This window comes from Eretmochelys imbricata, chromosome 16 (assembly GCF_965152235.1).
Source record: "Eretmochelys imbricata isolate rEreImb1 chromosome 16, rEreImb1.hap1, whole genome shotgun sequence".
NCBI lineage: Eukaryota > Metazoa > Chordata > Testudines > Cheloniidae > Eretmochelys > Eretmochelys imbricata.
In genome coordinates, this window is record NC_135587.1 from 1,740,678 (window position 1) to 1,884,856 (window position 144,179).

At 48.4% G+C, this 144,179-nt stretch overlaps 1 protein-coding gene across 13 annotated transcripts; it reads right to left on the reverse strand.

Moving 5' to 3' along the window:
* Positions 1–43,709: 43,709 nt before the first annotated feature.
* On the reverse strand, positions 43,710–120,249 carry LOC144276191 (uncharacterized). 13 transcript variants are annotated; one of them, XR_013348194.1, is made up of 13 exons: positions 119,919–120,249; positions 117,633–117,721; positions 116,822–116,948; positions 75,918–76,031; positions 74,876–75,574; positions 66,908–67,021; positions 66,051–66,548; positions 53,446–53,544; positions 52,653–53,069; positions 49,836–49,952; positions 48,826–49,464; positions 46,651–46,790; positions 43,710–46,522 (listed from the first exon to the last, which is right to left on the reverse strand). XR_013348194.1 is itself a non-coding variant. In XM_077836126.1 (13 exons), the coding sequence occupies exons 2-12, from the start codon at positions 89,125–89,127 to the stop codon at positions 48,833–48,835; spliced, it is 3,057 nt and encodes a 1,018-aa protein (XP_077692252.1). In that variant the 5' UTR covers positions 89,128–89,230; positions 116,822–116,933; the 3' UTR covers positions 43,710–46,790; positions 48,826–48,832. The 13 variants fall into 13 exon arrangements, 8 of the variants coding, with proteins under 8 accessions (XP_077692252.1, XP_077692251.1, XP_077692250.1 ...); XM_077836126.1 differs by lacking the exons at positions 117,633–117,721; positions 119,919–120,249 and adding exons at positions 86,138–86,284; positions 88,237–88,363; positions 89,035–89,230 and having other exon boundaries at positions 43,710–46,790; positions 116,822–116,933; XM_077836125.1 differs by having other exon boundaries at positions 43,710–46,790; positions 74,876–75,547.
* Positions 120,250–144,179: the final 23,930 nt, after the last annotated feature.

Here is a 144,179-nt window from a genome sequence, read left to right on the forward strand (position 1 = left end):
CACCATGGCAGATGAAAACCTTCACTGACCAAGGCAGGGCCATACACATGGAAAGCAGTGAGGTGAACGACTCCTCCATATCGCTGGTGTCAGAAGCCAAAGCACGGCTGTTTGGGCCAAGTGGTTGGAGCAGTGATGCTGGGGCCTCATGCTCAGAGTGGTGGAGGCCGAGCCGAGGGGAGCCAAGGGTTGGAGCTGGAGTCAGAAGTCAAGAGCAGGATTGGAACAGGCTGGGGAGTAGGGCAAGGACCGGATTAACGATCCCCGGCCAATGGGAGCTGCGGGGGGGCAGAGCCTACAGGCAAGATCAGCCTCCGGGACAGAGGTTCCCGGTGTGGTGCTCGTCGCGGCAACGTGGCTGGCGGGGGAGAGGAACGGCTGCGTGCGGAGCCTCCTCACCCCCACCCCAACCAGGCAGAGCCGGCCCGGCCGCAACGCAGCACGCAGGGGGTTAGTGGCTGCAGCCCGGGCCCCCCTTAGCCCTACTCCTTTCCTGAGTGCACCATTGCCCCACTTCTGCCCCATTCCCACACACTGTTACAGGGCAAAACCCTTGAGCTGATCTCTGAAATCTCTCTCACTAGAAGGAAGTCACTGCAAAGGCAGGACAACCCCACCTTTGGGCACCATGGAAGACATCTCATACCACTGCGCAGAGCCCTACATTCACACAGCTTCTTGCATGTGGTTCCCTCACTCATCAGAGCCAGGCAGAGAGAGGAGAAATTCTCCCCAACTTCCTTTTACTATTGCCAGCCCACAGGGTAGCGGAGGTTGCGGGGGGTTGGGTGCTCTCTTTAAGAAATGCCAGCTCTCAGGGAAGTTGCCAATGAGCATCAGCAAAGTGGGGTGGGGTTGTGCTGTGGAAAACTACCCTGCTTGAAGGTTTTGTTCTTCTCATTTGGGTTCCTGCCCTTTCTCCCTCTTCCAGACATCGAGAGGCCAACAGGAGCCAATTGAGCCCACCACTGATCCCACCTCTTGTGAGAGGCAAAGCAGCTTTGCATGGGAAGGAGGAGACAAAAGAGGCAGAGCAGCATGTGCCGGGCTGAACCAGCCACACAGAACCCCATGGTCAAGGTGGAGTAAGCCAAGCCCCTCCCCAGCCCGGCCGGACATGCTCCAACTGGAGCACCAGTGTGTAAGGGAGCAGCTCAGCTCGTGCTAGGCAGACTGCTGAAAATGGAGGATGCACACTGTAGGCTCCAGTCCAGACACAGCTCAAGCCCCTGACTGCAGAACCCCGAGGCGCCGAGACCCAGCCACGTCCCCGGGGGCCTGCAGACATGCAAGGGAGATCGGAGTCTCTGGGAGTTTCCCATGCCAGGAACCCAGAGACCCCCAGCCCATCGCCTAGAGACATCTCCTAGGAAGTAACCTGGTGAACTAGCCATTGTCATCCCCAGTGCTGGATCCCCACTGACTCAATGGCAAATACATTGGCCACGGACGAGGCCCTGGGCTAGGACCCGGTGGAGTAACGAGGGCCTGGTCCTCCTGCCCTGACTGCCATCCATCCTTTGGTGGCTGACCACGTCCCCATTGACCCACTAGACTGCACAGCCCCAAGAGGAGGGGCAACCATCTTGCCTCTGAACTCTCAGCCAAAGAGCCCTGCACTGAAGGGCAGCTATACTGACTCTGGCCGCTGGGCCACACAGCACTGAGGAAGGGAGTAACCATATTGTCTGTTGCCATCGGGCCACACAGGCGTGAGAGACAAGATAGCCATATGGACTCTGAGCTTTGGGCCACACAGCCCCGACGGAGAAGGCGGCCGCACGGACCCTGGTCGCTAAGCCACACAGCCCTGATGGAGAGGGCGGCCGCACTGACTCTGGTTGCTGGGCCACAAAGCCCCGACGGAGAAGGCGGCCGCACAGACCCTGGTCGCTGGGCCAAATAGCCCCGACGGAGAGGGTGGCCGCACTGACTCTGGTCGTTGGGCCACACAGCCCCGATGGAGAGGGCGGCCGCACTGACTCTGGTTGCTGGGCCACACAGCACTGCATGGGAGGGCAGCCATTTTGACACTGGCCATTTGGCCAAACCTCCCTGAGGCTTAGGGAAGTTATTTGATTGCAAACATGGGACCTCGCCCCTTCACTCCTCAGACATCGCTCATCTGTCACCATGAGACCGATCCCATGACATAAGACTTTTGAGGTCAAGATGCAAACAGGAATAGAAGCAAGGAGTGGCATGTGACCCCTCTAAGAGTCCTCCCACACTCCTCTACCAATCTGGGGGTGTTTTATCTCCATCCATCTGCCTCAGGAATGGATTTGAGCAATTGGGGAATGTTCTGGGGCAGAGTGACCCATCCGGAAGTGGGTCACATGACCCCTCCGAGAGCTCCTCCCACTTGGGGTGGGCCTTAGCCCCTTAGGACCAACCAGAGAGGGAATTTCACCAAACAGGGTAAGTGCCGTGGTGGGGTGACCTGCCCGCAAGAGGGGTCCATCACCCCTCCATGAAATCCCCCCACCGTCCTCTACTAATCGCTCAGGGTTTCGCACACACCCTTTAGTCCATCCCAGAAGGGAAACGTAACGATCAGAATAGGCAGTGCCCAAAGGTCTAGGCCAGAAGCTGCTGAACTCTGGAGCTCCATGTTTGCAAGGCTGGCATCATCGTCCTGGAAGTCGCAACACAACACTGTGGGGAAGAGCCCGTCTCGTTCCAAGGATGTCTTTTGAAGAAACCATAGCCTAGACCTTCGGGCTATACCTGTTCTGGATTGGTACACCTTTCCCTTCTGAGATGGCCTAAGGTGGGAGTGAAACCCTTGCCAACTGCTAGAGGGTGGTGGGGGGACGTTTTAGAGGGACCACGGGATCCTGTTGCGGGCAGGTCACTCAACTGCAGCACTTCCCTTATTTGGTCAAATCCCCTCTCGGGGTGGTCCTACGGGGCTGACGCCCACTTCAATTGGTAGAGGACACAGGGAGGAGTTCTCAGAGGGGATATACAACCCCCTTCTGGATGGGTCACCCTGCCCTGCAACGTCCCCTGATTGGTGAAATCCAGTCTCCAGATGTGTAAAATGCTGGTTGCCCCTGCCAAATTTTCCTAAAAGAAGGGAAGAAAGGCATGTACCTTTTGGGTTATCTGTCAGGTGGCCATCTTGGACTTGGGAAAAGAATCTGGTGACCTTTAGCCATTTGCTATATTAGTTTGGGTTGGGAAGCACACTCCCACGCATGGATTGAATCCGCGTAGAGAGGGTCTAACATCCAGGCAGAGACGACGCAAAGAAGGATAGGGAGGGTTTTTAGTTAGGTCTACCCACCCATTCCTGTGTCCATCATGGAGTCCCTCCCTGACGTCCAATGTCAAGAGAGCAGCAGCCATCCATCGCTGTCCCTGCAAGAGAAGGGAGAGAGAACATCAACAGTATCTCCTGGGTGTAATTGTTTGGGAGACTGGAGCACTTCCAGAGTTCAAGTTTTGTTAATCCACCCCTTCTCTAGCCTATCCTAGTCCTTTTCCCTCTCGTAAATAAAGTTTTGTTTGTGTGCTTACCACTGCCTGGTGGGTTTTTTTTGTGCTAAGGCAAGCTCTGACAGACGGGCTTAACGAAGGGGACCATGTGGGAAGAATTTACTGTAAGATTTCCTGCATCTTCTGAATGGGGTTTGGGTTCTGCCCTTTTTAAAGGAAGGAAAAATCCTTCCAGGTGATCCTATGGGGCTGAAACCCACTGTGATTACTTAGTAATCTGTCCTCTTCACTACCATGTTTGTGACCCTCTGTGTCATAGGGAAGTAGCCCATGGCTCATTATGCATCTTTTGATTTAAAATGGACACTTGTGGTGTACAGAAGAAGAAGGACAACTTTTCAAGTCCAGTGTGCACAGAAATGGGATGGACACTTCAAGTCTTGAATACAATGCTTTGATCTTCCATCTGTTCATTAAACAAAGACAAAGGTGAAGATTTTGGAGGCTCGGCACTGACTTCCCCAGGATCATTCCTCTCCGCGTAATTCCCATGATAAATCTCCTCTCAAGGAAGAGCCTGAGGAATTGTGATCAGGGGAACTACCCAGAGCACCAGAAATATCAGGGCCCTGAGCTGAGAAAAACCAAGCCTCAGCCAGTTCACATTAATTCAGTTGTCCTCAGCACAGACACCCCTGAAGCACCCGAGGATTACTTGAAAGGCTTTGAGAGGCTTGGCTCTGCAGAGCGAGAGATGAAGCCTATTACTGCAGGGAAACCAATGACAAAGCACTGTCCACACCAGCACTTAGGTCAGTGTAACTTGTGTCACTCGGGGGGTGGCTTCTTCACACCCCTGAGCGACATACGTTCTACCTATACAAGAGGGAGTGTAGACGCAGCCTTAGCAGAGAAGCGATTTAGAAAACAGGTTTTGTTTTGGAGGAAATGCAGGAACCCCAGGTTTGTAATAACCCAAAGGAGAGTCCGACCCCACCAGTCACCTTCCCACTTTGCACTTGTCCCTGGGATAGTTGTTTTGTCTCAGCCTGTGCCCAGTATCATGCCATGTGAAGGGGAAGGAGCCATGCACCTGTCTAGGGTGCTTCTGACATCCTAGAGGGGAGAAAGGAAAAAAGACGCTCAGTCCCACATGCTACTCACACAGGAGGTGGGAAATTTTGTGGTCATTTCAATAGACTCAAGGGGCTCCAAAAGAGTCAAAGCTGCTAACGTGACCCTGTCCCTGTCCAACATTAAAGAGGTGAAACAAGGCTGGCAGTTTGGGCTGCTGGACAGAACAAGCCTTCAGGCCAAAAAGCCAACAACATTTCTCTCCATTTCAGCAAAAAACAACATTCAACGAACCCCCACAAAAACAGGCACCTGAAAAGTCCTGCCCCGGACTTCACCTTTCCAAGGTCTTCTCCGCACTCTCTCCCGCCCCGAGTGAGAATCCGACCCCTTGACCAACACACCACAGTGAGACCCGAATGCAGCTCTCCCTCTGCAGGCAGGATGGTGGAGAAAAACACAGGTGGAAAAAACCTCCCGGCTCAGCTGCGCACGGAGCCTTGGCAAGGACGTGGTGGAAAGGTGACACCGGGATCTCTTGCACGGGAAAGGAGACTCGTGCCCGAGTCCAACAAACCCTTTGGGAACTCGAAGGAAGCCGCATCCCACAGGCGTTTCCACAGACCAACCACCAGCCACACACTCAGGCCGGGGGGCCGGGACACGGGAAGGGGCAGCAGCAAATGCCCCCGGGGGGAGGGCTGGGGCGGGAGCTGCAGCCAGGCCCCTGGACCCGCAGGGAGATGCAGACCCTGACAGCAACCAGCCACGTTTGCCCACGTGTGTGTGTGAGACATGTTTGTGTGTGTGTGATGTCTTGTGTGTGTGCTGTGTGTCATCCAGAGTCTTGTGTTAAGTGTGTGTGTGCTGTGTTGGGTTTCGTGTTGTGTGTGTGTTGTGTGTATGTAGTGTTGTGTGTCATCTATTGTGTTAAGAGAAAAGGAGTACTTGTGGCACCTTAGAGACTAACCAATTTATTTGAGCATAAGCTTTCGTGAGCTACAGCTCACTTCATCGGATGCATACCGTGGAAAATAGAGAAGACGTTTTTACACATACAAACCATGAAAAAATGGGTGATTATCACTACAAAAGGTTTTCTCTCCCCCACCCCACCCTCCTGCTGGTAATAGCTTATGTAAAGTGATCACTCTCCTTACAGTGTGTGTTGTGTGATGTGTTGTGTGTCATGTGTGTGTGTGGTGAGTTGTGTGCCATTTTGTTTATCATGTTGAGTGTGTGTTGTGTGGTTGTGGTGTCATGAGACATGTTGTGTTTGACGTGGTGTGTGTCACACGCACAGACACAACACATCGCATGTTACACGCACAACACATCGCGTGTAGCACGCACACACAACATGTCGCACATCACATACAGAACACGTCGCGCATTGCACATCACACACAGAAAACATCGCACCTCACACGCACACACACAACACGTCACCTGTCGCACGATGCACATTGCACATTGCATGGACACACACAACACTTCGCATGTCGTACTCACAACACGTCGCATCAAATGTCATACACACAGCACATCGCACTTCACACACACAACACGTTGCGCATCGCATGAACGCACAGCACGTCGCACGTCACACTCACAAACACGTCTCACACATGCACAACACGACACACACCACATCACACAGACAGAAAACACTACACACAATGTCACACACACAAACACACACAACATGTCACACACACAGTCGAACACACAAAACGGCACACAACACAGGTGCAAAACCTGACAAACAACACATCACAGACACCCACACAGACACACACACAACACGACACACAACAGTCACACACACTCAACACAACACTCTAGACGACAACCAACACACACAACGCGTCACACACACGTCACACACAAACACACACAACATGACACACACACACTGCACACACCACGTCACACAAAACACGTAACTTGACAGCACACACAGAACACCACACACACACTGAATACGACACACAAAACAGCCCACAATACACACACACAACATCATATCACACACACCACAAAGACAAACACACACACAACACGTCACACGCACAGCACACCGCACATGGCACACATGTCACACACACTATAAAACACGCACCACGTGTCATACAGACAGACACAAACACACACAACATGCCACGCACCACGTCTCACACACACACACTACGTCACACACAACACATCATATGACACCACAAACACACCACCACACACACAATCCACACAACACGCTAGACGACACACCACACACACAATATGACACACAACCCGTCACACACACACATATCACGACGCACAAAACACGAGACACAAAACGGCTCACACACACAAACACACACAACACGACTGTCAAAGGAAAAATGACTTAGCCGGTCTCTCACCAATTTAGGTGTTAGATTCGACTCTAGGATCCCACAAACTTCTCAACTCTGAGTCCAGTTTCTACAAGCGTACTGTATTAGGCCACCGAAATACAGCCCGAGCTGGGTGCCTCTGGAGAGGGACCCCGGCCCTCAGACATTGCAAGCATGTGTACCCTCGACGATTGGTAACACTGCCCTCGCCCATGTCCAAAGTCTGATCCCCTCATTTGAATCGGGGTCTCTGCTCTTCCGGACTGGACAGTTCTGTTGCTGAGTGGCCAGGCCGTTGCGGGTGCCAGACGCACTCCTGAGGACGATGAGTTCTTCTTTTTGCCTTTCTCCCTTAGCTCCAGGGATAATGGGCAGCCCCCACTGGTTTGGCAGCTGCTTCTCCAGCCTTCCGCACAGGTCAGCTCAACCTCAGCCTAAGGCTTCAACTACTTTACTCACGTATGCGGAGTTAGTAACTCCTGCGAAGTCATAAGAACAAACTTATTAAACAAACATTTATATAAAATAGCATGTAAGCCCTTTCTTATCACAACGACACACACAGAAACACATCGCACGTCCCACACAACACATCACAGGTTGCAGGTTGAACGGATACACACAACACGTCGCACGCACGCACGCATGCATGTCGCACGTTGCACGACACACACACACACACAAAAACGTCACACAAACACACAAACACACAACATGTCACACACACACAACACATCACACACACAAAAAGATCTCATGCACACACACAACAAGACACACAACCTGTCGCACACACACACATAACACGACACACACAACACGACACACAACATGACACACACACACAAACACACACAACACGACACAGAACATGACACACACTCAGAACACTACACAAAACACGTCACACACACACACGCCACGTCATATGGCACTACAAACACAACACCACGCACACAAGTCACACAACTCTAGATGACACAAAACAAGACACACAACATGTCACACACACACACACAGCACGACACACACACACAAAAACATCTCATACACACAACACACACAACCCATCTCATACACACATAACACAATACGACACACACACAACACAACACACACAGAAACAAATCGCATGTCCCGCACAACACGTTGCAGGTTGCATGTTGCACGGATACACACAACACATTGTACCCACACATGCACGAAAGTCGCACGAAAAACACACACAGAAACACGTCACACACACAAACACACACACAATGCGACACACAACACGACACACAAGATGTCACACACACAAACACGTCTCTAACACACACACAACATGACACAGAACCCGTCTCACACAGACACAGACACACACACCATGAAACACAACATGTAACACACACAACATGACACACAACACGTCACACATACAACACATTGCATGTTGCACATCGCACGGACACACACAACACATCGCACGCTGCACGTCGCACAAACACTTTGCACATCACACATCGCATGTCGCACGTCACACTTGTGCAAACAACACGTCGCGCGTTGCACGTAACACACACAACACGTCGAATGTCGGACACACAACACATTGCACATCGCATGCACACTCAGCACATCGCACGTCACGCGTTGCTCACCGCACGTCGAACACACAACACGTCGTGTGTCGCACATCACACACACACTATGTTGCACTTTGCACATCGCACAGACAACACGTCGCATGTCGCACAAACAAACACACACAACGCGTCACACACACAACACATCACACACACACAAACAGGTCTCTCTCACACACACAACATGAAACAAAACACGTGACACAACACGACACACAAGTCACACAGACAGACACAAACACACATAACGACACACGTCACACACCTTCATCGATTGGTCTCGTTAAGAGTTAGTATGGCAACCCCCATTTTCTCATCTTCTCTGTATCGCTATATCTATATCTATATCTTCCTGCTGTATTTTCCCCTGCATGCATCTGATGAAGTGGGCTTTAGCCCATGAAAGCTTATGCTCAGATAAATTGGTTCGTCTCTAAGGTGCCACAAGTCCTCCTCATTCGCTTTTACTGACTGATTGTGCTGGGGGCTCTGCCTGGCTCCAGCGCTCCGGTCCCTCAGCTACCAAGGCCACCTGGGAACCCTGATCGATTCCAGCTTCAAGGAGTGCTGAGATCCATCTGTCTCTTTCTGTGCCTCTGTCTCTCTCTACGTATGGCCCCCTGAGACCCTGCCTCCTGTGATCAGTTATAGTTTGCTAGCCCCCCACCCCACCTCCATGGGTGTTTTTGGCTTCTCCATTCACTCTGCAGCAATGCTTCTTGTACCCAAGCTAAAGATCCCTGCAGCCCCAAAAGTCCTCGGGGGTTTGCTCATCAAGTGGGTTACTAGCAGAATGGTTGTGGGGTGAAGGTGGGGATAGGGAGGTGCTGAACCTGGGGGCAGAGGAGGGTGGCAGATTAAGGTGTTGCTCAGCCCAGCCCGCTGAGTCCAAGGACATATGAGGGGACCAGTTTTAAATTGCTGTTCAATCCACCTAACTGAGTCCCGGGACACCTCAGGGGTCAGCTTGCGAGTGCTGATGACCCAGTCCTCTCGGACATGCTATGTTCATGTGTGTGTGCCTGTGTGTCTGTTCGTGTTCATACATTTGGGGGCTGGAAGACCCCAGCCCTGGGGAACCGAGGTCCTGCAGGGTAGCTCCATTGGGAGGGAACTTGCAGAAGGAAGGAGTAGCGATCCATAGGAAAACACAAGTGACAAAAGCAGCACATTGACAGAATTGCAGAATCTCCCCCCCACCACAAGAGTAACTCTAACAAATGGGCGTACCCCAAGGTAAAGGGCAATACTGGTAACAGCTCATTTGGGGCTTCTTTGGAACGGGGTTGACGTCATTCTTGCAACAAGGAACCTGCTATGGCCAAAAAACACTTTAGCCCTGTGCGCCCTTCCAGACAAGTCTTATGTCCCAAATACTTTGGGTCTTCCGGGATAAGTCCCTGAATAATCAAGGATCTTGACCAAAAAGGTCGTCACGTCTAAAAAGGAAGAAAAATTGTCGTTGTGTAGACCATGAAACAAGCCCTGCAACTTTTGGACACGTATCCCGACAGTCTACAGGGGGCACATCAAGGAACGTTCAAAGCGAGACGGGCGTTCTTTTTGGGGAGACTAACCCCCATTGCGCTGACCAGGAGAAGGGGGAAGTGGGAGCCTGCAGCGCCATCTAGCGGCCAAAGGAGAAATCGCCGGATTCTGGACCTGTGTGCGCCCTTGGTTCGGTTCACATGCAAAGCTGTGTCACGCCAGGTTGGGAAAACGGGGTTCTGCTGCACAACGTCATCCTCTGGAATGACTCAACCCGATAGGACACCTCCTACGATACACTGCTCCGAGTGACGCTCTCAAACAGGTCCCCACAGCTCCCCAGCCTCCCCCCACAGGGAGGCAGGTGTGAGAGGATTGTTTTCCTCAACTGACAGAGGGAGAAACGAAGGCTGAGAGAAGCGAAGGGCCTTGTCTTCCATCACACAACCTGTCGGGATAGAGTTGGGAACAGGATCTGGGTGTCCTCACTTTCAAACGAACCATCAGTCTGGAGTTTCACACACTGAATGATCAGAATAAAGGGACCTGCAATGAGCTACAGACCAACAACCATTCACAACAATTCTTCAGCAAGTGTTTTAGAAGCATGAGAACACCAGTGAGAACAAGGAACGGCTCAGAGACAATCAGCAGCGAGAAGGAGAACAATTCACCAAACAGATGATTGGTTCTGGCTTATTTACTGGGCCTTAAACGAGAACAACAAAGTCCTGAATCTCCTCCCTGCCACGAGGCCCCCTGCTCAGCCAATCAGCGTGGAGACTCTGGTGGTGGGCTGAGGGTTCCCCAGATGGCCCAGGGATGGCTCAGGTCACCGGTGAGGATCACTCTCAGAGCACGCTTCCTGTCCCATCTCTTTGGGAGGCCTCCCACCATGAGGGCGACAGAGCGGCCCCCTCCTCGCCAGTGGAGGGAGGGAAGCAGGAAAAGGGAAACCAAAAAAAGACAAAGCCCAAGGACTCGAAGGGACAAAGGCCTAGCTGGGGGAAAATTGTCCCACCTTAACCTCCTGTTTTCCGTGCCGAGAATTTGGCCAGCACCGGGCGGATCAGGCTGCCTCGGTACCAAACCTCTCTGGGGCTCTTCCCTTCTCCACAGGGACGTCTGTCTTCTCGCTCAATGAGCAGTGGGAAAGGAGAAAACTCCAGAGAGGCTCCACCTCACGCTCACAGACGTGACCCTGAATTCTCTCTCAGTCCTCAAGGAGACACCTCAAGAAGGAGACTCCCTGCAGCAAAGCCCCGGGGGTCTCTGAGATCCCCCTGCCCTGCAGCCTGTCCTCCCTGGCCGTTGTCATGGACTCTCTGTGAGGTCACCGCCTCCCAACCTCCTTTCACCAATCAGCTGAGTGCTGCAAAAGGCCCTTGTGATGTCACTGCCACCCCCACCCCTGCCCTGCAGGGCTCATGTCCTGCCCCGAGCTGGCTCCTGTGCGTGTTTGAGCTGCTCCCCCTGGGTCACCCACACACACTCAGTGGTCGTGCAAGGGTTCACGCAGGCCACACGTGGAACCATCAGAGGATGCTCAATGTGGCGCACTCGGTTTTGCAGAGATTTGGAGACTTGAAGGCCAGAAGAGACTGTTAGATCATCTCATCTGGCCCCCTACACATCACAGGCCTCCTGCATGGCGCAGTCGCGAGTTTTGGATCAAAGCAGACTCGAGAAAGGCATCTCATCAAGGGATGGAGGAAGCACCACTTCCCTTGTGAGTCTGGAGGAAACTGATGCTGTGGGGGGCAGGGAACTGACCCCAAGGCCACACTTGTGAGTCTGTATCATAACACACATGCACAACAGCACTGCGCGAAGTATGTACACATCACCTTAACTCTGATGTTTCCTAACGTTTAAAGGCCTGGCCTCCAGGGTGTTCTTTGTGCTTACAGATCTATTTTGGGGAGAGATGCACTCATTTATTTCAGAGTGGTAGCCGTGTTAGTCAGTATCAGCAAAAACCCGCAAAAAACGAGGAGTACTTCTGGCACCTTAGAGACTAACAAATGTATTTCGGCATAAACTTTCGTGGGCTAAAACCCACTTCATCGGATGCATCCACTGGTGTTAAGGTTCCTTCCCCACTCTGAACTCTAGGGTACAGATGTGGGGACCTGCATGAAAACCTCCTAAGCTTACTTTTACCAGCTTAGGATAAAACTTCCCCAAGGTACAAACTATTTTACCCTTTGCCCTTGGACTTCCACTGCCACCACCAAACGTTTATCTGGGTTACTGGGAAAGCGTTGTTTGGAAACATCTTTCCCCCCAAAATCCTCCCAACCCTTGCACCCCACTTCCTGGGGAAGGTTTGGTAAAAATCCTCACTAATTTGCATAGGTGAGCACAGACCCAAGCCCTTGGATCTTAGAACAATGAAAAAAGCATTCAGTTCTTGAAAAGAAACATTTTAACAAAAGAAACAGTAAAAAAAAAAAAAAAAAAAAAAAGGATCACCTCTGTAAAATCAGGATGGTAGATACCTTACAGGGTAATTAGATTCAAAACATAAAGAATCCGTCTAGGCAAAACCTTAAGTTACAAAAAAGACACACAGACATGAATATTCATTCTCTTCAGCACAGCTATTTTCTCAGCCATTTAAAGAAATCATAATTTAACACATACCTAGCTAGATAACTTACTAAGTTCTAAGTCTTGGCCCTACACCAGTCGCATTGTCAGGATTCTTTTAATTCCTAATAGATTTTTTTAAAAACTCCTTCTTATTGTCCTTAACTCTGCTGGCCATAGATTTTCACGTCTGTGCCTTTACAAATGAAGTGCTTGAATACTTAAGGTGCAAGCCATCTAATCCACATTGCTTCACATGCATGGGTTCAAACCAGTGGTGAGCTGGAGCCAGTTCACACTGGTTCGCTGGAACCGGTTGTTAAATTTAGAAGCCCTTTTAGAACCAGTTGTCCTGCGAGAGACAACCAGTTCTAAAAGGGCTTCTAAATTTAAGAACTGGCCAAAAGTGGCACCTTAAGCGCTGACTCCGTGGGTGCTCCGGGGCTGGAGCACCCACAGGGAAAATTCGGTGGGTGCAGAGCACCTACCGGCAGCTCCCCGCCCCGTCCCGTGCCCGGCTCCAGCTCACCTCCTCTCTGCCTCCGCCTCCTCCCCTGAACGTGCCGCCCTGCTCTGCTTCTCTTCCCCCCTGGCTTCCCGCGAATCAGCTGTTCGCGTGGGAAGCCGGGGCAGGCTGAGAAGCAAGCGGCTGCTTCATGCTCAGGCCCAGGAGGCGGAGGCGGTGCGGAGGCGAGCTGGGGCAGGGGGGGTGCGAGGAGGGCCGCCCATGCCACAGCAGGTAGCCCGGGGGGGGTGCAGGAGAACCGCTCCCCACGCCAGCTCCCCTCTGCCTCCCTGGGCCTGAGTGTGAAGCCGCTGCCTGCTTCTCAGCCCTCCCATGCTTCCCGCGCAAACAGCTGATTCGCAGGAAACCACGGGGGGGGGAACGGAGAAGCAGAGCAGGGCGGCGCATTCAGGGGAGGAGGTGGAGGTGGAGCAGAGGTGAGCTGGGGCTGGGCGTGGAGCGGGAAGCTGCTGAGCACCCACCAAATTTTCACCATGGGTGCTCCAGCTCCGGAGCACCCACGGAGTCAGTGCGTAAGGTGCCACTTTTGATGTGATCAGTGGGGGGAGCATCTGCTCCCCCTGCTCTCCCCCTAGCTATGCTACCCTGCCCCTAGGAGCCAGAGGGACCTGCCGGATGCTTCCTGGGAGCTGCCCCAGGTAAGCACCACCAGGTCTCTCCACCTTGCCCCCCAGCAGGTCCCTCGGGCTCTTAGTGGTGGGGTGGGCACCCACTACGGTGGCCCACGAGACCCTCATGCCCGGTTCTGGGGGCAGTTGGGGACAGGGGTCTGGGGTGGGGGGCATCAAGGAACATGGGGGGTTGGATGGGGCAGGAGTCCCGGAGGTCAGGGGTGGGCCATGACCCCCTTGTGGGGTGAGGAGGGAACCGGTTGTTAAGATTTTGGCAGCTCATCACTGGTTCAAACCTCATCCTCCCTGGATGTTTATATTCTTCTACCCTCCTTACCAAAAAACCCCTCCCCCTTCAGTTTAGGGACAACCTCTCATTCATTGCTTCATAGACACAAAAACCTTGCCAAAAAGACCCTCCCCAAGGAGACTGGATCCCTGCTCCTCTATTCCACAGAATTCAAATATGATTCAAGGTATCAGGCCCATTGGTGGTTGACAGGGAGGTTGGTGCTGGGATGTTTAAGTTACATTGTCTGGCACCACCTAGATACTATTGCACCCACCTTCTCTCCTACACCCCTCAAACCTACCTACACAGCAACTTCTTCACCTGCAGCATCACTGCACATTCTCAGAGTGTGGGGCACAGGTGAAAGCACTGGTTGAGCTGCAAACAAGTAACATTTGCAGCTGCGTCTGAGAAAAGAGCCTGTATCCAAGAGTTATTCAGGGCAGGACTTTGTTCTCACATCTTGCTGGGATTGGCAGGACTCAGCTGGGAAAGCAGCAGAACCTGCCTGGAGGGAATCAATGTCCCATTTTCCTCCCTATTCCATCAATATCTATTTGCAGCACAAGTGACTGGAGCTGAGTCAGGTCTCTGTTCAAGTTTCCCACTCCCTGAGCCTGTGCTGCCACCTTCTGGCCACTGCACAGAGAAAAAATATTTTCCTTGCACAGACCCAGAAACAGGAAAAAAATTCAACATTCTGTCTTGTGCCAGGACCCATCTGGGCTGATCCCCAGAGGCACTAGGCACTCCCAGCTCTAAGTGCAGCCAAGGAGGGGGCTGAGCCCTCTGACAATCCAGTCCTGGGCAGGGCCATGCAGGGGACAGACTATTTCTCGGGAGAATTGCCCCACTTGGGAAGACACAGGTGTAGTAAAGAGAGCCTGGAGCACTGGGCCTGGTGCAAGATCTAAGGCCTGAACCAGAGGCTGTGAACCAAAGTCAGGCCATATAATAAAGCAGATGCTTACGTGTTCACTGTCCGGAACATGAATTTGGCAAAGTTGTTGCTAGTGTACTAGGCACTAGCTGTTTATGTAAATATATTGCAGCGAGGACACATACATTGCCATATAGTACAAGAAAAGATGGTCTGACAAAATAATGAATAGGGATGTTTGGTTCAAGATCTCAGGAACAAGGGGAGATGTCATGAAATACGTATGGCGCTGTGTAAGTTGTTTGTGTTAGTTGTTTGTCTCAGCCTATAAATGTCAGGGTACTTCGCCTTAAGCCTTTGTTCAGCCTGGGGGACAGCAGACTGAGACATTCCTTGCTAGTAGGCACTTAGGTGTCAGTGTACCTGTGACCACAGAGCCAGGGTGCTGAGACTGTGTCTAGGGGGGGAATAAACCTGGCTGAGTGCCTTTGTTGTCAAACTGTGCCTTTCATTCTTTTACATAGAAACTGTCCAGTTTGGCCAACGTACATGGCAGAGGGGCATTGCTGGCACATGATGGCATATATCACATTGGTAGATGTGCAGGTGAACGAGCCTCTGATAGTGTGGCTGATGTGATTAGGCCCTGTGATGGGGTCCTCTGAATAGATATGTGGACACAGTTGGCAACGGGCTTTGTTGCAAGGATAGGTTCCTGGGTTAGTGGTTCTGTTGGTTGGTTGCTGGTAAGTATTTGCTTCAGGTTGGGGGGCTGTCTGTAAGCAAGGACTGGCCTTTCTCCCAAGATCTATGAGAGTGATGGGTCGTCCTTCAGGATAGGTTGTAGATCCTTGATGATGCGTTGGAGAGGTTTTAGTTGGGGGCTGAAGGTGATGGCTAGTGGCATTCCTGACAGCCTGTAGTCCATCTTTGTGTGGAATGTTGGTGTAGAGGGCTTCTACATCCATAGTGGACAAAAATCAGACGTCAAGAATTATAACATTCAAAAACCAGTCGGAGAACATGTCAATCTCTTTGGTCACTCAATTACAGACCTAAAAGTGGCAATTCTTCAACAAAAAAAACTTCACAAACAGACTCCAATGAGAGACTGCTGAATTGGAATTAATTTGCAAACTGGATACAATTAACTTAGGCTTGAATAAAGACTGGGAGTGGATGTGTCATTAGACAAAGTAAAACTATTTCCCCATGTTTATTCCCCCCCCCCCCCCCCCGCCACTGTTCCTCAGACGTTCTTGTCAACTGCTGGAAATGGCCCACCTTGGTCATCACTATAAAAGGTTCCCCCCTCCCCCCCCCACTCTCCTGCTGGTAATAGCTCACCTTACCTGATCACTCTTGTTACAGTGTGTATGGTAACACCCATTGTTTCATGTTCTCTGTGTATATAAATCTCCCCACTGTATTTTCCACTGAATGCATCCGATGAAGTGAGCTATAGCTCACGAAAGCTTATGCTCAAATAAATTGGTTAGTCTCTAAGGTGCCACATTTTTTTCGTTATTGTTGTGGTGGGAGGTGTAGGCCTTGTTGGAGCCCTTGACATAACTAGGAGTTAAGCTTCCTTTATATCCTCTCTCAGTTTGCTTGCTAAATTCGCAGGTGCCTGTACTTTAAAATGACACCACAGAGTTAATTAATCTTTCTTGGCTCATGCCTCCCTCCCTTCCTAGGTTGTGTCCCTCACCCCGCTCAGCCCTCTCTTGGTTTTAAAAATTAAAACTTATACTTATTGCAAAAAACCCCATTGCAGGAAGAAACAGAGCAATGAAAAAAATCATCCAAATGCCGCAGGTGGTAATGTTACTTTAAATAAGGCCAGTAAATGAATTATTTCAACCCTTCTGGAATGAAACAGTTGGAAATTCTCATAGCTATCTGAAGATAGTGTTGCCAAGCAAGAGAAATGCAGACTCTGCTTCTACTCCCAGCCACTAACTAATATTTGAAACATGGGCTGTTCTTATTTCTAGGTAGCAGCATTGTAAAAATAAAAGTAATATGAAGTAATGGAAGTTGCTTTGAGTTTACATCACAGGCCATTGGGCCTATTTACCATTAATATTTAAAGATCAATTAATTACCAAAATCACATTATCCCATCATACCATCTCCTCCATAAACTTATTGAGTTTAATCTTAAAGCCAGATAGGTCTTTTGCCCCCACTGCTTCCCTTGGAAGGCTATTCCAAAAGTAGCTCCTCTTCTTTTATAATATAAATCCATGGTACACCCACATCTTGAATTCTTTGTGCAGTTCCGGTCACCCCATTGCAAAAAAAGATATATTGGAATTGGAAAAGGTACAGAGAAGAGTAACTGAAATGATTAGGTGTATGGAACAGAACACTCTGGCCACTGTTGTTCGCCGTGCCACTGTTCACTCCATCACTCCATTGCTAATTGCCCTGCACCATCAACGTTTGCTGCCACCTGCCACTATGAACTCTGTGTGTTGATCCCTTGAGGTTCCACCCAGCTCTCAACGATTTCAGCTCTCAGTGGGTGAATCTCACTGCTAGCGCAGGCTGGGCAGTCCCTTCCACAGAAGCACTGTCTTATAGCAGGTCTCAGCACTTAAGACCTGATTATCAGTGAGTCAGCTCTAGTGGTCACTTAAAAACACAAAAACTCTCTATGGAGCCTAATCAGCTCTATTTTTAAACAGGGGAGGGGGCAGGTCAAATAGTGCCTGTGACTCTTAAGCAGAGGCCGCACCACCAATCAAAACACCTATCCCAACCCTCTCTCTCTCTCCCCTGGTATCTGGCATCCAAACCGCCTGCTTAGCGAGGTCAGTTCAGTTGAGGGTGACCAGTGCTTAATTTACAATGAAAAGGATGCCAGGGCTCAAGAAAGTTTTTTATATTCATCATTGATGTGGCAAGCCAGAGGTCCTGGGGCTATGAACTGCAAAGCCCAGAGGTGCCAGCTCTCAGCCCTGGCAAGCCCTGACACAAATTAAGGTGAGGGTGACCCCCTCAATCAGGAAAAGCTAATCACAGTTCTGCTGCCCTTTACTCCTACAACAACAGCATTTAATGACCCCCACATTCAATACTAAAGTGATTTGTAAGCCAAACCCAGTCAAAATTGATCACTTGGGCAACACAGCTCTGTCTGTTGGCTACCTAGGCAGAGTATGTGTGTTCATGTAAATACAGTCTGGTCCTGAAGCTTTTCCTCCCCACCCCCTGGCAATTCACTAGCTGTCAGAAGAGAGCTCATTCAAACCTTGCCTAGAAATCATAATTGAAATTATAAAGTTCGCCAGCATTGCTGAAACAAATGTGCCAACATTGTCATAAAAACAACAGCTGTGTGAGGAAGCTAATCTTTGTTTATACTTTTCAAAATTATGCTTTTTCAGGTACAAGTATTTTATCATATACTGTAAATGTGTATTAATGTTTTGATTTAAATTCAAATTTTTAATCAATGACAAAATTAACAACACTGCATGTAACTAGCTGACCACTGTGGGGTGTTGGGGAAATTGGGGTGGGGGGGTGCACAACCCACTCAGGGGGGTGTAAGGAAATCCCTGCCTTTTGCTGCTGCATTTTGTGTCCATCAAGAAGGAATATAGAACAAACTCCTCCTGGAGCAGGGATTGTAACACTGAGGACTGTGAGATACAGACGCATGTTCTCCAAGGAGTACTTGTAAAAAGAAAAGGAGTACTTGTGGCACCTTAGAGACTAACCAATTTATTTGAGCATGAGCTTTCGTGAGCTACAGCTCACTTCATCGGATGCACACTGTGGAAACTGCAGTAGACATTATATACACACAGAGACCATGAAACAATACCTCCTCCCACCCCACTGTCCTGCTGGTAATTACCAGTGGGGTGGGAGGGGGTACTGTTTCATGATCTCTGTGTGTATATAATGTCTACTGCAGTTTCCACGGTATGCATCCGATGAAGTGAGCTGTAGCTCACGAAAGCTCATGCTCAGATAAATTGGTTAGTCTCTAAGGTGCCACAAGTACTCCTTTTCTTTTTGTGGATACAGACTAACACGAGTGCTACTCTGAAACATGTTGTCCAAGGTTTGCTGTCTTTCTCAGCAGGCACAAGTGTTGGGAACACTGGGGCATGGCCACTAGGTAACTCGAGGGGATGGAAGACCACGAGTGTCGATGAAGCCCCCTTGCACTAGGCCCCGGTGTCCTTGGCCCCCCCTCCTGCCTGGAGGCACTCGCAGCAGCTCTGCGTACTAGGCCCAAGTGTCCTTGGCCCCCCTGCCTGGAGGCACACACAGCAGTTATGCTGAGAATCTGCAACAGTATGTTGCAGAGTCAGACTGCCTGAAACTAAGCAAGGCCAAACAGGGGAGATATGGAAGAACAATGCTGAATAAAGCAGCTTTATGTATAGTTTAACAAATGATACAGAGAATCAGGGAACTAGCTGGGAACTGGATTGGCTGGCTATATGGATACTTGGGGCAGCTTGCTATTGGATAAGTATGCTGGGAAAAAGGATGTATAAAAGCCTGTGTAACTTCCTGCTCTGTTGTGCAGGATTTGAGATTTTATTCTCCCTGTACCTTTTTGCAGCTGCAAATAAACTTTTCTGCTTCTCCACCCCGTTGTGATTATTGGGTGCAGCACACCGGGTAACGAACCAACTCAAGCTGTTGTTCAGCCTCTCGGCACTGGGTGCCGGCAACACAAGGATGACACTTACAGCTCCTTTCCTTGTACTCACTCCTGGCATTCCCTTGGGAGGCAGGGGGATCTGGGAGACCCTGGACACTGGGGGATATTTACCCAGAGCTCAAGAACAATCTACTCAGGGGTGATGCAGTAGAAAAGAGTTGGGCGCTGCTTCCCCCCACTTACTTCCACTTCTCCCCTTCCAGTATGTTAGGATATAGATATTCAGGCCTGTCTGTAGAGGCCTATACTCTAAGAATTTAGGTGTATTTTTATCACTTGGCCAGTTATAGAGGTATAAAAGAAAGAATCAAAATCACTGTCTGCCAGTGTAAGGGCCTTCTCTTACTGTGACAGTCTGAGGACCTGTTCTCAGATAAAGGATAAAGGAGTTTGAGGCGCAAGTGGTCTTCTCGTCCATCCTCCCCGTGGAAGGAAAAGGCCTGGGTAGGGACCATCGAATCGTGGAAGTCAACGAATGGCTACGCAGGTGGTGTCGGAGAGAAGGCTTTGGATTCTTTGACCATGGGATGGTGTTCCATGAAGGAGGAGTGCTGGGCAGAGACGGGCTCCATCTTACGAAGAGAGGGAAGAGCATCTTTGCCAGCAGGCTGGCTAACCTAGTGAGGAGGGCTTTAAACTAGGTTCACCGGGGGAAGGAGACCAAAGCCCTGAGGTAAGTGGGAAAGAGGGATACCGGGAGGAAGCACAGGCAGAAATGTCTGTGAGGGGAGGGCTCCTGCCTCATACTGGGAATGAGGGGCGATCAACAGGTTATCTCAAGTGCTTATATACGAATGCACAAAGCCTTGGAAACAAGCAGGGAGAACTGGAGGTCCTGGTAATGTCAAGGAACTATGATGTGATTGGAATCACAGAGACTTGGTGGGATAACTCACATGACTGGAGTACTGTCATGGATGGTTATAAACTGTTCAGGAAGGACAGGCAGGGCAGAAAAGGTGGGGGAGTAGCACTGTATGTAAGGGAGCAGTATGACTGCTCAGAGCTCCGGTACGAAACTGTAGAAAAACCTGAGTGTCTCTGGATTAAGTTTAGAAGTGTGTGCAACAAGAGTGATGTAGTGGTGGGAGTCTGCTATAGACCACCGGACCAGGGGGATGAGGTAGATGAGGCTTTCTTCTGGCAGCTCACGGAAGCTACTAGATCGCATGCCCTGATTCTCATGGGTGACTTTAATTTTCCTGATATCTGCTGGGAGAGCAATACTGCGGTGCATAGACAATCCAGGAAGTTTTTGGAAAGCGTAGGGGACAATTTCCTGGTGCAAGTGCTAGAGGAGCCAACTAGGGGGGGCGCTTTTCTTGACCTGCTGCTCACAAACCAGGTAGAATTAGTGGGGGAAGCAAAAGTGGATGGGAATCTGGGAGGCAGTGACCATGAGTTGGTTGAGTTCAGGATCCTGACGCAGGGAAGAAAGGTAAGCAGCAGGATACGGACCCTGGACTTCAGGAAAGCAGACTTCGACTCCCTCAGGGAACGGATGGCCAGGATCCCCTGGGGGACTAACTTGAAGGGGAAAGGAGTCCAGGAGAGCTGGCTGTATTTCAAGGAATCCCTGTTGAGGTTACAGGGACAAACCATCCCGATGAGTCGAAAGAATAGTAAATATGGCAGGCGTCCGGCTTGGCTTAACGGTGAAATCCTAGCGGATCTTAAACATAAAAAAGAAGCTTACAAGAAGTGGAAGGATGGACATATGACCAGGGAAGAGTATAAAAATATTGCTCGGGCATGTAGGAATGAAATCAGGAGGGCCAAATCGCACCTGGAGCTGCAGCTAGCGAGAGATGTCAAGAGTAACAAGAAGGGTTTCTTCAGGTATGTTGGCAACAAGAAGAAAGCCAAGGAAAGTGTGGGACCCTTACTGAATGAGGGAGGCAACCTAGTGACAGAGGATGTGGAAAAAGCTAATGTACTCAATGCTTTTTTTGCCTCTGTTTTCACTAACAAGGACAGCTCCCAGACTGCTACGCTGGGCATCACAAAATGGGGAAGAGATGGCCAACCCTCTGTGGAGATAGAGGTGGTTAGGGACTATTTAGAAAAGCTGGACGTGCACAAGTCCATGGGGCCGGACGAGTTGCATCCGAGAGTGCTGAAGGAATTGGCGGCTGTGATTGCAGAGCCATTGGCCATTATCTTTGAAAACTCGTGGCCAACCGGGGAAGTCCCGGATGACTGGAAAAAGGCTAATGTAGTGCCAATCTTTAAAAAAGGGAAGAAGGAGGATCCTGGGAACTACAGGCCAGTCAGCCTCACCTCAGTCCCTGGAAAAATCATGGAGCAGGTCCTCAAAGAATCAATCTTGAAGTACTTGCATGAAAGGAAAGTGATCAGGAACAGCCAGCATGGATTCACCAAGGGAAGGTCATGCCTGACTAATTTAATCGCCTTTTATCATGAGATTACTGGTTCTGTGGATGAAGGGAAAGCAGTGGATGTATTGTTTCTTGACTTTAGCAAAGCTTTTGACACGGTCTCCCACAGTATTCTTGTCAGCAAGTTAAGGAAGTATGGGCTGGATGAATGCACTATAGGGTGGGTAGAAAGCTGGCTAGATTGTCGGGCTCAACGGGTAGTGATCAATGGCTCCATGTCTAGTTGGCAGCCGGTGTCAAGTGGAGTGCCCCAGGGGTCGGTCCTGGGGCCGGTTTTGTTCAATATCTTCATAAATGATCTGGAGGATGGTGTGGATTGCACTCTCAGCAAATTTGCGGACGATACTAAACTGGGAGGAGTGGTAGATACGCTGGAGGGGAGGGATAGGATACAGAAGGACCTAGACAAATTGGAGGATTGGGCCAAAAGAAATCTGATGAGGTTCAATAAGGATAAGTGCAGGGTCCTGCACTTAGGACGGAAGAATCCAATGCACCGCTACAGACTAGGGACCGAATGGCTAGGCAGCAGTTCTGCGGAAAAGGACCTAGGGGTGACAGTGGACGAGAAGCTGGATATGAGTCAGCAGTGTGCCCTTGTTGCCAAGAAGGCCAATGGCATTTTGGGATGTATACGTAGGGGCATAGCGAGCAGATCGAGGGACGTGATCGTCCCCCTCTATTCGACATTGGTGAGGCCTCATCTGGAGTACTGTGTCCAGTTTTGGGCCCCACACTACAAGAAGGATGTGGATAAATTGGAGAGAGTCCAGCGAAGGGCAACAAAAATGATTAGGGGTCTAGAACACATGACTTATGAGGAGAGGCTGAGGGAGCTGGGATTGTTTAGCCTGCAGAAGAGAAGAATGAGGGGGGATTTGATAGCTGCTTTCAACTACCTGAAAGGGGGTTCCAAAGAGGATGGCTCTAGACTGTTCTCAATGGTAGCAGATGACAGAACGAGGAGTAATGGCTTCAAGTTGCAGTGGGGGAGGTTTAGATTGGATATTAGGAAAAAGCTTTTTCACTAAGAGGGTGGTGAAACACTGGAATGCGTTGCCTAGGGAGGTGGTGGAATCTCCTTCCTTGGAAGTTTTTAAGGTCAGGCTTGACAAAGCCCTGGCTGGGATGATTTAACTGGGAATTGGTCCTGCTTCGAGCAGGGGGTTGGACTAGATGACCTTCAGGGGTCCCTTCCAACCCTGATATTCTATGATTCTATGATTCTTAGGCTAAGGCCTTTGGCTAAGCAGCAGAGGCAGCCATAAGCTGGGAAGCGACAGTCACATTCTCACATTCCAACCTAGTCACATTGAAATAAGGTGCTATTGGGCTGTTAGAAATACAATCCTGTCCTGATAATGCCTATCACCTCCAGAGAAAGGGAAGTGCCTAGAAGATGTAAAAGGAAACTTAGTTTGATAGCATCCTGTCTGGTAAGAACTCACTTATCAATAGCTGGGATGTGAAATCCTCATTTCTGTGTTTGTTCTATCACTATAGTCCCCATTTCCCTATTGTTTGTCTGTATAATCTCTGTCTAGTTCTGTGATTGTTTCTGTCTGCTGTATAATTAATTTTGCTGGGTGTAAACTAAGGTGGTGGGATATAATTGGTTAAATAACCATGTTACAATATGTTAGGATTGGTTAGTTAAATTTCAGTAAAATGATTGGTTAAGGTATAGCTAAGCAGAACTCAAGTTTTACTATATAGTCTGCAGTCAATTAGGAAGTGTGTGGGTGGGGTGGGGGAAATGGGAACAGGGAATGGGGGTAAGGAAATTGGAATCATGTTTTGCTAAGGGTAGGAATGGGAACAGGGACACAGGTAAGGTTCTGTGGTGTCAGAGCTGGGAAGGGGGATACTAAGGAAGGAAACTGGAATCATGCTTGCTGGAAGTTCACCCCAATAAACATTGAATTGTTTGCACCTTTGGACTTCGGGTATTGTTGCTCTCTGTTCATGCGAGAAGGACCGGGGAAGTAAGCGGCGGAAGGCATAAGCCCCCTAACACAGTACCTCTCTCCTCTTTCCCTTTCTCACCTCTTCCCTCCCCCATCTGGCAGGGAGAATTGGTCACACTCCAGCTCCCAGGGGTGCTCACTCTTCCAAGCTGGATCGGCCCTTGTGCATGCTGACAGGAGCGTGAGTCTGGGTGTGGGTCAGACCATACAGAGGCTCAGGGACATGCCGAAGAGGGAGCAGAGATGGGGCTAGTTCCCACCTCAGAAAGTCCCTCCAGTGGGTGCAGCAGGCTGCAGCCCAGGTTAGCCTGGAAGGAGCCAGGAAGGGGCCGGAGCAGTGTGGAGCGGGGGGCTGATAAGAAGGAAGCAGGAAAAAGAAGGAAAAGAGCCGTAGGGCAGCTCCTGGAGGTGGGGCTCTGAAAGGTACAAGATGCTGCTGCTGCCTCCAGTGTGAGCTGGGAGCCCGGGCTGAGCTCCGGCTGCTGCTGCAGCCCCAGCGGGGCTGGGCCAGGGACAAACTTTCACTGAAGCGCTTTCTGTGCCCATCGGTCTGGGGACTTTCTCCAGCTGGACCCAGTCCCGGGCTCTGCCGCCCCTGGCCAGAAGCCACAGGCACTAGGGGCCGGAGAGACCTGGGACCAGCGCTGGGCGAGCAGGACAGAGATTCTGCACAAAGGCTCCGGGAGAAGCAGGTCTCGCAGCCCCTGGGGATCTGCTCCCGTGTGGGGAATGAGCCTGGGCGGGGCCTGGTCAGTGATGGAGCCGCTGCCCTCTCGCTGCCTCAGGTGTAGTGCGAGAAACTGCTGTCTGTAGGAGTTTGCTACTTAGGGTGCACTAAGCACGCTCACACGGTCTGAGCATGCTCATTAACATCAGCTGAAGTCACTTCCCTTCACCCTGCCCTTACTTGGCATAAGGTTCTGCCGACTGCTTTTTACAGGGCTTAAAAAAGGGGCAAAGGGGGCAAATCAGAGCAGGGGGGTGGCCAGGGTCTGAGCAGGGGGCAGAAATTGACTGGTCAGGGGGGTCAAGCAGCTGGAGGCAAGGTTAGGATAGGGGCTGAAGGGCAAAATCAAGGAGTTTGCCTGGGATCTGCCTGAGAGGAGGTACGCTAAGGGCTGCATTAAGGAGGCTGTGTTGGTGAGTATCTGAGTGTTTGTTTGTTGTGAGTATCTGAGTGTTTGTTGTGAGGACAGTTTGACCGTGTGCTTGATTGTTGTTTGAAAAGGGCGGGAACTGGGTGTGCTTTGTTCCAGGTGAGCCTTAAGTGGGCCTGACTGTATAAAAAGCCAGTCAGCTGCGAACCAGTTGAGCAGTGAACAGCACAGCAGCTAACAGAAGGAGTTTGCCTGGGAGTTCGCCTGGGGAGAGCCTGCTTAGGCTTACATCTTGCCGAAGTCTCTGAGTAATTACTACAACTCCTGAGGAAGCTCGTAGAAGGAAGGTAATATGGATGGGGGGTGTTCAGCTGTTGTGACCTGCACTGGATGTGCCATGTTTGTCTTTCTTCCACAGGACAGAAGTGACTTTGTATGTACAAAGTGCAAGCTGGTCTCCATATTGGAAGAGAAGGTTCAAGGTCTGGAGCAACAGGTATCGACCCTGCGTTGCAGAAGAGAAACTGAAGATTTCCCGGACAGACGTCAGGATATGCTTCTACGGGCACAACGTTCTGAAGATTCAGAGCAGGCTGCGCAGCGGGGACAGGAGGATGGTGAAGAAATTTGGCAGCATGTGACCTCCAGAAGAAGAAAGGGGAGCGTCCATGTACCAGCAACGCAGATACAGGTAAGTAACCATTTTCATGTTCTCTCCACAGGTACTAATGCGGAGAGTGGACTAGATGATACATCTGAGGGAAGGGAACAGAAGGAGACTCCACCGATTGGAAGGCATGAGATGCACTGTCCTAGGGTTGGGGGTTCCACGACCACCACTCCCAAGAGAAGGAGGAGGGTGGTGGTGGTCAGGGACTCTCTCCTCAGTGGGACTGAATCATCTATCTGCCGCCCCGACCGGGAAAACCGAGAAGTCTGCTGCTTGCCAGGAGCTAAGATTCACGATGTGACGGAGAGACTGCCGAGACTCATCAAGCCCTCGGATCGCTCCCCCTTCCTGCTTCTCCATGTGGGCACCAATGATACTGCCAAGAATGACCTTGAGCGGATCACTGCAGACTACGTGGCTCTGGGAAGAAAGATAAAGGAGTTTGAGGCACAAGTGGTCTTCTCGTCCATCCTCCCCGTGGAAGGAAAAGGCCGGGGTAGAGACGGTCGAACCGTGGAAGTCAACGAATGGCTACGCAGGTGGTGTCAGAGAGACGGCTTTGGATTCTTTGACCATGGGATGGTGTTCCAAGAAGGAGGAGTGCTAGGCAGAGATGGGCTCCACCTAACAAAGAGAGGGAAGAGCATCTTCGCAAGCAGGCTGGCTAACCTAGTGAGGAGGGCTTTAAACTAGGTTCACTGGGGGAAGGAGACCAAAGCCCTGAGGTAAGTGGGGAAGTGGGATACCGGAAGGAAGCACGAGCAGGAGCACGTGAGAGGGGAGGGCTCCTGCCTCATACTGAGAAAGAGGGGCGATCAGCGAGTTATCTCAAGTGCCTATACACAAATGCATGAAGCCTGGGAAACAAGCAGGGAGAACTGGAAGTCCTGGCACAGTCAAGGAATTCTGATGTGATTGGAATAACAGAGACTTGGTGGGATAACTCACATGACTGGAGTACTGTCATGGATGGATATAAGCTGTTCAGGAAGGACAGGCAGGGCAGAAAAGATGGGGGAGTTGCATTGTATGTAAGGGAGCAGTATGACTGCTCAGAGCTCAAGTATGAAACTGCAGAAAAACGTGAGAGTCTCTGGATTAAGTTTAGAAGTGTGAGCAACAAGGGTGATGTCATGGTGGGAGTCTACCATAGACCACTGGACCAGGGGGATGAGGTGGATGAGGCTTTCTTCCGGCAACTCACAGAAGTTACTAGATCGCACATCCTGGTTCTCATGGGAGACTTCAATCACCCTGATATCTGCTGGGAGAGCAATACAGCAGTGCACAGACAATCCAGGAAGTTTTTGGAAAATGTAGGGGACAATTTCCTGGTGCAAGTGCTGGAGGAACCAACTAGGGGCAGAGCTCTTCTTGACCTGCTGCTCACAAACGGGGAAGAATTAGTAGGGGAAGCTAAAGTGGATGGGAACCTGGGAGGCAGTGACCATGAGATGGTCAAGTTCAGGATCCTGACACAAGGAAGAAAGGAAAACAACAGAATACGGACCCTGGACTTCAGAAAAGCAGACTTTGACTCCCTCAGGGAACTGATGGGCAGGATCCCCTGGGAGAACAACATGAGGGGGAAAGGAGTCCAGGAGAGCTGGCTGTATTTTAAAGAATCTTTATTGAGGTTACAGGGACAAATCATCCCAATGTGTAGAAAGAACAGTAAATATGGCAGGCGACCAGCTTGTCTTAACAGTGAAATCCTTGCTGATCTTAAATACAAAAAAGAAGCTTACAAGAAGTGGAAGATTGGACAAATGACCAGGGATGAGTATAAAAATATTGCTCGGGCATACAGGAGTGATATCAGGAAGGCCAAATCACACCTGGAGTTGCAGCTAGCAAGAGATGTGAAGAGTAACAAGAAGGGTTTCTTCAGGTATGTTTGCAACAAGAAGAAAGCCAAGGAAAGTGTGGGCCCCTTACTGAATGAGGGAGGCAACCTAGTGACAGAGGATATGGAAAAAGCTAATGTACTCAATGCTTTTTTTGCCTCTGTCTTCACGAACAAGGTCAGCTCCCAGACTACTGCACTGGGCAGCACAGCATGGGGAGGAGGTGACCAGCCCTCTGTGGAGAAAGAAGTGGTTCGGGACTATTTAGAAAAGCTGGATGTGCACAAGTCCATGGGGCTAGATGCGTTGCATCTGAGAGTGCTAAAGGAGTTGGTGGATGTGATTGCAGAGCCATTGGCCATTATCTTTGAAAACTCATGGCGATCCGGGGAAGTCCCAGACGACTGGAAAAAGGCTACTGTAGTACCCATCTTTAAAAAAGGGAAGAAGGAGGATCCTGGGAACTACAGACCAGTCAGCCTCACCTCAGTCCCTGGAAAAATCATGGAGCAGGTCCTTAAGGAATCAATTCTGAAGCACTTAGAGGAGAGGAAAAGATCAGGAACAGGATCAGGAACAGTCAGCATGGATTCACCAAGGGCAAGTCGTGCCTGACGAATCTAATTGCCTTTTATGACGAGATAACTGGTTCTGTGGATGAAGAGAAAGCAGTGGACGTGTTGTTCCTTGACTTTAGCAAAGCTTTTGACACTGTCTCCCACACTATTCTTGCCATCAAGTTAAAGAAGTATGGGCTGGATGAATGGACTATAAGGTGGATAGAAAGCTGGCTAGATTGTCGGGCTCAACAGGTAGTGATCAATGGCTCCATGTCTAGTTGGCAGCCGGTATCAAGTGGAGTGCCCCAAGGGTCGGTCCTCAGGCCGGTTTTGTTCAATATCTTCATAAATGATCTGGAGGATGGTGTGGATTGCACCCTCAGCAAGTTTGCAGATGACACTAAACTGGGAGGAGAGGTAGATACGCTGGAGGGTAGGGATAGGATACAGAAGGCTCTAGACAAATTAGAGGATTGAGCCAAAAGAAATCTGATGAGGTTCAACATGGACAAGGGCAGAGTCCTGCACTAGGACAGAAGAATCCCGTGCACCGCTACAGACTAGAGACTGAATGGCTAGGCAGCAGTTCTGCAGAAAAGGACCTAGGGGTGACAGTGGACGAGAAGCTGGATATGAGTCAGCAGTGTGCCCTTGTTGCCAAGAAGACCAATGGCATTTTGGGATGTACAAGTAGGGGCATTGCCAGCAGATTGAGGGACGTGATCGTTCCCCTCTATTCGATGTTGGTGAGGCCTCATCTGGAGTACTGTGTCCAGTTTTGGGCCCCACACTACAAGAAGGATGTGGAAAAATTGGAAAACGTCCAGCGGAGGGCAACAAAAATGATTAGGGGACTGGAACACATGACTTCTGAGGAGAGGCTGAGGGAACTGGGGATGTTTAGGCTGCGGAAGAGAAGAATGAGGCGGGATTTGATAGCTGCTTTCAACTACCTGAAAGGGGGTTCCAAAGAGGATGGCTCTAGACTGTTCTCAGTGGCAGCAGATGACAGAACAAGGAGTAATGGTCTCAAGTTGCAGTGGGGGAGGTTTAGGTTGGATATTAGGAAAAACTTTTTCACTAGGAGGGTGGTGAAACACTGGAATGTGTTACCTAGTGGTGGAATCTCCTTCCTTAGAAGTTTTTAAGGTCAGGCTTGACAAAGCCATGGCTCGGATGATTTAATTGGGGATCGGTCCTGCTTTAAGCAGGGGGCTGGACTAGATGACCTCCTGAGGTCCCTTCGAACCCTGATATTCTATGATTCTATGGGGGAGAGAAAGGAGCTGGACTTAAGCCCAGGGTGAGGTGCTGCCAAATGGTTACAAAGGGCAAAACTCTGACACAGGCTGGGGCAGAGGGCTAACAGTTACCCCGCTGGACTGAGACACCAGTATTCAAAAAAATATGGTGGTGGGGAAGCGGTGCTTTTATTTCCCTTCCCACAGACAGCACCTCTCAGCATTGGCTTCCCAGGGGTGGGTTCTTAAAGACACATGCATTCCAATGCTTTTTCTTAAAGGCACAGGCATCCCAATGCCTAGTCACTGCAGCTCCTCTCTGTCTGATGTAACATACTGTTGTGCTGCAGGAGAGTTAATTCAGTGATATATTTTACATATACCCCCTCAGAAACAAAGAATCCCTTATCAGTGTATCTGACTGCACAAAGTCTCATAGCACTTCACAGATTTGTCTTATCTGCTGCTGGGATTCCCTGATTCCCTGAATTACTCTTATCACTTCATCATTTAGCTTTGTTATTGTGGAGATGCATGTGATTGTGCTATTTAATTTATATTTTAACTACTCATTGAAAATATGCATAAGTAAGTACTTGCTAGTAGTTTTAGCAGTGACATTTGTGTTTCTAGTATTGCACTTGCTATGTTTATTTTACTGAGAGTTCTAATTTGGAATTTTTAATTCTAACTTTTTCTTCTTATTTTTAGAGCAGAAGTTTATTCTCTTGGATCATCTGACTTCCAGTCTGACTGAATTTCTGACCAATTTTTTTTTCTGATCAAAGCAGGATCGGTCCTGCTTTGAGCAGGGGGCTGGACTAGATGACCTCCTGAGGTCCCTTCCAACCCTGGTATTCTATGATTCTATGATTCTATGACCGGCTCTCAAAACGTCTTTTTCATTCAATCCACCAATGGTGATTGCCTTTTGTAACTGCTGTTTTGCTTCTCAATCCAGCCCTTAGTGTTTTTCCAGATGCTATTGCTTGTGTGTAGAACTTGATTCACAAATATTCAACAAAGGCCGTATGCAATTGTAACACCGACAGACCCCAATCGTCCCTGGAGCTTAGAGCATGAGCCTCTATCGCATGAGCTAAGGCTGTAGGGCAGACTCCATCAAATCTCTCTCTCTCTCTCTCTCCAACCCTCACCCCCTGCCCCACTAGATGGGACAGGAACAACACACACACCTATAACATCTTTCTCAGAGGCAAAAGTCTATTGTAACTTTTGCTGAACATTAGAACTGCCATAGTGGGTCAGACGAACAGTCCATCTAGTTCAGTATCCTGTCTTCTGATAGCAGCCAGTGCCAGGTGCTTCTGAGGCAATGAACAGAACAGGCAATCAACGAGTGAACTATCACATCGTCCACTCCCAGCATCTGGCAGTCAGAGGTTTAGGGACACCCAGAGCATGGGGATGCATCCCTGATTATCCTGGGGCACTCCACTTCATACCGGCTGCCAAGTAGACATCAAGCCGTTGATCACTACCCGTTGAGCCTGACAAACTAGCCAGATTTCTATCCACCTTCTAGTCCATTCATCCAATCCATACTTTTTTAACTTGCTGGCAAGAATATTGTGGAAGACTGTATCAAAAGCTTTGCTGACGTCATGCCCACTGCTTTCCCCATAACCACAGAGCCAGTTATTTCACCAAAGATAATGGCCAATGGCTCTGAAATCACATCAGCCAACTCCCTCACCATCCTCGGATGCATTAGATTTGGACCCATGGACTTGTGCATGCCATGCTCAACTCCTACTCACAACCCACCCACCACAGTGATAAATCATAGAATAGAATATCAGGGTTGGAAGGGACCTCAGGCAGTCATCTAGTCCAACCCCCTGCTCAAAGCAGGACCGATCCCCGACTAAATCATCCCAGCCAGGGCTTTATCAAGCCTGACCTTAAAAATATCTAAGGAAGGAGATTTCACCACCTCCCTAGGTAACACATTCCAGTGTTTCACCACCCTCCTAGTGAAAAAGTTTTTCCTAATATCCAACCTAAACCTCCCTCACTGCAACTTGAGATCATTACTCCTCATTGTTAGGGGGCTTATTCCTTCACCCACTTACTTCCCTGGTCCTTCTCGCATGAACAGAGAGCAACAATACCCGAAGTCCAAAGGTGCAAACAATTCAATGTTTATTGGGGTGAACTTCCAGCAAGCATGATTCCAGTTTCCTTCCTTAGTATCCTCCTTCCCAGCTCTGACACCACAGAGCCTTACACCTGTGTCCCTGTTCCCATTCCTGCCCTTAGCAAAACATGATTCCAATTTCCTTACCCCCATTCCCTGTTCCCATTTCCCCCTTTAGCAAAACATGATTGCAATTTCCTTACCCCTATTCCCTGTTCCCATCTCCCCTCTTTAGCAAAACATGATTCCAATTTCCCCACCCCCATTCCCTCACTTCCTAATTGACTGCAGACTATATAGTAAAATTTGAGTTCGGCTTAGCTATACCTTAACCAATCATTTTACTGAAATTGAACTAATCAATCCTAACATATTGTAACATGATTATGTAACCAATTATATCCCACCACCTTAATTAGTTTACACCCAGCAAAATTAATTACAGAGCAAACAGCAACAATCACAGAACCAGACAGAGATTATACAGACAAACAATAGCAAAGTGGGAACTATAATGACAAGACAATACAGAAGTGAGGATTTCACATCCCAGCTATTGATAAGTGAGTTCTTGCCAGACAGGATGCCATCAAACTAAGTTTCCTTTTACATTTTCTAGGCACTTCCCTTTCTCTGGAGGTGACAGGAATACAATCCTGTCCTGATAGTGCCTAACAGCCCAATAGCACCTTATTTCAAAGTGACTAGTTTGGAATGTTAGGATGTGACTGTCGCTTCCCAGCTTATGGCTGCCTCTGCTGCTTAGCCAAAGGCCTTAGCCTGAGAACAGGGCCTCAGACTGTCACAGTAAGAGAAGGCCCTTACACCAGCAGATAGTGATTTTGATTCTTTCTTTTATACCTCTAGAACTAGCCAAGTGATAAGAATACACCTAAATTCTTAAAGTACAGGCCTTCGCAGACAGGCCTGAATATCTATATCCTAACACTCATTCTGCCATCTGCTACCACTGAGAACAGTCTAGAGCCATCCTCTTTGGAACCCCCTTTCAGATAGTTGAAAGCAGCTATCAAATCCCCCCTCATTTTTCTCTTCCGCAGACTAAACAATCCCAGTTCCCTCAGCCTCTCCTCAGAAGTCATGTGTTCCAGTCCCCTAATCATTTTTGTTGCCCTCCGCTGGACGTTTTCCAATTTTTCCATATCCTTCTTGTAGTGTGGGGCCCAAAACTGGACACAGTACTCCAGATGAGGCCTCACCAATGTCGAATAGAGGGGAATGATCATGTCTCTCAATCTGCTGCCCTACTTATACACCCCAAAATGCCATTGGCCTTCTTGGCAACAAGGGCACACTGTTGACTCATATCCAGCTTCTCATCCACTGTAACCGCTAGGTCCTTTTCTGCAGAACTGCTGCCGAGCCATTCGGTCCCTAGTCTGTAGCAGTGCGTGGGATTCTTCTGTCCTAAGTGCAGAACTCTGCACTTGTCCTTGTTGAACCTCATCAGATTTCTTTTGGCCCAATCCTCTAATTTGTCTAGGGCCCTCTGTATCCTATCCCTACCCTCCAGCATATCTACCTCTCCACCAGTTTAGTGTCATCTGCAAACTTGCTGAGGGTGCAATCCACACCATCCTCCAGATCATTTATGAAGATATTGAACAAAACCGGCCCGAGGACCGACCCTTGGGGCACTCCACTTGATACCGGCTGCCAACTAGACATGGAGCCATTGATCACTACCCGTTGAGCCCGACAATCTAGCCAACTTTCTATCCACCTTATAGTCCATTCATCCAGCCCATACTTCTTTAACTTGCTGGCAAGAATACTGTGGGAGACCGTGTCAAAAGCTTTGCTAAAGTCAAGGAATAACATGTCCACTGGTTTCCCCTCATCCACAGAACCAGTTATCTCGTCATAGAAGGCAATTAGATTAGTCAGGCATGACTTGCCCTTGGTGAATGCATGCTGACTGTTCCTGAACACTTTCCTCTCCTCTAAGTGCTTCAGAATTGATTCCTTGAGGACCTGCTCCATGATTTTTCCAGGGACTGAGGTGAGGCTGACTGACCTGTAGTTCCCAGGATCCTCCTCCTTCCCTTTTTTAAAGATGAGCACTACATTAGCCTTTTTCCAGTCGTCCGGGACTTCCCCAGATCGCCATGAGTTTTCAAAGATAATGGCCAATGGCTCTGCAATCACATCCGCCAACTCCTTTAGCACTCTCAGATGCAGCGCATCCGGCCCCATGGACTTGTGCTCTCCAGCTTTTCTAAATAGTCCCGAACCACTTCTTTCTCCACAGAGGGCTGGTCACCTCCTCCCCATGCTGTGCTGCCCAGGGCAGTAGTCTGGGAGCTGACCTTGTTTGTGAAGACAGCTTTTCTAAATAGTCCTGAACCTGTTCCTTCACCACTGAGGGGTGAGATGCTGATGTGGCCAACATCAGAAGACGGTAGGAAAGCAGGGCCAGCCCCCCTGGTGGGGCGTCTCACCGTTCCCACTCAAGGTGCTCACTTTTGCAGTGGGGCAGGAGATTTTTCCCCAAGAGGCTTTTCCCCAGCTGGCAAGAAGCAGAGAAACACCGAGGCTCCAAAGGTACTACTTCGCCCCCTCAGGCACAGGGACAGGTGCACATTTGGAGGAGGAAACTGCTCTACACGCTAGTCCAGGCAGCTGCCCATTTTCTTTGGCAAGTCAGGAATGGAAAAGGCTAGACTGAAAACACCTGGGACTCATGCCCTAGCCTTTGTGACGCCCAAAACCAACTCCTTCCCGGGGCTCTAGCTGAAGCCACAGCATTGGCCTGAGCGGCCAAGAAGGGGTTTCAGCCCTGAAGGGAGCAGGACTTTCAGTACAAAAGGAAAACTGCACAAGCACAACCACAAAGGGACTCGACCCCTCAGTTGCCTGATCCGAAGTCAGACGCTGTATCCGTTAGGCCACGTGGTCACAGGAGAGAAGCCTCTCCAAGCACTTCTTTAGGAAAGGCAGACAATGTGTTTCTCAGGTCATCTACTGAGGGGGCAGAGACACTCTGAGCACACAAAGTCGAGTTCCCAGCGAGATGTGAGACTTAATTCTATGGAGCCAGGTGCAGGACTTTTGCAGGGAGGGTTAAGCATGGGGGATTGGGGTGCAGTGGACGGACTGGTTGTCTAGGAGTGGAGATTTAGTTGCACTGAGGCACAGGAGGGAGGAGGAGGAGGAGGAATCCTGCTGATAGGCAGTAGCTGTGGAGAAAAAGAGGAGGGGTTCCTGGGACTTTTTTTTGCCTCGCTTTTGCATGCCTGCCTGCTTGTGTTTGTGGTGGAAGGGGTAGACGTTTTCAGCAAGCCTGGCTAGTTCAATCTGTAGAGCAGGGGTGGCCAACCTGGGGCTCCGGAGCCACACGTGGCTCTTCAGACGTTAACATGCGGCTCCTTGTCCAGGCACCGACTCCGGGTCTGCAGCTACAGGCGCCAGCTTTCCAAAGTGCCGGGGGCGCTCACGGCTCCACCCCTGGCTCTGCCCCAGGCCCTGCCCCCACTCCACCCCCTCCCGCCCCCTCCCCTGAGCCTGCCCCCTCCCCTGAGCCTGCCGTGCCCTCGCTTCTTCCCCCTCTCCCCAGAGCCTCCTGCACGCCACGCCATAGCTGATTGGGAGGTGCAGGGAGGGAGGGGGAGGTGCTGATCGGTGGGGCTGCCAGTGGGTGGGAGGCGCTGGGAGCAGCGGGGAGCTGATGGGGGGCTGCTGACATATTACGGTGGCTCTTTGGCAGTGAACACTGGTAAATTCTGGCTCCTTCTCAGGCTCAGGTTGGCCACCCATGCTGTAGAGCATCAGGCTCTTAATCTGAGGGTACAGGGTTCAAGCCCCTGCCCGGCCACTCAGCTTGTACACTGCCTTGTGGGCCAGGAGCTAAATGATTCCTGATCATGTCCAGAGCCACACACGGATTCCCAGAAACCGTGGCAATTTCCTGGAAAGGCGCCTTTCTCCGGCTGAGTCCTTAGGAATCAGGAGAGGCCCAAATCCACAGGAGCAGGCCTAGAAAGCACAGTCTCAGGCTAGCAGGAAGTGCTGTGGGGCCAGGTGCTGAGGAAGCCCAGAGGGAGAGCAGTAGAGATGGGGGAGGAGAGAGAGGGAGCAGCTGCAGAGAAGCAATGAGTACAGCGTGCAAGTGTAAAGGAGGGGTCTGGTCCTGATGATGTGGCAAACTTTCCTGGCTTATACACGACACGGGTGGAATTGGTTAGTGAAAGGATCCGAGTCCTCACTCCCACTCCCTTACCCAGAGGCCTGCCTGACCTCGAGGACTCTCCTTCTAGTCTCCTGTGTGGCAGAGTCCTCGTAACCCCGACAAGGCTGGGCCCAGGATTCCTGGGAGGCTCGATCCCCAGTCTTGTCATAGAATCATAGAATCATAGAATATCAGGGTTGGAAGGGACCCCTGAAGGTCATCTAGTCCAACCCCCTGCTCGAAGCAGGACCAATTCCCAGTTAAATCATCCCAGCCAGGGCTTTGTCAAGCCTGACCTTAAAAACTTCCAAGGAAGGAGATTCCACCACCTCCCTAGGCAACGCATTCCAGTGTTTCACCACCCTCTTAGTGAAAAAGTTTTTCCTAATATCCAATCTAAACCTCCCCCACTGCAACTTGTCATGGTCACTTAGAACAGGGGTAGGGTGTCCCCGCTCTTGACACTTCCCTGACCCACTCATCATTGCATGCGCTTCAAGCAAATACAATTTATTAACCAGCAATCAATTTAAAACATAAGGAAAGATGGGAAAGGTTAAAAGAAAACATGTCACCCCACTCTGTGGCACAGGGAGATCACCAACAGTGTCTCTGGAACGCAAGGGAAGTTCACAGTCTCTCCCTCATATGTCCAAGGCGTCCTTCCCAGGCCCTGGCTGTGCTGCAGGGATGCCACGGGCTGGACGCTTGCTCTGGCCGTGGTCACATGCCCTCAGGCTCTAGGTGGCAGGACCCTTCTTCCAAGCGTCAGCCCCCATGTTGGGGTTATGATCCCCCCACAAGTCTGGCCTGCAAGGCCTCTTGACTTGTGGAGTCTCCCTGCACTGGGCTTTCTACCCAGGGTCCCCCTTGCCCTTCCCAGCTGCTCACCACACCCACCTCCAGCCCCAGTGCCGCTGCTGCTCTGCCTCCATCTCCCTGGGCCATTCCTCCGGCCTCTCTGGCTCTGCTTGCTGCAGCTCGTCTCCCAGCATAGATCTGCTCCCTGGACTGCTTCTATGGCTCCTGCTGCTGCAGCTCGTCTCCCAGCACAGATCTGCTCCGGTTCTCTCTGGCTGGCGCAGCTCTGCTCCCCGGCTCCTGCTCTCTCCTTAGCTCGGCCCTACTCTGGCCCACGTAATTCCAGCTCATATGGAGGATGGGACCCCTTGGCCTGGTGACTCCCTCATTAGATTGCCTGCCCTGTCAGTCAAGCTAACTTGGAGCTTTGTCCTCTCCCCATTGCCCCTAGAACTGAAAGCCAAGGAAGCTAAACCCCACAGACTAGCCATGGAGAAGAAAGAAAGAAAGAGAGAAAAAAATGCTAATTGGATTGCTAGTAAAGCAGAACCAGAACCTTCCCACATCACTGATTCCCATCTTCCAAAAATCCACAAATGGGAACGATTGTGTCCTGCATGCAAAGTGACAGACGATATTACAGAATATTTCAGATTCCTGAGGACAAGAAAATTCCCACAAAGTTGCAAAGTTAACTAGTAAAGTTCTGAATACATTCAAGGAAGTGCCAATTCAGGATGGTTTAGATTGCTATAAACTCAAAGAAATGATTTTGAAATGATTTCAGATCTCCCCAGAAACATATCGGGTGAAATTTAGGAATCTTAAAAGAAATGCTGGTATGAATAATGGGGAATATGTAAACAAGATGAAAGATCTGATGGGAAAATGATGAGTGGAAGGGGAATTGCAAGCTTTGAAGAAATGTTTGAATTTGTTGCTCAGGAGCATTTCTTAAGCATATGTAAAGATGATGTGAAGCAGTGTCTACGGGACAAAAATGTGAAAACTGTGGATGAGGAGGTGTCTCTAGCTGATGCCTTTGAACAGACCCAGATATCTACTGAGTGTAAACCACAGAAAGGGAGTTTAAACCTGGTGGAAAGCAGGGTTCCCGTTTTACCCCTGGGAAAAAGGAGGGTGGGTGGGAGGCTGGGCACTCATCCCCAAACCATTCCTCTAATCCCCATCCCAAACCTCCTGTGAAAACAAGAGCCAAAAAGGTGCTGTCACTGTAATTCCACTGATAACCTGAGGAATAAATGCCCTGTTCTGAAAGGAAGCAGGCAACAAATAGCCCATGTTAATTCTGCTGTCCTCAACACAGAAACCTTGCATGTGCCAGACACTTATTGTATTGGTTTTGTGGGATTACCATCTGCAGAACCAGACACGGAGCACATAAAGGTTGTCAAGATTAATGGCGAGGTTTGCCTATGATGGGAGGCTACAAGTGCAGAAATTTCTGTGGTTAAGCAGAGTGTAATTCAAGAAGGTAAGACTGCCAGGAGAAAGGGCAGAACTTTTATTAGTAGGAGGTTACAGGATTCTTGTGCCTTTGACGAAAATGCACATAGAAACTGATGGTTTTAAAAACTATCCCCATTGACATGCTTATTGAAAATGATTTTTTTTAGTGTAGCTCAGACTGTTATGGTGCATAGTCGCAGCAAGAAGAAATATGATGCTGGGACCCCATAGGGAAAGAGTAAAGTTCCATGAACTGCTGAATGAATGGGAGAGAGTCTCTTTAACTGCTCTGCAGGAGGGGGAAGCAGCATTATTTCAGGTGTAGGGGAGGTTGAGACCAGTTCCTGCACTGCTGCTGAAGACTCCACCACGTCAGGAAGGGAAGGGGATAAAGTGCCTGTCAGTGAGAAAACTGTCCAGGCTGTTAGCTGTGAACCCTTTGCAGCTGAACAGGGGTCATATCCTGCTGTAGAGAGCACAGAGAGGTATGGTCATAGAGGGGGGCCTAGAGAAGAAAACTGGTGAAATAATAGTGGAAGTACATGAAAGTCTCCTCACTGGTCATTTGGGAGAGGATGCCAAGGATAGAGTGGCTGATTCAGCATCTGTGCACCCAGGCACTCAGCCTGACTCATGTTCAGAGAGGACTGACTGTGAAACTGACCTCCCAAAGGGGAGCAGTCACACAGCTCACTTCTCGGGGACAGAGAAAGGGGCAATGGAGGGTACCCCAATCCAGGTCCCAGTTTTTCAGGACACCGGTCCTGATATGCTTCTGGAAATAAACTGTCTCTCTTTAAGACAGGATGCAAATTCTACTGAAGAAATGCTTGTCTGTGAGAATGCAAATGACTCAGTTGGCAGAGGGGAGTAGGGCTTCCCCTGGGGTTGGTAAGACACAGAGAGCAGCTGAGTGAGAGCTCCTGGGAAAAGTTTTGTCAGACCAAAGAGCAAACACTCTTAACCCAGACAGCTCATATCACAACCCTCTAGGAAAAGGGGGAAGGTCCCAGTGCTGGGAGTGAGGATCACATTGTAACCCCAAGAGGGGAGATGGATTTTTTGCATGTGCATAACCCCAGGGTTGGGAGACAGCTCCACAAAAGGCCAGCCAGTATGCAGAATCCCCCTACATCCTTATCTCACCACACCATGGAGTACCAAAGCCCAAAATATATGATTGCATTGAGGACCCACACTGAAGGGGACACTGAAAGGAACACTGGAGGGAAATTAAAACCAGTAACTGAACACGTTCTAAGGTTCACGAAGGAGTTGGAAGACACAATGTGGGTATTGAACAAACCAGACTGTCTAAATAGAAGATAAAGATACTTGGAAATGCCTACCTGTGATGAAGGATATGGTGTTACTATTAAATCTCATGATAAAAGGTTTGATACTAATGGTAAACCTTATGACAAAGAATTTGATATTGATGGTAAATCCTATAAAAAGGTGCAATATACACAATTTTTGGGAAAAGCTTTTGGGACATGCTAGGAGTGGTAAATAAGAGCACAGCCTTTGTTAGGAAGCTTTATGGTAATGCTGCTTCTCAGCTAATACCTGTAAATAGGCTTGAAGCTTGTCACAGCAGAGAAACCATAATAAACTTGGTCTGCTGAGAAAAAGGGGAAACTAAGGCACTCCACCTCATTGCATTGATGGCTAAATGCCAAGATACACTCTAGAAAACATTAATATCTGTATTGAGCTAATACCAGTTGGAAAAGCAGAAGGGTTAACAATGCTGCACAGATACAAAGAGGTACTTTCTAGCAACCCAGAGAAGGCATACTGGCTACCTTTTGAGATCATCAGACTGATCCAGAAAGTGTTAAAAGGTACACAGAACTTTGCAAGAGCACATGTGGGAAACGCTACCATGTTTAGCAACACTTGGGAGTTATATGGTCAAAACCTAAGACAGACGTTGGGCACACTGCCTCCGCATTAGACTGGCTAACACTCCTGTAGTAAGTAGGGAGGTGTGACACTCTGGGCCCAAAAGCAACACCCTGGCACCCCCGTATTTACTAGGGTGATATGATTATGATACGCTTTGTACAAAGTATGCCTTGGGAGGTTCATTTTGAACGTCTTAATCTGTTGAACATTAATATCCTGTTGGATTGTATGAAGTATTGTGAAATGAGTTACTAAAAACTGTTATGATGTTGGGAACACCCACATTACAGTTACAATAAAGAAGTAGCCATCTACAGCCAGAGAGCATTAATGGCTCATCAACCCACAATCCACTATCCCAGAGAATACTTGGAGAAGGCAAGCAGGCCATGGGATGGACTACCACATGTCACAGTAAGGATCTTTCTAGCAAGCTGGAAGAAGGTATAAAGAGAGAGACAGTGACATCATCACTTAGCCTCTTGCCTCTACCCCATCTCAACATCTGGAGGAAGGCCTGGAAGACAGAGACTTTGAACTGGGGAGTTTGGTTCCAGGCTGGAAAAGGGGCCAGTCTGTGCACTGAGGAACTGTAACCTGCTCGCAACAGCTGTCAGGGTGAGAAAAGCTGTTTGAACCAACTCTTGCTTAGAATAAAAGTTTAGGATTTACAATGGGTGTTTCTATTTTTATTTCTTAAGATAAGTAACTTTGACCTTTATGCTTACCACTTATAATCACTTAAAATCTATCTTTCTATAGTTAATAAACTTATTTTAATGTTTTAGCCTTACCAGTGAATCTGTCTAAAGTGCTTGAGAAATCAGCCCAGGTCTGCATGTCCACTTTCCTTTGACAAAGTGGCAAACTAGGTAATGAACTTACACTGGCCAGGCTTCTGACCAGTGCAAAATGGGACTGTTCTGGGGTGCAAGGCTGGAGAGCTGGGGGGAATTGGCTGGAGCCTATTGATCATTCATGAGTGGCTGGGAGATCATCTGTGTTACACAGTTGGGTGTGTCCCTGCCTGTGGATGGCTGTGTACGTGCAGTGCCTATCAGAGGCTTGGAGCTTGACATCAGCGTCACAGTGTGAGAGGCAGCCCAGGCAGTGCAATCCACACTAAGGCAGTTGAATATTTTAACATCAAAACCAAAACATTGTTCATGGTTAAGCTACAACCCCAAAGCCAATTAAATCTTCCTCCTCAGATTTCACGATTGGCTAAATCCTTCTCCTTCCCCCTCCAACACAGATCAAAACCTTACTGGGGCTTTAATAAGCAGAAGTTTAACAGCTTGTCACTGAATAGTTTACAGCTAACAGTTTAAGTTTCTTCAGACTTCACAGAATGGGGAGTACACATTCGAGCATTTCAGAGGGCAGAGTTTAAGGGATATTTAGATTTGGAGAACTATTCTATCTGGTGCGTTCCCTGTCTGGACTCCACTGGCGATCACTGGTGCACACACTGACACACTACTATGATAGGAAAGCCAGGACGTCTACCAGTCAATAAAAATGAAAGAAAAAAACAGGACAAGGAACGCTAAAATGACAAGGGGTTGGAACTTGCCAGCTCTCGTAGTGTTCCGACTCACGTACAGTAGGAGCAGTAGCTGTAGTCAAGAAACAAAGTGATTGGGCAGCTGGCCAAGCACTCCCCACTGCTGGGTTTTCTCAAGTATAGAGAGATGGAAAAGGCTGCCAGAGCCTGTCATTGATGACATGACTTCCTTCCCTAGAGGGGATCAATCTTTCTTAGAGAGCTTGTTGACTGGAAAGGTAGAAGATTTCAGCCTTTCCTTGGTCTTTATGGTTGACAATTCCAGCTTACTCCACTTTAGGGTGTGTCCCCTGAGATCTCTGGGCAAATCAGGGTGAAGTATGTCTTGGACACCGACAACATGACCCAATGCAGTTGGAATGAGGCAAACTTTGGGTTAACATCATTTTGGAAAATTCTTCCCTAATCCAGCAGTTTTCTTAAAGTACCTGTTCATGAAAACCACATTCAGTGTAGATGTGTGAACCCCAAAGATAAAAACGAAAGAAAAAGCAAGGCCAGTTTTGAGGATGGCTCCATAGCCTGGCCTAAACGGTTCAATAGCTATGCTTTAATATCTAGTGTTAGGATATAGATATTCAGGCCTGTCTGCAAAGGCCTGTACTTCAAGAATTTAGGTGTATTCTTATCACTTGGCTAGTTATAGAGATATAAAAGAAAGAATCAAAATCACTGTCTGCTGGTGTAAGGTCCTTCTCTTACTGTGATAGTCTGAGGCCCTGTTCTTAGGCTAAGGCCTTTGGCTAAGCAACAGGCAGCCATAAACTGGGAAGCGACCGGTCATATCCTCACATTCCAAACTAGTCACATTGAAAGAAGGTGCTATTGGGCTGTTAGGAATACAATCCTGTCCTGATAGTGCCTATCACCTCCAGAGAAAGGAAAGTGCCTAGAAAATGTAAAAGGAAACTTAGTTTGATAGCATCCTGTCTGGTAAGAACTCACTTATCAATAGCTAGGATGTGAAATCCTCACTTCTGTATTGTTTTGTCATTATAGTTCCCACTTTGCTATTGTTTGTCTGTATAATCTTTGTCTGGTTCTGTGATTGTTCCTGTCTGCTGTATAATTAATTTTGCTGGGTGTAAACTATTTAAGGTGGTGGGATATAATGGTTACATAATCATGTTACAATATGTTAGGATCGGTTAGTTAAATTTCAGGAAAATGGTTGGTTAAGGTATAGCTAAGCAGAACTTAAGTTTTACTATATAGTCTGCAGTCAATCAGGAAGTGAGGGGGTGGGTGTGTGGGTGGGTGGGGAAATGGGAACAGGGAATGGAGGTTAAAAAAATTGGAATCATGTTCTGCTAAAGGGGGAAATGGGAACAGGGAATGGGAATGGGGAAATTGGAATCATGTTTTGCTAAGGGCAGGAATGGGAACAGGGACGCAGGTATAAGGCTCTGTGGTGTCAGAGCTGGGAAGGAGGATACTAAGGAAGGAAACTGGAATCATGCTTGCTGGAAGTTCACCCCAATAAACATTGAATTGTTTGCACCTTTGGACTTCGGGTATTGTTGCTCTCTGTTCATGCGAGAAGGACCAGGGAAGTAAGTGGGTGAAGGAATAAGCCCCCTAACATCTAGCTTTTTCAAAAGGAAAGGAAAGGGGTCTGACTACCTATAAAAATAACTGGTTACAGACGTTTTTAACAAAAAGAACAAACCAAAAAACTAGTAATGGTCTCATGCTTTTTCCATCATCTTTCTTATAAATATATATTGACATCTCATCACAGAAGTTGTCTTTCCTTTGCTAACAAGAACTAGAGAAACTAGGTAACCCTAACAGTCTAACTGGGTAAAAGGTTACATAACTGTCTCCTTGAGTAGTTGTGCTCCTAACAGAAATTGACTTTAAAGCTTGTCAGAATAAATTCAGTTTGAAATAGAAATAATTAAAGTCTATACAGTTCTGTATTCTCATGCACATTATTACTCTCTCATATTCCATCACCACAACCTTTGGAGTATGGTTTTATTTCAGAATTCCTTAGTAAGAAGTGGTAAAATACCTCAAATAAGCTTTTAAGGATTAGCTACTGTTTGCTATATTAGTAATGAAAAGAGAAATATAATCAGAAATATATTGGAAAGATGAAAGTTATCACATAATTAGTCTCTTGTTCGTTAACAAATAATGAACTTCATGTTTAATTTCATTGTCACTGGTAACAATAACATAATCAAAGATTACAAAATCTTATAATATATGGTACTTTCCTTTAATTCCATTTAACACCCATTTCCACCAAATGAACCCTTCTGTAAACTTGTGGTTTACACCCATATAGGTGCCTTCCATTTCTGGAAGTTAATTTATCTGTGGCTTTTCTGACATAAGTGTTGGTGGAAAGGGTCTCACACTACGGGTGGGAAGGCTTGCAACATGAGTAAAACCATCTCTATTCTATTTTCACACTTTTTATCTTTCAAAGTAGCTGGAGATGGAGACATGATGCAAAGGCATAAAACACAAGACCAAAACTAAGAGACTAAAGCATAGAATCAGGACTCAACATTCATGTATCTTGCAGTCTGAACCTGGAGCTTGACACAGTATTTCCCTAATGGGTTACCACCACTTGCACAGAAGGAAAGTCCTTATTGTCCAACAGTGCAGCCAGATTGGGATTCATGAGGAAGGAATGTCCTCAGAAAAAGAGTTGATCCTCCACTCTGCCTCGTGAAACTTTGGATTCAAATGGTAAAGGGCAATTTCAATCTAACCACTGCATCCTTTGGGACTCTAATCAGTGCCACTGAACTAGGGAGTTGTGTTCTAAACACAGTTTTACTTTGACCATAGCTGTCAAGGTTCCTCCCCCACTCTGAACTCTAGGGTACAGATGTGGGGACCTGCACGAAAACCTCCTAAGCTTACTTTTACCAGCTTAGGTTAAAACTTCCCCAAGGTACAAGCTATTTTACCCTTGGACTTCCACTGCCACCACCAAACTTTATCTGGGTTCCTGGGAAAATGTAGTTTGGACACGTCTTTCCCCCCAAAATCCTCCTAACCCTTGCACCCCACTTCCTGGGGAAGGTTTGGTAAAAATCCTCACCAATTTGCATAGGTGACCACAGACCCAGACCCTTGGATCTTAAGAACAATAAAAAAGCATTCAATTTCCTTACAAGAAGACTTTTAATAGAAGTAAAAAAAGAATCACCTCTGTAAAATCAGGATGGTGAATACCTTACAGGGTAATTAGAGTCAAAACATAGAGAATCCCTCTAGGCAAAACCTTAAGTTACAAAAAAGACACACAGACAGGAATATTCATTCTATTCAGCACAGTTATTTTCTCAGCCATTTAAAGAAATCATAATCTAACACATAGCTAGCTAGATTACTTACTAAGTTCTAAGACTCCATTCCTGTTCTGTCCCCGGCAAAAGCATCATACAGACAGACACAGACCCTTTGTTTTTCTCCCTCCTCCCAGCTTTTGAAAGTCTCTTGTCTCCTCATTGGTCATTTTGGTCAGGTGCCAGCGAGGTTACCTTTAGCTTCTTAACCCTTTACAGGTGAGAGGATTTTTCCTCTGGCCAGGAGGGATTTTAAAGGGGTTTACCCTTCCCTTTATATTTATGACAATAGCTCACAACAGCTTTCATCTCTATGGTGAAAACCAACTACTGGGTGCCTGCTGTTTTTACCTGAGTTCTTGCCAAATCCTTGGTCTTGATGAGGGCAAATTTACATTTCTCTGGAGAAGAATCCTTTACCAAACCATCCAAAATCTCAGAAGTGCTAGTGAAGAATGACTTCCCCAAACATGCTCAGTTTATTTCTTTAATCTGATGGAACAAGTCTAAATTAGAAACTAAATAAACGTCTGGATGAGAATCACTATACGGTACAAGCCGTGGGGGGTCTATTCAAAAAGAGTAAACTTTCTGCAGCTGTCCCACATTAAACACTCATTTCATTTGATACACATTGGAAGCATTACAGAGGGTGAGTTCAACAACAACAACAAAGCACTTCTATTTTCTCCACATTTGCATTGCTAGAGACAGCACTTCTCTCTGTTAGGATTAGCTAGGAGATATCTTCAGGAGTAACCACCTCTAGAGCCTGGGTAACAACTAGGGTTGCCAACCTTCCCAGATTGGCTGGGAGTCTCCCAGAATTGGCCTCAATCTCCCGGTGGCTATTACAAGCCATTCGTGAAATTTTAATAGGTCGTTAAAAGTCCAGTGGGCAGTGCAGCAGGGCTAAGGCAGGCTCTCTGCCTGCCCTGGCTATGAGCGACTCCTGTAAGTGACCGGCAAGTCCCTCTGTCTCTTAGGAGCAGGGACGGCCAGGGATCTCTGCGCACTGCTCCCGTCCAGAGTGCTGACTCCACAGGTCCCACTGGCCCGGAACTACGGCCAATGGGAGTTGCAGGGGTGGTGCCTGCAGGCAGGGGCAGCACGCAGAGCCACTTGTCACCGTTCCTCAGTCATAACTGAGAATACCAAATTCAGGACAAACTCAGAAATAGGCCAGACACACCCCAAAACTGGTGGTTATTCTCCCATAAGATATACCAGACCAGCAACAAATGTAAACTTCTGTTTCACCACTCTGGCTAACAAAAAGTCAGAAAAGCAGTTTCCTTAGGTATTCCAGTCCTTGTATCACCACCAAAAACACTAAACTTAATGATGAGTAGTTATTTAAAACCAATTTAATCAACCAAAGGGTTCTTCTGATCTCAGAGGACCAGCCACACACCCAGGTCAATACAGAACTCAGATCTTACCCAATAAACATGCTGTTGCCATTCCTTTAGTATCTAAAATCTAAAGGTTTATTTATAAAATGAAAGAAAGAGGTGAGAGTTAAAATTGGTTAAAAGAATGAAATACATACAGTAACTGCAAAGTTACTGGATCAGGCTTCTAGCAGTGATGGAATAAACTAATGGCTTGTTAAGTCTCTGGTTGCTGCCAAATCATTGGAAGGTCCTCAATCAATTGGTTAGAATGCTCCCATTAGTGTAAGTCCATATTCCAGTGGCGATGTTTCCAGGGCTTTTACAGCTTCTGCGAAGTGAAGGGAAACCCATTGTTCTAGTTTGTGGAAAATTACAGGTAACAAGATGGGGTTTGGAGTCACATGGGCAAGTCACATGTCAGTGCCTGCTTCGCTTAGTTATAGTGGAGGCCATTACCCATACTTTCTTTAGTTAGAACGTTCACAGGAAAATCCATCAGGCATGGATAGAAGACTTCCAAGGTCCACTGTGAGTTCAGTGTTCTTTGATGGGCCATTCAACTTGAATAGTTCCTTCACAGTGTGCTGGCTAAATATCTTGTGGGTGTTACCACAGGAGCAAACGTGTAGTAATAGAGGTACATAGTTAATATTCGTAAATTCAGGTACCAAGACAATACATGCACAGAAATAGCATAAGCATATTCAGAAAATCATAACTTTTCCATTGACCCCTAACTTGACACACTTTGTACAAGATCTGTTGCAATTATATAACAGTACAATGATCTATATGATCATATTTTAATTATATAATGTCACAGCCTGGCTGCCCCTGAGCCTAGGAGCCGGACACGTCAGCCGCTTCTGGGAGCTACCTAAGGTAAGCACCGCCCAGCCGGAGCCCGATCCCCACACCCCCTCCCGCCCCCAAACTCCCTTCCAGAGCCCTCTCCCCACACTCCAACTCCCCACCCCAGGCCTAAGGCCACTCCTGCACCCAAACTCCCTCCAAGAGCCCCCTCCCCCTGCCCCAGTGCTGAGTCCCCTCTCACACTCCGAACCCCTAGGCCCCAACTCCCAGGCCAGAGCCCACACCCTCTCCCCCTTCCCCAGCTCAGTGAGAGTGAGTGAGGGTGGTGGACAGTGAGCGATGGAGGGAGGAGGATGGAGTGAGCGGGGGACGGGGACTCAGAGAAGGGGTGTGGCAGGAGCATGGCCTCGGGGAAGGGGCAGGGCAAGGATGCTTGGCTTTCTGCGATTAAATGTCAGCCTAGCAGTATTCAAGGTTATGTGAATATTTCCATTGGTGTAACTATATCAGGAGGTTGCACCAATGTAACTAGATTGATTTTTAGTTGCCAAGGTGCAGGCTGTCTCGTAGATAAGCCTTCGTCAGATGAACCTTGCAGGAGGATAGCTTAAAACCACTAAAAACCTTAGCAAAACCTTGATTTAAAATGTCAAGGAGAAGAGTCCTTGCAAGATTCATGTGAGCAATAATTTCCTCGATAGCATATCCCATAACTGTGAATATTCTCTCCAGTTGACTGAACTGCATTTGAACTTTCCCATTTCTTCACGGAGCGGAGAGGAAAAAAAAAAAATAAGGGAAAAAATTACCATTGAAGCAAATGGGACTTTGAGACAATAAATCTGCCAGAGAAAACGAATATCCAGTTGTGTGACCAAACATCCTTTAAGAAAGAGAAAAATCTACCAGAGATATAAGACATTTTCTGTTTCCGACAGAATGAGATTCTAGAGCAGGTTTCATCTGATGACTCAAAATCAGGGCCACAGATTTTCCCACTGCATTGTCCTCTGATCCACTGAAACCTGCTTCACTCACTGCTGTCTCATTATTATTGAGTTGCATTATTTGCAAAAGTTTTAGCATCATGATAATGGTTTGTCTAGACTAGGAAATGTGGAGAACATTAGGACAGGTCAAGGGGAAATACACTGGCTAACCCACAATAGTATACTTGGGCCATGTCAGTATAGAAAACAGCTGTGATTTTACATCTGGGTAGCTCACTGGAGCTAGCTAACTACAAAAACATGCTAATGGAGAAAAGGCTCAGGTAGATTTGACCACAATCTGACTAACTGACGTCATTTGTATTTCACCAACCTGGGGCTCATGTGCATTCCTAATAAGAGGGACTCATAACTGCCATGACCCACAGAACAAAGATGATGATAGAAAGGGTCTTTGGGGATTCACCCAAAGAAGGGCAACCTGCAAAAAGCAAAACTGGACAACCCACCTGGGGGAACAGAGGGACCACAATGAAGTAAATGGCACTAAGAGCCTAAATACCAAAAACATTAAAGAAAAAAAAACAACACATTTTATTGTTAGCCCTAGACAAGGTATTTATGGTGTTTATCTCCTTTGTGGCTTCACTGAAGATAAATAACGTGTGACTTCTGATAGAAGCTTTTTTCCCACTCTCAGAACATGTACAAGGTGTCAATCCTGTGTGGACCATTAATTATCTCCTGAGGTCTGAGTGGTAAATGAAAGTTTTCCTGCACTCACAACATTCACAGGGTCTCTGTCCTTTCTGGAATCTCTGATGATTAATAAGGGCTTATCGAACAGAAAAGTTTTTTCTATACTCACAGCATTCCTAGGGCCTCTCACAAGCATGGATTCTCTGATGTCTACTCAGGGTTGAGCTCTGAGAGAAGGTTTTCCCGCACTCACAGCATTGAAAGGGTCGCTCTTGGGTGTGGGTTCTCTGATGTCTGATAAGATGTGAGCGCCGAGTGAAGGCTTTCCTGCACTCACAGCATTCATAGGGCCTCTCTCCTGTGTGGATTCTTTGATGTACAATAAGCTGTGAGTGCCAAGGGAAGATTTTCCCACACTGGCAGCATTCATAGGGGCTAGTGCCTGTGTGGGTTCTCTGATGTCTGATAAGGTCTGAGCGCCGAGTGAAGGTTTTGCCACACTCACAGCATTCATAGGCTGTCTCTCTTGTGTGGATTTTCTGATGTAGAATAAGGCGTGAGCATCGAGGGAAGGTTTTACCATACTCAGGGCATATGCTTTTTCTCTCTCCCATAAGGATTCTCTGCTGGGCTGTGGTTTCCTTGAGGTCCTTGTGATTTTCCTCACAACTGATGGATTTACTCACTTTCTCCTCTAGTGGGGATACGTTTCGTTTAATTCCCTGTGATAATCCCCCACGCAGTTCCACATGCTCATCATCTTCCAGCTGTGGATTCTGCTCCTTGTTCTCACTCACCATCCCATCACCTGCAAGAACAGAAAGAAACCTCAGAAGAAGAGATGGAAAAGGGGAGAGGAAACCAAAGGAAGTGCTGGAGAGATAGGGGAAAAATCAGGAAATTACTTCCCCCAAACTCGTTCCCAGAGGGAAAAGAGGAGGGGATCAACTGTTGTCTGAGATCCAATTCCAAAGCTCAGGATGAAGGCAGGTTAGGAATTGAACTATTGCCATGGGTCAGCCAGGATGGGTAGGAAGCCATGAGCGATATCTGCTCTGAGGATATGACACCTGCTCGGGGACAATCCCGAACTCAAAGAGCTCTCAAGGTCCTGGTAGGGAATCCCAGCTGTGTCCTTCAGGCCCAGATGGTATTTGAGTTGGTCTAATGATTCCTCACCTGTGCAGGTTTCTGTCAAGATCTCTTTTTCCTCTGAGCCCTGGAGATCTGAGACCCATAGCTCTTCCCCTGGTTCCAGCTGAGACATCACCTCAGGTCTGGAGACTGGAAACCCTGCTGAGATGAAAGAAAATAAGTGAGATCAGGTGAATTCATGGGACCTTAGTCACAAAGAATATGGCCTTTTTTTTAAACCCCTGCTCATTTTAAAGCACTGAAAATCTCGAGCCAGCTCTCCAGGCGTTCAAAGGCACCAGACACTCTGCTTATAAGGGGATTTACTACTCACCTCTGCTGGTGCACACACAGCCAGACACTCCTCATCAAAGGGGCTCCTGAAACCTAGAGAAAGTAACTCCAAATTACAGAAAGCCAAGGGGAAGTCACCTTGGAACTGCTTCTTACTGACAGAGAGACCCCAAGGGAATGAGAAAGTCATAGGGAAACTGGGACTGGTGAGCATGGGCTTGTGGGGCTCAGCATAGTAACGAATAGGAAGGAGTGGAGAGATCACTGAATGAAGCATGTCAGGGGTGTTAGGGATCAGGAAAGCACATTCTGAGAAGTTAGGGAATATAGCAAGTCAGGTGAAATAGAAAGGAGCATGAAAATCTTATAATGTATGGGCAAGGTTATAGAATGACAGAATCATAGAAATGTGGGGCTAGAAGGGATTCCAAGAGGTCATTTAATCCAGCCCATGCACTGAGGCAGAAACAAAGAAACTTAGACCATGCTTGAGAGGTATTTGTTTAAGCTGTTCTTAAAAGCTTCCAAGATGTGGATTTCACAACTTCCTCTGGAATCTGATTCCAGAGCTTAATTACCCTTGTAGTCACAATTATCTTCCTAATATCTAACCTAAATCACCCTTGCTGCACATTAAGATACCAGCAGCAACGCAGAAGAAAGGGTGGCAAAGGGGCACTAAGTCTACTGTGAAAAGTGATATCGACAAAGTTTCTCCCCCACAACCCTATTATTGAACAGTAACTATTTAAAAGAATAACTTTTGGACTTACAACAATAATTCTAATATAAATGTGTTTTAGTCTTTAATTAATTAAGACAATTAATTAATTTAAATTAATTTAAAACAATATGGTAATAAATTTAGCATTTAAAATAGTGTTAAATATAAAAAAATGTGTTTTAAATTTATAAGGGGGGAGGTCGCACTCAGAGGATTGCTGTCTGAAATTTTCCAATACAAAAAATTTGGAAACCACTGCTCTATGGGCATGCAGGGTATGGTTAGTGGTTTACATTTGAGATTATTTGAGCAAGCAGTTCCTGAGATTCATCCCCCAGAACTCCCCCTCTCAGGATCTTTTTACACAACCCTCTTGCTCTTACAACATTTTGCACACACCTAGGCGGAAACCGTGCTTCTAATGGTTCCCAGACTGATCTCATTTACCTGGCATTTATCTCAGCTAGTACAAGGTAACCTCCTGTAGGGCGTGGCTTACAACTGTTTTGGGAACCAAATACATGGACATTTTGCCTAGTTCCAAGTAACTTACTGTGGAACTCTCTCCCCAGATATGTGAGATAATACTGACCTACATAACTGAACAACACCGTGATTATATCCAGTTACGTAGATTAGTTGCTCAGATTGGGGTGTGCTGTTGTTCACCATTTCAGACTGGAGAGTTCAAACCACTCCTGTTTCCTTGGTAGCATATCCCATAACTAGGAGGATTCTCTCCAGTTGACTGAATTGCATTTGAACCTTCCCATTTCTTCACGGAGCAGTGGGGAAAAACAAAAAATAAGGGAAGAAATTACCATTGAGGCAAATGGGAATTTGTCTCAAAGTCCCCAATAAATCTGCCAGAGAAAACGAATATCCAGTTGTGTGACCAAACAGCCTTTAGGTAAGAGAAAAATCTACCAGAGATATAAAACATTTTTCCGTTTCAGATAGATTGAGATTCTAGAGCAGGTTTCATCTGATGACTCAGAATCAGGACCACAGATTTTCCCATTGCATTGTCCTCTGATCCACTGACACCTGCTTCACTCACTGCTGTCTCATTATTATTGAGTTGCATTATTTGCAAAAGTTTTAGCATCATGATAATGGTTTGTCTAGACTAGGAAATGTGGAATACATTAGGACAGGTCAAGGGAAAATATACTGGCTAATGCAGACTAATATACTTGGGCCATGCCAGTATAGCAAACATAGTGATTTTCCATCTGGATAGCTCACTGAAGCTAGCTCACTACAAAAACTAATGGAGACAAGGCCCAGGAGCTAATGGAGACAAGGCCCAGGTAGATTTTACCACAGTGAATCTAACTGACGTTATTTCTGTTTCCCCCACCTGGGGCTGACGTGCATTCCTAGTAACAGGGACTCATATGCCTCTGACTCAGAGCAAAGCAGTTGATAGAAAGGATCTTTGGGGATTCACCCCAAAGAAAGGCAAGCTACAAAAAGCAAAACTGGACCATTCACCTGGGGGAGCTGAGATAACAATGAAGTAAATGGCTCTAACAGCCTCAAAGGCCACATGTGCGAATTAGCAAAAATATTAAAGAACAAAACCTATTTTCTGTCAGCCCTAGCGAAGGTTTTTATGGTGTTCATCTCCCTTTGGCCTTCTCTGATGCTAAATAAGGTGTGACCTCTCATGGAAGCTTTTCCCACACTCAGAGTCTCTCTGGGGAGTCTATGCTGTCTGAATCATCTAATGTCTCCTGAGGTCTGAGTGGTAAATGAAAGTTTTCCCACACTCTGCCCTTTGTGGATTCTCTACTGATTAATAAAGGTTTCTCTATCAGACATGTTTTCTCTATACTCACAGAATTCACTCGGGTTCACACCTGTGTGGATTCTCCGATGTCTAATGAGGTTTGGGCGTCGAGTGAAGGCTTTCCCGCATTCACAGCATTCATAGGGTCTCTCTCCTGTGTGGATTCTCTCATGCAAAATAAGATTTAAGCGCCGATGGAAGGTTTTCCCACATTCAGAGCATATGTTTTCTCTCTCTCCCTTGAAGAGTCTCTGCTGGGCAGTCGTTTCCTTGAGGTCCATGTGATTTTTCTCACAACTAATGGATTTACCCACTTTCTCCCCTGAGTGGTTTCCCTGCTGCCTCTCTTCACAACTCTTGGACATGTTCCCTTTAGTTCCTTGTGATAATCCCCTGCGCAGTCCCATGTGCTCAGCATCTTCCTTCTGTGGATTCTGCTCCATGTTTCCACTCACAATCCCATCACCTGCTAGGACAGAGAGGAACCTCAGAAGCAGGGACGGAAAGGGGGAGAGAAAGCCAAAGGAAGTGCTAGAGAAATGGGGGGAAAGATCAGGAAATGAATTCCCCCAAATTCTTCCCCAGAGGGGGTGGGGAGGGGAGGGGATCAACTCTTGTCTGAGATCCAAATCCAATGATCAGGATGAAGGTAGGTTAGGAATTGAGTTATTGGCAGATGTCAGCCAGGATGGGTAGGAAGCCATGAACAATAGCTGCTCTGAGGATATGACACCTGCTAGGGGACAATCCAGAACTCAAAGAGCTCTCAAGGTCTTGGTAGGGAATCCCAGCTGTGTCCTCTAGGCACAGACAGTATTTGAGTTGGTCTAATGATTCCTCACCTGGGCAGGTTCCTCTCGGGATCTCTCTTTTCTCTGAGCCTTGGAGATCTGAGACCCACAGCTCTCCCCCTCCTTCCAGCATCACCTCAGGTCTGGAGACTGGAGATGAAAGAAAACAAGTGAGATCAGGTGAATTCATGGCCTTTTAAAAGCCCCTGCTCATTTTAAAGCACTGAAAATCTCGAGCCAGCTCTCCAGGTGTACAAAGATATCAGACACTCTGCTTATAAGGGGATTTACTACCCACCACTCTGCTGGCGCACACACAGCCAGACACTCCTCATCAATGGGGCTCCTAAAACCCAGAGAAGTAACTCAGAAGTATCACAGAAAGCCAAAGGGAAGTCACCTTGGAACTGCTTCTCACCAACAGAGACCCCCCAAGGGAATGAGATGGTCATAGGGGAACTGGGACTGGTGAGCATGGGGTTGCGGGGCTTGGCATAGTAATAAATAGGGAGGAGTGGGGAGATCACTGAGTTCAGCGGGGCTCAGGATAGTAAAGAACAGGAAGGAGTGAGAAGATCACTGAGTGCAGCAGGGCTCAGCATAGTGAGGAATGGGAAGGAGTGGGGAGATCACTGAGTGCAGCATGTGTGGGAGGGGGAAGGATAGCTCAGTGGTTTGAACACTGGCCTGCTAAACCCAGAATTGTGAGTTCAATCCTTGAGGTGGGCCATTTAGGGATCTGGGGCAAAAACTGGGGATTGGTCCTGCTTTGATCAGGGCGGTGGACTTGATGACCTCCTGAGGTCCCTTCCAAACCAGATATTCTATGTCAGGGGTGTTAGGGATCAGGAAAACACATTTTGAGAAGTTAGGGAATATAGCGAGTCAGGTGTAATGGAAAGGAGCATGATAATCCCCCAGTGCATGGGGAAGGTTATAAAATGATAGAATCTCAGAAATGTGGGGCTGGAAGGGACTCCAAGAGGTCATTTAATCCAGCCCATTCACTGAGGCAGGAACAAAGAAACCTAGACCATCCCTGGGAGGTATTTGTCTAAGCAGTTCTTAAAAGTTTCCAATGGTGGGGATTCCAGAACCTGGAATCCTATTCAAGAGCTTTACTACCTTTGTAGTCCCCCTCCCCTCCTCAATATGTAACCTAAATCACCCTTACTGCACATTAAGATATAGTACAGTCTTTCAACCAGTTTTATACCCACTTCATAATAATTTTATCTAGACCAGATTTCCCTAGTTTCCCTATGAGAATGGCACGTGGGACTGTGTCAAAGGACATACTAAAATTAAGATCTAGCAAATCTGCTGCTTCCCTGTAATACCCTAGGCCAGTAACACTGTCAAAGAAGGAAAATAGGTTGGTTTGATATGATTTGTTCTTGAGAAATCCATGCTAACTATTGCCCATAATGCTATTATCCTCCAGGTGCTTACAAACTGATTGCTTCATAATATGTTCCAATATTTTTACAGCTCCCAGAATTAGGCTGAGTGATCTGTAATTCCTCTGGTCCACTTTGTTCCCCTTCTAAAAGACAGGTCCTGTATTTGTCCTTAACCAGTCCTCCAAGAGTTCTCAAAGATAATTGCTAATGGTGCTGAGATTGCCTCAGTTAGTTCCTGAAGTACTTAGGATGAGGTTGGGGAATTACATATTATAAGTCAGTAGCAACAGACTAATTCCTCTGGAAAAGAGAATATGAAAAGTAAGATTAACACCATGTGATCTCAGGAGCAACTGCCTCAACTATCCAAAGAGCCTGCAGGGAAGAGAGACTGTGGCTGCTGCAGGTAGTGAGGGGGGAGCGAGACCCTCAATTCCCACAGAAGTTTCATTACCAAGCTAGTACATCACCAGGTAAAGAGTCACCTTATGTCTGGCAGGAATGTAAGGAATCAGGAACAGTGGCTAGGGTGACAATTTGTAGGGAAGACGGGGGAGGTGTGTGTCATGGTGGTAGGGACTGAACATTGGAGAGAGAAGAATGAGAAACATAATATTTGAAAATTTGTAAAATAAAGTAAAAGTGGATTCTAATTAGAATGGAGAGCAGGCTCTACATGAACGGGGACTGGGCAGGGATTCTTTCAACAGGTTGGGATCCCCTGCAGCTCTAGATCCCCAAAACCACCCCTCCCTTCCCCCTACTAACCCCACCTTCCCCACTTACCAGGTGTCCCTTAGGCCACTCAAATGTTAAGCTGATACATTGCTCTGGTGTGTGTGGGGGTGAAAACTCCATACCCCTGAGTAACATAATTAAGCCGACCTAACCCCCAGTGTAGACCGCACTACAGAAACGGAAGAATTCTTCTATCAACCTAGCTAGCACTTCCTGGGGAGGTGAATTAACTATGGCAATTAACTACGGCAATTAACTACGAGAATCCCTCCCCCTCGCTATCGTTAATGTCAACATTGAAGTGCTAATGTGGTGCAGCTGCAGTCCTGCGGCTGTGCTGCTATAGCGTTTGAAGAGTAGACAAGTCCTTAGTCCTATTTCTCCAAACCCCCCTACGTTGGAGTTGCTCTGTAATAATGATGAGTACTGGCAGGTGTCCTGGATACTGGGATATTTACTGTATGAATATTTTGTAGAGCTGTCGATTAATCGCAGTTAACTCACGCGATGAACTCAAAAAAATTAATCACGATTAATCGCACTGTTGAACAACAGAATACCAACTGAAATTTTATTAAATATTTTTGGATGTTTTTCTACATTTTCAAATCTATTGATTTCAATAACAACATAGAATACATAGTGTACAGTGCTCACTTTATATTATTTTTATTACAAATATTTGCACTGCAAAATGATAAACAAAAGAAATAGTATTTTTTAGTTCACCTCATATAAGTACTGTAGTGCAATCTCTTTATCATGAAAGTGCAACTTATAAATGTAGGTTTTTTTCATCACATAACTGCACTCAAAAACAAATCAACATAAAACTTTAGAGCCTACAAGTCCACTCAGTCCTACTTCTTGTTCAGCCAATCACTAAGACAAATAAGTTTGTTTACATTTACAGGAGATAATACTGCCCACTTCTTAATTACAATGTCACCTCAAGGTGAGAACAGGCGTTCACATGGCACTGTTGTAGCTGGCGTCGCAAGATATTTACATGCCAGATACACTAAAGATTCATATGTATCTTCATGCTTCGGCCATCGTTCCAGACGACATGCTTCCATGCTGATGACGCTCATTAAAAAATGTACGCATTAATTAAATTTGTGCCTGAACTCCTTGGGGGAGAATTGTATGTCTCCTGCTCTGTTTTACCCATGTTCTGCCATATATTTCATGTTATAGCAGTCTTGGATGACGACCCAGCACGTGTTGTTCATTTTAACAACAATTCCACTGCAAATTTGACAAAAGATACAATTGTGAAATTACTAAAGATAGCTACAGCACTTCCCACAAGATTTAAGAATCTGAAGTGCCTTCCCAAATCTGAGAGGGATGAGGTGTGGAGCATGCTTTCAGAAGTCTTAAAAGAGCAACACTCTGATGCAAAAACTACAGAACCCAAACCACCAAAAAGGGAAATTCAACCTTCTGCTGGTGGCATCTTTTTCGGATGATGAAAATGAACATGCGTCGGTCCGCGCAGCTTTGGATCGTTATCAAGCAGAACCCATCATCAAGTGGAATGCCCTTAGGGTTAGTCCTGGGGCTGGTTTTGTTCAATATCTTCATTAATGATCTGGAGGATGACGTGGATTGCACCCTCAGCAAGTTTGCAGATGACACTAAACTGGGAGGAGTGGTAGATACACTGGAGGGTAGGGATAGGATACAGAAGGACCTAGACAAATGAGAGGACTGGGCCAAAAGAAATCTGATGAGGTTCAACAAGGACAAGGGCAGAGTCCTGCACTCAGGATGGAAGAATCCCATGTACTGCTACACATTAGGGACCGAATGGCTAGGCAGCAGTTCTGCAGAAAAGGACCTAGGGGTTAGAGTGGACGAGAAGCTGGATATGAGTCAACAGTGTGCCCTCGTTGCCAAGAAGGCTAACGGCATTTTGGGCTGTATAAGTAGGGGCATTGCCAGAAGATTGAGGGACATGATTGTTCCCCTCTATTCGAAATTGGTGAGGCCTCATCTGGAGCACTGTGTCCAGTTTTGGGCCCCACACTACAAGAAGGATGTGGAAAAATTGGAAAGTGTCCAGTGGAGGGCAACAAAAATGATTAGGGGACTGGAACACATGACTTATGAGGAGAGGCTGAGGGAACTGGGATTGTTTAATCTGCAGAAGAGAAGAATGAAGGGGGATTTGATAGCTGCTTTCAACTACCTGAAAGGGGGTTCCAAAGAGGATGGATCTAGATTGTTCCAGTGGTATCGGATGACAGAATAAGGAGTAATGGTCTCAAGTTGCAGTGGGGGAGGTTTAAGTTGGATATTAGGAAAAACTTTTTCACTAGGAGGGTGGTGAAGCACTGGAATGTGTTACCTAGGGAGATGGTGGAATCTCCTTCCTTAGAAGTTTTTAAGTTCAGGCTTTACAAAGCCCTGGTTGGGATGATTTAGTTGGGGATTGGTCCTGCTTTGAGCAGGGGGTTGCACTAGATGACCTCCTGAGGTCCCTTCCAACCCTGATATTCTATGATTCTAACATCAGCATGGATGCATGTCCTCTGGAATGGTGGTTGAAGCATCAAGGGATATATGAATCTTTAGCACATCTGGCATGTAAATATCTTGCGATGCTGTCTACAAGAGTGCCATGCAAATGCCTATTCTCACTTTCAAGTGACATTGTAAACACGAAACAGGCAGCATGATCAGCATGATCAAATGTAAACAAAGTTGTTTGTCTGAACAGTTGGCTGAACAAGAAGTAGGACTGATTGGACTTACAGGCTCTAAACTTTTACATTGTTTTATTTTTGAATGCAGGTTTTTTTGGTATATAATTCTACATTCTTAAGTTCAACTTTCATGATAAAGAGATTGCACTACAGTGCTTGTATTAGGTGAACTGAAAAATATTATTTCTTCTGTGTTTTACAGTGCAAATATTTATAATGAAAAATAAATATAAAGTGAGCACTTTACACTTTGTATTCTGTGTTGTAACTGAAATCAATATATTTGAAAAAGTAGAAAAACATCCAAAAATATTTAAATAAATGGTATTCTATTATTTAACAGAGCAATATATCGTGCAATTGATCGCGATTTATTTTTTAAATTGCTTGATTGCCCTAATATTTTGGTTTACTTTAAAAGGGGGGTAAGGAAAAGAAGCAGAAAGGGAAGAAGAATGGCTAAACATGAGTCACAACATGGTAAACCCTTAAGGATTATGAAGAGACTATGTCAGAATGATTAGCTTTGAATATTCTATGTCTTAGCTCCAACCTGGCTTAGACAAACAGGACCAGAAGATCAAACTGACTGGAGCAGTTAAAGGGGAGGGGCATGGCTGTTCAGGTGATTGTTTGGTGAAAGAGACCATCAACACGATTCCACAGGGGTGCCTGAAGAACTTAGACTTGCCTTGGTGGCCATTGGGGGATGGAAAGTATTTAGGTAAGATACAGGTGTGAAGACTTTGTTATTTTAAAATCCTTTTACTCTTTTCTTGTTGCTCTGCTGCAAAGTAAAACAGCCTTCTTCAAACTCAAGTGGTGTTTAGTGTCACTGCACACCACTCACCCCAGACTCCCAAAGGTGTCCACACTCAGCCTGACGTGCGGGGTAAGCAGAGCAGATATGCTGGGTATGGAAGCTAATGGCCCAGTCTGGGAGAGGGAGAAAAAATGGTTATTTACTTTCTCGTAACTGTTCTTCGAGATGTGTTGTTCACGTGCATTCCACATTAGGTGTGTGCGCGCCACGTGGATGAGCGTTGGAAAATTTTCCCGTAGCGGCTCTTGTCAGGCTGGCGGGGCCCCCGAGTGGAGCCATTGCACCGTGCATATATACCTCCACCAGCCTGACCCCCTCCAATTCCTTCTAGCCTGCGACTCCGACAGAGGGGTAGGAGGGTGGGTGCTGGAATGGATGTGAACAACACATCTTGAAGAACAGTTACAAGAAGTAAGTAACCGTTTTTTATTCTTCAAGTGCTAGTTCACGTCCAACCCACATTAGGTGAATCACAAACTTACCTCTGGAGGACGGTAGGAGTCACGGAACAACTGCTTGGAGGACTGCTCTGCCAACCGCCGTGTCCTCTCTGGCCTGCTGATTAATGCGTAGTGGGTCGTGAAGGTGAGCACTGAGGACCAGGTGGCTGCTCTGCAGATCTCCTAGATCGGGACCTGTGCCAGGAAGACTGCGGAAGTCGCTTGCGCCCTGGTCGAGTGGGCCGTGACCGCCGGGGCTGGAACACCTGCGAGCTCATAGCACGCCCGGATGCAGCTTGTAATCCAAGACTAAATCCACTGCGCCGACACTGGGAGGCCTTTCATCCTCTTGGCTACAGCCACAAACAGCTGCGCGGATTTGCGAAAGGGTTTGGTGCGCTCCAAATAGAACACCAGCGCTCGACGCACATCCAGGGTGTGCAAGCCGCAGTGACTCGGGTCCATATGGGGTTTTGGAAAGAACACCGGCAGACAAATGTCCTGGCCCAGACGGAATTGGGACACCACCTTAGGGAGGAACTTGGGGTGCGGCCGGAGCTACACCTTGTCCTTGTGAAATACTGCATATGGTGGCTCAGAGGTGAGGGCCCTCAGTTCGGACACCCTTCTGGCCGAGGTAATGGCAACCAGAAATGCCACCTTCCAGGAAAGGTGAAGGAGAGAACAGGAAGCAAGGAGCTCGAAAGGGGGTCCCATGAGTTTAGAGAGGACCAGGTTAAGGTTCCATGGAGGGACTGCTGGGCGGGAGCATGGGAACACCCTCTCCAACCCTTTAAGGAACCGTCCGTTGGGTGGGAAAACACTGAGCCCACCGAGAACCCCGGATGGAAGGCGGAGATGGCCACCAGGTGCACTCTGAGTGAGGACGGGGCTAGCCCTTGCTGCTTGAGGTGCAGGAGATACGCCAGGATGGCCTGCACCGGGGACTGGCACGGCTGCACCTATCGGGGTTCACAGCAACACGAGAACCTTTTCCACTTGGCCATATAGGCCTCCCTGGTAAAGGGTTTCCTACTGCCAAGCAGAATCTGCTGCACTGGAAGGGAACACTGGCTCTCCAGGGCGTTTAGCCACAGAGCCTCCATGCCGTCAGGCGCAGTGACTGTAGGTCGGGATGGAGAAGCCCCCCGCCGTCCTGTGTAATGAGGTCCCAGTGTAAGGGCAGGACTAGCCGGGCCGTCATTGACAGCTTTAGGAGCGATGTGTACCAGTGCTGGCGGGCCCAGGCTGGGGCGATGAGGATCACCGCCGCCCTGTCCCTGCGATCTTGAGTAGGACCTTGTGCACCAAGGGGAGCGGGGGGAAAGGCATACATCAAGCCCCCCCTCCACAGGATCGCAAACGCGTCCACGAGCGAGCCCACGCTGTGGCCCTGGAACGAGCAGAAATGCGGGCACTGGGTGTTGGCCCTGGTGGCAAACAGGTCTACCTGGGGAAAACCCCACCTGCGGAGGAGCGAAAGCACAACGTCCGCCCTGAGTGTCCACTCGTGCTTGTGGTACCACCTGCTGAGGGAGTCCACCAGCTCGTTTCGTACCCCCGGGAGATAGGACGCCTCAAGGTGAATTGCATGGGCTATGCAAAGGTCCCAGAGGAGGAGAGACTCGAGACAGAGTGGCGAGGAATGAGCCCCGCCCTGTTTGTTTATATAGAACATGGCAGTAGCGTTGTCTGTCAGAACTGTCACGCTGTGACCACTCAGAGTGGCGTGAAAGGTCTGGCAGGTGAGACAAACTGCCCTGAGCTGCTTCACATTGATATGGAGCGACCGCTTTGCTCCGGACCACAACCCCTGCGTCATGAGGTTCCCCAGGTGAGCCCCCCCATCCGTGGCCTGTTGCATCCGTCACCAGAGTCAGGTTCGGTTGTGGGGCGGCAAAGGGGATGCCTTTGGAAACCACAGGCTGGGACTGCCACCACCAAAGCAGGGAGTCCAGCACATCCCTGGGGGCTGTCGCTACCAAGTCCAGGGGGTCCCTGCCTGGGCGGTACACCTGAGCGAGCCACGCCTGCAGAGTCCTGAACCTCAGTCTGGCATGCCTGACCAGGTGCGTGCATGCTGCCACGTGGCCCAGCAGCCGCAAGCAGCACCTGGCCGTTGTCGTTGGAAACTGGCGCAGCGAGGCCACCACTTGCTGGATAGCTCGAAATCAGGATACCGGAAGGCTTGCCCTGGCCTGCACTGCGTCCAGGACCGCCCCTATGAATTCCACTCTCCACGTGGGTACAAGCGTGGACTTGGGGATGTTGACCAGGAGTCCCAGCTCGCGGAACAATCTCAGGGCTACCTCCACATGGCCACGCACTTCTGCCTTGGATCGGCCTGCCACGAGCCAGTCGTCGAGGTACAGGTACACCCGGATTCTCTGTCTCTGAAAGAAGGCCACCACCACTGCCATGCACTTCGTGAACACCCTCGGGGCCGCGGTTAGACCAAACAGCAGAACTGCAAACTGGTAATGTTCTCGGCCCACGGTGAAGCATAGGACCCGCCGATGTGCTGGGTGGTGGCAATATGAAAGTACGTGTCCTTCATGTCGAGGGCGGCGTACCAGTCCCCCGGATCCAGGGAAGGGATGATGGTGCCCAGAGAGACCATGCGGAACAGGGCCTTGACCAGGAATTTGTTGAGCCCGCTCAGGTCTAGGATGGGGCGAAGACCCCCTTTGGCCTTGGGAATGAGGAAGTACGGGGAGTAGAACCCCTTCCCCCTTAGGCTGTGTGGCACCGCCTCTACCGGCCCCACCGCTAGCAACGAGCGGACTTCCTTCTCTAGTGAGAGGGGTCCCTGAAGAGGGACGGGGAAGGGGGCTGGGAGGAGGGGAGGGAGGCGAACTGTAGTGAGTACCTGTTCTGCACCGTGCGTAAGATCCAGCAGTCTGACATAATGGTGGACCATGCACAGGAGAAACGGGTGGTTCGGGAAACAAAGGGACGGATCCGGTGACTGGTCTGGTACACTGTCCTTGAGTGCACCTTCAAAAGCCTGGCTTAGTGCCCGGCTGGGGTTTGTGCTGGTCTTGGTGCTGGCCTGGCACATTATTGTTATTCTTGTTATTGCACCGTCGCCTGTTATCCATGGCTCGCCTACGGTAAGGCTCACGCCTACGGCGAGGCTGGTACTGGCGTTGATGGGGAGGCTGCGGCTTAAAGGGCTTCCTCTGGGTAGCCAGGATGTGCATACCCAATGACTTGAGCGTAGCTTGTGAGTCCTTGAGGTTATGCATCCTCGTGTCTGTCTGGTCCGAGAAGAGCCCGTACCCTTCCAAGGGGAGGTCCTGGAGTGTATTCTGGACCTTGGGTGGCAGGCCTGACTCCTGGAGCCACACCGAGCGCCTCATGACCACCCCTAACGCGACTGTTCCAGCCGCTGCGTCTGCCGAATCCAGGGAGGCCTGGAGAGAGGTCTTGGCTACTGCCTTGGCCTCGTCCACCAGGGCCGTGAACTCCTGTTATGAACCTTGGGGAGGTTGTCCTTAAACTTCCCTACTGCCGCCCAGGAGTTGAAATTGTGCCTGTTGAGGATGGCCTGCTGGTTCGCAATCCTCAACTGAAGGCCCCCAGATGAGTACACCTTTCTGCCAAAAAGGTCCAGGCGTTTTGCCTCCTTGGCCTTTGGGGCCAGGGCCTGCTGTCCATGGCACTCCCTTTCATTTACCGCTGAAACCATAGGGAGCATGGTGGCAGAACAGGAACTCATAGCCCTTAGATGGGGCAAAGTATTTACGCTCCACTCCTTTAGCTGTTGGAGTGCTGGAAGCCGGGGTCTGCCATATAGTCTTATAGTTGGATTGAATGGTCTTAATGAGCGGGAGCGCTATTCTGGTTGGACCTTCGGGGCTCAAAATGTCCACCATGGGGTCCTGCTGCTCAACCGCCTCCTCAGCCTGCAACCCCAAGTTTTGGGCGATCCTGCACAGCAATTCCTGGTGGGTTCTATGGTCTATCGGCGGAGGGCCGGACACCTCTGTACCCGCCACCGCCCCATCAGGGGAAGATGAAGAGGTTAGCTGCCGCTCGACCTCCTCTGATTGGTCCTCCTGTTCCCCATTTCCCATGGGAGGGGCCTCCGGCTCAGGACGGGTCAGGAGTCAATGCGACGGCACCAGGCTCAGTGCTGGTCTCTCCGGTCTATGCTGGGGGGATGCTGGAGGCCTGGATACTGTTGCCTCCAGCACCGTCTGGCATCAGTGTGGCAAGTGGGACCACTGCACCGAGTAACTTGCCCTGGATGGGGTCCCTTGGCGCTCCTGATAGGCCGAGGGGGTCCAGAAGGGCCAATGGCCTGGCGGCCCCCACTGGGGTTGCCAGCTCCCCTGAGGGTCCCTGCTGTCTGGGGCCCGGTGTGGGTAACTATACTCCAGGGCCGACAGTTTACGGTGCTTAGCCGGTACCGGGTCTCTTGATGGCTCCAGGGCACTACACGCCAAGGAAGCCTGAGCTGGCGTTGGGCGCTCCGGACCCTGCAGCTGCAATGCGGCCCATCAACAGCTGCTTTAGGCGAAAGTTTCTCTCTTTCCTTGTCCTTGGCTTAAACACCTTGCAAATCCTACACCGTTCAGTTTGATGTCCGTCCCCCAGGCAACGTAGACACGAGTTGTGGCGGTCACTAACTGGCATAGGTTTGCGGCACGAGGGCAACAAAAATGATTAGGGGGGCTCGGGCACATGACTTACGAGGAGAGGCTGAGGGAACTGGGCTTATTTAATCTGCAGAAAAGGCGTGAGGGGGGATTTGGTAGCACCCTTCAGCCACCTGAAGGGGGATTCCAAAGACGATGGAGCGAGGCTGTTCTCAGTGATGGCAGATGACAGAACAAGAAGCAATGGTCTCAAGTTGCAGCGGGGAAGGTCTAGGTTGAATATTAAGAAACACTATTTCACTAGGAGGATGGTGAAGCACTGGAATGGGTTACCTAGGGAAGTAGTGGAATCTCCATCCTTAGAGGTTTTTAAGGCCCGGCTTGACAAAGCCTTGGCTGGGATGATTTCGTTGGTATTGGTCCTGCTTTGAGCAGGGGATTGGACTAGATGACCTCCTGAGATCTCTTCCAACCCTAATATTCTATGATTCTATGTTATGCTTTGACTTGTAATCACTTACAATTTATCTTTGTAGTTAATAAATTTGTTTATTCTACCTGAAGCAGTGCATTTGGTTTGAAGCATGTCAGAGATTCCCCTTGGGATAACAAGCCTGGTACATATTAATTTCTTTGTTAAATTGATGAACTCATATAAGCATGCAGCGTCCAGCAGACATAACTGGACACTGCAAGATGGATGTTCCTAGGGTTGTGTCTGGGACCGGAGATATTAGCTAATGTTATTCGGTTGCACAATCCAAGGAGCAGCTTACATGCCAGAGGCTGTGCGTGAACAGCCCAGGAGTGGCGGTTGAGTGGGGGTTCTCACAGCAGAGCAGGGTAAGGCTGACTCCCAGAGTCAAGAACTTGAGTGACCTAGCAGATCACCGGTCTGCATAACACCAGAGGGCAAGCTGCAAAAAGCAAAACTGGACCACTCACCTGGGGCAGCTGAGACCACAATGAATATTAAAGAACAAAACCTATTTATTATCAGCCCTAGAGAAGATTTTTATGGTGTTTATCTCCCTTTGGCCTTCTCTGATGCTAAATAAGGTGTGACCTCTCATGGAAGCTTTTCCCACACTCAGAGCGTCTATAGGGAGTCCATGCTGTTTGGATCATCTAATCCAGAGGTGGGCAAACTACAGCCCGTGGGACCATCCTTGCCAGGCCCTTGAGCTCCTGGCTGGGGAGGCTAGCCCCCAGCCCCTCCTCTGCTGTCCCTCCTCCCCCGCAGCCTCAGCTCGCTCTGCGGACAGTGTGGCTGGCTCTGTCCGGGCAGTGGGGCTACAAGCTCCTGCTGCTCTGAGTGGCATGGTAATGGGGTGGGGGCGGCACGGTTGGATAAAAGGTAGGGAGTCCTGGGGGGCAGTCAGAGGACAGGGATCGGGGGCAGTTGGATGGGGTGGAGGTTTGCGGGGGAAGCGGTCAGGGGATGGGGAACAGGGGGGACTGGATAGGGTGGGGAGTCCCGGGAGAGCCTATCAGGGGGCAGAGGTGTGGCTAGGGGTCGGTGGAGGGGAAGTCAAGGGACAGGGAGCAGGGGGGGTGGATAGCAGGTGGGGTCCTGATGGGTGCGGGTTGGAGCAGGAGGTCCTGTGAGCAGGCAGTCAAGGAGCAGGGGGGTTTGGATGGGTCGGGAGTTCTGATGGGGGCAGTCAGGGGAAAGGAAGTGGGAGGGGGCGAATAGGGGATGGGGATCAGGCTGTTTGGGGGCATAGCCTTCCCTACCTGGCCCTCCATACACTTTCGCACCCCGATGTGGCCCTCAGGCCAAAAAGTGTGCCCACCCCTGATCTAATGTCTCCTAAGGTCTGAGCGGTCAATGAAAGTTTTCCCACACTCACGTTCATAGGGTCTCTGCCATTTGCAGATTCTCTAATGATTAATAAAGGCTTCTCTATGAAAAACGTTTTTTCTATACTCACAGCATTCACTGGGGCTCACGCCTGTGTGGATTCTCTGATGTCTGAAAAGGTCTGAGTGCCGAGTGAAGGTTTTCCCACACACACAACACTCATAAGGTCTTGCGTCTGTGTGGGTTCTCTGATGGCTGATAAGGGTTGAGCGTCGAGTGAAGGCTTTCCCGCATTCACAGCATTCATAAGGTCTCTCTCCCGTGTGGATTCTCTCATGTATAATAAGGTGTGAGCGCCGAGGGAAGGTTTTCCCACATTCAGAGCATGTGTTTTTTCTCTCTCCCTTGAGGATTCTCTGCTGGGTGGCAGTTCCCTTGAGGTCGTTTTCCTCACAACTGATGGATTTGCCCACTTTCTCCCCCAGCTGGTTTCCCTGCTGCCTCTCCTCATGACTCCAGGACACGTTTCCTTTAGTTCTTCGAGATAATTCCCTGTGCAGTTCCACGTGCTCAGCATCTTCCTGCTCTGGATTCTCCTCCTTGTTCTCACTCACTGTCCCGTCGTCTCCTGGGACAGAGAAAGAAACCTCAGAGGCAGGGATGGAAACGGGAATAGGAAACCAAAGGAAGTGCTGGAAAGATGGGGGGGAATATCAGGAAATGAATTCCCCCAAACTCTCCCCAGAGGGGAGAGAGGAGGGAATGAACTCTCTCTCCACATCCCATCCCAACACTCAGGATGAAGGGAGGTTAGGAAGTGAGCTATTGCCATGTGTCAGTCAGGAGGGGTATGAAGGCATGAGCAATGTCTGCCTTGACTATATGACACCTGCTGGGAGACAATACTGAACTCAGAGAGCTCAAAAGGTCTTGGTAGCTGTTTCCTTCAGGCACAAACAGTATTTCTTTGGTTTAATGATTCCTCACCTGTGAAGGCTCCTCTCAGGATCTCTCTTTCCTCTGAGCCTTGGAGATCTGAGACCCACAGTTCTTCCCCTGCTTCCAGCTGGGACATCACCTCAGCTTTGGAAATTGGAAACCCTGCTCAGATGACAGAAAACAAGTAATATGAGGTGAATTCATGGGACATTTGTCACAAAGAACATGGCTTTTCTTAATCCCTGCTCATTTTAAAACACTGAAATTCTGGCGCTAACTGTCCAGTGATCAAAGGTGCCAGACACTCTGCTTATAATGAGATTAACTCTCCACTGCTCTGATGCCGTGCACACAGTCAGACACTTGTCATCAAAGGGGCTCCTAAAATGCAGAGAAAGTAACTCCATATCACTGAAAGCCAAGCGGAAGTCACCTTGGAACTGCTTCTTACTGACAGAGAGACCCCAAGGGAATGAGACAGTCATAGGGGAACTGGGACTGGTGAGCATGAGCTTGCTGGGCTCAGCACAGTAAGGAATGGGAAAGAGTGCGGAGATCACTGAGTGCAGTGGGGCTCAGCACAGTAAGGAATGGGAAAGAGTGAGATGATCACTGAGTGCAGCATGTCAGGGATGTTAGGGATCAGGAAAGCACATTTTGAGAAGTTAGGGAATATAGCGAGTCAAGTGTAATGCAAAGGAACATGATAATCCCCCAGTGCATGACGAAGGTTATAGAATGACAGAATCACAGAAACGTAGAGCTGGAAGGGACTCCTAGAGGTCATTTAATCCAGCCCATGCACTGAGGCAGGAACAAGGAAACCTAGATCATCCCTGAGAGGTATTTGTCTAAACTGTTGTTAAAAGCTTCCAACGATGGGGATTCCACAATCTCCCTTGGAATCCTATTCCAGAGCTTAACTACTCTTGTAGTCACAATTATCTTCCTAATACCTAAGCTAAGTTGTCCTTGCAATACATTAAGATACAGTACAGTCTTTCAACCAATTTTGCACCCATTATTATAATAATTTCATCTAGACCCCATTTCCCTAGTTTCCTTATGAGAATGGCATGTGGGTCTGTGCCAAAGGAGGTAGTAAAATTAAGATAAGGCAAATCTGCTGCTTCCCTGTAATACCTTAGGCCAATAACATTATCAAAAAAGGAAATTAGGTTGGTTTGGCATAATTTATTCTTGACAAATCCATGCTATAATCATAATGCTATAATCCTCCAGGTGCTGACAAACTGATAGTTTAAAAATATGTTCCAGTATCTTTCCAGATCTCAATGATAGACTGACTGATCTATAATTTCTCTTGTTCTCTTTGCTCCCCTTTTCAAAGACAGGTACTATGTTTGCCCTTCACCAGTCCTCTGGGATCTCACCTGTTCTCCATGAATCCTCAAAAATAATTGTTAATGGTGCTGAGATTGCCTCAGTTAGTTCCTGAAGTACCTAGGATGAGGTTGGGGAATTAGATATTGTAAGTCAGTAGCAACAGACTAATTCCTCTGGAAAAGAGAATATGAAAAGTAAGAATAAGACCGTGTGATCTCAGGAGGGATTGCCTCAAAGATCTAAGGAGCTTGCAGGGAAGAGAGACTGTGGCGACTGCAGCTAGGAAGGGGGGAGCGAGACCTTCCAAGTCCCCAGAAGTTTGATTTCCAGCCTATGACATCATCAAGAAAATGTGCATTTATAGCAGGGAAGGAGCCACCTTATGACTGGGAGGAATGTGAGCAATCAGGAATGGTGGCTGGGGTCACAGTGTGTAGGGAATAGGTGTGTTGGGGGGGGGCAGGTAAGCACTGATCAGTGGAGAGAGAAGAATGAGAATCATAATATTTGAGATGATGTAAAACAAAGTGAAAGTGGACTCTGATTAGAATGAAGTGCAGGATCTACAGCAGGGGTGACCTGAGAAGGAGCCAGAATTTACCAGTGTACATTTCCAAAGAGCCACAGTAATATGTCAGCAGCCCCTCATCAGCACCTCTCCCCGCACTGCTCCCGGAGCCTCCCACCCACTGGCAGTGCCGCTGATCAGCACCTCCCCCTCCCTCCCCACACCTCCCTACCAGCTGTTTCTTGGCATGCAGGAGGCTCGGGCGGGGGAGGGAGTGAGAGTACAGCAGGCTCAGGGGAGGGGGCAGGAAGGGGTGGAGTGGGGGCAGGGCCTGGGGCAGAGCCAGGGGGTGAGCCGTGAGCGCCCCCGGCACATCGGAAATTGGTGCCTGTAGCTCCAGACCCGGAGTCGGTGCCTGGACAAGGAGCCGCATGTTAACGTCTGAAGAGCCGCGTGTGGCTCCGGAGCCCCAGGTTGGCCACCCCTGCTCTACAGCAATGGGGAACTGGGCACGGGTTCTCCTCTAACAGGCTGGGATCCCCTGCAGCTCTCAATTGCCCGAACCATCCCTCCCTTCCCCCCACTAACCCCACTCACCAGATGTCCCTTAGGCCACTCAAATGTTAAGTCGACCCATCACTTGAGGGGTGAAAAATCCACACCACTGAGTGATATGATTAAGCCAACCTAACCCCCAGCGCAGACTGTGCGAGGTCAATGGAAGAATTATTACGTCAACCTAGCGAGCACCTCTTGGGGAAGTGAATAAACTACGGAGATGGGAGAATCTGTCCCATTGCTCTACTGAACGTTTCTGCTGACGTGCTGCTGTGGCAGAGCTCCAGCACTGCTGCTGTGCAGCTGTAGCCCCTAGTCCTATTTCTCCAACCCCCTGTGGTGGAGTTGGAGATGCTGTGTAATTATGATGAATATTGTGTGTTGGCCTGGACACTGAGTTATTTACTGTTTGACTATTCTGGTTTACTTTAATAGGGGGCTGCAAGGAAAAGAAGTAGAGGGAAGAAGTATGGGCTGGATGGATGCACTACAAGGTGGGTAGAAAGTTGGCTAGATTGTCGGGCTCAACGGGTAGTGATCAATGGCTCCATGTCTAGTTGGCAGCCGGTATCTAGCGGAGTGCCCCAAGGGTCGGTCCTGGGACCGGTTTTGTTCAATGTCTTCATTAATGATCTGGAGGATGGTGTGGATTGCACCCTCAGCAAGTTTGCAGATGACACTAAACTGGGAGGAGAGGTAGATACGCTGGAGGGCAGGGATAGGATACAGAGGGACCCAGACAAATTAGAGGATTGGGCCAAAAGAAATCTGATGAGCTTCAACAAGGACAAGTGCAGAGTTCTGCACTTAGGACAGAAGAATCTAATGCACCGCTACAGACTAGGGACCGAATGGCTCGGCAGCAGTTTCTGCAGAGAAGGACCTAGGGGTGACAGTGGATGAAAAGCTGGATATGAGTCAACAGTGTGCCCTTGTTGCCAAGAAGGCCAATGGCATTTTGGGGTGTATAAGTAGGGGCATTGCCAGCAGATCGAGGGACGTGATCGTTCCCCTCTATTCGACATTGGTGAGGCCTCATCTGGAGTACTGTGTCCAGTTTTGGGCCCCACACTACAAGAAGGATGTGGAGAAATTGGAGAGTGTCCAGCGAAGGGCAACAAAAATGATTAGGGGTCTGGAACACATGACTTATGAGGAGAGGCTGAAGGAACTGGGATTGTTTAGTCTACGGAAGAGAAGAATGAGGGGGGATTGGATAGCTGCTTTTAACTACCTGAAAGATGGATCCAAAGAGGATGGATCTAGACTATTCTCAGTGATAGCAGATGATAGGACAAGGAGTAATGGTCTCAAGTTGCAGTGGGGGAGATTTAGGTTGGATATTAGGAAAAACTTTTTCCCTAGGAGGGTGGTGAAACACTGGAATGCGTTACCTAGGGAGGTGGTGGAATCCCCTTCCTTAGAAGTTTTTAAGGTCAGGCTTGACAAAGCCCTGGCTGGGATGATTTAGTTGGGGATTGGTCCTGCTCTGGGCAGGGGGTTGGACTAGATGGCCTCCAGAGGTCCCTTCCAACTCTGTTATTCTATGATTCTATGAAGAAGAATGGCTCAAGATGAGCCACAACTTGGTAAACCCTTAAAGATTGTTAAGAGACAATATCAGAATGATTAGCTTTGAATATTCTGCCACCTAGCTCCAGCCAATTTACAGACCTGGCTTAGGCTAACAGGACCAGAAGATCAAATGGACTGGGTCTCTGGGGGGCATGGCTCCTCAGGTGATTGTTAGGGTACAGACAGAAAGAAGAGAACCCTGCTGGGGTGTTTGAAGAACTTAGACTTGCCTTGCTGACCACTGGGGGATGGGAAGTCTTTATGTGGGACACAGGGGTGAAGACTATTTGTTATTTTAAAATCCTTTTGATCTTTTTCTTTTACCCTGCTGCAAAATAAAACAGCCTTCTTCAAACTAAAGTGGTGTTTGTCACTGCACACCACTGATCCCAGGCTCCCAAAGGTGTCTGCACTCAGCCTGACATGCTGGGGAAGCACAGTTGACATGCTGGGTATGGTAGCCCAGAGCCCAGTCTAGGAGAGGGAGAATTACAGAAATCTGCTCCAGAAAAACCTTGAGGCTGAAACCTTGGGAGGAGCAGGAGGCACTCAGAGAAACTGGGAAGGCGACAGAGATATAGCTATCCCTGTCGCTCCCCAGGACATCCACTCCCTGCTCTCAGCGCTCCCTGCTTTGTGGTACTGCAGGCACCAGCTCCCTCATCCCCATCATCCCCATCATCTCATCCCCCCCACCGCTCTCTGCTCTCCCTTCTCCCAAAGACCCCTGAATAGAAACCTCACCCTGTCTTTCACCAGCGGAAGAGCCCAGCTGTCACACTCTCCATGCGTTTGGGAAGTGATTATGGCAGAGCGCCAGCTCTGACACTGTTACAGTTAAGCACGATGTTCTGTTTAAAAGTTGAGTATTCTAACTGCTCTGAAATGCACGTGTGCTCGGATTGTCTTGGCATTTGCTACTCTCTGTGTGCATGCAGGGTTTGATTAGTGGTTTAAATTTGGGGTTATTTGAGCAAGCAATTCCTTAGGACCCGCCCCCCCCAGAATCCACCTAAAAAGAACCTTTTTACAAAATCCCCTTGTTCCTACAACATTTTGCACACACACAGGCTGAAACTATGCTTCTAATTGTCCCGCAACTGATCTCATTTCCTTGGCATTTATCTCACCTAGTACATGGTAATCTGCTGTAGGGCCTGGGTTACAATAGTTTGGAGAACCAAATACATGGACATTTTGCCTAGTTCCAAGTCACTTACTGTGGCACTCTTTCCCGAATTATCTGAGATAATATTGACCTAAATAACTTAACGTTGTGATTATATTAAGCTACTTAAGTTAGTTGCACAGTTTGGGGTGTGCTGTTGTTCACTATTTCAGACTGAAGATTTCAAACCACTACCATTACTTTGGTAGCATATCTCATAATTGGGAGTATTCGTTCCAGCTGACGGAGCTGCATTTGAACTTTCCTCATGTCATCATGGGGGGGTGAGAGGAAACCATAAATAAAGGAAGAAATGACTGTTGAAGTAAATGGTCATTTGTCTCAAAATCCTCAATAAATCTGAACTACATTCTGCCAAAGAAAACTAATATCCAGTTGTGTGACCAAACAGCCTTTAGGAAAGAGAGAAAAATCTACATCTCAGAGAGGTATAAGACATTTTCCGTTTCAGATACAATGAGATTCTAGGGCAGGTTACATCTGATGACTCAGAATTAGGACCACAGATTTTACCAGTGCATTTGTCCTCTGATCCACTGAAACCTGCTTCACTCACCACTGTCTCATTATTATTGAGTTGGATGATTTCCAAAAGTTTTAGCATCACAATAATGGTTTCTCTAGACTAGGGAACATGGAGTAGATTAGAACAAGGGAAAATGTGTTAGCTAACCCATACTACTATATTTGGGCCAGGTCAGTATAGAAAACATAGTTGTGATTTTGTATGTGGATAGCTCACACGAGCTAGCTAATGACAAAAAATGTTAATAGACACAAGGCGCAAGTATATTCACCACAGTGTAGGTAACTGAGATAATTTGTGTTTCACCCACATGGAGCTGATGCGCAATCCTAGGCAGGAGGACTCATACTCCGATGATTCAGAGAAGAAAGCACAAGTCCATGGGGCCAGATGTGCTGCATCTGAGAGTGCAAAAGGAGTTGGGGGATGTGATTGCAGAGCCATTGGCCATTATCTTTGAAAACTCATGGCAATCGGGGGAAGTCCCGGATGACTGGAAAAAGGCTAATGTAGTGCCCATCTTTAAAAAAAGGAAGGAGGAGGATTCTGGGAACTACAGGTCAGTCAGCCTCACCTCAGTCCCTGGAAAAATCATGGAGCATGTCCTCAAGGAATCAATTCTGAAGCACTTAGAGGAAAGTGATCAGGAACAGTCAGCATGGATTCACCAAGGGCAAGTCATGCCTGACTAACCTCATTGCCTTCTACGATGAGATAACTGGCTCTGTGGATGAGGGGAAAGCAGTGGACGTGTTATTCCTTGACTTTAGCAAAGCTTTTGACACGGTCTCCCACAGTATTCTTGCCAGCAAGTTAAAGAAGTATGGGTTGGATGAATGGACTATAAGGTGGATAGAAAGCTGGCTAGATTGTCGGGCACAATGGGTAGTGATCAATGGTTCCATGTCTAGATGGCAGCCGGTATCAAGCGGAGTGCCCCAAGGGTCGGTTTTGTTCTATACTTTAATTAATGATCTGAAGGATAGCGTGTATGGCACCCTCAGCAAGTTTGCAGATGACACTAAACTTGGAGGAGTGGTAGATATGCTGGAGGGTAGACATAGGATACAGAGTGACCTAGACAAATTAGAGGATTGGGCCAAAAGAAGGTTGATGAGGTTCAACAAGGACAAGTGCAGAGTCCTTCACTTGACAGAAGAATCCCACGCACTGCTACAGACTAGGGACTGAGTGGCTAGGCAGCAGTTCTGCAGAAAAGGACCTAGGGTTACCATGGACGAGAAGCTGGATATAAGTCAACTGTGTGCCCTTGTTGCCAAGAAGGCCAATAGCATTTTGGGATGTATTAGTAGGAGCACTGCCAGCAGATGGCGGGAAGTGATCATTCCCCTCTATTCAGCATTGATGAGGCCTCATCTGGAGTACTGTGTCCAGTTTTGGGCCCCACACTACAAGAAGGATGTGGAAAAATTGGAAAGAGTCCAGCGGAGGGTAACAAAAATGATTCGGGGGCTGGAGCACGATTTATGAGGAGAGGCTGAGGGAACTGGGATTATTTAGTCTGCGGAAGAGAAGAATGAGGGGGGATTGGATAGCTGCTTTCAACTACCTGAAAGGGGGTTCCAAAGAGGATGGATCTAGACTGGTCTCAGTGGTAGCAGATGACAGAACAAGGAGTAATGATCTCAAGTTACAGTGGGGGAGGTTTAGGTTGGATATTAGGAAAAAAATTTTCACTGGGAGGGTGGTGAAGCACTGGAATGGGTTACCTAGGGAGGTGGTGGAATCTCCTTCCTTTGAGGTTTTCAAGGTCTGGCTTGACAAAGCCCTGGCTGGGATGATTTAGTTGGGGATGGGTCCTGCTTTGAGCAGGGGGTTGGACTAGATGACCTCCTGAGGTCCCTTCCAACCCTGATATTCTATGATTCTATGATTGGAAGGATATTTGGAGATTCACCCCAAAGAAGGGAAAGCCACAAAACGGGACCACTCACCTGGGGGAGCTGAGACCACAATGAAGGAAATCATACGAACAGCCTTACAGGCCACATGTGGAAAGTAACAAAATATCAAAGGAAAAAACTATTTTTGTCAGCCCTAGACCAGGATTTTATGCTGTTTATCTCCCTTGTGGATTCCCTGATGATAACTAAGGTGTGACCTCTGACATAAGCTTTTCCCAAAATCAGAGCGTCTAGGGTGTCTATCTTGGGTGGATCTTCTAATCTCTCCTAATATCTGAGCAATAAATGAAGCTTTTCCCACACTCACAACATTCATACGGTCGTGTCTCTCCTTTTTTGGATTCTCTGATGCTTAATAAGGGCTCAGAAAAGTTTTTTCTATACTCACAGCATTCATAAGGGCTCGCACCTTTGTGGGTTCTGTGATGTCTGATAAGGTGTGAGCGCCGAGGGAAGGTTTTTCTGCACTTGCAGCATTCATAGGGTCTCTCTCCTGAGTGAGTTCTCTGATGTCTGACAAGGTCTGATCTCTGAATATAGGTTTTCCTGCACTTGCAGCATTCATAGGGCCGCTTTCCTGTGTGGATTCTCTGATGTACATTAAGGTGTGAGCGCCGAGTGAAGGTTTTCCCGCACTCACAGCACTCATAGGGTCTCTCTCCTGTGTGGACTCTCTGATGTACAATAAGCTGGGAGTGCCAAGAGAAGGTTTTCCTGCACTCTCCGCACTCATAGGGTCGCTCTCCTGTGTGGACTCTCTGATGTCTAATAAGGTGTGAGAGCCAAGCGAAGGTTTTCCCACACTCAGGGCACATGTTTTGTCTTTCTCCCTTGAGGATTCTCTGCTGGGCTGTGGTTTCCTTGAGGTCCTTGAGATTTTCCTCACAACTGATGGGTTTACCCACTTTCTCCCCTGATTTGTTTCCCTGCTGCCTCTCTTCACGACTCCTGGACATGTTCCCTTGAGTTCCTTGTGGTAAGCCCCCGTGGAGTTCCATGTGCTCAGCATCTTCCTGCTGTGGATTCTGCTCCTTGTTCTCACTCACCATCCCATCGTCTCCTGAGACAGAGAGAGAAACCTCAGAAGCTGGGATGGAAAAGGGGAGAGGAAACAAAAGTAAATGCTAGAGAGATGGGGGGAAAGATCAGGAAATCAATTCCCAGAAACTCTTCCCAAAAGGGGATCAACTCAGTCTCCACATCCCATCCCAATACTCAGGATGAAAGGAGGTTAGGAACTCAGCTATTGTTACGTGTCAGCCAAGATGGGTAGGAAGCCATGAGCGATAGCTGCTCTGAGGATATGACATTGCTGGGAGACAATCCTGAACTCAAAGCACTCTCAATTCTTTGTAGCGATTCTTTGTAGGGAATCCCATATGTTTCCTTCAGCCACAGGCAGTATTTGAGTTGGACTAATGATTCCTCACCTGGGCAGGTTCCTCTCAGGATCTCTCTTTCCTCTGAGCCCTGGAGATCTGAGACCCACAGCTCTTCCCCTGGTTCCAGCTGGGACATCACTTCAGGTTTGGAAACTGGGAACCCTGCTCAGGTGACAGAAAACAAGTTACATGAGGTGAATTCATGGGACATTTGTCACAAAGAACATGGACTTTTTTCAATCCCAGCTCATTTCATATTCTGGAGCTAGCTCCCCTGGTGCTCAGAGGTGCAGACACTCTGCTCAGAACTCTCCACCGCTCTGCTGGCGCACACGCAGCAGGACAGTCCCCGCCAGAGAGGCTCCTAAAGCCCAGGGAAAGCAACTCCGTATCACGGAAAGCCAACTGAAAGCCACCTTCTTACTGCTTCTTATCGACAGAGAGCCAATCGTAAGGAGACAGTCATAGGGGAACTGGGACTGGGGAGCATGGGCTTGCGGGGCTCAGCATAGTAAGGAATAGGAAGGAATGGGGAGATCACTGAATGGAGTACATCAGGGGTGCTAGATACCAGGAAAGTACATTTTTATAAGTTCAGAAATATAGCAGGTCAAGTGTAGTGGAAAGGAGCATGAAAATCCTCCAGTGCATGGTGAAAGTTTTAGAATGATAGAACCACAGAAAAGTGGGGCTGGAAGGGACTTGGAGAGGTCATTTAATCCAGCCCATCCATTGAGGCAGGAACAAGCAAACCTGGGCCATCCCTGATAGACGTTTGTCTAAGCTGTTCTTAAAAACAACCAATTATTGGGATTCCACAATCCTATTCAAGAGCTTAACTACCCTTGTAGTCACATTCCTCCCCCCTCCCCCCCGGTATCTAACCTAAATCGCCCTTGCTGCAGATTAAAATTGAGTATGGTCTTTCAACCAGTTTTGTACCCACTTCATAATGATTTTATCTAGACCAGATTTTCCTAGTTTCCCTATGAGAATGGCATGTGGGACTGTGTCAAAGGACATACTAAAATTAAGATCTAGCAAATCTGCTGCTTCCATGTAATACCCCAGGCCAAGATCGCTGTTAAAGAAGGAAATTACGATTGATTTGGCATGATTTGTTCTTGACAAATCTGTACTGACTATTGCCCAAAATGCTATTATCTTCCAGGTGCTGACAAACTGATTGTTTCATAATATGTTCCAGTATCTTTCCAGCTGTCGAAGTTAGACCTGATCTATAATCTCTCAGGTCCTCTTTGCTCCCCTTTTTAAAGACAGGTACTGTATTTGTCCTTAACCAGTCCTATGGGAGCTCACCTGTCCCCCATGAGTTCTCAAAGATAATTGCTAATGATTTTCAGATTGCCCCAACTAGTTCCTGAAGTAGCTAGGTTGAGGTTGGGGAATTAGATATTATAACTCAGTAGCAACAAACTAATTCCTCTGGAAAAGGAAACTATGAAAAGAATAAGATCATGTGATCTCAAGAGGGACTGACTCAAATACCCAAGGAGCCTGCAAAGAGAGACTGTGGCTGCTGCAGGAAGTGAGGGGGGGAAGTCCTCAGAAGTTTCATTACCAGCTTATGACATTACCAAGAAAATGCATATTTATGCCAGGGAAGGAGTCACCTTGTGACTGGGAGGAATGTAAGGAATCAGAAATGGTGTTTGGGGTCACAGTTTATAGGAAAGAGGTGTGTGGAGGGGGGGAGGGGTAGGCACTGAACAGTGGAGAGCAAAGAATGAGAATCATAATATTTGACAATATGTAAAACAAAGTGAAAGTGGACTCTGATTAGAATGGAGTGCAGGCTCTACAACAATAGGGACTGTGCAGGGATTCTCTCATAATAGGCTGAGATCCCTGGCAGCTCTAGATCCCCCAAATCACCCCTTCGCCCCCACTAACCCTACCCTCCTCACTTACCAGGTGTCCCTTAGGCCATTCTAATGTTAAACTGACCCATCATTCTGGCAGGTGGTGAAAAATCCACACCCCTGAGTGACATAATTAAACCAACCTAACCCCAGCACAGATTGCACTAGGTCAATGGAAGAATTCTTCCATCATCCTAGTTAGCTCCTCTTGGGTAGGTGGATTCATTACGGTGATAGGATAATCCCTCTGATCATTCTCGTTAATTTCTACACTGAAGTACTACTGCAGTACAGCCGCAGCACTGCTGCTGTAGCATTTGATGAGTATTGTGACAGGGTCGGGCCAGATGGCTATAGGAGAGTAATAGAAGGCAGATATATTAGCCCCAGGCTAAGTAGGTCCCTTTTCCCTGGGTAAGGTAACAGGGAAAGTTCCAGAACAATCAGGAACCTTCTCGAAACAATTAAGACAGGATGATTAGAACACCTGCAGCCAATCAAGAAGCTGCTACAATCAATTAAGGCAGGCTAATCAGGGCACCTGGGTTTTAAAAAGGAGCTCACTTAATTTTTTGGTGTGTGTGAGGAGCTGGGAGCAAGAGGCATGAGGAGCTCAGAGTGAGAACGTGGACTGTTGGAGGACTGAGGTGTACGAGCATTATCAGACACCAGGAAAAAGGTCCTATGGTGAGGATAAAGAAGGTGTTGGGAGGAGGCCATGGGGAAGTAGCTCAGGGAGTTGTAGCTGTCGCACAGCTGTTCCAGGAGGCACTCTAGACAGCTGCAGTCCACAGGGCCCCAAGCTGGAACCCGGAGTAGAGGGCGGGCCCGTGTTCCCCCCAAATCCTCCCATCTCCTGGTCAGACACAGGAGGAGTCGACTTGGACTGTGGGTTCTGAAAAATGGCCAAGCTGAGGGCTGCCGTGAAGCTCCAAGGCGAACAAATCCGTCAATAAGTGCAAGGCCCAACAAGGTAGAGCAGGAACTTTGTCACAACTGGTGTGGCAAGTGGGATCTGGTGTCCACAGCGTGGCGGAAGAAGGAGAGTGTTGGGCCAAAAAAAAAAAAGAAAAAAGGGAGAGGGTCTATTTTTATTTTTTTTTTCACCACAGTGGAGGAGGTAGTGCGGGCACTGATACAAGCCACGGCTGCCCAGCAGGAGGCTACTCCTGTCCAGGCAGCCACCCAACAGGAGGCAGTGCGGCTGCAGCAAGAGACTAATCGCCTGCTGATGGACCAGGCTGCTCAAGACCGGGCTATGTTGCGGGAACTGGTAAACCAAGTAAAGGCCCTTACAAAACTGAACTGCGGCCATGATGGGATGCAGATCATGTGGGCCAGCAATTGGCTGCAGAAAATGAGGCGGGAGGATGATGTAGAGGCATACCTCCTGGCCTTTGAGAGGACAGCCCTGCGGGAGGCTTGGCCCCGAGAACAGCGGTCTGGCATAGAATCATAGAATCATAGAATATCAGGGTTGGAAGGGACCCCTGAAGGTCATCTAGTCCAACCCCCTGCTCGAAGCAGGACCAATTCCCAGTTAAATCATCCCAGCCAGGGCTTTGTCAAGCCTGACCTTAAAAACTTCCAAGGAAGGAGATTCCACCACCTCCCTAGGCAATGCATTCCAGTGTTTCACCACCCTCTTAGTGAAAAAGTTTTTCCTAATATCCAATCTAAACCTCCCCCACTGCAACTTGAGACCATTACTCCTCGTTCTGTCATCTGCTACCATTGAGAACAGTCTAGAGCCATCCTCTTTGGAACCCCCTTTCAGGTAGTTGAAAGCAGCTATCAAATCCCCCCTCATTCTTCTCTTCTGCAGGCTAAACAATCCCAGCTCCCTCAGCCTCTCTTCATAAGTCATGTGTTCTAGACCCCTAATCATTTTTGTTGCCCTTCGCTGGACTCTCTCCAATTTATCCACATCCTTCTTGTAGTGTGGGGCCCAAAACTGGACACAGTACTCCAGATGAGGCCTCACCAATGTCGAATAGAGGGGGACGATCACGTCCCTCGATCTGCTCGCTATGCCCCTACTTATACATCCCAAAATGACATTGGCCTTCTTGGCAACAAGGGCACACTGCTGACTCATATCCAGCTTCTCGTCCACTGTCACCCCTAGGTCCGTTTCCGCAGAACTGCTGCCTAGCCATTCGGTCCCTAGTCTGTAGCGGTGCATTGGATTCTTCCGTCCTAAGTGCAGGACCCTGCACTTATCCTTATTGAACCTCATCAGATTTCTTTTGGCCCAATCCTCCAATTTGTCTAGGTCCTTCTGTATCCTATCCCTCCCCTCCAGCGTATCTACCACACCTCCCAGTTTAGTATCGTCCGCAAATTTGCTGAGAGTGCAATCCACACCATCCTCCAGATCATTTATGAAGATATTGAACAAAACCGGCCCCAGGACCGACCCCTGGGGCACTCCACTTGACACCGGCTGCCAACTAGACATGGAGCCATTGATCACTACCCGTTGAGCCCGACAATCTAGCCAGCTTTCTACCCACCTTATAGTGCATTCATCCAGCCCATACTTCCTTAACTTGCTGACATCCTCGCTCCATTCCTGTGTGGGGAGGCCCAGAAGGCCTACTATGATTTGCCTGAAGAGGATGCAGCAGACTACCGCCAGCTGAAAGCAGAGATCCTGGCCAGATCTGGGGTTAACGACTGCAGTGCGGGCCCAGCAATATCATGAGTGGAGGTACCAGGAAAACAAAACCCCGCGGTCCCAATTATATGACCTCGTCCATCTCACACGAAAGCAGTTACGAACTGAGTCCCGGAGTCCAGAGGAGATACTAGAAGTTCTTGTCATCGACCAGTACATGAGAGGACTACCGCCAGACCTTCGCGCCTGGGTAAGCCAGAACGAACCCTCCCCTTACGAGGTTGTTGTGCTGGTAGAAGGGCGAAGGACGGCGAGGGAGCTGACCCGACCGGTTAAGGAAGAAGCATCCCGGGTTACGCTAGCAGCACCAAGCCCTAGCGCTCGGGTGACTGGGCCACCAGGAGAGCCCAGGGGGAAAAAGAGAGGGGCTGAGGGCCACCAGTAGCCACAAAGAGTCGGAGCACTGAGGGGGAAGAGGATCGTGATGTTAGACTACCCAAACCAAGAGACCGGGGAATGCCTAGGGCTCCATACAGACGTTACGCCTGCAAGGAGTGGGGACACATAGCTGCACAGTGTCCCAATGCCGAGGAGCCTATGCAGTGTAACCTGGGGGACTGGGCAGACCCATGCTCCCTAATCCGCCTTGTGGGGGTCTCACTAACCCCACATATGTACACTAGACCAGTGAAGCTAAATGGGGTAGAGACCACAGCACTGATTGATTCGGGGAATGCTATCACGCTTGTCTCGGGGAAGCTCGTGAAGCATAGTCAGCTGCTGTGGGCTAAGCGTATGGGGATAACATGCATCCATGGGACAATTGGTTATTACCCCACCATCCCAGTAAAAAATCGAGATTCAGGGGAACACTACTGAGGTAGCAGCAGGTGTAGTCCCTAAACTCCCATACCCAGTGCTCATAGGGAGGGACTTCCCAGGGTTTGGAGACTTACTCCCGGTAGGGGAACTGGAGAAAGGGGGAAGCCCTGAAAGTAGTGAGGCATCCACAGTAGACTGTCAGCCCCCAACCTTCTCTGAAATATCCCCAGATTTGTTCTCCACTCCCAGACAGCGTAGAAAGACGAAAAGGGAAAGAAGGGCAGCTAAGGCCTTGGGAACCCGAATACTGGCCCAAAGCCAGAGGGTCGCTCTCGTAGGTAGGCGGACCCGAACAGCTGAAAAGGAGGCCACCCTGGAGGGAGAAGCACCCGAGTCTGACCCACACCCTAAAGCCTCTGAACCAGTAGAGGCAAGAGAGACTGGCCCCCTAGATCTCGGGCAGATTAGCCCCGGGAGAGGAAATTTTGGACGGGACCAGGCTGAAGACCCAAGGTACGACAACATTAGGAAGGAGGTGACCGAAATAGATGGGGTCCCTGTGGAAGGGAAAACCCAGGGACTGGGACCCTACTTCATAATGAAGAAGAATCTCTTATACCGGGTTGCACCAGTACAGGGCAGCAGGTACAGCAGATCCTAGTACCTCAGAAACACCAGAATGCTGTATTAAGTCTGGCGCATAGTCATCTTTTTGGGGGGCATTTGGGGGTAGAAAAGACACTGGCATGGGTCCTGCGACAATTCTTCTGGCCCGGAGTACATGAAGAAGTGCAGAGGTACTGTGCGTCCTGCCCAGAGTGTCAGCTGCACAGTCCCTGTCCCCACTTGAGGGCACCATTAGTACCCCTTCCCATCATAGAGATCCCCTTCGAGCGAATAGCCATGGATCTAGTGGGACCCCTGGAGAAGACAGCCCGGGGCCACCAATATATACTTGTCGTTCTGGATTATGCTACTCGCTACCCTGCGGAACATGGCCTCTAAAACGATAGATAAAGAGTTGGTGGGGATCTTTGCCTGAGTGGGGCTACCAAAGGAGATATTAACAGACCAAGGTACCTCATTTATGTTGAAGCTAACGAAGGACCTCTGTACGCTGCTCCATATACATAACCTGAGAACTTCAGTCTATCATCCGTAGACTGATGGGCTGGTAGAAAGGTTTAACCAAACCCTCAAGGCAATGATAAGGAAAGTGGTAAGTAGAGACGGGAAGGATTGGGACACCCTACTACCCTACCTTGTGTTTGCAATCCAGGAGGTACCTCAGGCCTCAACTGGGTTTTCCCCCTTTGAATTATTATACGGACGCCACCCCCGTGGCATACTAGATATTGCAAAAGAAATCTGGGAAGAGAAACCCAATGAGGGGAGAAATATAATTGACCATGTGTTGCAGATGCGAGAACGGTAGCCCGGGTCACCCCTATTGTACGGGAACATTTGGAAAAGGCGCAGGAGGCCCAGCGAACCCATTTCAATTGCCAGGCAAAAGTCCGACAGTTCCAACCAGGGGATTGGATGATGGTTTTGGTACCCACGGCAGAAAGCAAGCTTTTGGCCCAATGGCAGGGGCCCTATGAGGTGGTTGAACCTGTGGGGGAAGTAACCTACAAGGTGCGGCAGCCAGGACGCCAGAAACAAGAACAAATTTATCACATTAACCTCTTAAAGCCTTGGCACCAACGAGAGGCGTGTGTAGTGGCCCAAGAGACCCCGATCCAGGGAAATAATATGCAGGAGCAGATCAGGATATCCACTGATCTGACACCAAACCAGAAGACGGAGGTAACTGAGATGGTCAACCGATACCAGGACGTGTTTTCAACCAAACCAGGCCGGACCATCGAAGCATATCACCACATTATCACAGACCCTGGGGCAAAGGTAACTTTAAGGCCCTATCAGGTCCCAGCAGCAAAAAGGGAGGAGATCAAGGCAGACGTAAAAAGGATGTTGGAGCTGGGAGTCATCGAAGAGACCCACAGACAGTGGTCAAGCCCAATTGTGTTGGTGCCCAAACCCAATGGCACCACTAGGTTTTGTAATGACTGTCGCCGGCTGAATGAGATATCCAAATTCGATGCATACCCCATACCCCGTATCAATGAGTTAGTTGACCGCCTGGGCAATGCCTGATTTTTGACCACCCTTGATTTAACAAAGGGATACTGGCAGATTCCCCTTGCCAAAGGTGCGAAAGAAAAGACGGCATTCTCTACACCAGAGGGTCTGTTTCAATATACTGTTCTTCCTTTTGGACTGCATGGGGCACCTGCCACCTTCCACCATCTTATGGACAAGCTCCTACGGCCCCATACCAGTTATGCAGCGGCATACCTGGATGATGTGATTATTCACACCCCCGACTGGGAAACCCACTTAGAATCATAGAATCATAGAATATCAGGGTTGGAAGGGACCTCAGGAGGTTACCTAGTCCAACCCCCTGCTCAAAGCAGGACCAATCCCCAATTAAATCATCCCAGCCAGGGCTTTGTCAAGCCTGACCTTAAAAACTTCTAAGGAAGGAGATTCTACCACCTCCCTAGGTAACGCATTCCAGTGTTTCACCACCCTCCTAGGGAAAAAGTTTTTCCTAATATCCAACTGAAACCTCTCCCACTGCAACTTGAGACCATTACTCCTTCTCCTGTCCTCTTCTACCACTGAGAATAGTCTAGAACCATCCTCTCTGGAACCACCTCTCAGGTAGTTGAAAGCAGCTATCAAATCCCCCCTCATTCTTCTCTTCTGCAGACTAAACAATCCCAGTTCCCTCAGCCTCTCCTCAGAAGTCATGTGTTCCAGACCCCAATCATTTTTGTTGCCCTTCGCTGGACTCTCTCCAATTTATCCACATCCTTCTTGCCCAAAACTGGACACGGTACTCTAGATGAGGCCTCACCAATGTCGAATAGAGGGGGACGATCACGTCCCTCGATCTGCTCGCTATGCCCCTACTTATACATCCCAAAATGACATTGGCCTTCTTGGCAACAAGGGCACACTGCTGACTCACATCCAGCTTCTCGTCCACTGTCACCCCTAGGTCCGTTTCCGCAGAACTGCTGCCTAGCCATTCGGTCCCTAGTCTGTAGCTGTGCATTGGGTTCTTCCGTCCTAAGTGCAGGACCCTGCACTTATCCTTATTGAACCTCATCAGATTTCTTTTGGCCCAATCCTCCAATTTGTCTCGGTCCCTCTGTATCCTATCTCTGCCCTCCAGCGTATCTACCACTCCTCCCAGTTTAGTATCATCCGCAAATTTGCTGAGAGTGCAATCCACACCATCCTCCAGATCATTTATGAAGATATTGAACAAAACCGGCCCCAGGACCAACCCCTGGGGCACTCCACTTGACACCGGCTGCCAACTAGAAATGGAGCCATTGATCACTACCCGTTGAGCCCGACAATCTAGCCAACTTTCTACCCACCTTAGGAACGGTGGAAGCAGTTCTGGACACGCTAAGACAAGCTGGCCTCACAGCCAACCCAGCCAAGTGTGCTATAGGGCTAGCCAAGGCTAAATACCTTGGCTACATTGTAGGAAGGGGCATGGTCAAGCCCCAACTAAACAAACTAGAGACTATCCAAAATTGGCCCCGCCTGAATCAGAAAAAGCAAGTCCGGGCATTCCTGGGTGTGGTGGGGTACTACCGATGATTTATTCCCCATTTTGCTACCAGAGCGAGTTCCCTGACAGACCTGATAAAAGCCCGGGGTCCAGACGTGGTGAAGTGGACAGATGCCACAGAGAAAGCATTCATGGATCTACGGACAGCCCTCTGCAATAACCCTGTGCTTACAGCCCCAGACTTCAACAAAGAATTCATTTTACAAACAGATGCATCTGAAGTAGGATTGGGAGCTGTCCTATCGCAGATGGTCGGAGATAAAGAACACCCAGTCCTCTACCTTAGCAGGAAACTCCTCCCAAGAGAGCAGAAGTATGCTGTGGTTGAAAGAGAGCGCCTAGCTATGAAATGGGCCATGGAAACCCTATGTTATTACCTTCTGGGACAACAGTTTACCCTTGTGACCGACCATGCACCCCTCCAGTGGATGCAGCTAAATAAAGAGAAGAACAGAAGGGTGACCAGATGTTTCCTGTTCCTACAACCTTTCCAATTCACCATACCGCACTGGGCTGGAAGCCACCATGGCAATGCAGATGGCTTGTCACAAGTACACTGCCTGACGTCCCAAGTTGCCCAACCCCATAGTGTTGAGCAGAGGGGGGGATATGTGACAGGGTCGGGCCAGATGGCTATAGGAGAGTAATAGAAGGCAGATACATTAGCCCCAGGCTAAGTAGGTCCCTTTTCCCTGGGTAAGGTAACAGGGAAGGTTCCAGAACAATCAGGAACCTTCTCGAGACAATTAAGACAGGATGATTAGAACACCTGCAGCCAATCAAGAAGCTGCTACAATCAATTAAGGCAGGCTAATCAGAGCACCTGGGTTTTAAAAAGGAGCTCACTTCAGTTTGTGGTGTGCATGTGAGGAGCAGGGAGCAAGAGGCACGAGGAGCTCAGAGTGAGAACGTGGACTGTTGGAGGACTGAGGTGTACGAGCATTATCAGACACCAGGAAAAAGATCCTATGGTGAGGATAAAGAAGGTGTTGGGAGGAGGCCATGGGGAAGTAGCTCAGGGAGTTGTAGCTGTCGCACAGCTGTTCCAGGAGGCACTCTAGACAGGTGCATTCCACAGGGCCCTGGGCTGGAACCCGGAGTAGAGGGCGGGCCCGGGTTCCCCCCAAATCCTCCCAACTCCTGGTCAGACACAGGAGGAGTCGACCTGGACTGTGGGTTCAGAAAAACGGCTAAGCTGAGGGCTGCCGTGAAGCTCCAAGGCGAGCAAATCCGCCAATAAGCACAAGACCAAGGTAGAGGAACTTTGTCACAGTATATATACCTTTAGTCCTGTTTCTCCAAACCCCTGCGGTGGAGTCGAGCTGCTTTGGAATAATGAATGTTGTACGATGATTATAGCAGAGCACCAGCTCTTCCACAATTATGGTGAGCCCTACTTTCTGTTTAAAAGTTGACTCTTCGAACCACTCTGAAATGCAAAAGCGCTCTTATATTATCCTGACATTTGCTACTCTTTGTCGGCAAGCAGGGTGTGGTTCTTAGTTTAAATTTGGTGTTATTTCAGCAAGGAGTTACTGAGATTCCCCCGACTCCCTCCAAAAAAGAACGATTTTAGAAAATTCCCACCCTCTCATAACATTTTGCACACACTTAGGATGAACGTGAGGTTCTAATTGTCCCCGAAGGATCTCAGTCACTTGGCATTTATCTCAGCTAGTACAGAGCACCCAATACCTCTCTGAGGAAGCAGTATTGAAAAAGTGAAGTGTAAAATCGGGAATTTCAGATCAGCAGGAGCCAAACTGATAAATCAAAGAGACTGAAATGCACATGTGTAGGAAGATTAAGGCTCTGTTAACAGCAGCAGGTTTCTTGCAAACAGCTGTCACAGTATTTGCTTGTCTCTAGCGGACATGCTGGGGCCATTGCTGAACCTGAGCTACATTTGAATTTGAGCCCTACCATTGACAGCTTTCAGATAATCTGTGTTGAGCTTTATTCTTGCATTTTATAGGGGTCCCCTTTGGAAGATTTGCCCTGATGCCAAAATTTCTGGAGGGAAAAATATTTTAAAATACTCAAATCCAAATGCAGATTTTGATTTTAGTTTTGCCAGCATAGCTGTGTCAGTTAGCTACGTGATAAATCTGTATGTGAAGAGATTTATAAATCTGGGACTTTTCAGCTTGGAAAAGAGATGGCTAAGGTGAGATATAATTGAGGTCTATAAAATCATGACTGGTGTAGAGACAGTAGATCAGGAAGTGTTGTTTACTACTTCGCATAAAACAAGAACTAGAGGTCACCAAATGAAATTAATAGGCAGCAGGTTAAAAACAAATAAAAGGAAGCATTTCTTCTTACAACACACAGTCAACCTGTGGAACTCCTTCCCACAGGATGTTGTGAAGGCCAAGACCATAACAGGTTCAAAAAAGAACTAGATAAATTAATGGGGGATAGGTCCATCAATGGATATTAGACAGGATGGGCAGGAATGGTGTCCCTGGCCTCTGTTTGCCAGAAGCTGGGAATGAGCGACGGGATGGATCACATGATGATTATCTGTTCTGTTCATTCCATCTGGGGAACTTGTCACTTATCACTGTCAGAAGACAGGATACTGGGCTAGATGGACCCTTGGTCTGACCCAGTAAGGGCATTCTGATGTTCTTAGGTAAACTGAGAATGTATAGAAAGGACATCAGAACATATTTTTCTGAGAGAATATTCTTGGCAACGAGGTTTCCTTTGTCCAAAACTCTATATAGTGATACTGATATGGGAATTTAGCTGGGGGAATGAAAACTGTGCATCCCTTCCAGGTGAAGGAGAGACACAGATCCAGCTTTTAGTCTCACAACAAAGGGTGGCAATGTATCTATTAGGGCTCGTTATTAAGCAGAACCCCTCATCAGCTTGGAAGCATGTCCTCTGCAATGGTGCCAAAGCATGAAGGGGCATACCAATGTTTAGCATATCTGGCACACAAATACCTTGCAACGCCAGCTACAAAAGTGCCACATGAACGCCTGTTCGCACTTTCAGGTGACACTGTAAGTAAGAAGCCGGCAGCATTATCTCCTGTAAAGGGGTGGTAACATTTTGCAAGTCTGAGCTGGTTTGTGTGCAGTATGCTCAGTGTTTTAGTGGCCAGGCGTAGGCAACTTCTGTTCTTTATGCTAGACCTAAACCCAAGTTTTGCCTTAGCAAAGAGAAGACCTCAGACTTTGTGTTATCCTGCTCCTGTGCTCTGTTCCCAAAGCGTTCTCTAGCAGGGGAGGGGGAGTGCTCGTATGTGTGTCACTGGCATGCTGGGGTGTTGCTGAAAGAGGGCAGAGTTGAGGTTGCACTGTGGGGTGATGTGAACCTCAGCTCTTCATTTCCCCTTCTAATAACGGAGGGGACAGGAATCCTTACCCAGCGAGGTCACATTCTCATAGTTCTCCTGCATGACATCCCAGTATAGGTCTCTCTGAGCGGGGTCCAGCCGAGCCCACTCTTCCCTGGTGAAATACACAGCCACCTCCTCAAAGGTCACTGGCTCCTGTAAGAGCAAGAGTCCAACACTCAGTACCTGCTGCCCCACTGACAACCCCACGATTCACAGGGGCGCAGGGTCCATCAGATGGAAGCTCTGGGATGCACACAGTCAGCAGAGTCCAATCCTCCCCCTGCTCAGAGCAGCCAGTATGCATCAGGGTAAAGGGAGAAAGAGAGCCCTTGTCCCTCCCCTCTCTCTGCTGCGGGAGGATACTGTCTTTCCTCATAGGCTGATATAGGACACGGAGCCCCCAGCAGTGTCCAGGGACAGCTCCCTGCGGGGAATCCAAAGTAACCCTCCTCATTGCCATCAGCTGAAGTGAGAGGATGGGGCATCTCCCCTAAGCCCCTTCATACCTCTCTGCAGCCTCTGGTCAGTAGGTTCAGGCTGCAGCACTGGCAGGCTGGTAATTTCTCCAGCCCTGTCTGAGGGGGTGTTTCCTGTCCCAGAAATTGGGCAGTTTCCTCTCCCAACCCCCATGGGTCTGTTCCTAGAACCTAAGCCCCAATTTAAACAAATTCCAGCAGGTTTGTCACACCCTGTCCCCATGCTTTTCTCCAGCCTGTGGATTTCGTGCCCCCTCCCACCTCCAGACTAAACTTCCCAGAAGCTATGGGTTTACTGCCCCTGTCAGTGCAGAGGGAACCCATCAGCAACTCCCTGATAATCCCTACCTGAGCCAGCTCCACGGCAACCATTTTCCTTTCCCGTCCCCTAGGAGGCTGGGCCCATCCGGAGTGAAATGTGGATGTTGTTCTGCAGCCCATCAGGGTGAGAAGGGGGACTGAAGAGATTTCATAACCAGCTTTAGTGAATTTCACAGCACATTCCCCCAGGCTCTTTCCCTGCAGAGAAATGTTCTCGGCTCTCCTATGGCAAAACACTCAGTCACTTTATTGCAGCGCAGACCCGACCCTTCCCACCAGGGCTAAACCCATTGAGATCCTTTAGCACCCTATCTGCTGCTTATTAATTTCATCGGGTGACTCCTGGTTCTTGTGTTATGTGAAGGGGTTAATAACACTTCCTTATGCACTTTCTCCACACCATTCATGACTTTATAGTCCTGATAGGGGCGCTTTTCCATACCCCTAATCATTTTTGTTGTCCTTCTCTGCACCTTTTCCAATTCTAATATATCTTTTTTGACATGGGCTGACCAGAACAGCATACAGTATTTAAGGTGTGGCATATCATGTATTTATATAGTGGCATTATGATATTTTCTGGCTTACTACTTATCACTTCCTGAACAGTTCCTAATGTTCTGTTATGTATTTTGACTGCCACTGCACACTGAGTGGATGTTTTCAGAGAACTATCCACAATGAATTCAAGATTTCTTTCTTGAGTGGTAATAGCTAATTTAGACACCATACTTTTGTATCTATAGTTGGGATTATGTTTTTCAACGTGCATTACTTTGCATTTATCAATATTAAATTTCCTCTGGTACTTTGCTGCCCAGTCACCCAATTTTGTAGTGCCCTTTGTAACTCTTCAGTTTGCTTTAGACTTAACTGTCTGGAGTAATTTTGCATCACCTTCAAATTTTGCCACCGCATTTCCCCATGTTTCTACTTCATTTATGAATACATTGAACAACAATGGCCCTAGTATAGATCCCTGGGGGACCCCACGATTTACCTCCCTCCACTGTGAAAACAGACCATTTATTCCTACCCTGTGTTTCCTGTCTTTTAATCAGTTACTGATCCATGAGAGGACCTTCTCTCCTATCCCATGACTGCTTACTTTTCTCAAGAGCCTTTGGTGAAGGACCTTGTCAAAGGATGTCTGAAAAGCCCTGGCTGGGATGATTTAATTGGGGATTGGTCCTGCTTTTGAGCAGGGGGTTGGACTAGATGACCTCCTGAGGTCCCTTCCAACCCTAATATTCTATGATTCTATGAAATTCCAAGTACACTATAGCCACTGGATCACCCTTGTCCACACATCTGTTGACCCCCTCAGGGAATGCTAATAGATTGGTGAGGTATGATTTCCCTTTCCAAAAGACATGTTGACTCCTCCCCAACAAATCATGCTCACCTTTGTGTCTGATAATTCTATTATTTACTATAGTTTCAAAAATGTGCCTGGTATTAAAGTTAGGCTTACTGGTCACTAATTGCCAGGATTGCCTCTGCAGATTTTTTAAAAAAAATAGTTTTCATTAGCTGCCCCTAGTTATCTGGTACAGAGGCCGAGTACATATCACAGTCAGTAGTTCTGAACTTTTTATATCCGAGCCCCTCCAGTATTATTAGGTCAATACCATCCAGTCCTGGTGACTTATTAATGTTTAAATTACCAATTTGTTCCAAAACCTCCTCTATCAGCACTTCAATCTGGGACTTTTCCTCAGATTTGCCAGTTAAAAAGAATGGCTCAGGTGTAGGAAAGTCCCTCACATCCTCTGCAGTGAAGACTGATACAAATGATTCATTCAGCTATGCTGCAATAGCCTTGGCTTCCTTGTGTGCTTGTTTAGCACCTCAATCATCCAGCAGGCCCACTGATTGTCTGGCAGGCTTCCTACTTCTGCTGTGCTTCAAAAAATTGGTGTTCGTTTCAATGACTTTTGCTAGTTGCTCTAATTCTTTTTTTGGCCTGCCCAATTATACTTTTACACTTGATTTGCCGAGTTTATGCTCTTTTCTATTTTCCTTGGTAGGGTTTGATTTCCAATTTTTCAAGGATGCCATTTTTGCTTTTAACTGCCTTAGCCATGGTGGTATTTTTTTATCCTCCTACTGTTTTTTCCCCCTTTTGGGATACACATTTATTTTGATCCTCTATTATGGAGTTTTTTAAAAGTTTCCATGCAGCTTGCAGGTATTTCACTTTTGTGAGTGTTCCTTTTAATTTCTATGTAACCAGCTCTCTCAATTTGGTATAGTTCCCCTTTCTGAAGTTAAATGCTACTGTAGTGGGCTTCTTTGGTATCTGCCCCCTCACAAGGACGTTACATTTAATTACATTATGGTCTCAATTACCAAGTGGTTCAGCTGCATTCACCTCTTGGACTAGATACTGTGTGCCATTTAGGACTAAATCAAGACTTGCCTCTCCCCTTGTGGGTTTCAGGACTAGCTGATCCAGCCGCTAATGGTTTCTAAAAACTTTATCTCTGCATCCCGTCCTGAGGGGACATTTACCTAGTAAATATGGGGATAGTTGAACTCCCCAATTATGGAGTTCTCTATTTTTATAGCCTCTCTAATCTCCCTGAGCGTTTCATAATCACCATCACCATCCTGGTTAGATGGTCAATGGCATATTCCTACTGCTATATTCAAATTATTCAAGTGTGGAATAATCAGTAGAGATTCTACGGCACAGTTTGATTCATTCAATTTTATTTTATTTTTTTACTATATTTGACTCTACGCTTTCTTTCACATATAGTGCCAACTACCCATTATTGACCTGAGAGCTGATAACCCCCTCGCCCCTGTATTAAACCAGCCTTGGGTGAAACTCAGGGAGTTTACCATTAAAATTGAAAAAAAGAATGTTCTGCTGCTGATAAAGCACCCCCACCTCAGGAATGTCCCTAACGAGAGTTACAACCACCAGGTTGTAAAGTAGAGACGCCCAGGTGCTGTGAAATTAGGGAGGCTACAGAAAGAGGCTCAACAAATGTTAAGATAAGCTCTGACCATCATTTTTATGCTGACTATCTGCACAAATAGAGAAGGTCACAACTAAGTTACAATTGGGGTGTGAAAGATACAATGTAAAAAAACGTGGTCAGGAATGAGAACAGTGTGTAACTGATGAAGTGAGCTGTAGCTCACGAAAGCTCATGCTCAAATAAATTGGTTAGTCTCTAAGGTGCCACAAGAACTCCTTTTCTTTTTGTAATTGGTTAAAATCTCTTATTCAGGAGTGTAGGATAATGTGATATGTTTAGTAAATTTGAAGGCAGTAGCTAGTTTTACTCACGTAATGTAAATGAAAAATGTTCCTTAGGAATCAACCTCAGACTGCAGTACAACAAGCTGCAAAACATCGTACCCACTACACGACCGTGCCGTGTATGGGCACTGGGAATCCCCAGATGAGTGGATCCTGACTGGCCACTGGCTGAAATCTGTCTGTATATTGGGAGTGGTGAGCATTAGAGATTTTCTTGGCATTTGTGTTGTGTGTGTGTTTGTAATAAATAGACGTTTAGAGCACAGCTTTGTAAGACACTTTCACTGGGAAAAGGTTCTGTAGACCTGTAGAGCCCTGAGGGAAAGGGCAGGCACTTAAATTGACCAGGTTTCTTCCTGAGCCCCGTGGGTAAGAATAGGTGTCCTACACCCCGAGCCCTCAGTAGGGTAGAGGTTGGGTGCCCTAGATTGTGGGGGTAAAACCACAAGCACAACCTATTCTGTCATTCCTATATATTTTGTATTGTGATATTACCATGTCCCATTGATTATCATCATCCCAAGTTCAGTAATGCCTATTATATCAATATCCTCATTTAAAACCAGGCATTTAAGTATACTCATTTGAGAATTTAGCTTTTCTGCATCTGTATAAAAGAACTTATAAATATTGTCAATATTTAGTTGTCTGCCTTCATCTGATATAATTAAATTGGACTCTTTCATTTGACAGTTTCTCTTCAGCTACTACCTGTACTTTATGAACTTCTATCCTCTCCTCTTTACCAGGAAATAGAGAATCCCTGTTAAGAGATCCTCCCCTAAAGGATGGCTCTGTCCAAACCATTTGTTTCTTCTTACCTATTGCCATTCCCCCAGCCCTTAGTTTAATATCCCCTTTATGAACTTTTTAATTTTACATGCCAGAAGTCTGGTTCCATTTTCATTTAGGTGGAGCCCATCCTTCCTGTACAGGCTCCTCCTTTCCCAAGACCCGGACCATGACCTTGGAGAAGGCACTTCTGGTGAGCGAGAGCCTGATCGGAGCCATGGGGTGGGGAAAACCCAGCCACGCTGGGCTGTTCGCGTTTAGTTTAAAGGGCTCATCCCTGCTCAGAGCCTCATCGGAGCCACGCTGGGCTGTTCATGTTTAGTTTAAAGGGCTCATCCCTGATCAGAGCCTCATCGGAGCCACGCTGGGCTGTTCATGTTTAGTTTAAAGGGCTCATCCCTGATCAGACCCTCATCGGAGCCCCGTGGTGTGTGTGTGTGTGGGGTGTGGTGGGGAGGGTGTTGTGTGAAGCGATCATCCCAGAGAGCCTGCAGGCTGCTTGCAAGCTGAATTCTGTTGCCGGGCCGCAAGTGATGGTTTACTCACACCAAAGTGGCAGGCACTTCAATATAAGAGGCAAAATGCGACCTTGTACGGAAAGAACATGTGCTGTGTACTATGAATTGCCTGTTTCACTGAGAAACAGTGTCCCCTTTGTTATCTAAAATGTATCTTTTAAAATACTACCCTCCCTTTTTCTCCTCCCACAGCAGGTGCAAATGTTTCAATGCGGCCCCTATCTACTCCATCCCAGAGGCTGGTCCAGATCAGAAGGCAGAAAAAACGAACTTGGGACGACAAGTTTGCCGAGCTCATGCAGACCTCCCGCACTGATAGGGCCCAGTTGAATGCGTGGAGGCAAACAATCGAGGAGTCGTGTAAAGAATTACATGAATACGAAGAGAGGAGGGATGTGCGCGATGAGAGCAGGCAGGATGCTATGGTCAAGCTCATGGAGGAGCAAACTGACATGCTCTGCTGTACAGTGGATCTAATGCGGGAAAAGTAGCAAGACCACAGACTGCTGCTGCAGCCCCTGAATAACCACCCTCCCTCCTCCCCAAGTTCCATAGCCTCCTCACCCAGACGCCCAAGAACACGGGGCGGGAGGCTACAGGGACCCACACAGTCAACACCACAGGATTGCACAAACAGCAGAAAGCTGGTGTATCCTAAATTTTGATTTGGTTTCTGGACTTGTCCTCCCCCCCTCCTCCTCCTCCATCCCCCCAACCTAATATCCCCCTCCCCCATCTAGCTTCTGATTTCTCTCAATGTTTTGTGCAACAAATAATAAAGAACGATTTTTAAACAACTGAGACTTTATTTCCTTTCATATATATATAGGGGGCAGGTAACTTTAAGAGAAACAAACACAGCTCTCACACTGTACCCTGGCCAGTCATGAAACTGGCTTTCAAAGCTTCTCTGATGTGCAGCGTGCCCTGCTGCACTCTTCTAATCGCCCTGTTGTCTGGCTATGCAAAACTGTCTGCCAGGCGAGTTGCCTCAACCTCCCAACCCTGCCATAAACGTCTCCCCCTTACTCTCACAGATATTGTGGAGCACACAACAAGCAGCAGTTACAACTGGAATATTGGTTGTGCTGAGATCTAACCAAGTCAGTAAACTATGCCAGCATGCTTTCAAACATCCAAACGCACATTCTACCACCATTCTGCACTTGCTCAGCCTATAGTTGAACTGCTCCTTACTCCTGTCCAGGGTACCTGTGTAGAGCTTCATGAGCCTTGGCATTAAGGGGTAGGCTGGGTCCCGGAGGATAACTATAGGCATTTCAACATCCCCAACAACAATTTTCTGGTCTGGGAAGTAAGTTCCTTCCTGCAGCTGTTCAAACAGACCAGAGTTTCTGAAGATACGAGCATCATGCACCTTTCCCGGCCATCCCACATTGATGTTGGTGAAACGTCCCTTGTGATCCACCAGTGCTTGCAGCACCATGGAAAAGTACCCCTTGCGGTTTATGTACTGGCTGCCAAGGTGGTCCAGTCCCAAAATAGGGATATGCGTTCTGTCTATTGCCCCACCACAGTTAGGGAACCCCAGCGCATTAAAGCCATCCACAGTGGTCTGCACATTTCCCAAAGTCACTACCCTTGATAGCAGCTGGTCAATGATTGCGTTGGTTACTTGAAGCACAGTAGATTTCCCCACTCCAAACTGACTCCCGACTGACCAGTAGCTGCTGGGCGTTGCAAGCTTCCACAGAGCTATGGCCACTCACTTCTCAACTGTGAGGGCTGATCTCATTTTGGCGTATTTGCACTTCAGGGCAGGGGACAGCAAGTCACAAAGTTCCATGAAAGTGGCCCTACGCATTTCTCAGCCACTGGAAATCATCCCATACATGCAACACTATGCAGTCCCAACAGTCTGTGCTTGTTTCCTGGGCCCAGAATCAGCGTTCCACGGCATGAACCTGGCCCATGATCTCCCAGTCGCCACATGCTGTGCTGTCTGTGTCCATGTCCTCATCAGTATAGTAATCGCGCTGTCGTCGCTTCCTCGCCCGGTTTTGTAGGTACTGCACATACTGCTGGATAATGGACGAGGTATTTACAATGGTCAAAACTGCAGCGGAGATCGGATCGGGCTCCATGACTATGGCACCTGCACGGGTAATCCTGGAAAAAGGGCACGAAATGTAGGAGAGCAGAGTGGCAGCGGAAGCTGTGCTGTTTGGTTCACGGTAGCTGAGCAAAGGCTGAAAATGGTTGTCTTCTGTGGCTTTCATGGAGGTGGGAGCCCAGGACAGACAACATGGAGAAGCTCGGAAGCGTGGCAATAGCCAGAGAGCAGAGTTGGCGGTGGAAGCTGTGCTGCTCGGTTCACGATGGCTGAGCAGAGTTGGCAGTGGAAGCGTTCAATGAGGAAGAGAAAGAGTAGCTACTAGAGATTACATAGGAAGATGAGAGGAAATGAGAGGTGGATTCATAGTAGCAGGAGAGCAGCGGTGCACCATCTGCTGAAAGCAGTATGGTGTCTGCACGCCAAAAAGGCATGAAACGATTGTCTGCCGCAGCTTTCTGATGACACACACCCAGAAACACCCGTGAGAATGTTTTTGGCCCATCATGCTCTGGGAGCTTAACCCAGAATTCCAGTGGGCGGCGGGGACTGCGGGAACTGTGGGATAGCTACCCACAGTGCACCGCTCCGACATTCAATGCTAGCCTTAGTACTGTGGACGCAATCCGCCAAATTCACATGCTTCAGTGGGGACACAGAAGACCGACTGTATAAAATAGCTTCCGAAAATTCAAATAAAATAATTTCGAAATAATTTCGTACTGTAGACGTACCCTTAGGAACACTATTTTCAAGTGCTCTCAAATTTACATATAGTTATTGGACTGGTAGCTAATTCAGAGTTTTGAGAGCACTGCTCTGTCAGCTATTGGTGTGGAAAGAAAACAACACATCCCTATCTGACATAGCTTGCTGGCAAAAGGTCTAATGCAGACACAGTTACAGTGGCAAAAAACAGGTTTCAGAGTAGCAGCCGTGTTAGTCTGTATCCGCAAAAAGAAAAGGAGTACTTGTGGCACCTTAGAGACTAACCAATTTATTTGTGCATAAGCTTTCGTGAGCTACAGCATCCGATGAAGTGAGCTGTAGCTCACGAAAGCTTATGCTCAAATAAATTTGTTAGTCTCCAGTGGCAAAAAAGACTATTAAAAGAGAAGAAATTAAAGAGAAGAGAAGTCTATTAAAGAAAAAGAAATGCCCATAAACTACATTAAAGCAGAGTTAAGGTTGCCCTGTGCTGCCTCATGCCCTTCCAGCACGTGTATAGTGGTGAAAGTAAAAACAAGGAAATGAAATAAGGGTGGCAATGGGGCACTAAGTGTACTGTGAAAAGTGATATGCACAAAGTTTCTTCTCCCCTCTTCACCCCATTATTAAACAGTAACTATTTAAAAAAATACCTTTTGAACTTACCACAGTATTTCTATACAAATGTGTTTTAGTCTTCATTCATAAACAATGAGAACACATCTCAAAGAACAACAGTTACGAGAAAGTAAGTAACAGTTTTTTCTTTTTCAAGTACTTGTTCAGGTCCGTTCCACATTAGGTGGATCACAAGCTGTCAAGGTTCCTCCCCCACTCTGAACTCTAGGGTACAGATGTGGGGACCTGCATGAAAAACCTCCTAAGCTTATCTTTACCAGCTTAGGTCAAAAACTTCCCCAAGGTACAAAATATTCCCCCCGTTGTCCTTGGACTGGCCGCTACCACCACCAAACTAATACTGGTTACTGGGGAAGAGCTGTTTGGACGCGTCCTTCCCCCCAAAATACTTCCCAAAACCTTGCACCCCACTTCCTGGACAAGGTTTGGTAAAAAGCCTCACCAATTTGCCTAGGTGACTACAGACCCAGACCCTTGGATCTTAAGAACAATGAATAATCCTCCCAACACTTGCACCCCCCCTTTCCTGGGAAATGTTGGATAAAAAGCCTCACCAATTTGCATAGGTGACCACAGACCCAAACCCTTGGATCTGAGAACAATGAAAAAGCATTCAGTTTTCTTACAAGAAGACTTTTAATAAAAATAGAAGTAAACAGAAATAAAGAAATCCCCCCTGTAAAATCAGGATGGTAGATATCTTACAGGGTAATTAGATTCAAAAACATAGAGAACCCCTCTAGGCAAAACCTTAAGTTACAAAAAAGATACACAGACAGAAATAGTTATTCTATTCAGCACAATTCTTTTCTCAGCCATTTAAAGAAATCATAATCTAACACATACCTAGCTAGATTACTTACTAAAAGTTCTAAGACTCCATTCCTGGTCTATCCCTGGCAAAGACGACTACAGACAGACACAGACCCTTTGTTTCTCTCCCTCCTCCCAGCTTTTGAAAGTATCTTGTCTCCTCATTGGTCATTTTGGTCAGGTGCCAGCGAGGTTACCTTTAGCTTCTTAACCCTTTACAGGTGAGAGGAGCTTTCCCCTGGCCAGGAGGGATTTCAAAGGGGTTTACCCTTCCCTTTATATTTATGACACAAGCTTATCTCTGAAGGAGGATAGGAGTCACGGAAAATGCTCGGAGGACTGCTCTGCCAACCGCCGTGTCCTCTCTGGCCTGCTGGTTAACGCGTAGTGGGTTGTGAAGGTGTGCACCGAGGACCAGGTGGCTGCTCTGCAGATCTCCTGGATCGGGACCTGTGCCAGGAACACCGTGGAAATCGCTTGCGCCCTGGTCGAGTGGGCCGTGACCGCCGGGGCTGGAACACCTGCGAGCTCATAGCACATCTGGATGCAGCTTGTAATCCAAGACGAAATCTGCTGCGCCAACACTGGGAGGCTTTTCATCCTCTCGGCTACAGCCACAAACAGCTGCGCGGATTTGCGAAAGGGTCTGGTGCGCTCCAAATAGAACGCCAGCGCTCGACGCACATCCAGGGTGTGCAAGCTGCAGTGACTTGGGTCCATATGCGGTTTTGGAAAGAACACCGGCAGACAAATGTCCTGGCCCAGACGGAATTGGGACACCACCTTAGGGAGGAACTTGGGGTGCGGCCGGAGCTACACCTTGTCCTTGTGAAATACTGCATATGGTGGCTCAGAGGTGAGGGCCCTCAGTTCGGACACCCTTCTGGCCGAGGTAATGGCAACCAGAAATGCCACCTTCCAGGAAAGGTGGAGGAGGGAACAGGAAGCAACGGGCTCAGAAGGGGGTCCCATGAGTTTAGAGAGGACCAGGTTAAGGTTCCATGGAGGGACTGCTGGGCGGGAGCATGGGAACACCCTCTCCAACCCTTTCAGGAACCGTCCGTTGGGTGGGAAAACACTGAGCCCACCGAGAACCCCGGATGGAAGGCGGAGATGGCCACCAGGTGCACTCTGAGTGAGGACGGGGCTAGCCCTTGCTGCTTGAGGTGCAGGAGATACTCCAGGATGGCCTGCACCGGGGACTGGCACAGCTGCACCTATTGGGGTTCACAGCAACACAAGAACCTTTTCCACTTGGCCATATAGGCCACCCTGGTAGAGGGTTTCCTACTGCCAAGCAGAATCTGCTGCACTGGAAGGGAACACTGGCTCTCCAGGGCGTTTAGCCACAGAGCCTCCATGCCGTCAGGCGCAGTGACTGTAGGTCGGGATGGAGAAGCCCCCCGCCGTCCTCTGTAATGAGGTCCCAGTGTAGGGGCAGGACTAGCCGGGCCGTCATTGACAGCTCTAGGAGCCATGTGTACCAGTGCTGGCGGGCCCAGGCTGGGGCGATGAGGATCACCGCCGCCCTGTCCCTGCGCATCTTGAGTAGGGCCTTGTGCACCCAGAGGAGCAGGGCGGGGGGAAGGCATACATCAAGCCCCCCCTCCACGGGATCGCAAACGCGTCCGCGAGCGAGCCCACGCCGTGGCCCTGGAACGAGCAGAAATGCGGGCACTGGGTGTTGGCCCTGGTGGCAAACAGGTCTACCTGGGGAAAACCCCACCTGCTGAAGAGCGAAAGCACGACGTCCGCCCTGAGTGTCCACTCGTGCTTGCGGTACCACCTGCGGAGGAGCGAAAGCACAACGTCCGCCCTGAGTGTCCACTCGTGCTTGTGGTACCACCTGCTGAGGGAGTCCACCAGCTCGTTTCGTACCCCCGGGAGACAGGACGCCTCAAGGTGAATTGCATGGGCTATGCAAAGGTCCCAGAGGAGGAGAGACTCGAGACAGAGTGGCGAGGAATGAGCCCCGCCCTGTTTGTTTATATAGAACATGGCAGTAGCGTTGTCTGTCAGAACTGTCACGCTGTGACCACTCAGAGTGGCGTGAAAGGTCTGGCAGGTGAGACAAACTGCCCTGAGCTGCTTCACATTGATGTGGAGCGACCGCTTTGCTCCGGACCACAACCCCTGCGTCATGAGGTTCCCCAGGTGAGCCCCCCACATCCGTGGCCTGTTGCATCCGTCACCAGAGTCAGGTTCGGTTGTGGGGCGGCAAAGGGGATGCCTTTGGAAACCACAGGCTGGGACTGCCACCACCAAAGCAGGGAGTCCAGCACATCCCTGGGGGCTGTCGCTACCAAGTCCAGGGGGTCCCTGCCTGGGCGGTACACCTGAGCGAGCCACGCCTGCAGAGTCCTGAACCTCAGTCTGGCATGCCTGACCAGGTGCGTGCATGCTGCCACGTGGCCCAGCAGCCGCAAGCAGCACCTGGCCGTTGTCGTTGGAAACTAGCGCAGCGAGGCCACCACTTGCTGGATAGCTCAGAATCAGGATACCGGAAGGCTTGCCCTGGCCTGCACTGCGTCCAGGACCGCCCCTATGAATTCCACTCTCTGCGTGAGTACAAGCGTGGACTTGGGGACGTTGACCAGGAGTGCCAGCTCGCGGAACAATCTCAGGGCTACCTCCACATGGCCACGCATTTCTGCCTTGGATCGGCCCGCCACGAGCCAGTCGTCGAGGTACAGGTACACCCGGATTCTCTGCTTCTGTAAGAAGGCCGCCACCACCGCCATGCACTTTGTGAACACCCTTGGGGCCGCAATTAGACCAAACGAGAACCGAAAACTGGTAACGTTCTCGGCCCACAGTGAAGCGTAGGAACCGCCGATGTGCTGGGTGGATGGCGATATGAAAATACGTGTCCTTCATGTTGAGGGCGGCGTACCAGTCCCCCATACCAGTCCCAGGGAAGGGATGATGGTGCCCAGAGAGACCATGCGGAACAGGGCCTTGACCAGGAATTTTTTGAGCCCGCTCAGGTCTAGGATGGGGTGAAGGCCCCCTTTGGCCTTGGGGATGAGGAAGTACCGGGAGTAGAACCCCTTCCCCCTTAAGCTGTGCGGCACCGCCTCTATCGCCCCCACCTCTAGCAACGAGCGGACTTCCTTCTCTAGGAGATGTTCATGAGAGGGGTCCCTGAAGAGGGATGGGGAAGGGGGGGGAGGGAGGTGAACTGCAGTGAGTACCCATTCCGCACCGTGCGCAAGACCCAACAGTCTGACGTAATGGGATAAAGGGGAGAAACGGGACAGGCGGTTTGGGAAACAAAGGGACGGATCCAGTGACTGGTCTGATACACTGTCCTCGAGTGCACCTTCAAAAGCCTGGCTTAGTGCCCGGCTGGGGTTTGTGCTGTCCTTGGTTCTAGCCTGGCGCATTATTATTGTTATTGTTCTTGCGCTGTCGCCTGATATCCCTGCCTCGCCTACGGTAAGGCTCATGCCTATGGCGAGGCTGGTACTGGCATTGATGGGGAGGCTGCGGCTTAAAGGGCTTCCTCTGGGCAGCCAGGATGTGCATACCCAGCGACTTGAGCGTAGCTCGTGAGTCCTTGAGGTTATGTAGCCTCGTGTCTGTCGGGTCCGAGAAGAGACCGGACCCTTCCAAGGGGAGGTCCTGGAGTGTATTCTGGACCTTGGGTGGCAGGCCTGACTCCTGGAGCCACACCGAGCGCCTCATGACCACCCCGACGCGATTGTTCTAGCCGCTGCGTCTGCCGAATCCAGGGAGGCCTGAAGAGAGGTCTCACAGTCTTAATGGTGTCCTCCTGCTCAACTGCCGCCTCGGCCTGCAACCCCAAGTTTTGGGCGACCCTGTGCAGCAATTCCTGGTGGGCTCTATGGTCTATCGGCGAAGGCCGGACACCTCTGTACCTGCCACCGCCTCATCAGGGGAAGACGAAGAGGTTAGCTGCTGCTTAACCCCCTCTGGTTGGTCTTCCTGCTCCCCATCTCCCGTGGGAGGGGCCTCCAGCTCAGGCCGGGGCAGGAGTCCATGGGACGGCACCGAGCTCGGTGCCTGTCTCTCCAATCTATGCTGGGGGGATGCTGGAGGCCTGGATACGGTTGCCTCCGGCACCATCTGGCATCGGTGCGGGGACTGGGACAGCTGCACCGAGTAACTTGCCCTGGACGGGGCCCCTTGGCACTCCTGATAGGCCCAGGGGGTCCAAAAGGGCCAATGGCCTGGCGGCCCCCACTGGAGTTGCCAGCTCCCTGCTGTCCGGGGCCTGGTGCTGGTAGCTATAGTGGCCGGAGTCAGTGCCAGACTGCAGCAACGCTGATTGCAAAGACCATGGCGGTGTCAACGATCTGCGCCGGGGGAGAACGAGCGGCTCCTGGATAAGCAGAAGCGGTACGGGTATCCCCAGGGCCGGGACTGGGATCTGGACCAGTGACGGCGTTCCCTGGACCAGGACCGTCTGCGGGAGTCCTCTGGCGAGGGCCATCTCAACTCCTCCCATTGCTGGTCTCTGGGTCGTGCCGGAGAGCGGTGTGCCCTTTTCTGGGTGCTTCTTCGCGTCGACCCGCTGCCGGTGCCGCAACCTCCTTCTGGGCCGCTGGCAAGTGTGAGTCCACAGAGTCGGAGCTCAACCGGGACCAACTCTAGGAGCTGTGCCGGGAGGGTGTCCTTGAGCGGCACACCATTGCCGTCGTACCCCTCGACAGCACCCCAGGAACGGGTGCTGCAGGGTTCTCCCCATACGGGAAGGGGTTCGCCGACAGCTCGATGAGGTCCTTTGCAGCCTCAAAGGTGCCAGGCGTAGAGGGCTGCTGATCCGTTATGCCCTCAAGCCCATCGTCTGCACTGAGCTCACTTAGGTCTGGGCTCGGTGGGGCTTGTGCTGCCGGGACCGCCAGCGTCAGCGCCGGTACCGCGGCCTTCCCACTCTTATCGGTGCTCGGGAGGCACCGGCCTCCTGTGCGGGGAACGACCGTGCCTTCCTTTAGGCTGCGCTGGGGGCCGCACGGGGAAGGACAAGCGGTGCCAGGGCCTAGCCTGGCACTCCGGGGCCGACAGTTTACGGTGTTTAGCCGGTGCTGGGTCTCTCTACGGCTCCAGGGCACTAAGCACCGAGGAAGCCTGAGCCGGCGTCGGGTGCTCTGGGCCCGGTGGCTGCAATGCGGCGCATCAACAGGCAAAAGTCTCTTTCTTGTCCTTGGCTTAAATGCCTTGCAAATCCTACACCGTTCAGTTTCATGTCCATCCCCCAGGTAACGTAGACACAAGTTGTGGGGGTCACTAACTGGCATAGGTTTGCAGCATGTGGCGCAAGTCTTGAAGTCATGGGCCTGCAGCATGCCCCGCGACCTGGGGCAGGTGCTGGAGGCCTCCAAGCACCAAATGACTTAAGTGTCCATAATCTGTATGTAAACGAACTAATAACAGCTACTCTAAAGGCTATGGAGCTGCTCCTCTACGAGAGAGAGAGAGAGAGAGAGAGAGAAGGAACTGGAGGGGATCGGGCCGGCGGGGGTATATATGCATGGCGCAGTGGCACCACTCGGGAGCCCCACCGGCCTGACGGGAGCTGCTAAGGGAAAAAGTTTCCGATGCTTGTGCACGTGGTGTGCGCACACCTAATGTGGAATGGATGTGAACAAGCACTCGAAGAAGAATGGCAGAAATCCACTCCAGGAGACGGAAAGGCATGAGGCTGACACCTTGCAGGGGAAGGGGAAAGAGATATAACTAGCCCTTTCACTCACCAGGACACCCAGCCCCCTTCCTCCCACTGCTCTCAGCCCTCCCTCCTTTATAGTAGTGCAGGGTCACCAGATCCCCATCATCTCATCCACTCCACTGCTCCCTGCTCTCCCTTCTCCCAAGGACTCCTGACAGGAATCTCACCCTGTCTTGTATCAGTGGATGGGCCCAGCTGACTGTCACACCCTCCATGGACGTGGGAAGTGACTACAGCAGAGTGCCGGCTCTGACACAGTTACAGCTCAGCACTACCTTCTGTTTTGTAAACTGACAAATCTAACTGCTCTGAAATCCACGTGTGCTCAGATTATTTTGGCATTTGCTACTCTCCTTGGCAGCGGTTCTGAAACTGGAGGTGAAAACCCCTCAAGGGGTCATGAGGTTATTTTTTGGGGCCACGAGCACATGCATGAAACAGAGAGCAACTGCTATAAAATATATAATTTAAATCTTGGGTTTTAAAAAATTACACACACCTTTCCGTTGCAATGTGTATTTACTTCCAAAAGAATTGTAAGTATGTAATACAGAGTTATTGTTCTGAAACAAAATATGTTTGTATTATCACCACTTTAAGGAAATTGGACTCTGCGGATCATAGTATTGTGTGCAGGTTTGTTGTCTTGAGACTGAAAAGGTGGGTCTGAGACAACATTAGAGGGATTGAGCATTCAGCAGCTGAAGACCTGCATTAAACCGCAGACCAATCAGAACACAGAGACGGGCAAAAAAAAAAAAAAAAGGAAATAATAATTTAACACTCAGACACACAGACAAGGGTGGTGCTGAGGGGGGCTAGTGGGGGCTATAGCCACCCCAAAATTTGCCTGAACTCCCCGCTCGTAGCCACCCCTTCCAGCACAAAGGTCAAACGATACTCAGAAATAAGGATGCCTCATATGGCATTGCCACCCTTACTTATGCAGTTGTGTGCTCCTACTGGCAGCAGAGTTGCCTTCATAGCTGGGTGACCAGCTGGCAGCTGCTGCTCTCTGGCCCCCCAGCTCAGAAGGCAACGCCTGCTGCCAGCAGAGGCCCAGAAGTAAGGGGGCAATGGGGCACTAAGTATACTGTGAAAAGTGATATGGACAAAGTTTCTCCCCCCCCCTCCACACCCCATTATTTAACAGTAACTATTTAAAAAAATATCTTTTGGACTTACAACATTATTTCTAAACAAATGTGTTTTAGTCTTAATTTATAAACAATGAGAACAGATATATTAATTTAAAACAATATGGTAATAAATTTAGCATTTAAAATAGCATTCAACATAAGAAAATGTGTTTTTAATTTATAAGGGAGGAGGTCACACTCAGAGGCTTGCTGTCTGAAAGGGGTTGCCAATACAAAAAGTTTGAGAACCACTGCTCTATGGGCATGCAAGGTATGGTTAGTGGCTTACATTTGAGGTTATTTAAGCAAGAAGTTCCCGACATTCCTCCCCCAGAGATCCCCCCAAAAAGAACATTTTTATACAACTCCCTTGCTCTTACAAAATTTTACACACACCTAGGCGGAAACCATGCTTCTAATGGTTCCCAGACTAATCTCATTTCCTTGGCATTTATCTCAGCTAGTACAAGGAAACCTCCTATAGGGCCAAGGTTACAACTGTTATGGGAACCAAATACACAGGTATTTTGCCTAGTTCCAAGACACTTACTGTGGAACTCTCTCCCCAGATATTTGAGATAATACTGACTTACATAACTGAATAACACTGTGATTATACCCAGTTCCGTAGGTTAGTTGCACAGATTGGGGTGTGCTGTTGTTCACCATTTCAGACTGGACATTTCAAACCCCTCCTGGTTCCTTGGTAGCATAACCCATAACTAGGAGAATTCTCTCCAGTTGACTGAGCTGCATTTGAACATTCCCCATGTCATCATGGAGGGGTGACGGGAAACCATAAATAAAAGAAGAAATGACTATTGAAGCAAACCGTCATTTGTCTCAAAGTCCTCAATAAATCTGAACTACATTCTGTCAAAGCAAACTAATATTCAATTATGTGACCAAACAACCTTTAGGAAAGAGAGAAAAATCTACATCTCAGAGAGATAGAAGACATTTTCTGTTTCAGATAGAATGAGATTCTAGAGCAAGTTACATCTGAGGACTCAGAATCAGGACCACAGATTCTCCCATTGCATTGTCCTCTAATCCACTGAAATCTGCTTCACTCACTGCTATCTGATTATTATTGAGTTGTGTTATTTGCAAATGTTTTACCATCATGATAATATTTTCTCTAGACTAGGGAATGCGGAGTAGATTGGGACATGTCAAGGGAAAATATATGAGCTAACCCAGAGTAGTATACTGGAGGCACGTCAGTATAGAGAATATAGCTGTGCTTCTATATCTGGATAGCTCAATGGAGCTAGCTAACTATAAAAACATGCTAACGGAGACCAGGCCCCAGTAGATTTTACCACAGTAAAGCTAACTGATGTAATTTCTGTTTTCCCCACCTGGGGCTGACGTGCTGTGACGTTCGGTACCTCGTGGGAACACCCTACACCCCCATGTTCATCCTTATAAAATGATTGTGTGGTATCCAATGCAAAATTTGTCATGTTGGGTGTTTTGTGAAGGCTCATGATGCACTGAGCATTGCTGTTACAGTGATGTTATAGTAATTGTTGTTGCAGTAATGTATACAGTTATGAGGCTGAAAATGTATCCTCATGGCTTAAAATAAGACCAGGCAAAAACACTCTAAGAGCAAAGGGGCAGTTCACACCTCATCAATGCATGTATGGGACAAACCCAGCACAGCCTCACAGGAATAAAGAACGCTGGCCTATGCAGTAACAAAAGGATCTGTTGGACTCTCGAGTGAGTCACCCCCTTTCCTTTGGTCAGTTTGGGACTGCGATGAGGTAATGCTCATCTGACTCTGAAAGTGGGGAGGGGGCAAAGCCAAGAGGGAAGAAAGAACATGGTAAGAGGGAGAGACGTTTGCCATGCTCTCTCTCTCTTCCATGTACATCTACAGACACCACACCAAGAGACTTAAGCACTGATCAAAGGGGACAGCCTGGCTGAAGAGCAACCAGCCAGCCTGTGGTGAGACGCATCAAAGTTTGTAACAGCACTGGAAGTGTTACAATCAGCTTAGAATGTGTTTTGCTTTTATTTCATTTGACCAAATCTGACCTGGTCACGAAATACGAGGAGGATACAAGACGGGAAGCCTCCTGATTCATACTGAGAAAGTAGTGCGGAAATAGATGAAGGGAATTTGGATGCAGGCCTCTGAAATGAGCAGGAGTCAGGCTAACTCTAGCTTTAATAACGCGAGATTTGTAGAAGCGGGGATAGTGAGAAGCGAGTGGAAAATAACTGTGAAAGAGGCTGCTGTGACCTTGTATTAGATAAGAATAGAATGCAGACTATAAGAGAAATGGTAAGAAAAATAAGATATCATGAAGGAATATGTATAAACAATATGCAGTTGTTGCTTATTATTGTCTGTAATAATGGTATAAATACTTGCTCAAATTGTTTATCTGGGAGAGACCTGCCTAGGTGGGGGAAACCCTGTGTCCTAGTGCACTCTCTCCCTCTGTACAATTGCTTGAGATAATAAACTGTATCTGACTTGCTGCACCCAACCTGAGAGCAAGAACTGTGTTTTTCCTCCAACAATTTGGGGGCTCGTACAGGATGGCAATGCCTGCAAAGACAACGGCAGCTGCTGCGGACCATTCCCTTTCGAACCTCATGGCACCACAATAGAGGTAAGAGACCTTTTGAAATCTTTATTGGGGTATCGGAGAAGGACTGCCTGAGAGGCTGTCTGTCCCTTTTGGGGCCATCCAAACTTATTGATTGTGCAGCAAGATCAGATACAGAGCGGTGCTGGGGAACTGTTTTGCCGCGCCCAATAAGGTTAATGTACTGGTACTTTCACATAAGGGAAAGGTTGTATTAAGTCCGGATGCATCATGGTATGCAGGAATAGAGGGGTGTGTGTGTGTGTAAGATGCCCAAAGCACCCTGCGAAGCCAAAGGCTTGTGACCGGGGTTGTCTCTAATACAAGCCCGGTGGACTGCACCTCAGTAAAAGATCCTGACTGGGGGGCTGTCTCTGCATGGCATCGCCTGGCGAGCAGCCTGCTTGGGTCTAGGGTTGTGTGCCTCTATCCATCTTGTCCCTTTCTCCCATGCTTATGAGCCACTGACTGGTCTGACCATCTCACTGGAAGCAATCAGAGTAAGCTGCGCTGTCCCTCTGAGACTAGCCGACGCTCTTTGCTGAAGGGAGGTATAGGAAGGTCGTGGTCATCCTCGATAAATCTTTCCTGTGTGAGTGATCCGAGTGGAAGAGATATTCTTAGCTTATCAGCTCCCTACTGTGTGCCTAGAAAATGGGTGAGGGGCAGTCTAAATATTCCCCCGTGCCCCTTAATGGTATGCCAGCATATCACATGTATGTACATTATGGTCTTAGGACCTGCAGGTATTTGAAAAATTGGAATCTTCACACGCATGATAATCCATCTAAACAATTCCCACTAGAAGGTACCTTCAATTTAAATAAAATCATACGCCTCAGAGGAAGCCACAAAAACTCCACGAGTCTCGGATGCGGAGTCTAAAGGACTCCCAGGAAAAATTAAGAACTCAAGTACAGGCTTTGAAATGAAATATAAAGCATCCAGATGCCTCCCAAATTATTTTTTGTTAACCCCCCAGCTTCTTTATATTCCCAATTAGTTAAGACTGAAGTCAAGGAGGGAAAAGAATGGGTTAATTTTAAAAGTTAGCTTGGCCTGAGAGATAAGAAGAAAGCTACTTTGCGTTAAAGATCAGGAATCTGCACAGACTAGGCCAAGCACAAAAAAACCCCTGCTTTCAGTCCCAGCTGGCTGTGAAGAAAATATAGACAAAGGTAAAACAAAGGCAAATAAGTTGCAGGACTGAGATTATATTTGCGAAAGTTAGCCACCCGGTGAGACCCAACAGTCTGCCTTTGCAACCCTGGAGCGGATGTGGTTTGGGGATGCTAAAGAAGCCACAGGCAGCCGGCCTTGACTGGAATACCTCCCAAAAGCGGAAGCAAGTTGTAAATTTTTACAGTGTATCTCTGGACAATCTGTGCACAGGATAACCTCCCGTCCATCTCTCTCTCTCTCTCTGTCTCTCCTACTCCCTGGGCGTGGCCAACCTGGGAAGTGTGTCTCTGAGTATAAAAGGGGGGTCAGGGTTTGAGCATTAACGTTTTCTCTTCCCTTGAGTGCTGTTATATTATTATTTTATTAATTAATGCTTTAAATTCAGTCACATGGTGTGTTCTCTTCATCTCCGCGCTACGATCCTGTGGTTTTAGCCAGATCAACTAAGGCACAGGCAAACTGGTAATGAAAATCTGTCACAGCTGTAATGGAAAATTGAGGACAGAGAGAACCCTGCAGAGTGCACAGCATCTATCTGTTTTGCCCTTGATATTTTACGTTTGCTTTGTTTGGCACAGTTGGTATTACGTGTTAAGAACTGTATGATTAAAGGTGAGCCCCACTCTCAGCCGTAGTAGGTCTGAGAACCGGAGAGGGGTTTAGCATTCCTCTCTCCACCCCACTCAGTGGTGACAGAGTGCAAGTGGATGTAATCCTGGGTGTAGAAGTCCAGGCTGGTGGAGGGGAGGACTTGTGGAGTCTCGCTCCACGCATATAATCCTTGGTGCATACATCCTTAGCCGTAACATGCCTGGGGTACAAAGAGGAGTTGGGGATAAGGAAAGAGATGTGTACCTGACAGCTAGAACTGAGCAATTAAAAGTATAGATTATGAACCAGGCAGCAACTCAAACCTATGCCCAGGACCAGTTGCAAGCCTTAAGACAGGACTTCCAGGCAGAAAAGGAAGCACTGGTTAAGCAAGTACCAGTCCTTCAGAGACTTGTCAAAATTTAACCATTTGTGCTCAGCATACGCCGTAACAGCAGTGTGTCTGCCATAAGAGGAAATTAAATAGTTAAAACACCAATTGGCCGTGTGTTCTGTCCAGGTGACAAGCCTCACAGGGGGAGGACTTGTGTAGCCCTTGTGAGTGAGAATATTTAAGAGAAGAGACCAGAAGGGCTGGGGGCTAGTTAAGAAGCCCACCCTCCTTGTTAAATTGGTAGTGGGACAAAGCTGGTGCCCATGGAAGGGACAGTTCAGAGAGAAAAACAGGATCGGGCCCAAGCAGACAGGCAACAGAGAGATTGGAAAACAGGTTGGAAACTTGGAGGGCATAGTGAAAGAAAAGGAGTAAATAATTACAGCAATGGGAAACTTAAATCCCGGAATAATGCTTGGAATGGTAAAATCTGAGTTGATTGGGTATCATTTTCTGTGATAAGCAAGTGATTTAAGAAAGGAAAGTGAGAAGTTAACTCTGTAGTTGCTGGAGGGAATTAAGCAGTTGAACTTTGTGAAATACTAGAAAGAAAAAGAATTCTTGGTTTCTTTGCAGACATTTTGAAAAAAAAATGTGCCCTTTTCCAAAGGAATGCAATTATACAGTGCTACTTAATTAATATCTTATTAGGCTCCAAGGGACTACAGTAGGTGGTGTCTTCCTTTTCAGATCGCTGTGTGTTTGAAAGCAGGAGTTAAAAGTAAAAGGCAATCAAAAGTCTGGTAACGTTTATTGTGTCCTTTTTTAAGTAAGAATCTCTAAACCGTGGATAGCTTTGGATCCAAAAGCACACCGGAAAGCATCTGTTTTAATGTAAATTACCTAACTGATAAGGTAGAAGTCACTAAAACCTGGGCTGCCTATGAAACAAATACAAGAAAATAAGGGTAATTCCTCTGTTTTGCCTGCAATTAACAAGGGTATTTGTGTAAAAAGGAAATATTTTAAGCAATGACTGACTGCCCAGAAGGGGTAGATCTATGTTCTTTTTGTCTTTCAGAAAATCAGAGAAAACTGATACCAGCTGAAAAGCAATTCAACATATCATGAATTTACTGGCACAATAGGAATTAAGTTCTGTGTTCTATGTCCTGCCTTGTGGTGTTTGTCTTGTGGCCAGAATTGCTGTGTTTAATTTTTCATAGGACAGTTTAGTTTAAAACTAAATAGAAGGGTTAAATCAAAATGCAGATCCTTGTGTTATTCAACTTGGAATACAAAGTGTCTGGATAATATCAGGAAAATGTGATATACTAAAGTTTAATACATTTGCTTAAGTAAGAAAAAGAAATTTCATTGGCCAGATCTTTTCATTGAAAAAATTGTTGTTAAAATTTGCACACCAACAGTCTTTGGAAGCAAGCACATGAAAGGTTAACCCACTCCCCATATTGCACATGGGATCCTTCTGGCTACCTCAAATTTCTAGCCAGAGGGCTGGGGAGGGAGGAAAGCTATTGGACACCAGAAGTTGTACCAAGTGGACTCCTCAAAAGTGGGTGTGCTTGTCCTGGCTTGTTGCTCCAAAGCTCTGTAATAAAGTCATTTTACTAGAAGGGTGTAAGTGGCATACATTGAACAATAAGATTAAAGTGCTGCATAAAGGGCAAGGTATATGTATTCACTTTTTAACAAAGGTATGTGAGTGGAAAGTGAAAGTTCCTTTGTAGGTTAGAAGAAGCCAAAAAGGGGGGAAAAAAAAGAACTGAGGACGAGTTAACTCAATGCTGTAGCTGGCAGGCTTGGTCCAAAGATAAGACAGTGGCCCGCCCAAGGACACTGCTCACAGCCAAGAAAGAGAGCAGGGCTTGAATGTGCCCAAACAGCCATGAGATCTGCAAAACACTATCAGGCACTAATGAAATATGTTAAGTATGTTTATACACAGGTGAAAGAAGCACTACCCAAGGATCCTGAACAACCCTGCCACTCGCTAGAACCCAGTCTACATAAAGGTCCATCAGCAAAAGACTGCCCTGGCTCCGCGCTGGAAAGGTCCTTACCAAGTCCTGCTAACCACCAACACTGCTGTGAAGTGCCCAGGACTGACTACCTGGACCCATGCTTCTCACTGCAAAAAGGTCCCTCCACCTCAGGATGAATCCCCGACTGATGATTGCTATGTCTCCTCTTGATGCTGCTGTTCCATCTGGACAGCAAGAGAAAAGGACAAGATGGAGTGCTAGTAACCTCTCCCTTGTCCACTGACAGACCTACTGTGCCTTTGAATTTTGCTAGAAGAATCAAAGCATTTCAGGATGATGTGCTAGTAACCTCTCCCCTGTATAATGTAAAACCACAACTGTTCCAAGAGAGAAGAAAGAACGCCCGCTCTGCTGAAACCACCAAGATCCAAGGATTCCTGACTACAAAAGACATCGATAGTTGGCCTTGGTGGCGAAGACGGAGCATTGTACACTGGCAGGGAAGGAGTTGTGGGATGTATTCTTGGGAATGTGGAGTGAAGTAGTGGGGTGGATTTATTCCAGGGGCTGGAATCTGTGCTTATGGGCAAGTACCATCAGAATGCACTGCCCTCCCTAATTGTCTTCTGGATGATGAATACCAAAAATGCCTTACAGTCATGAACATTACTCCCACCATTCCCTCCACCTTTGCCACCGCAAATACAAATGATACTGTATATTCTAACGAAACCTATTGGCCAAGACCTTCACATCTAAGTGATTTATTGAAATGTTCAGAAAATTTATTTTTTTAAGGTTCAGAATAGTTCATATGAGAGAACAACTGAATGGAAAACAAATGGATCAGTGGAACTAGAAATATATATCACTAAAGATGAACCCCAAGAATCAGAAATCAAGATTAGTGGGTTCTATAGCGAAGAAGATATGATGGTCATTCCTGGAGTCTGTAAGATGTTAGATGAAAGAGGTCCTCATTGTTATTTGGTCACACAATTAGTGAATAATCAAACATATACCCAAAGAGTTTGTTCTGTCACTAGAAATTTTACTTGTACTGAAATTATTCCAGTAACTAATAATTTAACCTGTACCATATTGCAATATACCCCCTCTTATGTCATTGATGCTAATGCCTCTCGGAAGTATATAAACCTCTTTAGCCAGATGTGGTATAGTACTGTACCAGAAAGAGATGTAGTAGGATATCGATGGACTGTGATTAATGCTACATTAGGGACTATAAAATTCACACTGCCCTTATCCAGTTTTCAAATTACCTCTACATATCCAAATTGCTCAAAAGGGGCTGCCATTAAGCTAACACTACAAAGGGCCTGGGTTTCCTCTAGAAAGAAGAGGGACTTAGCTGAATCCCTATGGGATGGGGCCAATAGTGCAGCAGCAATTTGGAATATTTATAGAAACCAAGAACATGAAGAGAAATTAGGACAATTGGAAAAAGTTACTGGCCTTATAACTGGAGCACAACTAACCCAGGTTCAGCCTGGAGTGGGTGAATTATGTGTTATCTCCACCCTTAGTTCAATGACCCAGAAGCTGTTAACAGAGATGGTACTGAATATCACTGAGGCTGGGAAGGCACTGGAGTGGGATCTGGCTTGCTCAGAAATTCAGGATTTCCTGAATGACCAGCTGATGGCCATTCGGAGTGATCTCGAGCATCAGGCCTGGCCTACTGCCCTTGCAGACACTTCAGGATTATCATCTGATCTGTGGCCACGGAGACACACTTGGAGATATTCTTGGTGGAGGTGCAAACATTCACAGTGTTCCTTTCAAGCATACGGACTGGTTGGAGGGATGTGGGCTCCCACATACCATACCCTGCCTGGTCCGTGGGGAGGATGCATGTGGACTGGGTAATTCACCGAGACATTTGGGAACTTAGACTACCTGGTATGCCTAATAGATTTTGTGTCAGTGCTCCCAGAATAACACCCAACATTTGGATAGGGAGAAGGAGTCAATGAACATTCTGGCCATTAGAACCCTCACAGCTTCAGTGTGAACGTAAACTGAAGCCAGGGGAAGTTGTCACTGCTCATGACAATGTTTGTTGGGAGGGTATGGGACAACTTACTACCCTGACAGGGCACCTACTCTTCCAAGCTAACGATAGCTGTGTGCATGTTGAGGCCACCATATTACAAGATATTCATTTTAATCTCACCACTGCTGCAGGCCTGCGGATAGAATTTTTCAATCAGCCCTTAGGTTTCAGATACCCTTTAACTGGATCACCCTAATACCTGATCGATTCCAAAATTTACTTTCACTCCTACTAGAGATTCAGAAAATTTCTGAATTACAAGGGCAACTTCATGTGCTTCAAAATATATATCAAGTTGAAAAGTATGCCATTCATACCGTTTATAGTGTGTCTATCTTATATACTAAGTATGATGTATTGTGTTTTGTGACTAAAACTGTGCAACAACCCCATTATAGTACTATTGTGGGCATGTTATTGCTTGTATTGTTATTTGGTTTAGGGTTATGTTATGTTGTTGTAAAGGACATAATAATGATACTTTTCATGTCCATACTAACCACGCATTGTCATTGTATCCAGTTAAAACCCCTAATACTGAACTATTTGATGCAGAGTTTGAAATACAAAATTTAATGAAAATGGAAGTTTAGAATTGACAGTTGTGCTGGAAGCACAAAGGGGGGAGTGCGGAAGTAGATAAAGAGAATTTGGATGCAAGCCTCTGAAATGAGCAGGAGTCAGGCTAACTCTAGCTTTAATAACACGAGATTTGTAGAAGCGGGGATAGTGCGAAGTGAGTGGAAAACAACTGTGAAAGAGGCTGTTGTGACCTTGTATTAGAGAAGAATAGAATGTAGACTATAACAGAAATGGTAAGAAAAATAAGATATCATGAAGGAATATGTATAAACAATATGCAGTTGTTGCTTATTATTGTCTGTAATAAAGGTTTAAATACTTGCTCAAATTTTTTATCTGCCTAGGTGGGGGAAACCCTGTGTCCTAGTGCACTCTCTCCCTCTGTGCAATTGCTTGAGATAATAAACTGTATCTGACTTGCTGCACCCAACCTGAGAGTGAGAACTGTGTTCTTCTCCGACAGTAGGGCAATCAGCTAGTTATTTTAGGTGCATGTACATGAACGCAAGAAGCCTGGGAAACAAACAGGAAAAATTGGAAGTCCTGGCACAATCAAGGAACTATGACATGACTGGAATAACAGAAACTTGGTGGGGCAGTTCACATGACTGGAGCACTGTTATGGATGGGTATAAACTGTTTAGGAAGGACAGGTACAGGAGGAAAGGTGGAGGAGTTGCATTGTATGTAAGAGAGTGGTATGATTGCTCAGAGCTCCAGTTTGAAACTGCAGAAAAGCCTGTTGAGAGTCTTTGGGTTAAGTTTAGAGGCAAGAGCAACAAGAGTGATGCCATGGTGGGCATGTGCTATAGACCACCAGATCAGAAGGATGAGGTAGACGAGGCTTTCTTTGGACAACTAACTGAAGTTTCCAGATCACAAGCCCTGGTTCTAATGGGGGACTTCAATCACCCTGACATCTGCTGGGAGAGCAATACAGCAATCCAGGAAGTTTTTGGAGAGTGTTGGGGAGAACTTCCTGGTACAAGTGCTGGATGAAGTGACTAGGGGCCGTGCTCCTCTTGACCTGCTACTTACAAACAGGGAAGAATTGGTAGGGAAAATAGAAGTGGGTGGCAACCTAAGCAGCAGTGACCATGAGATGGTTGAGTTCAGGATCCTGACAAAAGGAAGAAAGGAGAGTAGCAAAATACGGACCCTGGACCTCAGAAAAGCAGACTTTGACTCCCTTAGGGAACTGATGGGCTGGATCCCCCGGGAAGCTAATATGAGGGGGCAAGGAGTCCAGGAGAGCTGGCGGTATTTTAATGTTCTCTGAGCTTGTGACGTTTCAGGGAGGGGGGAATGTTGACCTGGGAATGTGGGGATGGGATACGTGAGAGCCTGTAACCTGAGCCAGGAGGGGGTTGGGGCCAGGTGACACCTTTGCCCGGGAAACTGGACAAAGGCTGGAGGAGGAGCTGGGGGGAGGCTGGGTGGGATGCTGGAGGGTTTTTCTTTCAGTTTGGCGTGGGCTAGGGAAGAGGGGAGAGCCCCAGAGTGGGGGTCTAAGCTCTCTACCCCCCACAGGGAGCCCTGACTAAGGAGTCCTGTTCATGCCTACAAGCTCGGGGCTGGATTGTGTTCCTTGTCATCTCTAATAAACCTGCTGTTCTACTGGCTGGCTGAGAGTCACGGTGAACGTGAATCGCAGGAAACAAGGGTACAGGACCCTGACTCCCCCACGCTTCATAACAGAGCTCATGCAGTCCTCCCGCACTGAAAGAGCTCAGCAAAATGCATGGAGGCAAGCAATGTCAGAGTTCAGAAAAGCACAAAATGAACACGAGGACAGGAGGGACGCACAAGATGAGAGGTGGCGGGAGCCAGAGGAGAGGTGGCGGGAGAAAGAGGAGAGGTGGCGGGATGCAATGCTGAGGCTACTAGAGGATCAAACTGATATGCTCCTGCATATGGTTGAGCTGCAGGAAAGGCAGCAGGAGCACAGACTGTCGCTGCAGCCCCTGTGTAACCACCTGCCCTCCTCCCCAAGTTCCATAGCCTCCTCACCCAGATGCCCAAGAACACGGGGGGGAAGGGGGTGAGACGGGGCACGCTCCAGGCAAACAAATCTACTTCTATAAATTCAACCTAATTCCGTAGTGTAGTCATACCCTTAGTGCAAGGCTAACAGGGTGGTAACATTGTAAAAGTCTGAGATGGACTGTGTGCAGTAGGCTCAGTGTTTGAGTGAAGGCTAAGGGTAGATAGCCAGTGATGAGCTGCCAAAAGCTGATGAACCGGTTCCTTCAGTCGCTCCGGGTCTTCGGCAGCAGATCCTTCAGTGCCGCTGAAGACCGGAGCGAGTTAGGGACCCGCCGCCGAAGTACCGCCAAAGACCTGGAGCACCACTGGGTGAGTAAAAATTAAAAAGGGGAGCCTCCTCAGATGACAGCTCAGGCGGCCCGGACAGGATGTGGCCTGCGGGCCGGAGTTTGCCCACCCCTTTAACGACCGGTTCTAAACCGGCTTCAAAATTTAACAACCAGTTCACACGAACCGGTGCGAACCAGCTCCAGCTCACCACTGTAGATAGCTTCTGTTCCTTGCACTGGACCTAACCCCAAGTTTTGCGTTAGCAAAGAGAAGGTGTTAAACTTTGTGCTATACCACACTTGTGCTCTGTTCCCAAAGTATTCTGTAGCCACCAGGGTAATGTTTGTCATTGGCCAGTTGGGGTGTTGCTGAAACAGGGCACAGTTGAGTTGCATTGTGAGATGTTGTGAACCTTAACTCCTCATTTCCCCTTCTAATACCTGGGGGAACAGTAATCCTTACCCAGCGAGGTCACAGTCTCATAGTTCTCCAGTATTACATCTCTGTAGAGGGTTTTCTGACCCAGGTCCAGAAGAGCCCACTCTTCCTTGGTGAAATACACAGCCACCTCCTCAAAGGTCACCAGCCCCTGAAAAAGCAAGAGCCTCCTGACAACCCCATCGTTCAGAGGGGAGGAGGGCCAACCACATAGAAGATCTGGGAGACAGGCTGTCAGCATAGTCCTACCCCCATCCCATCAGAGCAGCTAGGAGGCATCAGGGTGAGGGGAGAAAGACAGAGCCCTGCACCCCTCCCAGCAGAGAGAGGGGGCAGGGGTCTTCACATTCATCACTCACCTATTAGCCAGAGGCTGATACAGGAGATGGAGCCCCCAGCAGGAACAAGGGACAACTCTCTGGTGAGAATCAGAACACTCTCCCCATGGCCAGCAGGCGGGATGGGGTATCTTCCCTGGGCCTTACTGGTGGGTTCCCCTTTAAATCTCACAGGGGCCTCTGGCTAATAGGTTCAGGCTCCAGTATTGGAGTCTAGTAAGTTTTCTCAGCCCACTCCAGGCTGTTTGCTTCCTGTTTGTCAAATCAGGAAATTCCCACCCACAAACTCCATGCATCTGTTGCTGGGATCTAGGTCTCACAGTAAACAAATCCCAACAGGTTTGTCATCACACTGCCCCCCTTCATTTCTCCACCCTGAGTATTTCCTAACCCCTCCCACCTTCAAACTAACCCCCCCAGAAATGCCAACCTCCTCTGTATTTACTGCCCTCCTCCCTCCAACAGGAACCCACCAGCAACTCCCTGATAATCCCTACCTCAACTGGCTCCACTGCAGCCATTTCCCTTTCCTGGTCCCTGGAAGGACGGAAAAACCTGGCAGAAAACATGGATATTGCGCTGCAGCCTGTTAGGGCAAAAAGGACAATTGGGGACACGTCAGAACAGGAAATAATTTCACAGCACAACTCCCCCCAGGCTCTTTCCCTGCACACTGATGTTCTAGACTGTCCTGCATGTAACAGAAAAATTCAAAACTAGGGCTGTCAATTAATCACAGTTAACTTTCGCAATTTGTTTCAGTTAACTGCGATTAATCAGAGTTTTAATCGCACTGTTAAACAATACCAATTTAAATTTATTGGAAATATTTTTGGATGTTCTTCTACATTTTCAAATATATTGATTTCTATTACAACACGGAATACAAAGTGTACAGTGCTCACTTTATATTATTTTTTCTTACAAATATTTGCACTGTAGAAAAGATAAAATATTGTAATGTGATCGCTTTATCGTGAAAGTGCAACTTACAAATGTAGATTTTCTGTTGTTACATAAATGCACTCAAAAACACAACAGTGTAAAAATTTAGCGCTACAAGTCCACTCAGTCCTACTTCTTGTTCAGCCAATCGCTAAGACAAACAAGTTTGTTTACATTTACCGGCGATAATGCTGCCCGCTTCTTACATACAATGTCACCTGAAAGTGAGAACAGGCATTCACATGGCCCTTTTGTAGCCAGCACTGCAAAATATTTATGTGCCAGCTATGCTAACATCCATATTCCCCTTCATGCTTCAGCCATCATTCCAGAGGACATGTCTCCATGATGACGATGGTCGTTAAAAAATAATGTGTTAATTAAATTTGAGACTGAAGATCTTGAGGGAGACCATTATGTCTCCTGCTCCATGGTTTTATCTGCATTCTGCCATATATTTCATTTTATAGCAGTCTCGGATGATGACCCAGCATATGTTGCTCATTTTAAGAACATTTATACTACGGAGCTGATAAAATGCAAAGAAGGTACTAATGTGAGATTTCTAAAGATAGCTACAGCACTTGACCAAGGTGTAAGAATCTGAAGTGCCGTCCGAAATCTGAGAAGGCCGAGGTGTGGAACATGTGGTCAGAAGTTCTAAAGGAGCAACACTGATGCAGACGCTACAGAACCCGAACTGCTAGACAAGAAAATCAATCTTCTGATGGCGGCATACGACTCAGATGATGAAAATGAACATATGTCAGTCCGCACTGCTTTGGATTGATATGGAGCAGTACCCATCATCAGCATGGAAGCATGTCCCTGACTGGCCTGGCCTCTAAATGCCAGAAACTGGAAGCCCCCCCCGCCCTTTTGGGAAGGTGTGTCTCAGGGCTTTGCAAGCTGCTGCATCCATTAAAACCCATCGCAGTTGGGAAATGACTCAGGGCAACAATTTCCTATATAAACAAAGAAAGTTTGCTGCACATCAAATGGGTGGGAAAATATCCCAAATCTGAGATTTTAAATTGAACTAGAGAGAAAAGGGGAGAAATCAACACGGATTTTACATCCATTGGTGACAATCAGAAAGAGAAATCAGAGAAAAAGGGGGTAAAACCTGAAAAGGAAAACAGAGAAAGGGTCAATAATTCCTCCGTCAGCAGCACCCCTTCATGGCTGAATTGCCGCCTTCACACCTGAAAGGAAACGTCCTTTCTTTGACTCCTGTCCCTGGGCGCTGGGCGGCTGGGGTGCAGGGGCAGGCAGGAAGTGACCCCAGGAAGCTGATTTGAGGCTAGCACAGGGCACCCCAGGAGCGAAGCCAAACCAGCCCCTAGGCTCAGCGATGGGGGAGGGGAGGGTGACCAGACGTCTGTCCCGATTTTTAGTTTTGTCCCTTGGACGCCATTTGTCCCGGTACTGCCGCACTGGCCGCTCCGGCGGCTTTTTTCTTTTGCTTCCCCCATGCGTCCCGATATTTGGTCCGTCTCACCGGGTAACCCGAGGGGAGGGGAGCACGTTACAAACTGGTGCCCGGGGAGGCAGGTCACGGGGAGGGGGAAGAAGAAGCCCGGGCCAGGTCCATGTGTGGGCAAGGGGACGGTCAGACCGGGGGGGGGCAGGACGCGGGCGGGGCAGGTGGGACCCCGGGACTGAGGCTCCCCCCGCCCAGCGAGCAGCCCCTGCCCCCGCTCCCGGGCTCCCCACAGCGCAGACTGCCCGGGACCAGGCTCCAGTTCGCCTTAGAAAGCGGAAGGAACCCGGGAGGCTTCGGGGGGGCGGGTCTGAGAGGCGCCGGCTGCGGGAGAGGCGCGGAGCCAGGCCCTTACCTGAGCGAGAGAAGGCGGAAGCGCCCCCCAGGGCAGCCTGGGAGATGTAGTTCCTGACTCTCTTGGGAGCGGAAGTGACGTTCGGCGGGGGAATGACGAGCAGGGCTGAGAGTTCGTGAGGGCCGTTGGAGCCTCTCCCAGGCCCGGGGAAGAGTTTTGTATCGCTTGAGAGCTTGTCTCGCCCGCCCACAGACGCTGGTCCCGTGAAAGATGGGCTCCGGGCATGCGCAAATGCGGGGGAGTATCGCATGCGCAGATGGCGGGGGGGAGGGAAGAGTCCCGCATGCGCAGATGGCGGGGAAGGGAGAATCCTACAACCGCAGAGGAAGAAGTCACAGAACTCATTTCCCAGAGCACCTGGGGCTCCCCCAGGAATCCCCCCTCAGTCTTTAGGCTCAGGCAGCCCCGCCTGGGGGCTGGGAGCCGTGCGGGTGCTGGGGAGGCAGGAGTCCGGGACAACAAAGGAAGGACTGCGGGTACGTCTACAGGACGAAATTATTTCGAAATTATTCTATTTGAATTTTCGGAAGCTATTTTATACATTCGGTCTCCTGTGTCCCCACTGAAGCATGTGAATTCGGCGGATTGCGTCCACAGTACCAAGGCTAGCATTGAATGTCGGAGCGGTGCACTGTGGGTAGCTATCCCACAGTTCCCGCAGTCCCCGCCGCCCACTGGAATTCTGGGTTAACCTCCCAGAGCATGATGGGCCAAAAACATTCTCACGGGTGTTTCTGGGTGTGTGTCATCACAAAGCTGTGGCAGACAATCGTTTCATGCCTTTTTGGCGTGCAGACACCATGCTGCTTTCAGCAGATGGTGCACCGCTGCTCTCCTGCTACTATGAATCCACCTCTCATTTCCTCTCATCTTCCTATGTAATCTCTAGTAGCTACTCTTTCTCTTCCTCATCGAACGCTTCCGCTGCCAACTCTGCTCGGCCATCGTGAACCGAGCAGCACAGCTTCCGCCGCCAACTCTGCTCTCCCGCTATGGCGGTGCTTCCGAGCTTCTCTATGTTGTCTGTCCTGGGCTCCCACCTCCGTGAAAGCCACAGAAGACAACCATTTTCAGCCTTTGTTCGGCTACCGTGAACCAAACAGCACAGCTTCCACCGCCAACTCTGCTCTCTGGCTATTGCCACGCTTCCGAGCTTCTCCATGTTGTCTGTCCTGGGCTCCGACCTCCGTGAAAGCCACAGAAGACAACCATTTTCAGCCTTTGTTCGGCTACCGTGAACCAAACAGCACAGCTTCCGCTGCCACTCTGCTCTCCTACATTTCGTGCCCTTTTTCCAGGATTACCCGTGCAGGTGCCATAGTCATGGAGCCCGATCCGATCTCCGCTGCAGTTTTGACCATTGTAAATACCTCGTGCATTATCCAGCAGTATGTGCAGTACCTACAAAACCGGGCGAGGAAGCGACGACAGCGCGATTACTATACTGATGAGGACATGGACACAGACGGCACAGCATGTGGCGACTGGGAGATCATGGGCCAGGTTCATGCCGTGGAACGCTGATTCTGGGCCCAGGAAACAAGCACACACTGTTGGGACTGCATAGTGTTGCACGTATGGGATGATTTCCAGTGGCTGAGAAATGCGTAGGGCCACTTTCATGGAACTTTGTGACTTGCTGTCCCCTGCCCTGAAGTGCAAATACGCCAAAATGAGATCAGCCCTCACAGTTGAGAAGTGAGTGGCCATAGCTCTGTGGAAGCTTGCAACGCCCAGCAGCTACTGGTCAGTCGGGAGTCAGTTTGGAGTGGGGAAATCTACTGTGCTTCAAGTAACCAACGCAATCATTGACCAGCTGCTATCAAGGGTAGTGACTTTGGGAAATGTGCAGACCACTGTGGATGGCTTTAATGCGCTGGGGTTCCCTAACTGTGGTGGGGCAATAGACAGAACGCATATCTCTATTTTGGGACTGGACCACCTTGGCAGCCAGTACATAAACCGCAAGGGGTACTTTTCCATGGTGCTGCAAGCACTGGTGGATCACAAGGGACGTTTCACCAACATCAATGTGGGATGGCCGGGAAAGGTGCATGATGCTCGTATCTTCAGAAACTCTGGTCTGTTTGAACAGCTGCAGGAAGGAACTTACTTCTCAGACCAGAAAATTATTGTTGGGGATGTTGAAATGCCTATAGTTATCCTCCAGGACCCAGCCTACCCCTTAATGCCAAGGCTCATGAAGCTCTACACAGGTATCCTGGACAGTAGTAAGGAGCAGTTCAACTATATTTTAAAAAATCCTTATTGAGGTTACAGGGACAAACCATCCCGATGTGTAGAAAGAATAGTAAATATGGCAGGCGACCAGCTTGGCTTAACATTGAAATCCTTGCTGCTCTTAAATACAAAAAAGAAGCTTACAAGAAGTGGAAGATTGGACAAATGACCAGGGATGAGTATAAAAATATTGCTCTGGCTTACAGGAGTGAAATCAGGAAGGCCAAATCACACCTGGAGTTGCAGCTAGCAAGAGATGTTAAGAGTAACAAGAAGGGTTTCTTCAGGTATGTTAGGAACAAGAAGAAAGTCAAGGAAAGTGTGGGCGCCTTACTGAATGAGGTAGGCAATCTCGTGACAGAGGATGTGGAAAAAGCTAATGTACTCAATACTTTTTTTGCCTCTGTCTTCGTGAACAAGGTCAGCTCCCAGACTACTGCAGAGAGCAGCACAGCATGGGGAGGAGGTGACAAGCCCCCCATGGAGAAAGAAGTGGTTCTGGACTATTTAGAAAAGCTGGACGACCACAAGTCCATGGGGTCGGATGTGTTGCATCAGAGAGTGCTAAAGGAGTTGGTGGATGTGATTGCAGAGCCATTGGCCATTATCTTTGAAAACTCATGGAGATTGGGGGAGGTCCCCGACGACTGGAAAAAGGCTAATGTAGTGCCCATCTTTAAGAAAGGGAAGAAGAAGGATCCTGGGAACTACAGGCCAGTCAGCCTCACCTCAGTCCGTGGAAAAATCATGGAGCAGGTCCTCAAGGAATCAATTCTGAAGCACTTAGAGGGGAGGAAAGTGTTCAGGAACAGTCAGCATGGATTCACCAAGGGCAAGTCATGCCTGACTAATCTAATTGCCTTCTATGACGAGTTAACTGGCTCTGTGGATGAAGGGAAAGCAGTGGACGTGTTGTTCCTTGACTTTAGCAAAGCTTTTGACAGGGTCTCCCACAGTATTCTTGCCAGCAAGTTAAAGAAGTATGGGCTGGATGAATGGACTATAAGGTGGATAGAAAGCTGGGTAGATTGTGAGGCTCAACGGGTAGTGATCAATGGCTCCATGTCTAGTTGGCAGCCAGTATCAAGTGGAGTGGCCCACGGGTCGGTCCTGGGGCCGGTTTTGTTCAGTATCTTCATAAATGATCTGGAGAATGGTGTGGATTGCACCCTCAGAAAGTTAGCAGATGACACTAAACTGGTGGAGTGGTAGGGATAGGATACAGAGGGACCTAGACAAATTGGAGGATTGGGCCAAAAGAAATCTGATGAGGTTCAACAAGGACAAGTGCAGAGTCCTGCACTTAGGACAGAAGAATCCCATGCACCGCTACAGACTAGGGACCGAATGGCTCGGCAGCAGTTCTGCAGAAAAGGACCTAGGGGTTACAGTGGATGAGAAGCTGGATATGAGTCAACGTTGTGCTGTTGTTTCCAAGAAGGCCAATGGCATTTTGGGATGTATATGTAGGGGCATTGCCAGCAGATCGGGGGACGTGATCATTCCCCTCTATTCGACATTGGTGAGGCCTCATCTGGAGTACTGTGTCCAGTTTTGGGCCCCACACTACAAGAAGGATGTGGAAAAATTGGAAAGAGTCCAGTGGAGGGCAACAAAAATGATTAGGGGACTGGAACACATGTCTTATGAGGAGAGGCTGAGGGAACTGGGGATGTTTAGTCTTCAGAAGAGAAGAATGAGGGGGATTTGATAGCTGCTTTCAACTACCTGAAAGGGGGTTCCAAAGAGGATGGATCTAGACTGTTCTCAGTGGTAGCAGATGACAGAACAAGGAGTAATGGTCTCAAGCTGCAGTGGGGGAGGTTTAGGTTGGATATTAGGAAAAACTTTTTCACTAGGAGGGTGGTGAAACACTGGAATGCGTTACCTAGGGAGGTGGTGGAATCTCCTTCCCTAGAAGTTTTTAAGATCAGGCTTGACAAAGCCCTTGCTGGGATGATTTAGTCGGGGATCAGTCCTGCTTTGAGTAGGGGGTTGGACTAGGTGACCTCCTGAGGTCCCTTCCAACCCTAATATTCTATGATTCTATAGGCTGAGCAAGTGCAGAATGGTGGTAGAATGTGCGTTTGGATGTTTGAAAGCGTGCTGGCGCAGTTTACTGACTCGGTTAGATCTCAGCACAACCATATTCCAGTTGTAACTGCTGCTTGATGTGTGCTCCACAATATCTGTGAGAGTAAGGGGGAGACGTTTATGGCAGGGTTGGGAGGTTGAGGCAACTCGCCTGGCAGACAGTTTTGCACAGCCAGATAACAGGGCGATTAGAAGAGTGCAGCAGGGCACACTGCACATCAGAGAAGCTTTGAAAGCCAGTTTCATGACTGGTCAGGGTACAGTGTGAGAGTTGTGTTTGTTTCTCTTAAAGTTACCCACCCCTATATATAGGAAAGGAAATAAAGTCACAATCGTTTAAAAATCGTTCTTTATTATTTGTTGCACAAAACATTGAGAGAAATGAGATGGGGGAGGGGGGCATTAGGTTAGGGGGGTGGAGGAGGAGCAGGAGGAGGAGGAGGGAAGGACAAGTCCAGAAATCAAATCAAAATTTAGGATACACCAGCTTTCTGCTGTTTGTGCAATCCTGTGGCGTTGACTGTGTGGATCCCCGTAGCCTCCCGCCCCGTGTTCTTGGGCGTCTGGGTGAGGAGGCTATGGAACTTGGGGAGGAGGGAGAGCAGTTATTCAGGGGCTGCAGCAGCAGTCTGTGGTCTTGCTGCCTTTCTTGCATTAGATCCACCATACAGCAGAGCATGTCAGTTTGCTCCCCCATGAGCTTGACCATGGCATCCTGCCTGCTCTCATCACGCACGTCCCTCCTCTCTTCATATTCATGTAACGCTTTACGCGACTCCACAATTGTTTGCCTCCATGCATTCAACTGGGCCCTATCCGTGCGGGAGGTCTGCATGAGCTCGGCAGACATGTCGTCCCAAGTTCGTTTTTTCTGCCTTCTGATCTGGACCAGCCTCTGGGATGGAGTAGATAGGGGCCGCATTGAAACATTTGCACCTGCTGCAGGAGGAGAAAAAGGGAGGGTAGTAGTTTAAAAGATACATTTTAGAGAACAAAGGGGACACTGTTTCTCAGTGAAACAGGCAATTCATAGTACACAGCACATGTTCTTTCCGTACAAGGTCGCATATTGCCTCTTATACTGAAGTGCCTGCCACTTTGGTGTGAGTAAGCCATCACATGCAGCTGGGCAAAAGAATTCAGCTTGCAGGCAGCCATGGTAAGCCCTAGGGGCATGCGAGGTTCTGCTTCTTCCACATTCATTTCAATGCTTTCAAACTGCTGGGCCCCCTTTCCCATAGCAAGAAATTACTGGTGGGTTTGCCATATAAAGGGAGGGCCTGCGGGCTCTCTGGGATGTTTGCTTCACACAACACCCGCCCACACAGACACACACTGCGTGGCGCCGATGAGGCTCTGAGCAGGGATGAGCACTTTAAACTAAACGGAACAGCCCAGCGAGGCTTTCCCCCACCCCGTACCACGTGGCTCCGATCAAGCTTTCACTCACCAGAAGTGCCTTCTCCAGGGTCATGGTCCGGGAGCATGCCTTGGGAGTGGGGAAGGCTATTGGCTCCAGCGTTAAGAATAGTTTCTGGCTGGGGGGGAAACGGATTCCCCACTTGCCGCCTGTGCACAGTCCTCCTCCTCCTCCTCTTCATCCTCCAAAAACTCATCCTCCTCGCTCCGTGCTCCTCCCCCCTTGCAGGTGTCCACGGACAGTGATGGAGTAGTGGTGTCATCACCCCACATAATTGCATGCAGCTCACAGTAGAAGCGGCATGTATGGGGCTGTGACCCAGAGCGCCCGTTCGCCTCCCTGGCTTTTTGGTGCGCTTGCCTGAGCACCTTGATTTTTATATGACACTGCTCTGTGTCCCTGGAGTAGCCTCTTTCCGTCATGGCCCTGGAGACTTTAGCATACGTATTTGTGTTTCTTTTTGTGGAGTTTAGTTCTGCCATAACAGATTCGTCTCCCCAACATGCGATGAGATCCAATACCTCCCGTTCGGACCATGCTGGAGCTCGTTTGTGAATCCGGGACTGCGTGGTCTCTTGAGATGGTGGGCTCTGCATGGTCACCTGTGATGGAGGACTGTGCTGATGGTCACTTGTGCTGATGGTGACCAAACAGGAAATTCAAAAGTTCCTGTGGCTTTTACTGCCTACCTGACTAGTGCATCAGAGTTGAGAGTGTTGTCCACAGCGGTCACAAGGGAGCATTCTGGGATAGCTCCCGGAGGCCAATAACATTGAATTTCATCCACGGTACCTGTAACCCGGAACTGTGATCTCAATTTTAGCACTACTCCACTTGCCTAGGTGGAGTACAGAAATCGGAGTAAAGAGCCCTTTAAACCGAAAAAACTGGTTTGGTCATGTGGACAGAATCAGTTTTATTTTGAAGTAACTCGGCTAATTCTGAAATAACCGCCAACTGTAGACCAGGCCTTAGTGTGATCAGGTCCTGGGTGAGTGCCACGCTGCTGCCTCCGTTGTGATATGGGGGCCCAGGCTGAGCAGAAGAGGTCTATGCTGGGAGAGACCTTCATTAACCCCCCCTGTGCCCAGCCTGGGGGACCTTCTCCAGCTCGAGCTAACCTGGGGTACAGTCCCGGGCTCTGCCCGCCTCCGCTGTGGGGCTGGAGCCTCCAGGTAATGGAGAGAGACCTGGGGGAAGGTGCTGAGGATGGGCAGGGAACTAACTATGCACCAGTGTCAATGAGAACATGGGATCTCGCAGCTGCTGGGATCTGCTCCCTGGGGTGACAACCAATGCCCCGCCTGGCCCTGCCAGGTTCTGTCTGCCTTGGGGCACAACTGGGAGATTCAGGGATGGAGGGAACCAGCCCCCACTGGGTTTTCTGTGTGTGGCTGGGCAGGAGGGTGGAGGGAGACCTGGGAAAAGGGGCAGATGGAAAAATTTCTGTACAGCCAGCAAATTGCAGGGAGAGGAGAAGAGCAGGTGACCCCCGAGGAGCGGGGAGAGAAAGGGGGGGAATGAGATCCCCTCTGATTTATCGCTGCCCTCTCCCATGGTGATACCATTCTCTCCAGTCCTTCCCCCTTTCTCTCTAGATAACAAAGATCAAAATCAATGGTGATCCCCCCACCTTCTTTCAAATTCCTGAGAAGTTCTTTGTTTTCCTCCACTGATTGTACCCCATTTTCTCTCCACTTCTCTAATGTCCAGTTCAAATCTCAGATTTGTGGTGTTCCCTGCATTTTTACCTACAGTGAATTGTACTTATTTAGATGGGAAATCTTTCCCCTGAGTGACTTCTGAAATGGGAAGAGGGTTAATGGGTAGAGTCTGGGAGAGCATTGAGACGCAGATTCCTCTGGGCTGGGCTGGGGTGGCCACTCTCTGTTGGCAACAGGGCATGGAAAGGCACAGAAAGGGAAGGGAGGAGCAAGCGTTTCCCATGGAGACTGCCCAGTCCCAGGTTTCTCAGTCCCAGCCCCCTCCTGCGATGGATGTGTGACTCCCATGCTGCAACTGGGGAAACTGAGGCCCGGGGGCAGTCAGAGCCACAGGGCTCCATTGGAGCCACCACGCCCTGCAGAGCCTTGGCTTTCACAGGCTGCAGAAGCTCCAGGCCTTGGTGGTTCGGCCCGAGGTTGCCTGGGGCTGCTGTGAGCCTGCGCCCATCGCTGGGAGAGGGGGAACTTACCCATGTGTGACCAACGCAATGGCGCTGCCTAGGGCTGCTGAGAGCCTGCACCCACAGCTGGGATGGGGGAGAGATGCAGCAAATGCATCAATGTATGAGCCCAGCTCCCCTGGAGGGGCCGAAGCTCCAGGGCTACACAATCCCCTCAGTGGGCTGGAACAGCTCTCACCATTAGAGGTTAGTGTGATAAGAGCTGCTGTGAGTCCCAGCCCCCTACCCCACCTCCAGTACTGCCCCCATCTCTATTACAGGGTTGCTGGAGTGGGGGCACCGGCGGGGCAGGGAGTGAAGCTGGCTGGACCAACTTGGCTGGATGGGGCAGGGAGGGGCCCCTGCACTCCACCCAGGTGCTGTGTTTTATTGAGTGCGAGACCAGAGGGGAACCTGGCCAGGCCAGATACCCACTGTCAGAGGACATTCTTTATAGACCCAGGCATCCTGGCTCTCAGGCCTGCCCCTGCCCTCACCGCTCGAACCACCAGACCCACTCCCCTCCCAGAGCCAGGGACAAAAACCAGGAGTCCTGATTCCCAACACCCCTCCTCCCACACTGCTTTAATCACCACACCCCACTTCCCTCCTGGACCCAAGGACAGAACCTAGGAGTCCTGGCTCCCAGCCCCACCCCTGTAACTCAGTAGACCTCCTCCTCCCCTCCCAGAGCCTGGGACAGGCTCCCAGCCTGCTCTGTCAGTGGGACCCCTGCCCCTTTGTGCAGTTCGGGATGCTGGCTGGGACAGTGTGAGAAAAGTGCTCAATGTCAGCCCCTGGGGGCCTGGTTTTGCCAACGGGAGGTGGGGGAGTGGCTGCGGGGTATGGCCAGACTCCCCTCCCCATCCCACCCCCGTGCAGCAGGGTTTGTATGTGCAGGCCCCATCCCTCGGCAGTGGGAGTGTCATGACAGCCAGCCCCAAAGCCCTGAGCCCCAGGCAAAGCAGGGCTCTGCCTGGTACCCCATTTGTCAAATAGGAGTCACAGCTCTAACTCACCTGGGGAGCGAGTCAGCTGCAGGCCCCAGCCCTGGCAGGGGAGTGGGGTCTATGGTTAGAGCAGATGGGCTGGGATCCAGGACTCCTGGGTTCTGTCCCCAGCTCTGGGTGTGGGGATCCAGAAGGTTAGAACAGTGGGGCTGGGAGACAGGACTAATCCCTATCTACCATGTCATCTTGGCTGCCTCTCTAGGCCTCATTTTCTACTCCTTCCCTGTATCTGTTCAGACTGTGAGCTCTTTAGCCAGGACCTGTCTCTTGCTGTGTCTGGGCAGCGCCTGGCACAACAGGACCCCCTGATCTCAGCCGGGCAGGGCCTGACTCTTGCTGCGTGTCGGGGCAGTGCCCAACTCAAACAGAGTCAATTAGGACAGTTGCCTTGGCATATGCAGGCTCCAGGTCGATCCCCAGGAAACCGCCCCAACAAAGCCCTGCAGCACCCTGCAAATCAAACAATTCCCCTGGGCACGGCCAAGACACCACTGGCCAAAGAGCCAACGGGACTGCACTCTCATTGCCAAGCCTGCTAATTCCCCTCAGCCCAATCATGGCCTGGCCAGTTAAAACATCCTCTCACCGGAGGGTGATTAAAATGGCCAGAGAACCGAGTGTGGGGGCTCTAGCATCCTCTGGGTGCAGTAGCTTTCGTCCAACAGGCCCAGACCTTCCCAGGCATTTCAGTGCCTCACTGCCACTGATTTCCAGGAATGACGGTGGATCAATATTAATAGACCTTGCCAAAAATGACCTTGAGCGGATCACTGCAGACTACGTGGCTCTGGAAAGAAGGATAAAGGAGTTTGAGGTGCAAGTGGTCTTCTCGTCCATCCTCCTCGTGGAAGGAAAAGGCCTGGGTAGAGACCGTCGAATCGTGGAAGTCAACGAATGGCTACGTAGGTGGTGTTGGAGAGAAGGCTTTGGATTCTTTGACCATGGGATGGTGTTCCAAGAAGGAGGAGTGCTAGGCAGAGACAGGCTCCACCTAACGAAGAGAGGGAAGAGCACCTTCGCAAGCAGGCTGCCCAACCTAGTGAGGAGAGCTTTAAACTAGGTTCACCGGGGGAAGGAGATGTGACAAAGTTCTGTCCCTGCCTCTGTGGGTCCCGTGTTTCCTGGCAGATTTCACTAGCCTCAGAGGCTTACTGTGACCCTGCACGTAACAATTCTCTCTCTAGAGACAAGGGTCACAGTCTACTGAACCATTTTCATCATAAGCCAGCGAGGGAGGTGAGGAGAAGTTATCCTTCCTTGCACAGTCTCTGTTGTCTCCCAGTCTCAGTGATTAATCAGGGGGTAAAGGTGGAGGCGGGGAGCTCGGGCCCACCCTCTACTCCGGGCTCCAGCCCAGAGACCCTAATAGTATCATCTATGGTAGCTGACCTTTTAGAAACATGACATGTACAATTCCCTGGGCTACTTCCCCACAGCAGCCCTCACTTCCTCAAGCTCCGCTTCACCCTTACCTCAGGGCCTCCTTCCTTGTGCCTGATATGGTGTGTACTACTCAGCCTCTCCAACAGCGCAACTTCCTCCCACAGCTCCTGACATGCACCCTCACCTGACTGACTGGGAGGCTTTTAACTAGTTTCAGCTAGCCCCTGATTGGCTTCAGGTCTCCCAATCAACTTAGCGTTCTCCCTGCCTTCTGGAAAATTCTTAATTGGCCCCAGGTGTCTTAATTGACCTTGGAGCAGCTGCCATTTCACTTATCCTGGTACCGGGGATTTGTTTGTGCCTGGAGCTAATATATCTATCTCCCACTACTTTTCTATAGCCATCTGGCCTTCCCCCGTACCAGAGACCAAAGCCCTGAGGTAAGTGGGGAAGTGGGATACTGGGAGGAACCACGAACAGGAGGGTGCGAGAGGGGAGGGCTCCTGCCTCATACTGAGAAAGAGGGGCGATCAGTGAGTTATCTCAAGTGCCTATACACAAATGCAAGAAGCCTGGGAAACAAGCAGGGAGAACTGGTAGTCCTGGCACAGTCAAGGAATTATGATGTGATTGGAATAACAGAGACTTGGTGAGATAACTCACATGACTGGAGTACTGTCATGGATGGGTATAAACTGTTCAGGAAGGACAGGCAGGGCAGAAAAGGTGGGGGAGTTGCATTGTATGTAAGGGAACAGTATGACTGCTCAGAGCTCAAGTATGAAACTGCAGCAAAACCTGAGAGTCTCTGGATTAAGTTTAGAAGTGTGAGCAACAAGGGTGATGTCGTGGTGGGAGTCTGCTATAGACCACTGGACCAGGGGGATGAGGTGGACGAGGCTTTCTTCCGGCAACTCACGGAAGTTACTAGATTGCAGGTTCTCATGGGAGGCTTCAATCACCCTGATATCTGCTGGGAGAGCAATACAGCGGTGCACAGACAATCCAGGAAGTTTTTGGAAAGTGTAGGGGACAATTTCCTGGTGCAAGTGCTGGAGGAACCAACTAGGGGCAGAGCTCTTCTTGACCTGCTGCTCACAAACGGGGAAGAATTAGGAGGGGAAGCAAAAGTGGATGGGAACCTGGGAGGCAGTGACCATGAGATGGTTGAGTTCAGGATCCTGACACAGGGAAGAAAGCAGAGCAGCAGAATACGGACCTTGGACTTCAGAAGAGCAGACTTTGACTCCCTCAGGGAACTGATGGGCAGGATCCCCTGGGAGAATAACATGAGGGGGAAAGGAGTCCAGGAGAGCTGGCTGTATTTTAAAGAATCCTTATTGCGGTTACAGGGACAAACCATCCGCGTCTGTAGAAAGAATAGTAAATATGGCAGGCTACCAGCTTGGCTTAACAGTGAAATCTTTGCTAATCTTAAACACAAAAAAGAAGCTTACAAGAAGTGTAAGATTAGACAAATGACCAGGGAAGAGTATAAAAATATTGCTCGGGGATGCAGGAGTGAAATCAGGAAGGCCAAATCACACCTGGAGTTGCAGCTAGCAAGAGATGTTAAGAGTAACAAGAAGGGTTTCTTCAGGTATGTTAGCAACAAGAAGAAAGCCAAGGAAAGTGTGGGCCCCTTACTGAATGAGGCAGGCAACCTAGTGACAGAGGATGTGGGAAAAGCTAATGTACTCAATGCTTTTTTTGCCTCTGTCTTCACGAACAAGGTCAGCTCCCAGTCTGCTGCATTGGGCAGCACAGCATGAGGAGGAGGAGACCAGCCCTCTGTGGAGAAAGAAGTGGTTCGGGACTATTTAGAAAAGCTGGACGACCACAAGTCCATGGAGCCGGATGCGCTGCATCCGAGAGTGCCAAAGGAGTTGGCGGATGTGATTGCAGAGCCATTGGCCATTGTCTTTGAAAACTCATGGCCATCAGGGGAAGTCCCAGATGACTGGAAAAGGGCTAATGTCGTGCCCATCTTTAAAAAAGAGAAGAAGGAGGATCCTGGGAACTACAGGCCAGTCAGCCTCACCTCAGTCTGTGGAAAAATCATGGAGCAGGTCCTCAAGGAATCAATTCTGAAGCACTTAGAGGAGAGGAAGGTGATCAGGAACAGTCAGCATGGATTCACCAAGGGCAAGTCATGCCTGACTAATCTAATTGCCTTCTATGATGAGATAACTGGCTCTCTGGATGAGGGGAAAGCAATGGACATGTTATTCCTTGACTTTAGCAAAGCTTTTGACAGGGTATCCCACAGTATTCTTGCCAGCAAGTTAAAGAAGTATGGGCTGGATGAATGGACTATAAGGTGGTTAGAAAGTTGGCTAGACTGTCGGGCTCAACGGGTAGTTATCAATAGCTCCATGTCTAGTTGGCAGCCGGTATCAAGTGGAGTGCCCCAAGGGTCGGTCCTGGGGCAGGTTTTGTTCAATATCTTCATAAATGATCTGGAGGATGGTGTGGATTCCACCCTCAGCAAGTTTGCAGATGACACTAAACTGGGAGGAGTGTTAGATACGCTGGAGGGTAGAGATAGGATACAGAGGGCCCTAGACAAATTATAGGATTGGGCCAAAAGAAATCTGATGAGGTTCAACAAGGACAAGTGCAGAGTCCTTTTCTTAGGACGGAAGTATCCCATGCACCGCTACAGACTAGGGACCGAATGGCTCGGCAGCAGTTCTGCAGAAAAGGACCTAGGGGTTACAGTGGATGAGAAGCTGGATATGAGTCAACAGTGTGCCGTTGTTTCCAAGAAGGCCAATGACATTTCGGGATGTTAAGTAGGGAAATTGTCAGCAGATGGAGGGACGTGATCATTCCCCTCTATTCAACATTGATGAGGCCTCATCTGGAGTACTGTGTCCAGTTTTGGGCCCCACACTACAAGAAGGATGTGGAAAAATTGGAAAGAGTCCAGTGGAGGGCAACAAAAATGATTAGGGGACTGGAACACATGATTTATGAGGAGAAGCTGAGGGAACTGGAATTGTTTAGTCTGCTTAAGAGAAGAATGAGGGGGGATTTGATAGCCGCTTTCAACTACCTGAAAGGGGGTTCCAAAGAGGATGGATCTAGACTGTTCTCAGTGGTGGCAGATGACAGAACGAGGAGTAATGGTCTCAAGTTGCAGTGAGGGAGGTTTAGGTTGGATATTAGGAAAAACTTTTTCACTAGGAGGGTGGTGAAACACTGGAATGTGTTACCTAGGGAGATGGTGGAATCTCCTTCCTCTGAGGTTTTCAGGGTCAGGCTTGACAAAGCCCTGGCTGGGATGATTTTGTTGGGGATTGGTTCTGCTTTGAGCAGGGGGTTGGACTAGATGACCTCCTGAGGTCCCTTCCAACCCTTATATTCTATGATTCTATGACCTTTTGATTTCCTTTCTGGCTCTGGGACGCCCCCCTTGCAGCTCCCCTTTTGCTCCCCACTGTACAAACCGACTTTAAGCCCCATCTGTCCCTACTGAGGAACAAATGTAGTATCCGAGCATGAGCTAGAATCCTGGAGACAATCAAAGTGGCACTCAGCCCTAGAAATGCCTTCCCTGCCCCTCAGATCATAGAATCCGGAGGTCATCTAGTCCAACCCGCTGCTCAAAGAAGGACCAATCTCCAGCTAAATCATCCCAGCCAGGGCTTTGTCAAGCCTGACCTTAAAAACTTCTAAGGAAGGAGATTGCACTACCTCCCTACGTAACGCATTCCAGTGTTTCACCACCCTCCGAGTGAAAACATTTTTCCTAATATCCAACCGAAACCTCCCCCACTGCAACTTGAGACCATTACTCCTTGTTCTGTCATCTTGTACCACTGAGAACAGTCTAAAGCCATCCTCTTTGGAACCCCCTTTCAGGTAGTTGAAAGCAGCTATCCAATCCCCCCTCATTCTTCTCTTCCACAGACTAAACAATCCCAGTTCCCTCAGCCTCTCCTCAGAAGTCATGTGTTCCAGTCCCCTAATCATTTTTGTTGACCTCTGCTGGACGCTTTCCAATTTTTTCACATCCTTCTTGTAGTGTGGGTCCCAAAACTGGACACAGTACTCCAGATGAGGCCTCACCAATGTCGAATAGAGGGGAATGATCACGTCCCTCGATCTGCTGGCAGTGCCCCTACTTGTACATCCCAAAATGCCATTGGCCTTCTTGGCAACAAGGGCACACTGCTGACTCATATCCAGCTTCTCGTACACTGTAACCCCTAGGTTCTTTTCTGCAGAACTGCTGCCTAGCAATTCAGTCCCTAGTCTGTAGCGGTGCATGGGATTCTTCCATCCTAAGTGAAGGACTCTGCACTTGTCCTTGTTGAACCTCATCAGTTTTCTTTTGGCCGAATCCTCCAATTTGTCTAGGGCCCTCTGTATCCTATCTCTACCCTCCAGCGTATCTACCTTTCCTCCCAGTTTAGTGTCATCTGCAAACTTGCTGAGGGTATGTCTACACTACGAAATTCGGTCGAATTTATAGAACTTGAGTTTTTAGAAATCGTTTTTAAATAGTCAATTGTATGTGTCCCCACACAAAATGCTCTAAGTGCATTAAGTGCATTAACTCGGCAGAGTGCTTCCACAGTACAGAGGCTAGCGTCGACTTCCGGAGTGTTGCACTGTGGATAGCTATCCCACAGTTCCCGCAGTCTCCGCTGCTCATTGGAATTCTGGGTTGAAATCCTAATGCCTGATGGGGCAAAAAACATTGTCGCGGGTGGTTCTGGATACATGTCATCAGGCCCTCCTTCTCTCCCTCCCTCTGTGAAAGCAATGGCAGAGAATCATTTCGCGCCTTTTTTCCTGAGTTACCTGTGCAGACGCCATACCACGGCAAGCATGGAGCCCGCTCAGATCACTTTGGCAATTAGGAGCACATTAAACACCACATGCATTATACAGCAGTATATGCAGCACCAGAACCTGGCAAAGCGATACCGGGCAAGTAGGCGACGTCAGCGCGGTGACGAGAGTGATGAGGACATGGACACAGACTTCTCTCAAAGCATGCGCCCTGGCAATGTAGACATCGTGGTGCTAATGGGGCAGGTTCATGCCATGAAACGCCGATTCTGGGCCCGGGAAGCAAGCAGAGACTGGTGGGACCGCATAGTGTTGCAGGTCTGGGACGATTCCCAGTGGCTGCGAAACTTTCGCATGCGTAAGGGCACTTTCATGGAACTTTGTGACTTGCTTTCCCCTGCCCTGAAGCGCATGAATACCAAGATGAGAGCAGCCCTCACAGTTGAAAAGCGAGTGGCGATGGCCCTGTGGAAGCTTGCAACACCAGACAGCTACCGGTCAGTTGGAATCAATTTGGAGTGGGCAAATCTACTGTGAGGGCTGCTGTGATGCAAGTAGCCAACGCAATCAAAGATCTGCTGATATCAAGGGTAGTGACCCTGGGAAATGTGCAGGTCATAGTGGATGGCTTTGCTGCAATGGGATTCCTTAACTGTGGTGGGGCCATAGACGGAACCCATATCCCTATCTTGGCACCGGACCACCAGGCCGGCGAGTAAATAAACTGCAAGGGGTACTTTTCAATAGTGCTGTAAGCACTGGTGGATCACAAGGGACGTTTCACCAACATCAACGTGGGATGGCCGGGAAAGGTACATGACGCTCGCATCTTCAGGAACTCTGGTCTGTTTCAAAAGCTGCAGGAAGGGACTTTATTCCCAGACCAGAAAATAACCATTGGGGATGTTGAAATGCCTATAGCTATCCTTGGGGCCTAGCCTACCCCTTAATGCCATGGCTCATGAAGCCTTACACAGGCAGCCTGGATTGTAGTCAGGAGCTGTTCAACTACAGGCTGAGCAAGTGCAGAATGGTGGTAGAATGTGCATTTGGATGTTTAAAAGCACGCTGGTGCAGTTTACTGACTTGCTTAGACCTCAGCAAAGCCAATATTCCCACTGTTATTACTGCTTGCTGTGCGCTCCACAATATCTGTGAGAGTAAGGGGGAGACGTTTATGGCGGGGTGGGAGGTTGAGGCAAATTGCCTGGCCACTGGTTATGCGCAGCCTGACACCAGGGTGGTTAGAAGAGCACAGGAGGGTGCGGTGCGCATCAGAGAAGCTTTGAAGACCAGTTTCATGACTGGGCAGGCTACGGTGTGAAAGTTCTGTTTGTTTCTCCTTGATGAAACCCCCCGCCCCTTGGTTCACTCTACTTCCCTGTAAGCTAAGCACCCTCCCCTCCTCTCTTCGATCACCACTTGCAGAGGCAATAAAGTCATTGTTGCTTCACATTCATGCATTCTTTATTAATTCATCACACAAATAAGGGGTCTTTCATGCGGGTCCCCACATCTGTACCCCAAAGTTCAGAGTGGAAAGAAAACCCTAACACACCTAACTGGTGTGGATGGGACTCTGCTGATTGTGAACCTCCCATAGCTTCCATTTGATTGGCCCTGCGCCCCTGTGAATCGTGGGGCTGTCAGTGGGCAGTAAGTACTGAGTGTTGGACTCTTGCTCTTGCAGGAGCCAGTGGCCTTTGAGGAGGTGGCTGTGTATTTCACCAGGGAAGAGTGGGCTCTCCTGGACGGCATGCAGGAGAACTATGAGAATGTGACCTCGCTGGGTAAGGATTCCTGTCCCCTTCGTTATTAGAAGGGGAAATGAAGAGCTGAGGTTCACATCACCCCACAGTGCAACCTCAACTCTGCCCTCTTTCAGCAACACCCCAGCATGCCAGTGACACACATACGAGCACTCCCCCTCCCCTGCTAGAGAACGCTTTGGGAACAGAGCACAGGAGCAGGATAACACAAAGTCTAAGGTCTTCTCTTTGCTAAGGCAAAACTTGGGTTTAGGTCTAGCATAAAGAACAGAAGTTGCCTGCGCCTGGCCACCACTCAAACACTGAGCGTACTGCACACAAACCAGCTCAGACTTGCAAAATGTTGCCACCCCTTTATCCCTCTCCCTCAAGGATTACTTCTGAGTCATTGCCTTCACTTACCCCCTCACTGAACCCTGTAAACAACTGATGTATGCCACCAGAGTGCTGACAATCCCCATGGCAAGAACACACCCTTGTGCATTGTTACTGACACAACCTGCAACACAGCACTGAAATGAGGCATACACGATTCTTCAAGGTTCACATGCACCTCTCTTCATACCACAATCATAGCTCTGCCAAGCTGCTCCAACTAATCCCTCCACCATTCAGTTACAGCTACACCTGACACAGTGCACACAGCTGGGGGGCATGCAAATAAATGCTGGCATTCCAATCTGTGGAACACAACACAAACAATGACATGTTCTCTTAGTCCTTTCTCATAGATATTATTGATTAAAAGGCCAGGAGGAACTATTAGGACATGTAATCAGACCTCCTGTACAACAAGCCATAAAATTTCATCTAATTACTGCTCTACAGAGCTGAATACCTTGTGTTGGACTAAATCAGCTCCCAGAAAGGCATCCAGCCTTGACATGAAGGCTTCAGGAGATGGAAAATCCTCCACTTCCCTTGATAGTTTGTTTACCTTTGCACCACCCTGACTGAATTGTTCCCAGTGGTGACTGCCAGCTCTGGGATTAGAGGGGCAAAGTTAAGATTGTGTTGTAGAGGTGTGTGGTGGGCTTCAGCTCTTCATTTCCTGGTTTTCAGAGGTTGGTTTAGCCACTGTCCATGTGGTGAAAGGCATGAGGCAGCTGTTGCATGTCTGAGTTAATGACTCAAGATTATTGAAATAACAGGTTCAATTTTATAATCTTAGATTAAATAATTCCATCAGAGATTTGTACACCACTATACAGAAAGCAATAGATACTAGGGCTGTCAATCACAGTTAACTCAAGTAATTAACTCAAAACAAATTAACTGGATTAAAAAAATTAGTCATGATTAATCCAGTTTTAATCACATTGTTAATAATAGAATAGCAATTTAAATTTATTATAAATATTTTTGGATGTTTTTCTACATTTTCAAATATATTTATTTCAGTTACAACACAGAATACAAAGTGTCCAGTGCACTTTATATTATTATTTTTTATTACAAATATTTGTGCTGTAAAAAAGATAAACAAAAGAAATAGTATTTTTCAATTCATCTCATATAAGTACTGTGGTGTGATTTCTTTATCGGGAAAGTGCAGTTAGCAAATGTAGGGTTTTTTTGTTACATAACTGCACTCAAAAACAAAACAATGTAAAACTTTAGAGCCGACAAGCCCACTCAGTCCTACTTCTTGTTCAGCCAATCACTAAGACAAACAAGTTTTTTACATTTATGGGACATAATGCTGCCCGCTTCTTATTTACAGTGTCACCTGAAAATCAGAACAGGTGTTTACATGGCACTTTTGTAGCTGGCGGCGTTGCAAGGTATTTGTGTGCTAGATATACTAAACATTTGTATGCCCCTTCATGCTTCGGCCACCATTCCAGAGGACATGATTCCATGCTGATGAGGGGTTCGGCTCAGTAACGAGCCCTAATAGATACATTACCACCCTTTGTTGTCAGACTAAAAGCTGAATCTATCTCTCTCTCCTGTATATGGAAGGGATGGACAGTTTTCATTCCCCCACCTAAATTCCATATCAGTATAATTATGTAGAGTTTTGGATGCATAGTAGATACAATTATTGAACAGGTTCACTTATTGGTCAAGGGCGGGTGTTCTGAGCCTTTGAATTCAGATGTACTCTTTGTTGAAGATAAAGGTTGTAAAGAATAGTTAATCAATATATGCATGAAAAATACAGAAAGAAAGAACTAAAGCATTAATATTTACTAACAGGTACTAACCCAGCACCGGGCAACCTTAACTAGGAATTGATGTGGTTTGTGAACATTTCATTATCTTGATTTTTTTAATGGACTTTTTTTCCACAATAACTGTGCATACGCTAGAGATTTTGCTGGCGTAGCTATTTGTTAGTTGTCTTGTCGTCTTTCGTATGGTGCCATTGCGTTGCTGATAGGGAGTCATTTCTGGACATGATCACCAATTTGATATTATTCATTGTGTTTATAAACGTAGCAGGGGAGACGGTGAGTAGGGTGTCATCTCCTACCCCATTTCAGGTTTCAGAGTAGCAGTCGTGTTAGTCTGTATTCGCAAAAAAAAAAAAAGGAGTACTTGTGGCACCTTAGAGACTAACAAATTTATTTGAGCATTTCAAATTTATTAGTGAAGCGATTTGTCGCATAGCTAACTGACAACACTTGCAAAACTAAAGTAAAATCTGCATTTGGATTTGAGTATGTTAAAATATTTTTTTCCCAGAAATTCATCTGCTGAAAGTCATTTCTCTATCCATATATGTGTATCATTAATGCATATGAAGTTCTAGAATTGTGTTGTATGATTGTCACTAAAGCATGCTGTAAACTGGGGAATCAGACAAATACTAGCTCCCCAGAGGCGACAGCAAGGAAATTAACCAACACCCAGGCGGGGTGTGAAACAACCCATCAACAACCATTGTCCAGCAGGGGAGATACAATGCAATGACTCACCTGCGTGAGGCCACACCAGGGGAATTGCTCATCCTTGCTTGGAGAGACTCAGCAATGCCCCCAGACATGCCTGTACTTTTGTTCCCCAAGCACATGGACTGAGGGTATAAAACAGACAGAGTGGATACATACTGGGCCCTTCTCCTGCCCCCACCTATGCTGCAAGCAACCAAGACCCTGAGAAGAAGACAAGACTCCAACACAGGAGATAATATACAGGTTTGTTCCTTAAACCAGGGCCAAAGGACTGCAATGTCCAGTGGGGTGAGAAAAACTGCTTAATCTAGTTGTTGCCCAGTCTAATAGGGTTGAGAGTTTAGACTGCGTGGTTACATTTTATTTCTTTTGGTAACTAACTCTCAGTTTTTGCCTATCACTTAATATCACTTAAAATCTATCTTTGTCATTAATAATTTTGTTTGTTCTGCCTGAAGGAGTGCGTTTGGTTTGAAGCGTGTCAGAGACTCCCCTTTGGATAACAAGCCTGGTGCACATCAATTTTTTTGTTAAATTGACAAACTCATATAAGCTTACAGCATCCAGCAGGCATAACTGGACACTGCAAGACGGAGGGTCCTAGGGTTGTGTCTGGGACCAGAGATATTGGCTAGTGTCATTCGGTTGAACAATCCAAGAAGCTTACATGCCAGAGGCTGTGCGTGAACAGCCCAGGAGCAGGGGTTCTCACAGCAGAGCAGGGTAAGGCTGGCTCCTAGAGTGAAGGATTGGAGTGACCGAGCAGATCACCGGTCCCGATAACACCAGAGGGGAACGTCACAGTGGCGCAGCGAGCAGAGTGTATGTACGGCTTGTTACTCCAAGTGGAGTTCACACTTTAAGCACTGATATTTGTGATTTTAAGTGAGTCTTAAGTGCAGTGGCTAAGAACAGTCAGGAGGAGGTCACAGTTTTGTTATTTTCTGGTTGTTTATTTCGGGTGAGGGAAATAAGCACAAGAAAGCAAAGAAATGACTACCAGTGAGGCAACTACAAAACTAGAGCTGGCCAGACTGGAAGCTGCAGAGATAAATGTGGCAGGCAGAAATGAGGCTAAAAGAAGCAGCTGTGGCCAGGGAAACTATGGAGGCAGAGGCAGGCAGGGAGGAGGCTGCACACAGAAGGGCAATGGAAGAAAAAAGAGAAAGAGAGAGAAAGAGAGAGAGAGAGAGAGAGAGAGAGCGAAAACACCAGCTGGACCTGCTAGAAAAGCAGAACCAGAATCCCCTAACCCCAGCGACTCCCATCACTCCAAAAATCCACAAATGGGAACACTTATGTCCTGCGTACAGTGAGGAGGATGATATTGCTGAATATCTGACTACCTTTGAAAGGTTGTGTGTAATACATGAAATCCCTGAAAAGAGAGTTCCTACCCTGATTGCAAAATTAACGGGTAAAACTCAAAATGTATTCAATGGAATGCCTATTGAAGATGCTTTAGACTATTGTAAATTTAAAGATACTGTTTTGCAAAGTTTTCAGATTACCCCTGAAACATATAGAGTTAAATTTAGGTTTCAGAGTAGCAGCCGTGTTAGTCTGTGTTCGCAAAAAGAAAAGGAGTACTAGTGGCACCTTAGAGACTAACAAATTTATTTGAGCATTAGCTTTCGTGAGCTACAGCTCACTTCATTGGATGCACTCAGAATATACATGCATGGGAATGTACATGTTCTGTATGTATATAAATCTCCCCACTGTATTTTCCACAGTATGCATCCGATGAAGTGAGCTGTAGCTCACGAAAGCTTATGCTCAAATAAATTTGTTAGTCTCTAAGGTGCCACAAGTACTCCTTTTCTTTTAGTTAAATTTAGGAATCTTAAGAAGGATATTGGTATGAGTAATGGGAAATATGTAGACAAAATGAAAGATTTGTTGGGAAAATGGGTGAGAGGTAAAGTGGCAAGTTTTGAGGGAATGTTGGATCTTGTTGCTCAAGAGCATTTCCTAAGCATATGTGAGGCTGATGTGAAGCAGTGTCTATGGGACAAAGAAGTAAAGTCTGTGGATGCGATGTCTTTTTTAGCTGATGCCTTTGAACACAATCAGGTGTCTATTGAGGGCAGGCCACAGAAAGAGGGGTTTACAACTGGTGGGAAGGGAGGATCCCATTTTGCTCCTGGGAAGAGAGAAGGGGGCTGGGAGCCTAAACATTCTCTTACCCAAAAATATTCCTCTAACCCTCATCCCAAATCTCCTGTAAAAGCAGAAGAGCCCAAAAGGTGCTATCTGTGTAATTCCACTGATCACTAGAGGAATAAATGCCCTGTGCGAGGAGGAAGCAGGCAACCAATAGCTCATGTTAGTTCTGCTGCCCTCAACACAAAAACCCCCAAAGCAATTGAAACTGATCATGTTGGTTTTGTGAGATTAGCCTCTGCAGAACCAGATATGATGCATGTTAAGGTTGTCGAAATTACTGGCCGGGAATACTTGGGGCAGAGGGATACAGGGGCCCAGATCTCTTTGGTTAAGCAGAGTGTGGTCTCAAAGGACAGTATGTTGCCTGGCCAAATGGCAAAGATTGTGTGGGACGGCAAAAGCAGATTCCTCGTGCCACTAGCTAAAATCCATGTGGTGTGGGAACATTTGGAAAGTGTTTTGACTATGGGGTTAATAGAACACCTCCTAGTCGACCTGCTTCTTGGTAATGCTCCTTTCCATTACACCTGACTCATTATATTCCCTAACTTCTCAAAATGTGCTTTCCTGATATCTAGCACCCCAGACAGACTGCGCTCAGTGATATCCCCACTCCTCCCTATTCATTACTATGCTGAACTCTGCAAGCCCATGCTCACCAGTCCCAGTTCCCCTATGACTGTCTTATTATTATTGGGTCTGTCGGTAAGAAGCAGTCCCAAGGTGACTTTTCCTTGGCTTTCAGTGATACGGAGTTACTTTCTGTGGGTTTTATGAGTCTCTTTAATAAGGAGTGTTTGTCTGCGTGTGCACCAGCAGAGCGGTGGAGAGTTATAAGCAGAGTGTCTGGTACCTTTGAGCACCGGGAGAGCTAGCTCCAGAATATAAAATGAGCCAGGTTTTTTAAAAAAAAAGTCCATGTTCTTTATGATAAATGTGCCATGAATTCACCTGATCTCATTTGTTTTCCTTCATCTGAGCAGGGCTTCCAGTTTCCAAAGCTGAGGTGATCATAGAATCATAGAATCATAGAATATCAGGGTTGGAAGGGACCCCTGAAGGTCATCTAGACCAACCCCCTGCTCGAAGCAGGACCAATTCCCTGTTAAATCATCCCAGCCAGGGCTTTGTCAAGCCTGACCTTAAAAACCTCTAAGGAAGGAGATTCTACCACCTCCCTAGGTAATGCATTCCAGTGTTTCACCACCCTCTTAGTGAAAAAGTTTTTCCTAATATCCAATTTAAACCTCCCCCACTGCAACTTGAGACCATTACTCCTCGTTCTGTCATCTGCTACCATTGTGAACAGTCTAGAGCCATCCTCTTTGGAACCCCCTTCCAGGTAGTTGAAAGCAGCTATCAAATCCCCCCTCATTCTTCTCTTCTGCAGGCTAAACAATCCCAGCTCCCTCAGCCTCTCCTCATAAGTCATGTGTTCTAGACCCCTAATCATTTTTGTTGCCCTTCGCTGGACTCTCTCCAATTTATCCACATCCTTCTTGTAGTGTGGGGCCCAAAACTGGACACAGTACTCCAGATGAGGCCTCACCAATGTCGAATAGAGGGGAACGATCACGTCCCTCGATCTGCTCGCTATGCCCCTACTTATATATCCCAAAATGCCATTGGCCTTCTTGGCAACAAGAGCACACTGCTGACTCATATCCAGCTTCTCGTCCACTGTCACCCCTAGGTCCTTTTCCGCAGAACTGCTGCCTAGCCATTCGGTCCCTAGTCTGTAGCGGTGCATTGGATTCTTCCATCCTAAGTGCAGGACCCTGCACTTATCCTTATTGAACCTCATCAGATTTCTTTTGGCCCAATCCTCCAATTTGTCTAGGTCCTTCTGTATCCTATCCCTCCCCTCCAGCGTATCTACCACTCCTCCCAGTTTAGTATCATCCGCAAATGTCCAGATGTCCCAGCTGGAACCGGGGGAAGAGGTGTGGGTCTCAGATCTCCAGGGCCCTGAGGGAAGAGAGAGCCTGGGAGGAACCTGCACAGATGAGGAATCATTAGACCAACTCAAATACTGTCTTTGCCTGAAAGACACAGCTGGGATTCCCTACCAAGAACTTGAGAGCTCTTTGAGTTCTCTACTGGCCCCCAGCAGGTGTCATATCCACAGAGCAGCTATCACTCATGGCCTCCTACCCATTGTGACTGACTCATAACAATTAGGGCTGTTAAGCAATTACAAAAATTAATTGTGATTAATCATGTGATTAAAGAATAATAGAATACCATTTATTTAAATACGTTTGGATATTTTCAACATTTTCAAATATATTTATTTCAATTACCACAC

What these genes read in the sequence shown, in the direction of transcription:
- LOC144276191 (XM_077836121.1), bottom strand. Translation starts at nt 120,168, where the DNA reads ATGCGATACTCCCCCGCATTTGCGCATGCCCGGAGCCCATCTTTCACG. An exon ending in CTGCAGTGGAGCCAGTTGAG is followed by an intron (nt 116,949 to 117,632) that starts GTAGGGATTATC and finishes TTGCTTTTTCAG; the next exon opens with GGGCTGGTGACCTTTGAGGA. An exon ending in TGAGACTGTGACCTCGCTGG is followed by an intron (nt 76,032 to 116,821) that starts GTAAGGATTACT and finishes TCACCTGAGCAG; the next exon opens with GGTTCCCAGTTTCCAAACCT.